Below are 144,179 nucleotides of genomic sequence, written 5' to 3' on the forward strand. Positions count from 1 at the left end.
GTTCGACTATCCTCGCTCAATCTTGAATCTTTTTTGCTGCTTCGAAGGTACTACGGCATTTAGGAAAAACATTAGGCACATTTCACCGTACAAGGCGACACTTCATTACCGCGAGCGTTTTCGACATTTTTCCAATGGACAACGCTGCTGTAGGTTTTCAAGGTGTCCTCGGCGTGAAAATGCTCATCGCTAACTCATGATTTTTCTGACAGCCTTCTGTAAAGACGGGGTAATAGCGCGAGTCTGCGTTCGACGAAGAAGACGGATCACGTGAAGGTCAGAAAATGTCTCGGGCACTTGTTAATGCTATGTCGGCTTGTGTATACAGGCACACAACAAGTCGGCATTGCAGACGAATGAACATCCACGCTGCATAGAACACAACATCACCCAAAATCTCTTCAGTCTGCGTACTGCAACACGCGGACACAGAACTACCACAGCTAAGCACACACTCTATCCGGCGCACGTTGCTGGACTGGCTGCCGCTGAAGCCTGTAGCGACAACAGCGCCGCTTCCAGCCACCGCTTGAGGCGGCACTACGCAGCACTGCCCATACAGTTTTCAATCTGAACAGGCTCTATAAACGTTTTCTAGGCCTAACTTGAATATCGAAGTGAACATATCGGCAACGTAAATACTTTTGTGTTTGGTGCATGTTTCATAATTATTTATTGTTATCATTACTAAAGAAGCTTGTAACATCACTTCGCGCAGTGACACAGCCAAACATTCTCGTTTTTTTCTAGCTTTTTATGGTCTTTAACTTATTTACCCTCCACTAGGTGGCGCCACCGTCTCAGCTGGGGCACGTCAACAACGTAAACGCTATCCCCCTAAACTACAAGGCGCTGTCTGCAACGAACATTTGCGGCACGGTAACGCTATTCCTTTAGTCCGCGCTACCAAGCTAACGGTAAATATAACTGTCTAATATGACGCTTGACAACATTTTATAATGTGAAAAAAGTTGCCAAGCGTTACGTGGTTAGGATGTTTTTTTACAGCACCTAATGGAGACACTGATCTTGTGCGGGTTCAACGATAAAATCGAAAGGAAAATATTTGAGGCCTTCTTCATTGCTAGAAGTGACAACTGCGTGAGCACGCTTTCGCTCACTTTGCGTTTTAAGAAGCCGAAATTTTAGATGGTGTTGGGTAATCAAACATAGTCCCCTTATTGGACAGTGGGTTTTGCCAGTTTGCACTCTTCGCGCATGCCTTTGCCGATCTTGTTGTATTTCATATCGCCATTAGCTGTTTCTTGTTTGGCTTTTCATTCGGTATTGCCTTTTGTCAATTACTTAAGTGATTTATGGGCACGTGTGAGGCCGATATTTGTCGATGTTGGGCTGTTTTTGCCTCCCGTTTTACAAATGAAGTTTGCACCCGTTTTGTGCACTCTCCTTCGACCGTGCTTTTTCCGCGCAGTCCAGCGATTGTGCTCCGTAACAGTGGTTGCAGTACCAGCAAGGAAGTGAACGGATAAATGCAGGCTCTGAACACTCTAAAAACTATGAGAGGACTTCGGTATGTCTAGACGCTCGTGTGCCTATTGAACAAAAAAAACAATAAATTAAGTGCTACTCACTTTGTCAAAAAGTTTCTCTAGATTTGTAGCAAGTCTGAGTGAAAAAGTTCGTTTACTCGAGAGCTGAACGATAGCATCGCTAAATTTCCTGCTGTTAGTTTTACACGCGCCACTATATACCGCGTCTTGTTCTCTTAGGCTGTTGTAATTATCACTATTCAGTCGCAAATGCTTAAAAACTATGAAGTACGTTCGAAAAAGATTTATCATTCTACTGAAGCAACCAAGCTTGGACATATTTTTTTATTATGAATATATTATTATGACATCAAGAAGGTAGCATATTATTCTGATTCGGAGTGCTTTGCATTGAAAAAGCTGCAGAACACTGGTGCCGGTAGACATTCTCACATGTGCCTGCACAGCTGTTCTTTGAATCACAGCTCACTATTTATCTGCAGTAAAGAAGCAAGAATAGCTCAAGAAATGAATTCAGCATACACACCAACATTTGTCTTACAATTTTCATTTGGGCGATTCGCCCCTTCACTGCTTTCATATCATTATCACTAAAACAGCTGCAATAACGATGCCACTGTCTTGTCAAAGAAAAAACGCGTCTTCGAGATCTGCGTTCCGGACCAACATACTTAGCGGAAGTCTCGGAAGCGATGCCACAGTGAGACATTCTATACGCGATTGCTAGACAGTCTTCTTTGGCTTCTGACAGTGTGTGCCCGATAACTTGCACGATGCCACCGTCCCACACAAGAAAACAGGGCTGCTTATCATTGCACAGGTTGCTATTGACTTAACGAAACAAACACAGAAATCCTTGCATCATAGGGTCATCGCGGTGGCCACATGATTTACTTATTGGAAGACACTCTCCGATTGTTGCGTACTTTTCCTTGGCTGTGGTCAACGTTCAAGCGTTCACGACAGCAGCTGGCTTCGTGGTTCCCTTACGAAGGGACAACCAAATGTAGCGGTAGTCCTTAAAGCCGAAGAACAAGTGCACTCCTTGCAAACCGACCAAGCCATTCACTACAGAGTCAATGATTAGGCTGTGAACAAAAGATCCAGCTAGGGCCACCACCCACGGTGCGCCCATGATGAAGGACAGGCGAACAAAGAGCGCGAGGTTTATCCGTTGTTGACCATGCCTCCGGCTGTCCTTACACACGGGTTGCCGAGTGCTGTCCGCGCATTCCGCTGCGTTAGATGTTTTGCGAATGTAGCGGACCGTCTTGAAGTAGAGAACGTGACAGAATAACACGAGAGCAGCCATGGGCACAAAAAAGTAGAGCATGAGACCAAAGAAAGAGCCAATAAAGCATATAGGGTGACCGTATCTGGGAGACAACACCGAACCAGGAGCCACTTGATTCACGGTCAAGGCAGCGCTGACTACAAGCAAGGGCACGCCCCAGGCGAGAAGACAGTACAAGTTCAGTCTGCCGCCACTGCTCGAAGACGTCTTGGTGGTTGTCAGGCTCTTCCAGATGTCGTAAGAGAGAATACATGTCCACAAGAATGTACTGAGAAAAAAGTAGTGGGCGAGCACAGCTCCGGTGAAACAAAATAATTTCGCGAGGTTTGCACACTTGGTGACGAGCAAGAGCACTTGGGCGACCAGCAGGGTCACTACGAGACACGTGATGCAAACGGACGAGGATCTGCGAGCCTCCTTGTAAATGCAGAACACGACAATCTTGAGGACGAGAAATAGTATGGAGAGGTTCGTGCAAATGAAAACGACGTAGTGCTCAATACTGTGTTTACTTTGCCACTTTGGCCTGTATCCCAATGGAGAATGCAGTTCAATTGACACGTCGCTTGCTGCGATGTCTTGGTGAAGTTCTGAACTTTCACGTGCGATAAAATCGTCTGGAGAGCATCTGATGCAACAGCGGCCGCCGTAATTAGCATAGCATTGAAGTGTCCTTATGACTGGCTTCAGCGTGCGATGTAGAAGAGAGGGAGCGTGGGTAGGTGGACTGCGAGACAGCAATGACACCTTTACGGCGTCGCAGAGGGCGCAGTAGGCATTCTTGCACACTGGCGAATCTGGGTTTTTTGCGTCCCGCACAGGTGCATAGTAGGCCTTGCATTTCAGGGACACGGCCTTGGTAACGTTTTCAGGGCATGGGTTGACAGCAATAGTTTGGTTACAAGGCCTGAGTGATGGGCTACTTGTGACAGTGCCGCTATCTGTCTCCTTCCTTTCTTGTCCCTCGTTATTGGCGCCGTTTTTTATGTGAATCATGTCGTACCAAATCGCCCAAGCAACCACGTTAGCGACTTCTGGAGGCAAGTTGTGGACTCCTCTATCAGCTTCGTACTGCGCAACTCTCCAGAAGGTCGCATTAACAATGTCGTTGTTACCCCAGGCGCAGAATCCATTCCTGAAACCACGAAGCGCCAAGTTGATAAAATATCAGGGTAGCATGCGAGGTCAGGGTGGCCACACTGCCAGTAGCGTGAACAGCTTGTAGCAAACGAACTAAATATTCAGTTATGATCCAACTGTATTAAGTGCCTCTTCACTCTATACGACTGTGCATCTGGAAAAAATAAACCACAATCGCTACAAAAGTGCGAAGGTGTGACTCTGTGTACAGATAACGCGATTTACTATGGCCGAGAATAGACAAGTAAAAAAAAGAAAAGATGGCGTATCCCTTATTCATGGGAGCTGGTACAATGCGAAAGTGAAATATAGTGGTTACTGTGTAGTGGTTAGTGGTGTACGAGATTATATTGGTGTATGGCAACGGTAGCATCGTTATATATATATATATATATATATATATATATATATATATATATATATATATAGATAGACAGATAGATAGATAGATAGATAGATAGATAGATAGATAGATAGATAGATAGATAGATAGATAGATAGATAGATAGATAGATAGATAGATACTAGAATTGCCTGCAGCACCCAAAGAAATTGAAAAGCCCCATGTCCAGCAGACACACTTCCATAAGCCAAGCGAGAGGCATTCTTAGAATTTTTAACAAACATATGGTACTCAGTGCATGTGGACCCCTTGAGGTTCCGATAATGGAGCAACTAAGGAACTCACGAAAGTATGCGACGCGAGAAATTTGTACCTCTGTGGACACCAAGGAGAGATAAGCCAAGCACGTACAACCTGTGTGTGTAATCTTTCTTTACAAGGGCTAGTCCGGATCATTTATCCACTTTCGATGCGTTTTACTTTTCCGTTATTATCAAAGAACGACAAAAGCTGATAGAAAATGTTCCAAAAAATAAAGAAAAACTCGTTAACATGGAATGTCACTGAAGCGTTTAGACATTTATGCCGTAAAATGTGTCGATACACCCGCGCCAGTACAACACCATCTTACAAAGGAAACAGCAGCAAATTATCATCATAATCATGACACTTCTTAGAGTTATTTCTGACATCTGCCGCTGGAGCACGTCCATGTCATTGAGGGCCATGAGCTCGCGCTTCGACAAATTAGGACACTTAGAAATTACTGTTGAAACATCGCAAAAACGAAGGTAATCGTACAAGTAAGCAATAATATGCTCTATACTATGGGCATCTGAGCTAAATGCTAATTATTACTTGCTATTGGCTAAACGCGAAGCATTTGAAACTGCCTTGGGAGCACAAGAAATCGGCAACATTTGCATCGACTGGCAGAACAGTCATTCCGCATCTTGAACTTATACGCGCACTAAAAAAAAAGCTCCCGAGATATCAATGACTCACCGATGGCGTTTATCACTCTACGGAGTTATGCAGGCGGAAACAGGCGCGGCGGTTATGAGAGCATAGCTGCGTACTCGAAATGTATCCCTGGATACAAACGTGCACATATTATATACACTAATCTGGGCAATGTACCATTGCTCTTGCAGCAGTGCCACCTTACAAGTATTTTCTGGAACGGTACTTAAGACCGTCTTTCAATGAATGGTGGAAACTAAAATTAAGAGTTTCTTGAAATTATGTGTAGCATAGCGTTGGCGCAAAGTGCTAAACGTATTGTACTGTGAAATTTACGCGCATGGTGATGCACTCACGGTGTTTTTGCCTACCCGGAGCCCTCAACTACGGTGTCTCACATAGCTTGGGCGGCATCGGGACGTTAAACCCCACAACAAAGCAAAACAGCGCACAAACGCCATCATACCAATATGCATGAGACCCGAGCATAACACGAGGCTTTCGCAAGCCCCAGCCCGACCCGGCCCTCAGGCTCAAAAGCCCGAGCCCGATCCAACAACCGCTTACCCAGCCCGTGAGCCAGGCCGAGCCCGGGATTTCAGGCTGGCCCGGGCCCGTGCAGTGCTCATCGAAAAACCGTGCGATAGATAATGCGAAACAGACCACGCGAGAATGTTCAAACTCCAGCGCGAGAGGTAACGTGCAAAGCTGGGTGTGGCTGCCTTGGTAGTAGCGTGGGACTTTCGTAATTCGTATTCGGCTCGCACTGTGGCAAAATCGGCGCGGCGGCTGCTCGGACTGTCTCGGCTGGGTAAGCAACGATGCGTTAAAAGCAGTGGCGCAGAGAATCCTTGTGGAAGCCGATGTTTTACCTCAATCTTTAAGAGCTGTACTCGTAAGATATACGTTTTTTTATCATTGTCCAGACATTTATTTGCATCGGAATGTTGCTGCGTGCCTCCTGCCTTTCTCATTCTGCGTGTCGTTAATATGAGCCAGTACAGATACGCTAACACTTCGAATAACAAGACCACTTGAAACTCTGCGCTACTGAAACATCTAAAGTGGTTGCTTTGGGCATGTTGGTGCGACATATTAGAGGGAAACAACGCCAAGGGCAAAAGACCAGGGAGAGAATGACAACGCTGCAGTGCTTTTGCACGTGTCCCTCTCTGCCTGCTCTTTCATCCTTCGCGCTGTTTTCCTCCAAAAATATTGAAACATACTAAGGTGACAAGCCGAAGCGCCGGACTCACCTGTATGTCACACCACCGATGCTTGTTGCCGGGACAATATAAAACGTATCCGCAAAGGACTCCGGCCTTTCACACGCATGTCGTATGTCATCGTTAGGCCATGTAACCGAGCAGCCAGTGATCATGTTAACCTGAATCTCCTTTTTGGGTAAGACTAGTACTTCTACGCAGGAAGTTCTTGACGTCTGCGTACCTGAAGTGTAGTAAACAGAAACGTTCCGGCAGCAGTCGCCGTACTTTCTGCAGTTATGTGCGGACGCGACCAGGTTCACGTTTACGCCGCAGTTGATGAGGTCTTCTGAGCAGCCATAAAGCTGCTGAACGCAGTGAGCGAGCTTCTTAAAATCAGACGCTGGTAAGTCCTTGTTCAACCACGGGAGCATGGTTAATTCGAAGCTGCCGTTACATGGAATCGTTGTATCTGGGGTCTTGGGAGCGAAGCGGCCAGTCACGGTGTGGATTGTGACTAACCACAGTGTCCAGCCGAGGATGGTCATCGTGTTATGCCTTTGTGGGCCTGTTGAGGTGTAGTGGACGAGTCCGACGGAAGCCGATTTGCCGCCTAAAAGTAAGGGCCAAACTCCATAAGCGCGAAAATGCACGCGACAGCGACGAGCGACGCTATGAGCGACGAAACAGGGCGTTCGCGCGACGTGTCGCGTGCTCGTTTTCGCGCGATCGCTCGGTTCTCCAGATTTGGAAACCGTCGCTCATCGCCCGGAAGTGCTGGGCTCAAGCAGCCAATAGAAAAAAACCGGAAAAGGATATACATCAGTGACGTACTGCCGGTTGTTTCCACGTGATTTTCAGCGTGCTCTCACAACTATCCCAACATGGCGAACGGTGATGAGCGCAACGCTTACAATGAGCGCCTCATTGATGTAATCGAACGAGAACGGCCGCTATGGGACCTACGCGACCGGAATTACAAGTCCCGCGCCGTCACCGACGCGGCCTGGCGGCACGTTGCAACAGTGATGGGATCCACTGGTGAGTTGTGTTTTGCAATCTGCGTACAAGCGACGTTCGCGCCAAAACTGCTGCATGGCCATTGTGTGCGGGCATTGTGTACAACTTTCCTTGATTTATGCGCAGTTGCTGAAGTGAAGGCGAGGTGGAAGAACCTTCGAGATACCTTTAGGCGTGTCCTTAAGGAGCGGACACGCGCACTGAAGAGCGGGGCGCCTGCCGACGATGAATTGGACGAGTCTACTAAATGGCATTTTTTTAGTAGGCTCCTGTTTCTTAAGGAGACAATGGAAGGGAGGCCGTAAGTAATCGACCTTTTTTTACGCCAAACGCTCATTCAGATTAGTTTACTCTAAACAAAGGCGTGAATGAAGATAAATACAATATTTAGAGAAGTCGCAGCTCAAAAGCTGGTGTTGCATATTGAAAATTGTGCTGAGAGGCATACTATGTATTACCTTATAGGACAAGTGGGAACGTGGAACCCCTGCCTTCCAGGGAGAGTGCACCTGATGTTCTGGCACCAGAACCAGAGTGCATCCTTGAAGACGTGTCTGATGAGCTTCCTGGGAATCAGGGGACGGCCACCAGTTCGGGTTTACCACCACCGCCAAAAAAAAAAACCGAAGCGTTCCAAATACGATGACGAAATTGAAGAACTCTCAAAATTTATCACAGAAAAGCCCGATGAGCATGAACGCTTCGGTGCATTTTTGGTTGAAGAGATGAGACGTGTACCTCCAGACCTCGTGGATGTAATGCAATTACAGTTACTGGAGACAGTCACCAAGTTTCTGAATCCAGTAACTGTAGTACAGCCAGTTGATTAGGTTTTGTTGCTCACTTATTTTGTAACGGTAGCATTTTTCTCAATTGAGGTGCACGCAAAAAATTGGAGCACAAAAGGAAGACACCTAGACAGTGTACAGACAGTGTGCTGTGTCTATTGATTGATTGATTTGTGATTTTTCACGTCCCAAAACCACCATTTGATTATGAGAGACGCCGTAGTGGAGGGCTCCGGAAATTTCGACCACCTGGGGTTCTTTAACGTGCACCCAAATCTGAGCACACGGGCCTACAACATTTCCGCCTCCATAGTGTGCTGTGTCTAGGTGTCTTCCTTTTGTGCTGCAATTCCTTTCGTGCACCTCAGTCAAGAACGTCAAGTGTTCTCGTCTGTTCCTTCTCACGTGTCTTGTACTTCAAGACATCAACAGTCAACTGTTGCAATGCTCATATATTGTGCCGTATGCTACCTCACCTATATTCCGTAGTTTCATGGTCGGTCGGTTGTCATTAAGAGGACAAATTCATTTTTTCCCATTCTGTGATAACATCGGTGGCGTGGTAACATGTTGGCGCAATGTTCCATACTCTGTGTAATAATGCACCACGACAGGTTCTACTGCTGTGCAATGTGTAACATATCACTAGTCATTGTATGAGTTTTTGTGGTCATATTGTCAGCACTGTGATATTGTAGATACTAGTGGCATGCATAATATGTGCACCTTAACACATTTGCAAATTGATTTTGTTTGTTCAAGACATTCAACAAGTACCTGAATTTTTTTCCATACTGTTATGAGTCAGTAGTGTGTTCATTTGAAGAAACTTTTATGGGTGTGGTATAACGTACGAGTTTAGACGTGTATACACATTTCTTACATGAGTTGTGAACTGAGCAATGTGTTTGTTGTAGATGTGTGAATATATTTCTATTTTACACTGCCAGAGTGCGAGTTGTACATTGTGATAATAATCACATTTCTTACATGAGTTGTGAACTGAGCAATGTGTTTGTTGTAGATGTGTGAATATATTTCTATTTTACACTGCCAGAGTGCGAGTTGTACATTGTGATAATAATCACATTTCTTACATGAGTTGTGAACTGAGCAATGTGTTTGTTGTAGATGTGTGAATATATTTCTATTTTACACTGCCAGAGTGCGAGTTGTACATTGTGATAATAATCACATTTTTTACAGGAGTTGTGAACTGAGCAATGTGTTTGTTGTAGATGTGTGAATATATTTCTATTTTACACTGCCAGAGTGCGAGTTGTACATTGTGATAATAATTATTAGTCAATTTATATCCCTATTTTATTCCTATGCGCTGCTGTGCCATGTTGACCATACCACATTCACTAGTCTTTTTATTATATTTATATGTGCTGCTGTGCATTGTTAACTATACCGTATTTCCTTGTCATTGTTTTTCAAGGAAAAGTGCAATAAAATTTTGCCCTGAAACTGTGTACTTTAAACCTACCTCAAAAAGCTTGCACGAGCTATGTGTGCCTACAGCTTGTCCCACTGTCACCACAGTCCAATGCAAAACACTAAATATATTTAAGAGGGGTTCTGAAGAAGGAGCTCATCACTGCAGGGCCTCTCTGCCAAAGCATCAAGAAGGGTAGCCCTGAAAAGGGCTGTTTGTGTCGAATTTCTTGGCGGTCGGTGCACAGGCATGAGTTAATTCAAGGGTTATGCGGGGCAACTCCGGGCAGCTTCCATTGCCAAGGCACTTGGCCTTCTTCACTGAAATACCTCACGAACTCTTGCCGAACTGCGCTGGCCACTTTAGAGCAGTTGCGGGCCTTTGGCTTTTCGAGTCCAAACACTGTTGTGCTTCCTGGTACTTGTCTCCAAGCACCACCGCTCACATTTCCAAAGGTGTCTTGAAAATCCGCGTAGCCAGGAGGGCAGTACGTTGAAGCAGCGTTTGATGATAAGAAGTTGTGCAGCACGCATGTTGCTTTCACAACGGCCTCCACATTCTCCGGCTCCAAGTTTATTTGCCTCTCGTAGATCCGCCAGCGAGAGACAAGAATGCCGAAGGCGTTCTCCACACAGCGCCTGTAAAAAAAAAAAAAAAAAAAAAAAATTTGTTGTAGCGTACCCTAGAGAAGGGAACTTACAGTAATTGCAAGCAGTACACATCTACCATAACCTGCCTATTCAAGGTGCAATGATACGTTATTAAAAAATGATTAGCACATTTCTTTATATCGGAAAGTTTTTGCTTTGTTGAAGTACTAATCCCTGATAATTAGGAAATCATAGCTTCAGACAAGCATGCGCTGAGGGTGGTGCTGTTCAGTACTTGCAATTCATATACTTAAGCAGAACTAAGGCTAGATTTCAGATTGATGCTGAACTATTTACAAAGAGTCTTCCTGGCTGCAGCAACCTTTGCACGAGGAAATGGCATATGAAACCACCTAAAGTGCATTTGTTTGCCACACGTTAGTTGATCTACCCTGAAGGCGTGAGAGTAAGAAGAAAGGACACAATTGAGCTTAGAGGACAGGACAGAGTTCTTTAGCGCTGGGTACAGACCTTGCACGACTAAGGCGGTAGTTGTTGATCACCTCCGCAGGTACACTCCGGCTCCCTGGTAGTGGCCTCATGAAGTCTGGGCGCAACTGGAAGGCCTCATCGCCAACAAACACATGAGGACAAACTACTCCTGACCTTGGGAGCATGGCTGCTCGAGGTAGGCTGAGCTTGCCCTCATGCAGTCGCTCGCCGATGGGAGAATCTTGAAAAATTCCCCCATCGCTGAACCTTCCAGGTGCACCCACATTCACCAACCTGAACAGGTATTGGCTATCGACGACAGCCATCAATACAATGGAATGGGTTCCCTGAAAGCAATGAAACAACTGTCACAAAAGTACTTGCCATCAAAACTACTTATATTGCATAACACTTAGCTGCATTACTGATAGGTACAGAAAAATAAGGTGAAACCTTTGGTCTGTAAACTGCCTAGCATGCATTAGGCACCAAATCGCAATAATCTTGTACTGAGGTCTGGGATACTCCTATTGATGAAGGAGATGACCCTTTAGCAGCAAACATTCCACATGCATTGATGCAATTTTCTGCTGCATACCTTGTAATTGAAGTACAAACTTCCACCATTGCGGGGGCATTTAATTTGAATGTGCTTGCCGTCGACCGCTCCAATGCAATTTGGGAACTGCCAACGGTTGCAGAACCCAGCAGCGATTTCCAGCCACTCTTCTTCTGTTGGTGTCTGAAAAAGCAGGAATTTCAAGTTATACATTATGTTGTTACAAACATAACCAGTTGAATGCACTCCTGCCTTTTAAACATTATGGGCCCACCCTTTCCTGTGCATGGGATAAGGTATTAAATCACTTAGTGGCACAAACTCCGTACCATGATATGTGCTTTAATTCACTCAACCATATCAAAGTTATGTCATTACACTTTGAATGAGACATAGCACCCAGATGCATACAGATGCTCGACGCTGTATGCATACCTTCATGTATTCAGGAGCCAAGACTTCCCACAGCACGATGCAGGTTTTGTGAATGATCCTCCGCGCCGTCTCGATGCCCACACGGAATGCCATGGCTGCGTCCCTCACCAGCATACCCGACGACAGGTACCTGTAATACAAATCAATGTAAATGCGGGAAGTGTGTCACGACAACCCAGGCACGCGCTGCACAATACTTTCAAGTATAACAAGCGCACATCACCAACATTCACTTTCTGGAAAATGAAAAGCTGTGCAGGCACGTATACGCAGTCAAAGTGGTCCTACCTCAAGGTCAGCGCGAGGCGCTCCCCAGAAGAAATGGGTTCCCTCGAGGGGCATTGGTCCTTCGTGAGCTTCTCCTTGACCAGGCTGTGCAGCACGTCAAAAGTAGCCGGCGACATCCGATAAAACGTGTAGAACAGTGACTCGTCACCGTTCTTCATTTTTTCCATCTGCAAAATACAGCAAACATGCATTCAATTCCACAATTATGACGCGGTTGTCTCGAAGCACTTACCGCTGTGAAAAACTCGCTTTCACCCGCTCGATTTGCCCATGTCGGCCGGACCCAGTACTTTTTCATAAAAGCTCGCCGTCTCTTAAGGATGAGGAGCAGCTTCAGAGCAGCTATCTTCCTTTGCCTTTCCATTTCAAGACGTCAGAAACGAATGAAATTGACGGACGCAAGCAAAACAACGCAGACAAAGACTACACAGGTAGCTCGCTTCGCCGATGCGCCAAGGATCCACTGCACGTGACCCTGCCCAAGTCACGTGGGCGCAACAAAAAATAACGCAATGTTTATTACGCATGTGCATATAAAAAAGTGCTGCAAGGCAATAATAAACACTTTCCGTTCCATTACACAACAATATATTTTATTTTTAAATTGGAAACCGCTCGCTACGCGGCTTTCTTGGTGCGAGTTGACGGCCTCATGCCAGCAACAGTGGAATTCGCTCGCCGAAGCCGTCGCGTGAATGGAGTTTGCCTGCGCGAGCGACTGATCGCGCGACGCCGATCTACGTCGCGTCGCTCGTCGCTGTCGCGTGCATTTTCGCGCTTATGGAGTTTGGGCTTAACGCTCATGCCCGATTCAGTCAATGAGCATCACACTGTGACCGCTAGCTGAGTGCTTAGCTTTCAAACAAACAAGCTCTTTCAAGCGAACTCTGACCGGTATAGATAAGAAGATGAATGAGAAGCTTACGTTATATTTGTATTTCTCTTTTGCCCAGATAAGGACCTGGATGACGCCGTATGGCAAGAGTGCCCGCAGACGTGCGTTTTGCACTGTTTCAATACATATTTATAGCGCTAGGGACTCTAGTACTATGAAGGTACATTGTAGCCACGCTGATGTTCTCATAATAATTTGACCTGGACAACTACAAGATTAGTCGATGCACCATTTATGGAAAGTGTATGGCCCGGTCCGACTCTCGCGTTTTCAGCGCGTTTTCAGCCGTTTCCAGAAGACTATTTTCGACACGACGACACCCTGGCGGTTGTATATTGTTACAAAGTTTGCGATTGCAGGTGTTTGTACTTTTCGGCTGCCACTTTGAGAGGAGCGATGTCCCTTCATGCACGATGAAGAACAAATTCAGTACCAGGACACGCCCTTTCTTTTCATCGTAAGGTTCATACTGAATGTATATTTTCGGGACGATGCTGGCACACCCAGACACAGGCTGGTGAAGGATGCAAAAAAGAAAACCCACAGTAAGTGTCAGCATTGTGGCTATCGGTAGGTTGATCGAAAGTCGTTGTATTTTAGCGAAAAAAAAAAGATGACTCACGCAGCAACAAAGAGAAACAAGACGTGTTGTTGTGTCGTTTCCCGTACGTTTCACACGTTTACAGATAATCTTCGCGAAGATTACGCCCACGAACGAAGCATAGGGTTCATTCTAACACTCAGGTGAAATACTGGCGTATGAAATAAGAGTTGTTAATTTTATCTACATAAGATGGAAGCAATATCTTCGTCCTATGTGGACATCCTGATCAGCCCAGGATTCCAGGATGCCATGGGCCCTAGCCGTCGACAAAACCCTGGCCACCAGGCTCGGCTGAATCTTTGTGTCTTAATGTATATCATAAAGCGATCACAATTCGCTTACTGTCGCCATTGAGGGTTCTCTCTGTTGTGTCCCTTGAGTGTCCAACTCGAGACGCGCTTGTGTAGTCAATTTGCTCCTATAGCCGTTATCTTACCGGATCGACAGCTCCTTGTGCTTTTGGTAATGTGCTTAAAATCGCATCTTTTCGCATGTCAAAGATCGATGCTTGAAGGCGTACCACAATAAGATGCCGGATGACTTCGGCCGCTACATTGTTCGCTCAATACGCGAGTTACTATTTTCTGACAATCGACCAGGATGGCTACGCCGGCACCCCGACAAAATTAGAAGTGTAGAAAGCACCCTTCAATGTCTCTAGATGTACGTCGTGTTCTTATTAAGGAGCACACCTTAGGTGCCTCCTTAAACACGAAAACTGACAGTCAACGTCTGCGGTGACAATCTGGCCTAATTCAATACTCATAATGACGTGCTGAGATCCCCGTATGACGTCATAAAGTGTAACATATATCCCAAGCTCCAGAGAGGTCACCATGACGTCAAATAGTGTGCTATCGCATCATGAAGTCATAACATGACATCTTTTCGTTGTTCTGAAAGCAGCGCATCTGGAGTCCAAATACATCTGGATTTCATGTGCATCTGGAGTCCAAAACCTTGCAGTGTTTCCGATCCTTGAGGCAGTAAAAACGCACATTTAGTGCAATAATATTCCTGATGGGAGTGAGGAAAAAGTATGTCTTGCATATTCCATGCAGTCGATCGTCTTAGGTGAGTATATAAGTGAACCTGTGATGTTGTGTATTCAGCTCACGGCAACCAGCACACAACGTCCATTCAAACAGCACAACTCGACCAACCTTACACTCTGCTAAACCAATAGAATATCACTGTTTCTCGGCTGACAGCCTGGGTTCTGAGAACTAACAATCAGAGCTGAACAGGGAAACAATGTCAACACGAGCCCAACATGAACAGCTTGGTGTCCAAAATAAGCATTTCCTGGCTCACCTTCTGTAATCTACTTTCCCATCAAACTTCACTCATCGCGTTATATTGAGAGCTGATAGCTGCAGGTCAGGAGGTTGTGCGCGTAAGTTCTGTGGCATAAGTCAGGACAAGATAACATTCTCTTCGGCAACACTCTTTATTATGATACTCACCCTCTTCGGGTAGGTCAGTGAATCATCACACTTGGGTTTTGAAAATGATAGTTTTTTGGTCACGCTTCAATGAGGAAACCAGATATGCGCTTGTAATGAATGTCACTACAAGTACTGCCACAATGTATGTATGTATATATGCATGTATGTATGTATGTATGTATGTATGTATGTATGTATGTATGTATGTATGTATGTATGTATGTATGTATGTATGTATGTATGTATGTATGTATGTATGTATGTATGTATGTATGTATGTATGTATGTATGTATGTATGTATGTATGTATGTATGTATGTATGTATGTATGTATGTATGTATGTATGTATGTATGTATGTATGTATGTATGTATAACGCGGAACAGGGTTTACACCAGTGCAAGTCATGTAAGTATATAATATAGCCGCTTGAGGTCAGGAGAAATCAACTTACAGCCATCATGTAAGAGCCCTTACCTAATACGCTTATTGTAAACGCATTTTTGTAGCAAGCCTTATTCGTAATAGACGTGCACTGAAATCAGCACGTCGTGTCCAGCGACATTTTCTAACGTTTTGTCATCAAACCGTCTGTTAATGCCTTTTGCTCAGCGAAAATGGATATGACCGAGCAGATGTCGCTCTCCCGTGTATCGTCAAGCTGTCTCGACCCCCAATGACAGGTAAAGGCACAAGTGAAAATTTAGGCTATTTATAATGATATACGAGGCAAAAGAATGGAACATGTGCGACAGTGAAAGAAAACATTCACCCGCGTGAGGATGTGTAAAGTGGGGGTTGCAATAGTCTGGTGATAACACGGCTTCGGCGACACGCACACTTATGCTATAGAAGTGGGCGATGTAGTACAAGTTATCGGCGTCGGTTATCCGTGGCCGAAAGAGCCGATAAGCATGACGGAAATACGCGGTACGTACTCAAAATATCAACACTACAGAACTCTAAGGTTCTTTACTGCAATAAATACTGCTACAAATATGTCAAAGGTCTCTCATTCTACACTGGATCAAAGGGTGCTGGTGATCCTGGTTGGGTTGTGGCTAGTGATCTCCTTAGTGTTAGCTGAAGTGACCCGAAGCATTTGTTTTTTTGGCACTCTCCTGGACGAACGTTACAACTGTATCACGATTTTTATAAACTACCAATGAGATAAGCGAATAGGAAGGTTGAAAGATATAACCTGTTCAATTTGCAACACAGAGTCACCCTGCATCTAGACCATGCCTAACTTACCTAGGACAAAGAACGAAGCGAAAAGTCGATGTTTTTAGATACTGCGCAAAGTACATATACCTACCCCAGTGTTGAATAGCCGCGGCTTTGAAGTAAAATATATCGATGAAATTTCAACTCTTGTAGACCCATTTATCTCGAGCGGAAAGTACGTCTCGTTTGTTTTTCAAAAAAAAAAAAACTCCAAGAAAGACGGTTTTTCAGAGACCTCTCTGCAGTGAAAGACGTGGTGGGACGTCACGCCTGTTACTATCGTGTTTCACAGGTTAAAGGTCATTAGGACGGGATGCACGACTTCAAGAGACATGGTGCTTTCGCTCTAAAACAGGGGCCTCAAATTGACCTCAGCTAACGGGGCGAAGTCCCAAAATTTTAACCCTACAAGGGCCAGGACAGCGAAGATGGTTAAATAAGTGGCAGGGGGAGGATGAGAGTTTGAACAAAATGGGGTATAAAGTGGCCATTTGAAAGAACAACTTTCTCGTATCTCGTGCATTAGTCATTTCTGAAAGAGATTTCACTTCAGGTTTCGAGAAACAAGCCGATACCAGTCTTGGCACTCCCTAAAATCTATACGTCAATTCTAAATTATCAATTCTTCGTTCTACGGTGCTCTTTCAACACACAGTGACTGCACGAGGTCTCACGCAAAAAAAGAGAAAAGAAAAAAAAAGCCCGCTTGAGACCAGTTCCACCTCCGTGGCTTACCCAAGCAAGGCTCTAATAATCGCAATAGGCATGTCTAGCAAGGTCACAAATATATAGTAATAGTGCGATAGTATGTCTAGCAAGGTGACAAAACTTTATACAACGTAAAGCCACGGACCGACAGGAAAAGGTCCGCGAACTGCACGATTCAAACCATTGCTCTAAGAAAATGTAAGACAGAGCCAATGGAGGTAGTTATAGCTTAGTGAGCAAACATTATTGCGCTTGCACGGAATGACACCACCGTTGTTGTAAACACAGCAGACAGTACATACTAGATGACATTATCTAAATCATTTCACTGTAATTAGTCTACATAAACCAGCGTCACGCTAAAACTGTCCATCCCCGTTGTAGACCCATGGTGGTGTGTTCTTTGAGAATTTCGCGCTGTTTCTTCAACCTTCAGAAGACTTGAACCAACTTGCTCAAGTGTAACTCCAGAACAGCTCCATGGCTTTCTGAAGTTATTGCTGTGAAACACATGCCCATAACAAAAATTAACACGCAAAGCAGCGCTCAAGTAGGTTTTGTTGTGAGACATATACCATGAAGTGCAGCCGCTGCCTGTGACGCCCAAAGGCAGTCAATGTGTTGGTATCATTGAGGTTATAGTCTTTATTCACAAAAAGCATCAACATCATTTGCAGTTCTAAATATTTATTAGGCACCCCAATGAAGCTTTATCGACAATTCTTTCGATTAGTGGGGATGAATAATTCCGATTTCATCTTCCGGGCTCGCCTTGCGAAGTTGCTGCGGCTTTTCACTGCGCTAGCAGATCTGGTGGTGGTACTTAGAGGAGGTGGCCCTGCATAGGTCTTTTACGTACAGCCGAAAGGTGACTCTTCAAAGGTAAAGGTAGTTCTCCTGCTTCACGCCATAGCTAGAGAACACTTCAAGACGCGTGTAAGCGGGAGTGGTCTTGAAGCAAGGCTCATCTATTGTTATTTCTGAGCCCGTACAATGTGACCTACAACTCATTCTCAATCTTTGAAAGTTTTACCTGAAACCGCAGCGGGAGTTCTCAGACTGCACGTGAAAGCACTTCTGCACCTGACGTGGCTTTGAACAGTACAGGTTCTCATCTAGATGTACTTCTGTCTTTGAAAAGTGCTTGTGAACAGTGCATAATCTACCGGTGCTTGTATTCGGTCTGTTTGACCACGGAATTAGTACATCTACCGTGTTGTTACACTCCCGTACTTTTCCCCGAGGAACGCTAAACCATGGGACTAGCTTGAAACATCGCTAGAGTAACTGCCTGCGACCCGCTTCCGAATCGACGACAGGAAGAAGCGGTAGTCCTTGAAGGCTACGAACAGGTAGACACCCTGCAAGCCTACCAAGAAACTCACGAAGCAGTCCAGAACGACCGACTCTACAAAGGTTGCCAGGAAGGCGAGTGCCCAGGGAGATCCCATGACCAGAGCCAGCCGCATGAAGAGCCCCGCGTGGGCCCGCTGGTGGTCCCTGATTCCATTGAAGGCTCTCTGTGCGATAGACGTCTGACGGACGTATAACACGACCCTGAAGTAAAACGCGAGACAACACAGCAGCAGGATCGCCACGGGCACCAGGAAGTAGACGACCAGGCCCCAGAACGAGCCTATCGAGCAGACGAGGCGGCCGTAACGGGGCGACAGCGCACTTTCAGGAAGAGCCAGGTCCACAGCCACTGCCGACGCAACGACGAGCAGGGGCAAGCCGCATGAGAAGGCGCTGTAGGTGACAGGGATGCTCTCGTGGTTCGACGAGAGAGTGAGGTAGGTGAGGCTTCTGCAGATGTCGAAGGACAGCGTGCAAGTCCAGCAGAAGGTGGATAGAAAGCCGTAGTGAACCAGCGCGGCACTGATCGTGCATGACAGGGTGGGGACGCCCAGTGAAGCCGTGGCCATGTACAGGACGTGGGTGATCATGAGCGTGACAGACAGGCACAGCGTGCACTTGGACGCGAAGCTTCGCGACTCCCTGTAGGCGCAGAAGACGACGAGTTTGAGCGCGAGGCAGAATATCGAGAGGGATACGCAGATGAGCGTCACGTACTGCGGTGCTTCGCCACCATCGCTGCTACTCGGCGTTCGCTCCGACGTCGGCGACCTGATTTCCGAGCTGTCCATTGCCTGGTCCTTTTCTCTGTGATCGGGTGCACTTCGTATGTAGCACCGGCTGTTGTACATGGCGTAGCACGAAGGAGTGCGAGTGACAGGCCGGAATAACGATGCCAGGCTATTGTGAGTATGTGGTTTTTTCCCGACGGCATTTACGTTTCGCGCTGGGCTGCAAGACAGGTTCGAGGGCTTGAAGCCATTACACAAGGCACAGTAAACGTTCTTGAATGTCGGGCCAGCAGCGGAGCCGCTGCTGACGGGTGCGTAGTACGTCTTGCACTTTCGCAACATCGCCTCTGGCACATTTAGCGAACAAGTATCTGTTGCAATGTCGTCGACACAAGGCTTGAGGTAGTGCGCTGGTGGCCTAACCCATAATTCCGGAGGTGCGACGAAATATTCGCCCGATTCTTCGACGAAGGCGGAGTCCCGAAAAATGGTGTCGATGTCGGCGTTGCAAAGTGCGCAGAATACGTTTCTGCAAGGAAAGCATAAATAGAACTGTAGTTAAAGGACATCGGCTGATTGCGTCGGCTTAGCCGTTTTATACACTAGGAAAAAACAGTAAAACTACAGTGCCTAATGTACCGTGAATTCTCTCATGAAATGCTAATTACGCGGGTAATGTAGCGCTAATGTATACCTCTCGTCAAGGTCTTGGCGTGGGTATATATTCCGTGGCCAATGCAGCTCGACTGCTGTGAAACCTATATAAGGAAGTGCGAAGTGCGTGTAATTCAGCGGTTCATTCAGCAACTGCACGCTTGCTCAGGCGGTGTTGAACTGCCTAGCTCGTCGCGGGTATCAGTGGGATGTTTCGGAAGCATTTCGCGCGGTTTTGGGCAAGGTATCGCGAATAATTGTTCGTTATTTCAATATTTCATGTTACGTTGTACCCGATATTTGATTTCCCCCCTTAGTTTTGCACATTGTTAGCGATTCTATGTGCCTGTATTCACCACTGCTTGACCATGCGACGCGATACAGTAGATGGCCGAAAAGCCGCGACCCTGTTGTGCCATGCTCCGACAGCTTGGAACGTGTAGCACAGTCACAGCGAAATTTAAAATAGTTGCGTTTGTAGAGCCTTTTTTACAGAATTTGGGGCAAATACAAAAGCACGCTTGTATGTTATCCACCACGTCCTAAATTATACGAAGCGTCCACTATGCCATTATTTGTCCTTCTACGGAGAAGCGTGGTAACCATTACAGACTTGCAAGGCGTTGCGCGCACTTTGTTGATGTTGTGGCTGACGACGATGATGAAATGTCCGAGGCTTTTGTAATCAACTGAGGCAGTCAATGACGTGACCGTTACGCGATGTGCATGGTGTGATGACTGTTTGTGGCCTTACTGTTCTCAAACACCCTTTTAGGAAAGGTAACGCGATTCTCTACCCGACATAACGCCTGAATAGGGTCAGTTTGCCACGGAGTTTCAAGCCCTGGAAGGAGTAGCACATTCAGCTGTCATGAAGATAAACCAGGGTTTAAGCCCGTTGCATCCTGGGAAGTTTTTTTTAATTTATAAGAAAGCAGGTATGGACACCGGCGGTGGTGGTGGGAAACTACAGAACCCTTGTTGTGATCTCATAAACAGATTTCCCTGTGAGAAAAATCTGGAGACGTCCAAGCAGTTGTATTTGCGAACGAGAAAGCACTAGCGTGCATTTGAACGTCCAGGCCGAGAAGGTTGCTGCCCAAGAGAGGAAGCAGCAGCGGCTTGAAGTACCAATGCCGCATGTACGTCACAGACATCCCGCGCAACGATCCAGAGCCAGTAGTAGCGGCAACAATAGCCAGTAGACACGTGCCACAGCTATGTCTGGCAGAGGTACCTGGCATAGGCACATGCCTTCTACATCCTAGGTATACGGCTACTTTGCTTGGTCAGATCTCGCTAGGTGAACCGAAGTTTTCGTAGCAATGGTCAGAATTTGAAATTTAAGGGTTCCTTTTTTTCTGCGTTAGGCACAATACTATTGAGAAGTAACAGACAATGACGTAGGCGATGCTACTTCCAGTAATTCTATTGCAAATGTGAAGAGACAAAATGAATATAAAGATAACTTACCTTTGGCAGGGGCTAGACGTTCTACATAGCGAAAGCCAGTGTGACAAACGCGGTGATGTGAGAGCTTTGGTCCAAGTAGCATGATGTCGTACAGCGGAGAACCAGCCTTCGTCATTCCGACGAAGTACGGTTCCGTGGACGAAACGTCAGTCCGTTGTGGGCGATTTTTCTTACCTGCTTGATCCTTGATTTTTTTTTTGTGTTAGCACTTTCTTTTACATTTAAAGTCCTAACACATCCAAAGTAAATAAAGTGCTAATAAAAATCTAGAGTCAAGCACGTAGTAAAAATCACACAGCAAGGACTGACGTTTTGGCCACGTGACCAGTGTTCGTCGAAACGAAAGTCAGTTCCGTGCTTTTCGACAACTTGTTAATTGGAGTGAAACTTTAACGTAACCACATTCATCACACAGGCCTTTGTTTTCTGCAAAGCCTGGTCGCTGCCGGGGCAAGTTATCTTTTCGTCAAATTCTCTTTCTTCACATTTCCATTACAACGCCAAGAAAAAATTCAGGGTTGCGAAGTCCTGCTGAGAGAAACTTCTCATTAGTTAATTGAATGATTGATACGTGGGGTATAACGTCCCCAAACCACTATATAACTATGAGAGACGCCGTAGTGGAGGGCTCCCGAAATTTGTACCACCTGGAGTTCTTTAATGTGCACCCAAATCTCAGCACACGGATATACACAGCATTTTCGCCTCCATTGAAAATGCAGCCACCGCTGCCGGGATTCGATCCTGCTGCCTTCGGGTCAGCAGCCGACTATCTTAGCCACTAGACCACCGTGGCGGTGCTGAGAGAAACTTCTAGACGCCTGAAACACCACAAGAAAAAAGACACAAAGAAAAAATGTCAGCGTTTGTGAGGCCACTATAACTACAGTTACTTCTGGCATGCAATTAGCCAGATTACCTTTCATAACTTAACCACGGTTTAAGCTCTGCACATACCATGAATACAAGGAAGCCTTGAACATCAAGCTTACCTATAGGTGACCTCGCTACTGTTGGTTGTAACCGGAATCAGGTGGAAGTGATCGCCGAGAGACTGGGCTTTTTCGCACGCTGCTCTGCTGTCATTGTCGGGCCAAGCAGCTGCGCAGCTACTAACCATGTATACGTCATAATGCTGCTCCTTATCGATGGCCACGTGCTCACAGGAGATCCTCGGTGCTTCTAGCATGTCCAAAGTTGTATCAAGCTCAACGTTCCAGCAGCAGTCCCCGTAGGTCTTGCAGTTGAAGGCGCACGAGCAGGTGCTCACGTGCGTCGACGGAACACAGCCGGCCAGCTCGTCCGAGCAGCCGTGAAACTCTGCCAGACACCGCATGAGCGTCTCGAACACGTCATCCGGAAGGTCCAGGTACGACTCCCTGGACACTGTCCACGGTAGCGCGCAGGGAATCGTGGTAATCTCCGACCCATTCGGTCCCACGTCTGGTAACACGTCGTTTAACCAGGCGAGCAGTGCCATCCATGGCAGCATAGCTTCCATTCCGGGACGTCAGCTTTAGCAACGACTCTATAGAAAATAACAAATATTTTTGAAAGGTGTTAAGAGAATTATAAGCAAATATCTTCTTAATATATTCATAATTTTCAAAACTGGTGAGCAAGATGAGAAACTGAAAGCAACGCCTATAGCGACCAATTTGTGAAAAAAAAGGATGACCACATATTTCACATTCTTCTGATCCTATAGAAGAGCTGCCTGTGACTTTTGTTTCTCAAGGAATTATTCAGTCAATCCTGTTGCGAAATATAGTATTTAAGAAGACAGCTGCCCAATGAAAATAAAGGACTTAAGAACGAACTTTATCGATTTACTGCTGGATAGCTTTCTTACGAGGAATAAATTATAACGTTTTAGTGAATCAGTCTGCCGGACTGGTATTTAAGAAAAACATTTGTGAGCTATGATTGTTCACATATGAAAATCTGCAAACGCGTAAGTTGGACACACCAGCGAAGGCGGTCATATGATGGTAAAGCGAAGAAAAAATACAAAGTAAGTACTTTGACAAATCTGCCTCAGTTTCCTCGAAACTTTTCTAAAACGAATTTAGGTACTTGAGCATACGAGTATCAAGATGAGTTTGTGGCTTCGCAAATTCGCAATTAAAAAAATTGTGCAAAGACAGAAAGCAGAATGGAAACTGGAACCTCGTTCAGTTCTGACATTTTTAAAAATATATTGCTCGCGCTCCTAGAAATTTAAAGCGTAGTTACCAACACTTTTAAGGATTTTTAATGAGAAAAAAAAGTAAGATGTACAGTTCAGGATGTAAGTGATCCAGTCTTTGTATGCAAGCCTTACATGATATGATGATAATTCAGTACCAATTAACGCAATCTTCTTCCACTCCAATTTGAAATGAAGCTTCCACGTTACAAGGAATAATTGATTGATTTATTTGAGGTGTTTAAGGTCCCAAAACCACGATTTGATAATGAGAGGCACCGTAGTGGAAAGCTACAAAAATTTCGACCACTCGGGGTTCCTTACTGTGCACCCAAATCTGAACATTACAACATTGCAGCCTCCATAGGAAATGCCACCGCCGCAGCCGGGATTCAATCCCGCGACCTGCGTGTCAGCAGCCGAGTAAGTTAGCCACTGGATCGCCGTGGCGGGGCAACGAATAACTAAGAAAATTCGCGTATGTCACGGTATCCAATCCCAGCTGCGGCGGCTGAATTTATGATGGAGGCTGAAATGTTGTAGGCCCGTGTGTTCAGAATCGGGTGCACGTTAAAGAATACCAGGTGGTCGAAATTTCCGGAGCCCTCCACTACGGCGTCTCTCATAATCATATGGTGGTTTTGGCACTTTAAAACCCCACATATAAAAATTCACGTACCATACAAGTGGTTTTTTTTTTCTGATAATGCATTGCCGATGACAAAACTGAAATTAACATGATAACTTTAGTCGCAAACAGAAAGAATTGCCCACCTCTATGAAAAACAGCAGACACTCCACTGCGATATAGGAGAAGGTAAACTTCAGTCGGATGGAACCATCGGTTGGGAGATGGTGAAAAGCTGTCCTGCGTTCGACGTCACTGGAGCCAGAATGACATATGTGCTTCTTTAAACCATTTTTTTTTTTTTTTGCAAGCTGTGCAGACGCCCGTTCACCCGATGCGTCGAAGCATTCGCAGAGATAAAGCCCGATGTAATGTGGGCGAGGCTGTTTGCCCGTATGCAGGTGGGTCGCTCCGACGTGCCCTTTCCGAATGAGACGCGCACGTCTTTCTTACGTGACCCACCAAATCATGACGTCAACTTGACAGTCTGCAATGCCGCGTGCAATATTCGTCCTCAGGGAAGACGGGGGGGGGGGGGGGGGAGAAGGTCTTTGCGATATTATTGTCACGGCAGGCCATATTTCATGACGCACGTATCGTTGTAGATGGTGCCAAGCACGCCCGTGCGCTCCTTGCAGGTCAATAATAGAGTTGTCCGATTCCATTTCCACAGCGGAACTAATTAGTTTCTTTAGACAAAAATTGTTCACAAATTGAGTGATATCGCTGGCCAGCAACAGCATAATTATTCACAGCACTATCGAGAGTATTATTGACAGTAATACTGGAAATGGTACTGAAGTTTTCACTATCGATGATGCAACCAATGATTTATCAATTATGGTACCATAGACACTTCCCAGGCATATTAGTAAATTAACTATCCATCTGATCGATAGCCTTTATTGGCAGTTTTGCATCATTATCAGCAGCACGCTGAAGTTTCATTGCGACTGACGTCCCTCAAATTATTTTGATTAGCAGTATAGCACAGTCAGGATGCAACGACGATGAACAGGTGGTTATGGAAATTTTCAGATGAATCAGTGTGATTTTCACTTCAAGTAGCTAAACTAACATGATCAATTCAGTATACCTATTCTATAATTTATTAGTCATACAGTTATTTTTTGATCACTCTCATAAATTATTCGATTTTCGGCCAACCCCCAAGAGTTGATTTTTAGCCATACATCCAAGTTATCGTCATCATAATCATCCTCCTCATCATCAAAATGGAAAGACGGACGAAACTGTTTCGGACCTCCCTAGATACGGCGGGATATATAGGAGGAGGGTGGTGTTATGACTGCGCTTCGCAGCTAGACTATGGAGGTGAAAGGATTACGGAGAGATTATTGCGGATCGCGATCGAAGCTACTGTCGCGAGCCACGTGTGGGTCAAGGATTGAGAACGCTGTCAAAATTCGTGGAAAATTTGTTTTAAATATGTTACTGTTTGACTGATCTTCGTTGATGCCAGCTGCCGACTGCAATGTCGATCACTGACGCCTCAAGGCCGTTTCACATGGCGCGATTGCAGCGGGAAAAAAAAATCGTTCCATTCGCTCCATTCGCAACCGCCGCTAAGGGCGGTTTCGTTTCACATGGACTGCAAATGCTCCGCGACTGGAGCGGCGAATTCTTGCCATCGTTCTTTGTGTCAGACATGAATGCAATTTAATGAACCATGTATTAGGATATCATTAAGTTTTCATGAATGGTAAGGAAGGGTTCGCTCGTTAAGTCACCTACGAACACTTTCATATCTAAAATCCTTTTTAAAATGCAGAGCATCGGCCCTTGCCAAAACAAGCTCGTTGACCTAATTTAACGGATTTGCCGGCCCGGCCCTATTTTGGCGGGTCCCGACGAAAAATCGCTCCCGCCGTTGCGATCAGCGCGAAAATTTCAAACATGTTGGTAGTTCGGCGCAGGGCGCTGCGGCGGAAGCGAACTGCCTTTTTTTTTCACTGCGAGTGAATTGGCAGCCTGAAAATGGCTACTTTTTTGGTCATGTGAAACGGCCTGCAGGCGTTCGCGACTCGTAGCCCCAAAATGTACAGCCGGCCAAATCTTCGTCATGCACGAACGGCAGGTTTTTCTGCGTATCTTCACTATATGACTCAATTAAATTCCCCAAAAAGGTGAGGTCAAGTGCATGCCAACAAAGCACATGCCCACAAAACAATTTTTTCATTCAGCTTCGTTCCATTATAGGGCGCTGACAGACAAAAAAAAAGTGGCCGCTGCACACGATAGAAATTTCTATGCAGGTGTACACAGATAAGCAGCAAATATTAAAGCAAGCAAAAATCACGCCTGGCTGTTCGACGAGGTTCGCGCGATATGTTTACACATATTCGGGCACGTTGCCTCGGTGACAGCGTCCGACCGCTGTGCGACAGCGACGTGATACAACGAGCTCCGCATACAACGAGCTCCCCAGAACCATGACATTCCGTGAAGGTTGCGTCACACTCGATTCCAAGTAATGTCCCATTACATAACCGCAAGTATGCGAGCGGTAAGCAATCGAAGTTGTCCACAACAGTGACCCCCAATTTATCACAACACTTTCGCCCCGCCGCGGTGGTCAAGTGGCTAAGGTACTCGGTTGCTGACCCGCAGGTCGCGGGATCGAATCCCGGCTGCGGTGGCTGCATTTCCGATGGAGGCGGAGATGTTGTAGGCCAGTGTGCTCAGATTTGGGTGCACGTTAAAGAACCCCAGGTGGTCGAAATTTCCGGAGCCCTCCACTACGGCGTCTCTCATAATCATATGGTGGTTTTGGGACGTTGAACCCCACATACCAATCAATCAATCACAATACTTTCATTCGCCCCACTTTGACACTGATACTTGTCGCTTGGTCGCAAACACAAAAGTTTAAGCCTCAGCTTGCAAACACGAAGATAAGGGATTTCGGTGAGTCTCTGCGCCCCAACAAGTCGTGACGGTGGCATAGGAAGTTCGTGTCATATACGAAGTAAACATTATCACTCGCACACACTGGCTTCGAAAGGTAACCAGTACCGTGCGATGAACACTCGGTTGTCCGAGTATTACTCCACTATTTCTTAGGAGCCTTTTTCACCCCTACCGTGAGCACGGTAGGCACTCCATTTCCCTGGAATTCAACTTTCCTAGCAGCTTCCCAAAGATGGAGAAAGGGGTGAAGTCACGCTCTTCCTTGTGCATTCATCGAAGGCAACTCAGAGTTGAAAATTCATGCTTTTCCTTTACGCTTTTGCTTCGCAGTCGATTATATTGAGGCCAAGATTTACTTAACGAGAACAAATATTCAGCAAGTCTCTTGTGCATTCCCCAAGGAGTACTCTAAGGTGAAAGCCAACTCTTTTCTTCTACACAGACGCATTTGTTCTGCCCCACCACCCAAAACACAAAGGTTTCTGCTTGTAACGTGGTTTCGCATTGCTTCATGAATCAAGATTCAAGATTTCAAGTTTGAGGTTGCCTTAAATACAGCTCATGTAAATACACAACACTGATTAGACCCATAGCCGTAGGCTAGTAGGGGGTCTAACGGGAGAAGGTATACACGAGAGATTTTATTGGGATTTAAGGTGACGAAAATTCACGATAGCATGTTCAGAAATGTAAATTGTTACACGTTGTTCATAATCAATCAAAGAAACAAGTAGACGAAGCATCAACCTATGTGTAAAGCTTTGTACATGGTACTTACTATTGTTATACATGTAGCAAATATGTTTTATGTGCGTTTGAGAAAGCCTTTGTATCTTCGATCTGAAGTGGTATGTTACCCCACACTTTAGCTCCTACGAAATGTAGTAAGCGTTCACCATGGACGTTATTAGTCGGTGGAAGATTAAAATTCCGCGATGTCATGCATCTAGTGACGCAGGAGGAGGAAGAAAAGATAGATACATCGAAAGGTACACTGTGCGTAATAACATTACTGATGGTAACTGCGGTTTTATGTGCCGTATGTAGTCAAAAGGTAGAATTTCTAACTTGTGAAACAAAAGCACGCTGGGTTCATTATATGCCCCATTATCTATTATTCTATGTGCTTCCTTAGAATAATAAACGGATAGGATCGAGATAAGTTTTAAGGGTCCATCCCCATGAGTCTAAGCAGTATGACAGGTGAGAATGAACAAATGAGAAATAATGAGCTCGGAGAATATTGCTATGAAAATAACTTTATAGCAGCCAGTAGCACACAGCAGCCTGATGCTAGCTTAGCACATACAGAATGTGTTTGTTTTTTTCCAGTGTAATTGGCTGTCGAACGCTACACCGAGATATTTATATTCATTAACATGCTCAAGTTGGCAGTTGTTCATTTTAAGTCAATGACTCGCAGTTAACATTTGGTAACAGGCGTGAAAAATGATTTATTTCGTTTTCCTTGCGTTCGGTGTTAAATCGTTCACTATAAACCACATAAAAATATCTTTTAGTTCTTCATTAGCTTTATATTGTCACACGTAATGGGTATGAGCCATCAACTGTAGGTGGAATCCCTTGGAAGTGAAGAAAGAAGAGGGCTTTTGCGTCCTGGTCTGAGGGCAAGCAAGACGTCGTTTCGTCGCTGTCTGTTATTACGTTCGCGGCAATATTCTAGATCGGCTACGTTGTCGGCAGTAACTATGAAAGCTGTGTCGTCAGCGTACATTAGCAACTGAGCCGATTCAAGCATGTATGACAAATAATTCGCATAGAGTGAATTAACAGTGGCCTCAGGAGCAACCCTTGTACCCCTGTCTTCATGTTCAATAATGACGACATAAGATGTTGCATGCTGACCAATTGATCACGTGCACCAATGTAGTTAGAAAATACGCTAAAAAGTTTGCCGAGGAATCGGTAGTGTTTTAATTTTATCGCAGGCACCTGGCCTGGTTCTGCACTAAGTTCGTGATCGCCCCACCAAGTGATGATGTCATGTGATGACGGCATCACTTGACGCAACGTGACCCCGCTTAACTAGTCATAGTGACGTTAAGATAACGACAAGAATCCGGTGATTAGTGACGTCATGATGACGTCATGTGGTGCCGCTGTTACGTACGGAATGATTTTCGCATCACTCGTGGTGGCACCGACACCGGCTTGTTTACGCGTTTTTAGAGAATCGAGGCTCCTTCTCACTTCAATATCAAAATGAGTCCAGATGGCTAACCAATACACTAACAGGCACATCAGTATGTCCAATAGGCGTGCGCATCCATGGGGGCGAGACAAAGGGGGTGGGCCATATTACTTATAGGATTACTTGCTTGGGCGCTATATGCATTGATTGATGATTGATATGTGGGGTTTAAAGTCCCGAAACCACCGGAGGAGGAACTCGGAGGAGGGATAATGACGCAAGGCGAACGCAGTATTCAAACTACGCGCACTAGTTCGTGCGCCCCCCCCAAGAGATCAGCGGCTTGATGATCAAACAAGAAAAGGCCGTGACGGCGCACGCTTCCTCAGCACGAGATTTTGATGAAAAAGAAGTGGACCACCGCTCGAGGGTTTTTTTCTCTCGGAGATTGATCCCTTTTTCGAGTAATAGCCCAGTATTGCTTTCTGTCTTTCCTTCATAGTCGTTGTACACATTGCTTTTTACGGTGACAACGATGATGGATCTTGCAGGTACTGTTACATCATCACCTGCAATCTGGAGCGCATCGAATCGTTTTTCACTCTCGAAAGTCGCGATGGCGTGTTTCGTCGAGAACGAGACGCACGTTTTCTGCAAGTTTATCACTGCGCCATTGGTCTGCAAAAAGTCCATTCCGATAATTACATCTCTTGAACACTCCGACAGGACAATGAAGCTGGCGACGTAGGTGAAGCCGCGTATCCCAACTCTAGAGGTACACATGCCTGCCGGATCGATAAGGTGTCCCCCGGCGGTTCGCACTTGTGGTCCTATCCAAGGGGTCAGCACTTTTTTCAGCGTTCTGGCAAGTCCCCTGCTCATGACGAAATAGTCTGCGCCTGTGTCTACTAAAGCATTCGTTTCGTAGCCGTCTATAATTACCGACAAATCAGAAGCGACGTTACCATTTCCGCACGTAGTCTCGTGTCCGTCATCACATTTTGAAATCGGCACTGGAGGTTTTTTTCTTGCGTCGGCAGCGGCCTTACCTCCCCAGGTCGCCGATTCTAGTTTTCCCGAAGCGGGCTTTGGGGAAGTCGCCTCGGAGAGTTTGAAGATGGGCGCGGACTTGGTGACCGATACCTCAGTGGCGCTGTCGACCGAGACTGATGCTGCTGCGAGGAGTGAGCCCCTTGACGCGTTGACAAGTACTCCTCGATTTCAAAAGGTCGCTCCCCATTCCGTGGACAGGCAGCGTTTACGGGAAAACCCCGAAGTCCAGCTCGGCGATATGCACACATCCGGTAAAGATGGCCAGCTTCGCCGCAGTGATAACAAAGCGGAATTCGATCAGGAGTGCGCCTTATATCAGCTTTTCGGATCCTAGTCTCGGCTGGGGACGGCGTAAATCGAGGTTTCGGCAGATGCGTGCTTGCTGCGGCGAAATAAGGTCCAGGGGCGGCGAAAGGAGGTCCAGGGGCGACGAAATGAGGTACAGGGGTGTTTCTCAGTACCTCGGCGTACGAGACTGCGGGCTGCATCGGAACTGACGCTTGAACAGGCTGGGCTTGTGGCTGCTGCTCACGGACTGCCTGTCTCACCTCCTCCCGAACAACTTCCCCTAAAGACGAGATCGTTGAGGGGTTGCCGTTTAGCTTCTGGAGCTCTTCTCGAACCACCGATCGAATGAGCTCTCGTAATACGTCGATGCCATTCCCGAAGACGGCTGACACCGCGTCTATGGATGCGACGTTAACATCTCGATTGTAGTGCCTCGCTCGCTGTTGCAGAGTCTTTTCAACCGCTGTCGCCCCGGTGCGAAATTCAGCGACGTTCCGCGGGGGACATCGGAGCAAACCGGCAAAAATCTCCTGCTTCACCCCACGCATCAGGTGCCGAAGTTTCTTGTCCTCGCTCATATTTTGATCAGACCGGCGGAATAACCGGCACATGTCTTCCACATACATTGCGACGCTTTCATTGTTGCGCTGGTTTCTTGCCTGCAAGGCAGATTCAGCTCTTTCCTTGCGGTCTGTACTCGGGTACGTGGCCAGTAGCTCCCGTCGGAAATCATCCCACGATCGAATGGTACCTTCATGGTTTTCAAACCACGTTCGTGCGCTGTCCTGCAATGCGAAATAAACTCGGCGGAGCTTCCGTTCTTCGGGCCATCCGTTGCAGTTGGCGACGCGCTCAAAACCCTCCAGCCAATCCTCGGCGTCTTCATGAGGATCGCCATAAAAAGGGTCCGGCGTCCGTGGCTCATCGACAACGACGTGCGTGGCAGCGACTGGAAACGAAACGGCGTGTGCGGCAGCGGTTGGAGACGACATTTCGGTACTCTCACCGGAGACAGCTGGAGACACTCCGGGCTCTAGTGGCAGGGGAAATTCCGGCGGCTCACCACGTAGACGACGGCTGGAGCGCTGATGAACTGGCGTGGGCTCAGTTGGTTCGACTGCTCGTGGTTCCGGGCTGCTTCCTCGAAGTCCAACTGGGTTTGAGATCATTACCCCGCACCTCCACCAGAATTGTTACGTACAATCCAAATGATGTACGAATAACTGTTTATTGGGGCGAACTTGTGCCCGAAAAGTAGCGGCGTCTGTAACAGGCGATCAGCAAAAAGGGATAAATTTCCGAGAGAAAAAAACCCTCGAGTGGTGGTCCACTTCTTTTTCATCAAAATCCCGTGCTGAGGAAGCGCACGCCGTCACGGCATTTTCTTGTTTGATCATCAAGCCGCTGATCTCTTGGGGGGGGGGGGGCGCACAAACTAGCCCGCGTAGTTTGAATACTGCGTTCGCCTTGCGTCATTATGATTATGAAAGACGCCGTAGTGGAGGGATCCGGAAATTTTGACCACCTGGGGTTCTTTAACGTGCACCCAAATCTGAGCACAGGGGCCTACGACATCGCCGCCTCAATCGGAAATGCAGCCGCCGCTGCCGGGATTCGATCCCGCGACCTGCTGGTCAGCAGCAGAGTACCTTAGCCACTAGACCACCGCGGCAGGGCGCGCTGTATACATTGATAAATACATTACATTTACATATACATTAGCCATGTACATTTACGTAATAGGGAGGGGAAGCTACTGCGACAAACTTTCGCTCCCCTTGAAGGGGAATTCTGCGCATGCCTGTGACTTTTCCTGCGCTCTGACTTCCTTGTCTCTGCGTAACAACCACAAACGAGACGGGAAATAAACGAACAAACCTTGACGACGATAGGTCACGCACTTTCAGCTACAAAACCGGGGCAGGCACGAACCTTTAGAAGATTGCTCCTTTTGCTCGCGACTTCTCCTATGCCGGCGTGTGGCGTGTACACCAGTGTTGCCAGTGGGCCCACTTTTATGGCCACGCTCAAGTTAACTTCTCCGGGGATTCCAACAGTGCTCACTGAATAGGGCACTGCCACCCAAGGCATTGATTTTCGAAGGAGCACGCACTTGCCTCCTTGAAGTGATTGATTGATTGATATGGGGGGTTTAACGTTCCACCATATGATTACGAGAGACGCCGTAGTGGAGGGCTCCAGAAATATTGACCATATGGGGTTGCCTTCTGGAAGTGGACTTGAAAGAGAGGGAAGTAAAAAGAAAAATGAAGTGTGCCGTCGTAACTGTCTCATGCTCAGGAGGTCACCTCAACAACGCCGCATGGAGTATGGGCAGTGAAGAGGAGAAAGGAATGCGAAAGAGAGAGAAAAGGAGGAGGGCACTGAAAGTTGGGCGAGTTGATACTGATTCATAGCTAAGACTTGCGCAAGAAAGAAAAAAAAACACAGACGAGAAGAGACAGACACCACGGGCGCTAACTCACAACTTATTTATTGAGAGCAACACATGCGCTTTTATCTGCAAGACCAACAAACGACCCCCAAGGGTGGTCCTGAAGACCTATACGAGATAAAACTAAAGATATCTTTTTACGCTACATCACGAAAGTAGCGCACTAACACCATTTTTTCAGGCAGACGCATATGCAACCACGGAGCCGAACCACGAGACTGAAGTAGAATAAGAATCGGGTGGAGCATATTTGGCAAGTACTCTCAAATCATGACAGGTAGATTACCACTATCCCTCAAGAGGAAGGTATATAACAGCTGCATCTCGCTGTTACTGGTACTTATCAACGGAGCAGAAACCTGGAGACTTACAAAAAGGATTCAGCTTAAATTGAGGACGACGCAGCGAGCAATGGAAAGGAAAATGGTAGGTGTAACCTTAAGAGACAAAAAGAGAGCAGAGTGTATTAGGGAACAAGCGGGGTTAAGGTTATCGTAGTTGAAATAAAGAGGAAATAGACATGGGCCGGACATGTAGCACGTAGACAGCATAACCGCTGGTCATTAAGCTGGGTAACTAACTGGATTCCTAGAGAAGGCAAGCGGGTTAGGGGAAAAAAAAGGTTAGATAGGCAGATGAGATTAAGAAGTTTGCGGGAACGAATTGGCAGCAGCAAGGAGTGGCGGCACATGGGAGAGGCATTTGCCCTGCAGTGGACGTAGCCAGGCAGATGATGATGATGAGGAGGAGGAGGAGGATGGTGACGACGATGATGATGATGATGCGCAGCTGTATATTAATACCTACACGTGCCTTTCAGGAAGTCGAACTTATAAGACAAGGCGTCTGATGCGAAGCTGACTCACTTATCTGCCACATTTTTAGTGTGGAAAGCTTCAATTAACTCCTGGCTTATCTTCTCTCTGCGTGTTGACAAAATATTTGTGTCTGTAAAAAATGGTTGTCCACCCGCGTGACCTGCAATCCATCCACCCAATTGTGTTCGTGCTGAACTATACGTAAAGCGGAGTCGGGCTCCCTCCACCTGGTGTTTATACATCTTCAAGGCCCAAACAACGAAACGTTCCTTTCCTTTGACCGCGTCCTCTCCTTACGTGAGGCTTCCTTACAACCAAGGACCGACGGAGGAAGCAAGCGTACTCTGAAAGCTCCCTTAACCCGTCCTCGCGGGAGGAATGGTTGCCGCGCTCCTGCGTTCGAGATTATCGAATATAAGCTTTGCTCACAAGCGTTTATTCTGTAAAAAAAAGTTTGGTCACCACATCACTTCCAAATTGAAGTGTTAATATAGAGACGCGTGTACGCTTTCTTCCAACTACGATTACTGAATGTGAAAAGCCATCGTAGTCGAGCGCAAAACGTGGTGCATTCTAGCAACACTGCGCGCCGTCGTGCCTGGCACCGTGCACGCACGCTCGCCGCTCGTGTCTCCCCGCAGAGGTGGGGTGGGAGGGTTGCCTCGAAAACGAAAACATCACGTGGGCTAGCTGTGAGGCGAAGCGCTCGTTCAGGGCAAGGAGCGGACCTAAGGGCGCACGAAGGTAGCCCCAAAGCAACCTTAAGCTGAGGAAGCGCCAAGGAAGCCTTTACCGAGGGCTCCTCAGTGAGGAAGCTTTCAGAGTGACATAAGGCGGCCTCACAAAAATGAAGGCTTCCTCACTGAGGAAAGGAGCGTTTCGTTGTTTGGCCCCAAGTTTGCCCAACATAAGAACGACCACAACTAAGGGGATACTGGTATACCACTCCCGTTTTACAGATCCGGTAACGTTTTCTGTGCGTGAACCGGTGACCGTATTTCTTCTCTGGGTGGTGCGAGACTGCGCAATCTTTCGAACTCGTGGACACAACTTTTGAATGTTTGTTGGGTGCTGTAAAAAACCAAAGTCCTACCATATCTCGCCGCTACATTCTTTAGGCAGTGGGACACCCTCCGAATATACGGGAGAACGACACGCTTCTTTGGTTCACTTTTCCAATCTTTCGGGAAATTGTTCGATAGCTTTTATCGCCGAAATGAGTTGGAAGGTACTAGTCAACTAGGATACAAACTAGCGATAGATGTGGCAACAGGTAGTATCATTTTACACAAATTTTTAGCATCATTTAGTTTTAATAAAGTTTCACAATAACCACTCACTACCCATGCTCTTTGCTGTTTCCGAAACTAAACCGAAAGGTCAGCTTCAGCGATACTGCGTTAAACGACTCTTGCAGCGGTAGTCACAGTAGCCGCAGCTCGAAACCAAGACCTGATATTTTCTACAAACAATCAATTGGTAGACAAATTTATAAATCAATTCATGTTCAATAAAAACAATTTCATCGTTATACTCGAGTGGATTCACGTGCTGAGTATATATACTGCGTTGCGGAAAAACTATAATAAGTGAGGAAAAGTAGAAAATTTCAGGTCCCTAAGATTCGCTTCTAATAGTTGAACGTGATAGCGATAATCTGTACCAGCGTACTTCAAACACTTACTGCATCAAATCTTTTCGAATTTGCTATGAACCCACTACGTGGTCTTAAGGAAATAGGCGCAGTAATGTACCTTTTGTAGTGGGTTACCTATTTTAAACTACGAAGTCATTATAATAATATCTGACACCCGATGGCAATGTATGCTTGTACCACGCATTATTGAATTATTTCAAGTTGCAATGTGAAGCATGTATACAGGACGTGTGTCTTTGTAAAGCATGAAAATTACTTTCACTGTATTTCAACGCGGAGGAAATAATTTTTAGTGTATTCACAAGCAGACACGCGGCACACAGAATTTTTCTTCTATTTCCATCTTTCTCAATCTGTCGCTTTCAGTACACAAGATGAAAAATTATTCCAGCCTATACAAAGAAAGGAGAAAATTGCCAATTACGTTATCAGAAAAAAAAACGATTAGTTATAGGCCAGTAATGAGTTGTTACTTCTGAGCAACACTGGGTATATGTGTGGTACTTGCTCACACGGAAGGCATTGAAGCCGCTGCGGCTTGTATTCCCGTGTATACCGATTTAGCGCATTACAGAACTAGGTATTCAAATTCGTAGCCCTTGCAGTGATTCTACTTTTCACCATACTGGTGCTAGTGATTTAATCTTTTACTTTGTGTGTACTCTATCACTTTCTACCTTTTCCTGTTTTCTTCCTTTTTTTTCTGTTTGTCTTTCTGTTTCGCGCTATCCATTAGGGGCGAGACACTATAGCGTAGAGCCTTGTCCCTCCTATGTCCTTTGTCTTGACATGCACGCGCTGCAAGCGCCAGCCACGAGTGCGCCGATCGTAGGCAGAAGGGGAGAACGATGATCGCGGGTACGCTCGTGGACCGCTGTTTCTTTCGCTGCGGCGCCACAAGAGCTATAAAAAATCACAGCATATCCACCGAGTGAATGATGATGAAAGGGGCGAAGCGTCCGTCAGTCCGTCCGTGCTTCTGTCCGTCCGTTTGTACTTACTTCCGTCCGTCCGCGTGACCATCCGTGCGTCCATTCATGCGTCCATCCGTCCACCCGTCCGTCTGTCTGTTCCTGCGTCCATCCATCCGTACTTCTGCGCATCAATCCATCTGTCCGTCCATCTGCTTGTCTGTCTGTCCATCCTTCCTCCGTTCGTCCATCTAGTGAACACTCCCAAGTACCGACATTGCCCGTCTCTCAAACTTCTGTGGCACATACCTGCTCTAGAGCGGGTATGTGCCACCGGTGGATACATACATACATACATACATACATACATACATACATACATACATACATACATACATACATACATACATACATACATACACACACACACACATACATACATACACACACACATACACGCACATACATACATACATACATACATACATACATACATACATACATACATACATACATACATACATACATACATACATACATACATACATACATACATACATACATACATACATACATACATACAAGGGATGCACAGACCCACGCCATAAGGATCTTCGCCCCTAAAAGCGCTCGCTCCCGGCTCTTTCCCTCATGGTCATGGCGTGCACTTCGTTATGAATGAAGACACGACGGCTTGCAACGCAGTCCAGAGTTTCAGGCTCGCAGAGCGACTGCAGCATGTCAGTACATACAAACGGATCCTGACTTGCGGGATCGCGAAGCTTCAGCGAAACGGAAACGTCGTCTTCTCTAATTTCTGGTTGGATTCCATACAAGAACCCTTGTCTTTACATTTCACCGATCATACGGCGGTCATTACAACGGGAAAATGGCGCCCACGTGTCAACGCCATATGCGCATTGTGATTAATTAACAGCCTTGTATATACTGTACGCACGTGTTGTCACGTATGATCGAGTGGGCAATGTACGGGGGTTAATTATTCCTCGCTGTTTCGCCCTCTCGCCATCGTTCACTTCGTGGATATGCTGTGTTTTTTTTTCATCTCTCTCCATTCGTTCTCTAGCTCATTGGAATTATTCCGATGAGCTAGAGGCCTGGTTCTCCTCCAGGCCTGGTGTCCAGGACACGCAGGCCTGGAGGGGAAAGCAAGTGCCGACGCTTGTGCTCGAGGGCTCACGAACCGAGTAGAGCATCGACAGCACATTCCAACCTTTGAAACACTCCAGGAGAAGGCTATGAAGGAGGATGACACATCCAGAATGGCCCCTCGAGAAATTCTCGCTAACCAGTGAGGCATGCGACGAAAATACAGCGCCCCCCCCACAAATCACTAGAACGGGAGGACGCGATCGACTTCCGCATAATTCAAGCGGGAGTCCTTCTCAATCTTCAAAGAATACACTAAAATTCTTCCAACGCTGTATGGGCATGCGTGTCCTTGGTGTGGCGGCTCGCCATCACTCTACCACATTTCGTGGGGATGCCTACACCGACCACCAAATTTAGATACCTTTTTAGGTCAGTACAAGCTTTGCAATACTTTCGAGAGAGAGAGAAACCTTTAGGGGCGAAGCTCCTTATGGCGTGGCTTGTGCGTCTTTCGTAGTACGCAACCACCAGTGGCACATACCCGAAATAGGTATAACATTTGACCTCCAAGGTGGTGCCAGTGAGAGATTTCTTCTGTGCGTTGTTTAACGATAAAAAATAGTGCTCAATGTACATGCAAAAGGCTGCTAATGGGGAATGAGAGACAGGAGCATTCGGCTTTTAGTCAACGCGCACGCTGCGATCCACATTAGCAGCCATTGGCATGTACATTGAGCACTATCGGACAATTAAGGGTTGCTACATTATACTCGCTGGGTGTAACCTCCTTAGTTTTAGAAAGGTTTAGCGAGCGTTGAGCCGCAGGGCCATGAATACAATGAACTTGTATATACCATGAATGAATTCGAGGTGGTTAAAGGGGGGAGGCAGATACGAAGCGCAAGCCGTAAGAAATTAAAAGCTAAATCCTCCTGTCTCTCATTTCACATTAGTAGCCACTGGCATGTACATTGAGCACTATCTGAAAGGAAAAGGTTGCTACGTTGTACTCGCTGGGCGTAACCTCCTTGGTTTTAGAAAGGTTTAGCGAGCATTGGGCCGCAGTGCCATGAATACAGTGAACTAGTATAAACCATGAACTCAACGTGGTTGAATGTGGTAAGTAGACCCGAAGCGCAAGCCGTAAGAAAGTGTGCGTGTGCCACCTTTCGTTTAGTCCTTGGAATGTCCACTGAATGGCGGTGCTTTTATATGGGGAATATATGATAAAAAGATGCGAGATGGTGGGACTGGGAGTGTTGAATAGATGGGCGAACGGACACACAGACAGATGCATGGATGGACGCATGAACGGACGCAGGGGCGGATGCATGAACGAACGCAGGGACGGGCGCACGAGCAGACGCATGGACGGTCACACAGACGGACACATGGACGGACGAATGCTTCGCCCCACTCTCCATCATTCACTCCGTGGATATGCTGCCATTTTTTTAGCAATGGGGGGCACAGCTTACCAGCTCTGACCCAGAGGTGCAGCTTGCACTTCTGCGTCATGTCAGGTAGGCGGCAGCAGCCAGTGGAGCGCTGGACTTGGGGCCCCACCCATCAAGCTCGTGACTCCTGTCCCAAACCCTTGCGAATAAAGATTTAGGGGTGAAGCTCGTTATAGCGGCACACGTACGTCCATCGTATCCGTTGTAGTATGTAACAAGTATAACATTTTGACCTCCAAGGTGGTGCCGGTGAGAGTTTTCTTCTGTGCGTTGTTTAACAATAAAAAATAGTGCTCAATGTACATGCCAATGGCTGCTAATGGGGAATGAGCGGCAGGAGCACTCGGATTTTAGTTAACGGGCACGCTGCCATCCCCATTAGCAGCCATTGGCATGAACATTAAGCACTATCTGAAAAGAAAGGGTTGCTACGTTATACTCGCTGGGTGTAACCTCCTTAGTTTTAGTAAGATTTAGCGAGTGTTGAGACGCAGTGCCATGGATACAATGAACTAGTGTATACCATGAACTCGAGGTGGTTAAAGGTGGGAAGTAGATACGAAGCGCAAGCCGTAAGAAAGTAAAAGCCGAATTCTCCTGTCTCTCATTTCTCATTAGCAGCCATTGGCATGTACAGTGAGCACTACCTGACAGGTGTGGTGTACACGTATACCGAAGGAGTACGGCCACCAGTGTGGGTCCGGTCTTAGCGAGCCTAAGGGTACGCGTTAACCGTCGCCGTGGCGAGAACACGATACTGCTCAAAGTCGCAACACTTCATTGTGGCAACACCAAACGCAGTACAGCCCGTTGCAAAGGCGCGGCGGGAAATCAAATAGGCTTATCCACGCCACGGGCATAAAAGTACTACACAGGGTGCCACGAGCACGTCTCCGCGGTAAAGGTGATCCACGGAGACACTAGGACCAAGGCCTGGTTGCTCGAGCGAGGGCAAAGGCGCTCGCGTTGGCTTCGGAGGGAGACGGGTCGGCGTAGCTAGGCCATGCACTAGGACACCGTACCGCCCTTCGGCCATGCGTACGCAGTGGGGCAACAAAAGGTGAGCGTTCGCCTCTGGCGCGAGGCGCCGTCAGCGAAGTCCGACGAGCCCCGAGCGACGGGGGTTGACGGACAGAAAAGATTGCGTGGCTCACCGTCTGCGGTCCCGGAGAGTATCTGTCTGCCCGCTCCCGACACAGCGCGCGGAAACCACAGCGAAAACCTCTCGGGAGACTCTGAGCGCGGCGCCACAGTCAACATCCGCTACCGGGTGAGGAGATAAACGTCACTCCGCTCCCCCAGCGCGGCAGACAGCAAAGGAGAGAAGACATGTCGGGACATGAAAACGGCAGAAGAGGTGGCAAAGCCCGCGCAAAGGCAGCGGGCCAGCCTCAATTCCCACACAGGAAAAGGTTGCTACATTACACTCGCTGGGCGTAACCTACTTGGTTTTAGAAAGGTGTAGCGAGCGTTGGGCCGCAGTGCCATGAATACAATGAACTAGTATATATTATGAACTAGAGGTGGTTAAAGGTGGGAAGGAGACCCGAAGGGCAAGTCGCAATAAAGTGTGCGTGTGCCACCTCTCGTTTAGTCCTTGGAATGTCCGCTGGATGGCGGTGCTTCTATATGGGGAATATATGATGAAAAGATGTGGGTTCTTGGAGTGTTGAATAGATGGACGAACGGACACACAGACAGATGACGCATGAACGGGCGCTGGGGCGGATGCATGGACGAACAAACAGACGCACGCACGGACGGGCGGATGGAAGCATGGACGGTCACACAGTCAGACGCATGGACGGACGGAAGCAAGAACGAATGGACGGACGAATGCTCCGCCCCACTCTCCATCATTCACTCCGTGGATATGCTGCCATTTTTTTCCTTCCTTGCTTCTTACAATACCACTAAAAGGAACTTTGTGCAGACGTGAAACCGTGGATTCTAACGCTTGCACTGGCGGTGGCGTTGACGCTGGCGCTCATCGTGGCGTTGCGCACAAGCGAAGCCTGGGGAGGCGGAAAGCACGCAGTTTATGGACCACTGTTTGGTACTGGAACATGTCAATTGTTAGTGATGAGAAATTAGAGATAAAAGACTCCAACTGTACAGAAAGACTCGCAATCCACTTTGATTTAACGTGCACGCTGCGAATATTCATTGCTCAACAACGCACAGAAAAAATCTCTCACCAGCACTACTTTGCAGGTCAAAATGCACCTACTGTATACACAAAGGGGCGAGTGAATGGTTTTGCAATGTGAACAGTCAGCTTTTTTGATCATGCTGCATCTGCACAGGGACGGCTTTGAGCTCTCCCATAGTACAGTACCAAGTACTGTAAATTGTAACCACTACACACATGCGATCGTAAAGAGTTACTAGAACGGATCACTGCTCTTCAAGCCTGGAGTACGAATAGTACTCGAAATCGTTAAGCAATGTTCCTAACGATACAAAAACTCGCTAGCAGACACTGTGTGCATCTAATGATCGAACACAATGAATTGAGCTCGACCATAAGACGCTTCGCATCTGAAGAAAAAGGAGCTCCAAAACAGTCAACTTCTTTCATTATATGCTGCTGGCTAATAGGCTATGAAATTTTGTTCTAAGTCACAGCACTGAATTGCTACACTTGCTGCTTTCTTGACGGACACAACTTACCTAACGCTTCCCATGTTCTGAGGCCTGATTATCTGACACTTCTAAAACAATCTACTGAGAAAGGCTCAGAAAGTAAGCTACGAAAACTATGAGAAAATGTATACTCCGAAGTTTGAAACGTTCCAAGATGACTAAACAGACACGAGGAAGATAATTTCTGCATTGCAAGACAGCATATTAACTTTTGTAGTGAACATCAACGGCTATGTTTAATTTTCCAATGTTTGACATTTTGCATTGCTTTCATGTCAGCAAGATGAAAGGTGTAATGTCCAGTGTGAAAACAAAACACTCAAATACCTTTCAATGGCTGAAACGACGTACAAAATTATGAGAGTTTCATCTCACTCGGTCATAATAATAAAAAAAAACTCGCGCTCTACTTTACACTGTCATTGCATTGTTTCAACACCTATGCGTGGTAGTTATTATTTAAAAAAACAACGCAAGATGGCACCATGAATGATTTTCCGGGAAAGAGAACCCAAGAAGTAGTTCACTTCAGAACGGTTACTTCTCGGATCAGTAATAAAGCATTCGTGTTTATAGCGCCACAAAGCCACCCAAAACTTGTCGCAGGCAACTCTAGGAGGAGGCGTCCGCGCGCACAGCTAAATGGTGATGTTGCACTTGTTCTCCGGGTTCATGTGGGATCCCTTGGCGCACCCGTACTGGCGCGCGAAGTCGTGGGAGTGCATCAGGGGCACGTTGCAGAGCAGCTCGTGGTACTCGTCTCGGCCGCACGAGAAATAGCAGTGCGAGACGAACAGGACGGCGTCGCTCTGCGCAGGACCCAGTCTCATCTCGAGGCTCGAGTTTCGGGCCTTCGCTTTCTGCCAGGCTTTCCAGACCACGCGCAGAGCGGCGGCCGCGGCCGGAATGTCATCGACCACGTCGGCGTCCTCCCTGACGGAAGGCGCCAGACACCTGCGACCGCGTTTGCAGAACGTTTTCATGTACGGGGTGATGGGGAGGGGGGGTGTCAAAAGTTGCCAGGCCACTACCTCATGTATTTCTAAGGAAGCTAGGCCTGCGTACTTTTGATCGGGACTGTACTACTGACACGAATGTTTGTATATCTTAGTAGTCTGGCTTTTAAAGGGTCCCTAAACAACCTACCGTAATTTTTTTTAATATTTCAAGAAAACGCGCGCACAGAGTTTTGAATCCCGTCACTATCAACATTCCAAACTTGGTAGCGCTTCGAGCCACACGCATACCACAAAATTCAAGAAACAGTCACCTCTCCTGTTCGAGGCAATTGCGCAGTCCCTGAACGTTCGTCATGACGGCAACATTGTCACCTGCTCACGTCATCCGCAAAAACGTTTGTTTGGTGAATGAGATTACGTTCTCTTATTTTCTTTGAGCATTAGCCATCTTTCATCCAATAAATATGCTGTGATTTTGAGCACGCGTCAGCTTCGGTTGCCCACGTGTCTAGCTCAGTTCAAATAATTACCAAACGAATATATTCATCACCTTCGTTCTCCGCCAAATAATCAGAGTCAGTCAAAAGTCCCACGATCGTTTCACGAAAGGTCGCATGATCCCAATGTCACACAACTTCATCAATGATGTAAGCATGTCACGTTGTCACGACCAAAACTATAGAGGACCCTAAAGCTTCGTCTTGCTTTAGGGTCCCCCAATTTGAACGCGATAGCGATGTCCTGTTCCTAGTGAGTACTTCACACACTTATGGCAAATTCCACCGGTGGAGCAGAACACTCAAATGCCCGCTGAAAGTACTCTCTTCGGAGCCGGAGTGTTTCAGTGGTCGAACAGTTGCAGGAGCACTATCATCCATTGGTAGAGCGCGAGCGCTTTTGCTGCGCCGAGAGGAGTGGGGAGAATATTGTAATGCTCTTGCCTGAAAAGCGGAATAGGCGCAGTAAGACGAGTCACGTGGTCTCTGAACGTCACTGTCTCCCAATTTTTCTTCATCTGCCGAGTGCAGTGGCAATGGTAGCAACCATGTTTAGCTTGAAACCACTGTTCCGCTGTTGTTTTCGGGTAGTGGCAATGACAGCTGGACTACGCATTACTACTACGCATTAGGCTAACGAAGAAGTGACCGACCAATATCAGGCGTATCTTGCAGATGTTAAAGCAACATGGTCACCCCACTTATCCCCCTCTAACCTGCTCTCCGGGGGCGTGCCGCATTCCAATTGGCAGGTCGAGTGACCCTGCTCTCAGTGCTGTCTTCCACGCCCAACTGCCCGGACCCTCTACTCCTGCTTGCTCAATGAAATTCGCTATTAGTGCATGAAATACTTTCGAACTAGCTATGCACCCACTACCTGATGATGATGACATGTGGGGTTGAACGTCCCAAAACCACCATATGATTATGAGAGACACCGTAGTGGAGGGCTCCGGAAATTTCGACCACCTGGGGTTCCTTAACGTGCACCCAAATCTGAGCACACGGGCCTAGAACATTTCCGCCTCCATCGGAAATGCAGCCGCCGCAGCCGGGATTGGAACCCGCGACCTGCGGGTCAGCAGCCGAGTACCTTAGCCACTAGACCACCGCGGCGGGGTGTGCACCCACTACATTGGTTTAAGGGAATAACCGATGTAGCGTGTGTGCCTTTCGTAGTGGATGAACGGCTTTAAATTACGAAGCCACTATGATAATCATGTTTTGACGCCCGTTGGAATAGGGCGCTTGTACCGCACATCCTTACAGCAATATTTCATGTCGCACTGCGAAGCATGTGTTCAAAAAGCGCCTTTAGAAAGCATAAAAGCTACTTTCACTGTATTTCCAACAAAGGAAGTTATTTTCACTGTAAAGCAATTATATATTTACCTTCATCATTTTGCGTGTGAAGTTAATTCGGAAATTAAAAAAATAAAAAAAAGCGTGGCCGTGTGGTAGAACATCCGCTTGCCATGTAAACGACCCGGGTTTCATCCTCACGCGGACCCAAACGACCCCGGTTTGGTACTCACTCCGACCCACGATTTTTTATCGTTGTTTCATTTGCGTCGTTCTCGATTTTTCGGTCATGCGTAAGACGATGATTTTTTGCTCATAAACAAAGACGCCAACGCCGGAATTTCTGCGAAACGAGCTCTCTATTGCTATCGCGTTAAAACACCTACAAACTTGCGGCCTCGGCACCGCGCAATTATGACGTCACCCGATCACGTTATCTCTCACATCATCCCTTGTTCAAGGGTGCACCAATCAGGGAGAGAGTGCAACACCTCATCGTGACAAGAAGCTGGGCACGTTGGTAATGCGTATACCTGATCACGTATTGCAAAAACTTGACACAGTGCTAGTGAAGGGACGAACACCAGCGCTCGTTTTCGTCCCTTCTTGTCCTGTGTGATATTTTTTGTGCTACGTGGCCACTTAAGACTTCATAAGTGCGCTGGAAGCTTCAGCGCGCGGGGGGGGGGGGGGGAGGAAAGTAGGGAGAAAGGTGCTTTTGGTAGTTTTAAGCGAATGCAAAAGGGACACTTACTATTCGTTGGTGAGCGAGTCGCCGCAACAGTCGGTCGCCTCTGTTATCGAACAAGCGTACACTTAAAAGCAGCCGGCAACAATTTAGCACGATCATCAAACGCTAACCGTCGGTAGTCGAAGCTGCTGTGATTGATTGAGCCAAATATTTTGGCACATCAAGAAACCAGGAGTTTACTATTACGTTTTCAAGACAACGAGCTCGTACCTGACAGATCCAAATGTTTTTACAGTGATCGATTCGTGAGGCAAGAAACTTCGATAGGAAGGCGATTTGACGATTACTTGGAGATGTGTTGCACAAGTTTTTGGAGCGAAAGCTGTTATGAGATCAAAATCAGGTCAGACGCGGAGCCGTAGTTGTCCGCTGCCGGTGTCCGTAACCACATCGCATGAAATTACAAAACAAAAAAACTTCTATTAATGACACAGTGGGGCTCGAGCCCGGGTTCACTGGGTGCGAGCCCAGTATTCTACCACTCAAACTCACCAGTTTTTTTTTCTTCCTTACATACTTGTGCACATCATACAATAATATTACAGTGCATAAACAGTACAAACAGCGGTAACAAACGGAATCGTTGCATAGTGACTAAAATTCCTTTATACGAATAACTGGCTCAAGATGTTCGAGCCACTCTGGAATTGGGTCTTTAGTTTTACACTCTTCGATAAAACTTCTTGATCTTTTGGCGGAAATATTCACGAATGGCAGTGCTTAGGACTTTTTGGCAAACATGCTTTAGGCAGGCTTGATGTCGGGAAAGCAATCGTGTTAATACGACTTATAAAGTGCCACCAGTCATCGCACAATGCGAATAGCGTAATGAGTGGATCGTCCACTGCTCCAACCAATTACAAAAGCCTGTTATTGTTTCCCTAATAACTGTGGTGCATAGCCACTTCGGGCATAATTTCTCATCGTCATTCAGCCACTGCGTGAACAATCGGCACAAAATTATTTGCAAGTGTTTAACGGATACAACGGTTTTCAGAAGAATCGCGAAAGATAGCCTTGCGAACGCCAGCCCACTACCCAATATTTTTGTTTATATTAATGCTGTAGTGGGTATCAAGCAAGCGCACTTGCTGCATTTACCCAATGAGTGTTTAGTAAAAGGCTCTGAGAGGCCGCTCTTCTAGCTTTAGCTGTGACTATTCTGCGCTTTCGGTGCAAGCCTGGCGTTTTTTTTTTTCAAACTTTCGTACACTTTTTCAAATGCTATCAAGGATATTTCACATCTTTGCTGCCTGATAGGCTAGTCTTGATAGCCTTGAGGTTTACGTAGACTATTAGATGCGCAGCAGCTTACGGTGGAGTTCAATCCAGCGTGCCCTTTCTGCGCAAGCTTCAACTCCCCTCTCCTCGCGTAAGCGCGAGGAGTTCGCAGGAGGTGGCGGAGACCGGCCTCCCCTTCGTTTCTCCTCTTCCGTTTATTTCTCCGCCACAGCTGCGCACTCGTATATAATCACTTTCTCGTAACTTTACTGTATAGTCAATATGGCGCCACAATTTATGATGATCCGAAACGTTGTGACGTCACCACTTTTGAAGATCTGTGTGACTTCTTGGTGTCGTCACATCGCGCAACGATACGTTTGAAGTAACAGAGGGCCCAGCTAGTCGGTTTCTAAACATAACGGGATGTGCAAGGAAGGAGAAAAAAGGGAGGCGTAGCCGTTTTCCGTGTCCTGAAGGAAGTCATAGGTGTTTGTGCTGCCCCGTTTCATTTTTGAGTCCGACTTTGCAAGCCCCGTTTCTTTTAGAATGATTTCTTTTTTGGCATCACTCGCAAAGACACCGATGGTAACATTTCGAGTTTGATGAGACGTCTGAGCATTTCCCCTAAACAAATCAAAAACAAACGAACTGAATCATACTGCTTACTTGAAGTTGTTCATGTTGGTCCGATTGCCGTTGGACTGTTTGGCCAGCATTTGGAAATACAGCGTGGCGGCCATTCGAACGCCGAGTCCACCCAGTGCTATGGCGTAGGGTGCCCGAGCTTCCCACCACGGGAAATTCAGTTCACGTGGCAACAGGCTGTAACCCTTAAGGTGGGTCGATAACTCTAAACGGCGTGCCCACATCATGTCCTTCAACTCTGGGTCCCGCATGTGGCTCCACAAGGCGGCCTTCACGGTCACGTAATTGTACAGCGGCTCCTTGGTCATGGCAGGCACAACGGAGTAGAAGGCGTCGACCTGAAATCACGATTGCGATAAGAATAGACTACTCGCAGACGTGCAAGTTCATTACAGGGCGTACGCTACAAAAAGAAAAAGACGCTACATCCACGAAGTGAATGATGATGAAGAAGCTTGCTCCGGAGGTTTGCCGTTAATCCTCCGTACATCCGCTTGACCATTATACAAAGACGTGCAATATCAGGGGCAGCGAAGTTCTCAGGACATCAAATCCCAGCAATTATTATTATTATTATTATTATTATTATTATTATTATTATTATTATTATTATTATTATTATTATTATTATTATTATTATTATTATTATTATTATTATTATTATTATAGCGAAGGTTCATGTAAGCGCCCTCCCCCCCCATACACCATGAAAGTCGGGGGATTCGGCCTGAAGTTGCAAGCGCCCACGCATTGGAACGGTGCCAACGTGGAGGAGGAAAATGAAAAAAGGGAGCATAACGTCACATTAGAGAAGCTCACCTTGTCGGCCCAACCAACGCGTCCTCTAGAAAGATGCCTGCGATGTCGCACGCTTTCTCATGGGGACGGGAGGTTCCTCGTAGTCCAGTGATTTCTCCGCAAGGAGCGCTCACAGTCGACACTACTGCCTACTTGTTCCGCCAGATTCGGAAAAGACGCCATCATACAGACACGACCGCGATGCCTCCGAGACGGCAAGAAACATTGCTTTATTCTCAGAGGCAGCAAAGTTTAAAACGGCCACCGCAGCGAGCGCTCGCAGCCGACACTGTTTGGGGGAGTGGAGGAGGAGAGGGTTAAGAATCAGCGCTTAGGCGCAAGTAGCAGGCATATTTCAAGAAGAGGCGTTGTGCCAAGACGCGATGATAACTTCAAAGCTTGAAGTAGGGAACAGTACTCCCGGTGCTGTTCCCAACAGAGATTCCTAAAAATAACCAGAGGAGACACTGGCGCGGCGACTGTTCAGCGAACATGGGGATTATGGGTACGACATGATTTGCCTAGTCTTCGTGATTGCGGGCAGCGAACACACTTGTGGCTTCGTTTATTGCTTCGTTTTGGTTTTGTTTCGAAGGAAAGAACATACCGTTTTTCAATTTGTGAATCGATTTGAAGTGGTAAGCCTAAAAGATTAAGGTATCGAAGCGTAACTGCCGAACATTTGCCGATGGTTGTTTTGTGACAAAGCAGCTTCCAGCTACGTGAAGCCAGAGCGAACGTAGAAGACTAGGCAAATCCATGTCATACCTATATTTCCCATGCTCGCTGAAGCGCCATGCGTTGCAGCTTCCATAGACACTAGCGCCAGAGTTCCCTCTAGGGTACATTTAGGAAACCTGTACTGGAACGACGAACCTGACCACGTACTAATCAGTCACGTGACGCTTGATAGGTTCGGATCTTTTCGCAGCCAGTATTTACACGACAAAGGTCAATTGACGCTACAAGCGAGGATTGTGAGTGTGATTCGGGCATCAGGGGTTTTATTACAAATCGCTCCATTTGTCCCGAACGGCGCCAAGGAATGCCGGTCGCGCCAGTCGGGCCTCGCATCACACCCTAAAGCGCTCGTGCTTTGCTTGCGTGGCGCGTCGTGGAGCTCTGCAGCATGCTTACGCGTGCAAGAAGGGAGACGAGCGCACCGTGTTCCATTGCTGCCCAACCCTGTTTCAATGGACACAAGCGTTAGCCGAACACACTTCGGAATTTACAAAGTGTCCTTTTTTGACTGCGCAGGGTAGACACATGCCATGGTAACTCATCTCACAGCCGTGGAGCTTCCCACTTGAAGCGAGCTACGGGACTGCGAAAGACGTTGCATTTTCAGCATACCTGATGAAGACATTTTGCAAAAACCTTAGCGGAAGGGCCGCACAAGCAGCGTCGCCGAAAATTGGCCTCTGCCTCTTATAAAAGCGGAGCGATTCTTGCACTGCGAGTTACAAGAGTGTCCGTGTCACATGTCACGCTTCGGTTCCCAGTATAGGCACCGTTCAGTCGAGTTTTCCAGTCTGACTGCAGCGCCAGGATACATAGCCTAACGGATAAAAACATCAACCATGAGACGTGTTTCATGAAAATGGAACGCGACGCGCGCGTTTCGCGCCCTGCACCTGTCGGCGGATTGTGGCCGGAATATGGGGGGGACGCGAGCACGCGTCTCTTTTCTACGCGCCCCTAACGGCCAATGCCGAAGACTTTGAGATGGGGCAGTGTGAGCAACGCAGCTCCATCTGGTCAGTGTGCGGTGAGTGCGGCTCGATTGTGAATAGCGCCTAATTTTACTCTATCCAGGGCTGCCGAATGATTCTCTCCGAGTGTGTATACTTCAAAAAATAACGGAACCACAGACACTCACAGAAAACCTAAAAAATATCGCAGAGAATCACACACACAAAAAAAATAGGAGGAAACCCAGCTTCGCTGTTTCTGAAGATCTCACAGTGAGCAAAACTCTTTTTCCCCGACCACGCTGTATAATATAACCACTTAGGCTTGCGTGCAAGGCGCGATCCACCAGATATTGTAACAGTGGCGCGCGTCCTTTGGACCACTGCACTCTAAAGACTGTGGAGGGTATCGCAGGAATAATACGGCCAAGTTACTCTTGAGAGGGTTCTACTCTCGCAAAGCATCAGGTAGAGTGAAATTCATGTTCACTCTATATAAAATGAGAGAGTGAAACTGCTCTCTACTCCACCTCTTTTTGAGACAGTAAAATGCCCATATACTCTTCAGACATGAGAGAGTAAAACGTGGTTATACTCCTGCTCCTGATTACACTTAGATGCGTCGGTACACCGCGAGCGATTAGCACTAGTGAATAAACACATATATGCAGTTAAACGTGCGGAATTTGTTTGTTGAGGCGTTAGAAACTATGAACAAAAGGAACAGCGTTGGTAGAGCGCGCCAGCGAATTTCAGCACACTGGAAGGCACTGGAACTTCTAATATGTGCGTTTTTAGCCTCGGATCTGTGTGGTTAAATGAACAAATATTATTTTATTCAATTGGTCACGATCAAAACTTAACGAGAACACCTATGACATTGTTGTTATCAAAATGTTCATGTTTTTCGCTACGACCATCACGCACGGTATGGCTACAGTAAAGTATTGTGGCTTTAGTAGTAGAACGTGAACAAGGCCGTGAACAAGAATTACCGAAAATATGTCCAAGGGGTGGGAAAAAAATAAAATAAATCACTTAGTGTACACTTCACAAACGTGATGTCTCGTACGCAGAACTGACAAACCACTTAGTGCAGTTCACATGCCATTCATATAATCGGCTGCTCGGTCATTTTTTTCGACTATAGAAAAACGTGTCGGATAGACGTTCTTGTCTCACGAAGCATAAAAAAAACGCGGTAAACACGTTCGCTATAGTCCGGCTGGTTTTGAGATGCGTGGAGACACAGAAATCTGCACTTCTAAACAAGAAAATGTAGAAAGATGACAAACATTACTTATGACATTCGGAATTATAAACTCATGTATCATTTTTTAGTGTGGTGTAGTGGATACCGTCTCATGCTCGCAATTTGCAGTGCGTCTAGGAGTCAAAAGTTTGAGGCCTATTCAATCACTTTTTTTTAACCTTTTCCTATGCTTTTTTTTGTCTCAGTGCTCGTATTTAGCCATCTTTACAATCGGCACGGGAGGAAATCTGTCGAAAACAATTAAAATGCCCAATATTGGCCCAAGTTCTGCTATTCTTTTTCGCGAGTCGTACAGCTGATTCTTTGGTGTGGTTCTATGCTGCTCGGCTACGTGCAGCGTTATGGAGTGCTTTGACCCATTCTGGGAAAGTCACTGTATTCTGACTCAACAAGATTCACTCCGGAAAACAGAGTTAAATATGGGGCAAGAAAGTACTCTCCGAAAACGAGTGCCCGAGAATCTCTTATTTTTAAGAGTGTGGAGGCAGCGCGCACATCCAAGGGCTGTACAAAAAACTCTCAGAAAATGATTCCTGAACCGTTGCTATTAGGCTATATTCAGATTTCCCGCCAGGCGTCTGCTACTACGGCGACACGTTAATGGCTTAAACTTGTGTCATTCAGACAACAGGTATACATCTCACAGCATGTCCCGACTCACCTTGTCGGGCTTGGAGATTCTATGGTGCTCAAGAAGCGCGGTTAAATAGGCTTCCTTGGATGGCGGTACGTAGTCTCCGAGCAGCGTCCGTTGCTGGTCGCTCAGAACATCCGCCAGGGCCTGCCAGACTTCGTTCGCTACGTTGGTGACATCGTTGAGCGTACTGTCGTGCACGAGCAGCCAGGCAGCGACATTTATGGCGAAGCGGAAGGAGGCGTACGTCTCCCTGCTGCAGCGCATTTGGTGCGCTTCCACGGCCTGCGAAATGCCCCGAGTGGCGTTGCAGCATAAATATATATATATATATATATCTTAATTTTTTTCCCACCGGTACCGTTCGAAATAGGAGCAAAATTTGGAACAGCCTGCCGCCTGAGATGAAGAAAGCCCGAAATTTTAACACTTCTATAAAAAAATTTTTTTCTAAGCTTGAATGATGCGAGCTAACTTTGCGATTTTTTCTTTCCTGGCATGTCGCGTTGCAGTCACAGAAATATCATACGAGCTGGATGGTTATTTGGTGTGTGTGATTTTCAAAATGCGTGCCGCTGTTCTGGATTGTCAATCTTGTTGTGGCCTAGCAAAGAATGTTGTATTTCTATTGCATTTAGAAATACGGATACTTGTATTGTTGACTACCTAATATTGTAACGGGCTAGTAAAAGGCAGAGAAGAGGAGAGGAAGACGAAGAGTCTTGCAAGATCACAGTGCGCTGCCGCGAACGACCATCGCTCACCTCTTGTAAATGAAGCCATTTCGTCACAGCTCGCTGTAACAGTTGTGGTGGAGGTGCTGGGTAATCGACTCCCGAAGACGGAGGCTCAACCGCAAGTTCTTCGATGGAGCCGTCGCCTTGCTGGACTTCCACCGAATCCATCTGGGCTGGACATGTCCCACAACGCAGATGAACACCGACCCCTCTCGACTTCTGCGCCGACCAGTTCGGCTCCACAGCTGAGAGATGCTCGTCCCTTCGCCGGCAGACCAGATGAAGACGTCGAGGCTTGGCTCATCCATTACAAACGGGTGAGCGCCGCCAACAAATGGGATGCCGTGTCTCAGCTTTTGTACGTCGCGTTATTTCTGACGGATACTGCATTAATGTGGTACGAGAATCGGGAGGAAACGCTAACGACTGGGACAGATTTGTTTCTGAGATTAAAGAGTGTTAGAGTGTTTCGGCGACCCAACAACGAAAAAGAAAAGAGCAGAACAGGCGCTAATGCAACGCGCTCTAGTGCCAGGTGAAACTTGCACGACCTACATTGAGGAAGTAATAAAGCTATGTAGGATGATTGACTCCAGAATGTCTGAGGAAGACAAAGTCGGGCACATTCTAAAAGGAATCGCCGAGGATATTTACAGTTTTTTCATCGCGAAAGACACCATGATGTCATTTGCCATTGCCGCACTTTTGAGCAACTAAATACGAGGCGCATCACGCCGAAGTTCGGCAGGCTAGCCAATGTGACGACTATCGCGAGTATAAACAGCAACCAAGCGCTTGATCTTGCATCAACAATCCGACAAATAGTACGCGAAAAACTCGGCCTGTACGCGCAAGTGGCACACCACCCAAGCAATCATCCCCCCTACCTGCCAACAGAGTTTGACCGAAACATTGCTTCATTCTCCTCGCACCGAGTGACGGAGGGCATTGAGGATTCCAACACCACTACTCAGCATCAGCCATGTCTTTACGATAGAGGCCCTGCCTATGACGCTGGATCACGACGAGGACAACCGCGTTCTTATACTCAGGACTCTCAGCCAGACTACGTCCCGCTGCGGCAAGGACAGTACCGACCCTACTACCGAGATGTGACTTACGGCGAATACAGTGGATTGCAGAGAATGGCAGAAACCCGTTCTTCGCCTGATAACGAACTTCCTCGCCGACAGCAGCGGCCCAGGATTCGTTCCGATGAATACCGCATAAACTTTGACCCTACCGTGTGCTACAACTGTGGTTCCACTGGGCATATCGCTCGGTATTGCCGCCACCAATCACGAAAGACACCAGCCATGTCTTCGCCACCAAAACCCGGTGCTTCATATGACATGCGGACAACCGACTTGTTTCCGAGGGACCGTTTTTCGCGTGAGACTAGACGCAGCGATTCGCCAGCATCCGAGCGGAGTTTGACACCACCATCCAACCGTTCTCGTCGCTCGCTGTCTCCTCTGTGTCGTTCTCCGCCGCCGCCGCCGGGAAACTAGCATCCGCTGCCAATGGAGGTGTGCTCGCCGGACGGTGTTTTCAAGATATACCTCTGAATATTGTGATGCTGAAAAACAAAGTGAATGTGTTGATTGACGGAATACCGACTATGGCGTTAGTTGACACTGGGGCTACTGTGTCTGTGATGAGCCTCGCCTTCAGAAACCGCTTAGGTCGCAAAGTTATGTTTTCATGGAACGATACAATCACCTTTCGGGGTGTAGGTGGTGAGTGTCTTAATCCTCTTGGTGTATGTGTTGTCAGTGTTTCATTGGCTGGAAAAGTATTTGTATCCGAATTTATGGTTCTATCTCGTTATTCGCACGATGTATTTCTTGGTATCGGTTTTCTGGAGCAATGCGGTGCTTCCGTCGACTGTGGTAGTGGGGAAATATCATTAAACAATTTGTTTCTACCGTCACTTTCCGAAGAAGACTACCGTGGCGAAGACAGGAACACGGTGTGATTGATGAAGTGATAGCACCATCTTGGTGCCTGAAACCCGTTCGAGTCTCTTCCACAACGGTTGATGTGGCTTGTGTTGACCTCGTAGTGGGGCCTCTACGCAAGAACTGTTCTAAGAAGGACATACTTGTACCCTATTCTGTTGTGTGCATGACAAAAGGAGTAGCAACATTGTGGGCGCTGAACTGTTCTGCCATACCGGTTGTGCTTAATCGCGGGATGGAGATAGCTCTCTTCGATGAAGCCTCATGCAGCTCAATAGCAGCACTAGTTACGGACCTCACCACCTCTTCCTTTCCTTGTGATATTCGCAATAATGAAGATCTAATGCTTGGTATGATCAGCAAGACTCTCAGTACAACGGAACGGCAAGCGCTGTTGCAGGTCCTTTCTCGGCATGTTGCTGCTTTCGACTTCAAACATAGAGATGCACCCCTTCAGTTACCCTCGTCTCGCGCTCGTCACAGAATAGACACCGGCTCTGCACACCCCATCCACCAAAAGCCCTACCGAGTGTCATCCTCAGAGCGCAAAATTATCGCCGAACAAGTAAAAGACATGCTAAACAAAGGTGTCGTGCAAGAGTCGTCCAGCCCGTGGGCAGCCCCGGTAATTCTTGTCAGGAAAAAGGATAGTTCCTGGAGATTCTGTGTAGATTACAGGCGTCTAAAGACTGTGACGAAGAAAGATGTATATCCCTTACCGCGGATTGATGACGTCATAGATTTCTTGCACGCCGCTTCCTACTTTTCAACGTTTGATTTGCGGTCCGGTTATTTGCAAATACCTATGGAACACGCCGACAAAGAAAAGACTGCTTTCGTAACTCCGGATGGCCTATTTGAATTTACCGTCATGCCTTTTGGCCTTTGTAATGCTCCAGCCACCTTTGAAAGATTTCTGGACACAGTATTACGTGGTCTAAAATGGGAGATATGCATGTGCTACCTTGACGATGTTGTGATCTTTGGCTGTACGTTTGAGGAACATAACAACCGTCTCAATCTTGTTCTCGACTGCATCGAAAAAGCTGGGCTTGTTCTGAATTAAAAAAAAATGTCGCTTTGGCGAACTTCAAACTCTGGTGCTGGGGCACTTGGTCGACAAGGATGGCGTCAGACCCGATCCTCGCAAGATAGAAGATGTGAGCTCTTTTAAACCACCACAATCCGCGTGAGAACTTCGCTCATTTGTCAGCCTATGCACATATTTTCGTCGTTTTGTTCCACGATTTGCGAAGGTCGTGTACCCGCTGACAAGCATCCTGCGACAGGATGCAACCTTCAACTAGAGACCAGAATGTGACGCCGCATTCTCACAACTTAAGTTTGTACTAACGTCAGCTCCACTGTTGCGTCACTTCGATCCATCTTGCCCGACTGAGGTCCACACGGACGCTAGTGGTATCGGCGTAGGAGCGGTGCTTGTACAACGTCACAATGGCGCCGAGCATGTCGTGGCATATGCCAGCCGATGCCTGAGCAAATCTGAACGCAATTACACAGTTACGGAACAGGAATGTCTGGCAGCTGTTTTCGCCGTACAAAAGTTTCGTTGTTATCTTTACGGGAGGCCATTTAAGATAATTACCGATCACCATTCGTTATGCTGGCTGGTCGGTTTGCGTGACCCCTGTGGCCGCCTCGCACGTTGGGCGCTGCGACTTCAGGAATACGACTTTACGGTGTCGTACAAGAGTGGCCGTCGTCACGCCGACGCAGACTGCCTCTCCCGGATTCCTCTTGCGACTATACCGACTGCGATTCTGAGAATTTTGACGACTGCCTTGCCGCTGTTACAAGCACGTTCCCGAACGCGGCTGACTTCGAGAGAGAACAACGTAACGATCTCAACCTGGATCCTCTTTTTGCCGCTGCACGTGCCTCCCAACACCGCGGTCGCTTTACGGTCCGAGAAAAGTTGCTCATAAAATTAACTACTCCAGACATGGAGCACGTTTTCTTCTAGTTGTTCCCGAGAGCCTTCGCTCCGATGCTCTACGTGCTATGCATGACGATGCGACATCCGGTCATTTCGGCTTCATACGAACGCTGATCCGCACGCAGGAACACTTTTACTGGCCCAAGATGTACGAAACAACGAAACGTTACGTCGCTAGCTGCGAGACGTGCCAACGTCACAAGCGCCCAGCCACCGCTTCACCAGGTCCCCTTCAGCCAATAACACCACCCAGCACGCCTTTTGAACAAGTAGGAATTGACATTATGGGTCAATTTCCGTTATCTAACAATAAAAACCATTAGATAATCGTCTGCGTAGATCATCTTACGCAGTATGCCGAAACCACAGCCATTCCCTTTTCTACCGCTGCATCCGTGGCAGTCTTCCTGCTCCACTCCGTGGTCCTGCGCCATGGCCCACCACGTGTTATTATCGGCGACCGTGGCCGTCAGTTCACTGCTGATGCCATTGAAGAATTACTACGCATGTGTACGACACAGTTCCGTCATTCCACACCGTATCATCCGCAGATGAATGGCCTCGTCGAACGGACAAACCGAACGCTGATCAACATGCTTGCCATGTACGTTTCTTCCAATCACAAGAACTGCGATGAAGTGCTGCCTTTTATTACGTACGCCTACAACACGGCGAAACATGAAACAACAAACTTCAGCCCATTTTATCTGTTGTACGCCAGGTTGCCACTAAGCCCTCTAGACAATTTCTTACCCTTCATTGTACACAATGACGACGCTGTATCGAACACCCTGTGCCTCGCGGAAGAAGCCCGTCGAATCGCTCGTCTTCGAACTCTGGCCTCTCAACGTCGCTCGAAGGAACGTTACGACGACCGTCACGAACCGGTATTATTCAAAAAAGGTGACTTGGTGTTGTTTTGGACACCGCAACGCAAGCGTGGATTGTGTCAAAAGCTTCTGTCACGATATTCAGGCCCATTTATAGTTTTGGAGCGTCTCAGCCAGCTCGCTTACGTAATAGCTCGTTTTTTGTCCAATGGTCGACGATCGAGCAGAACGCAGCTCACTCACATTGCTCGCCTGAAACCGTTCTACCCTCGGTGTGCATCATAACTCGCCCTACTGGCTTCGTCTGCTGGCGGGGGAATGTAACGGGCTAGTAAAAGGCAGAGAAGAGAAGGAGAGGAAGACCAAGAGTCTTCCTCTCCACAGGCAAGACAAGATCGCAGTGCGCTGCCACAAACGACCATCGCTCACCTCTTGTAAATAAAGCCATTTCATCACAGCTCGCTGTAACAATATCTATGTCTCTGAGTTGTCTTGTTTATGTTAATATGTACACTTTAGTGATTTGCCTGCGTTCGTTCACCTTTTGACACTATCGCGATTATAGATTTTATTGCCGTTGGGCCCGAAGATCGCATGCTAAAAAATGCCTGTAATAGTACTGTACAACACCCTGTGTTTTGGAGTTTTAGTTTCTTTTTTATGTAACTGTAAGCCTCCATCACTGCATACATTTTCTTTTTGGACCCAGGACTAGCCATCGGCTACGGGTCCAAGATGTCTGATGATCTTTTGTATTGTATGACTCAACAATATATATTCTGACTGACTTTTCGGCTGGTGGACCAGTCCTTGTCAAAGTAACAAGTACATGTCAACGCGCTTGCTTATAAATACGATTCACATGGGATAATAAAGATCGGCGACGTATATCAGCGATAAGACAATTCATAGCGTGAAGTGTTGTTGGCGGTAAAGTTAGATATTGTCACGTTACTCACGACAAACTTGATACAATGGGCTCGTTGAGTCGACTAGCTAAGCAGCGGCTCAGAGAGATCGTCTTTGTCCTCTTTCACTCTTCGATCTCACCCAAGAAACCATGTGGCAATAGTCCGCCCCCTTTGAAAGCATCGACTCGATGCTCGTAAATAAAAAAATGAAGGCATACACACGCAGACATAAAGAACCAAAAGAGGAAGAGTGCCAGTACTCGCAGCGCAAATGAGGAAGTTTCGTCAACGCTTGCGCCAAGCGCAAAAAGAAAAGGCATAAAAGCACAAGAGAACACAAACAGCAGCAGCAACGCTAAGTCACGGCATGTCGTAGCACGTGAAACCACAAGGGCTACTGTGTAAAGTAGGGCTTCAGCCGAACGACATGCACGGTTTCGGGCCGAAGCTGTCGACGAGAAGATGCTGCGCCGTCCGAAAATAGCTCGTAGGTAACATCTGTGACTCGTCTAAGAACATGATGATACGGGGCGCGAAAAAACGACACACAACAGAGAAGAAGTACACAGACGACGCGCTAGTTCATGTACTTCTTCTCTGTTGTGTGTCGTTTTTTCGCGCCCCGTATCATCATGAACCAGCACCAACTCGCCCAACTTTTCACTTTACTCGTCTAAGAACCTTGTACGGTCCAAAATAACGGCTTAGGAGTTTTTCCGAAAAGCTTGGTCGCCGGACAGGGATCCACACCCACACTCGGTCCCCAAGGTGGTAGGTGACATTTCGATGGCGGAGGTTGTAACGTCGTGCGTCTGCATCTTGTTGGTGACTGGGGTTTATGCGAGCTAGCTGACGAGCTTCTTCGGCGTATTGAGTGTATTGCTCAGCGTCTTGAGCAAAATCATTGCTTTGGTCGCACGGAAGCATATCATCGAGCATGGTTCGCACGTTGCGTCCGTAAACAAGTCGGAAAGGCGGATATCGCGTTGTTTCTTGCGTTGGCGTATTGTAAGCAAACGTGATGTATGGAAGAATCTCGTCCCAGGTTTTGTGTTGTACGTCCACGTACATTGACAGCATGTCTGCTATGGTCTTGTTAAGCCTCTATGCCAGTCCATTGGATTGCGGCTGATAAGCCGTTGTGTTTCGATGACTTGTGCAGCTCAGTTTAAAAATGTCCTCCATCATTCGTGCTGTAAACGACGTCCCTCTGTCCATAATCACGCATGACGGGGCACCATGCCGTAGAAAGATTTGGTGCACGAAGAACTGCGCGACTTCAGAGGCCGTGCCACGGGGTAACGCTTTTGTTTCAGCATAACGAGTAAGATAATTTGTCGCAACTATAATCCATTTGTTCCCAGAGGACGACAAAGGGAAGGGCCCGAGAAGGTCCATTCCCACGAGGTCAAACGGTGTCCGTGGTGGTGCGATCGGCTGGAGCAGGCCCGCGGGTCTCACAGGCGGAGTCTTGCGACGCTGGTACTCACGGCAGCCTTTCACATATCGATGTACACTAGTTTATAGTCGCGGCCAGTAATACTGTTGGCGTACTCTGGCGAGAGTTCGCGAATAGCCCAAATGTCCTGACGTGGGCTCGTCGTGGCACGCAAGGAGGAGCTCATCACGCATGTCGGTAGGAACAACGAGTAGGAAAGCTTTGTCGCTAACACGGGCGTTTTTCTTGTAAATAATGCCTCTTCTTAGACAAAAAGAGGACAATTCGCGAGCAATGAGTTGAGGGACCTGAGAGTTGCGGCCTTCCAGGGAATCAATGACTGGGCGTAATTCGTCATCGGCTCGCTGCTTTGACATAAATTCGGAGCCGCTAACTGCTCCGTGAAAGGCATCTTCATCTTCGGAGCCCCTGACAGCGTTCCCCACAGGCGCTGGAGAAAGCGCGTCGGCGTCTTCGTGTTTGCGCCCTGACCTGTACACAATCGTAATATCGGACTCCTGCAAACACAAACTCCACAGTGCGAGACGGCCGGATGGATCTCTGAGATTTGCCAGCCAGCAGAGCGAGTGGTGGTCAGTCACCGCTTTGAAGGGAGGTAAGGCCGAAATTTAGTCGTCGCCCACATGACTGTGAGGCATTCTTTTTCTGACGTCGAATAGTTGGTCTCGGCTCGAGAAAGAGTACGACTGGCATAAGCTATCACATGCTCAACGCCAGCGTGTCGTTGTACAAGGACAGCGCCAAGTCCGACGTTGCTGGCATCTGTATGAATTTCTGTACCAGCGTCCTTATCAAAATGGGCAAGAACAGGGGCTGTTTGCATTCTCTGTCGTAACTCTGTGAACGCTGTATCTTGTTCTGCGCCCCAAGTAAAGGGCACGTCATCTCGGGTGAGTCGCGTAAGAGGTTCAGCTATCTTCGAGAAGTTGGCGATAAATCGGCGATAATACGCGCACAAGTCGAGGAAACGGCGCACTGCTCTTTTATCTGATGGAACAGGGAAGGCAGCGACAGCAGAAGTTTTGTGTAGATCAGGTCGCACTCCATCCGCACTAATGACATGTCCCAAAAATTTCAGCTCTTCGTAGCCGAAATGGCATTTTTGGGGTTTCAGCGTGAGTTCAGCTGTGCGAATGGCTTCCAGAACCTTTCTCAGACGCTTCAGATGTTCTTCGAAGCTCTCGGAAAAAATGGCAGCATATCCACGGAGTGAATGATGGAGAGTAGGGCGAAGCATTCGTCCGTCCATGCGTCCGTCTGTGTGACCGTCCATGCGTCTGTTTGTGCGCCCGTCCCTGCGTTCTTTCATGCATCCGCCCCTGCGTCCGTTCATGCGTCCATCCATGCATCTGTTTGTGTGTCCGTTCGTTCATCTATTCAACACTCCAAGTCCCACCATCTCGCATCTTTTTATCATATATTCCCCATATAGAAGCACCGCCATCCAGCGGACATTCCAAGGACTAAACGAGAGGTGGCACACGCACACTTTCTTACGGCCTGCGCTTTGGGTCCACTTCCCACCTTTAACCACCTCGAGTTCATGGTATATTTTAGTTCACTGTATTCATGGCACTGCGACCAAACGCTCGCTAAACCTTTCGAAAACCAAGGAGGTTCCGCCAGCGAGTATAACGTAGCAACCTTTCCCTGTCAGATAGGGCTCAATTTACATGCCAATGGCTGCTAATGAGAAATGAGAGACAGGAGAATTCGGCTTTTACTTTCTTACGGCTTGCGCTTCGTATCTACTTCTCATTTTTAACCACCTTGAGTTCATTCATGGTATATACAAGTTCATTGTATTCATGGCACTGCGGCTCAACGCTCGCTAAACCTTTCTAAAGCTAAGGAGGTTACACCCAGCGAGTATAATGTAGCATCCCTTTCTTGTCCGATAGTGCTCAATGTACATGCCAATGGCTGCTAATGAAGATCGCAGATGCGCGTTGACTAAAAGCCGAATGCTCATGTCTCTCATTCCCCATTAGCAGCCATTGGCATGTACATTGAGCACTATTTTTTATTGTTAAACAACGCACAGAAGAAATCTCTCACTGGCACCACCTTGGAGGTCAAGTGTTATACCTATTTCGGGTATGTGCCACTGGTGGTTACATACGAGGGACGCCCAAGCCACGCCATAAGGTGCTTCGCCCCTAAAAGATGTCCACATCATTGAGGTAGACAAGGCAGCTTTGCCACTTCAAGTCAGCGAGAACTGTGTCCATCATCCTCTGAAAAGTGGCTGGTGCAGAACAGAGGCCGAAGAGAAGAACTCGGAATTCTCAAAGTCCCTCTGGAGTCACAAAAGCGGTTTTCTCTCGGTCTCGTTCATCCACTTCAATTCGCCAATAGCCACTCTTTTGATCGATGGACGCAAAATACTTCGCGCGTCATAACCTGTCGAGGAAGTAGTCGACCCGTGAAAGCGGGTAGACGTCTTTTTTTGTGACGCTATTAAGCTTCCTGTAGTAAATACAGAATCGCAGCGTTCCGTCTTTTTTCTTCACTAGAACGACTGGCGAAGACCAAGCGCTGCTGGATGGTTGAATAATCCTGTCATCGAGCATCTCTTTTACTTGTGTCTGAATAGCCTCGCGTTCTTTGGCAGAAAAGTGATAAGGCTGCTGTCGGATGGGGCGGACGTCATCGTCGGTAATAATTCGATGCTTCGTTAGGTGTGTTTGACGGACTTTAGAAGAAGAGGCGAAGCAAGATCGAAACTCCCTTAAAAGGTCATCAAGTGCAGCCTTTCTCTCGTCTGACAGCGTCGAATTAATGTCGATGTGGTCTAGAAATTCCTCATCCTCATGCGTTTCCTCGGACGCGAAGCACTCCGTGACGTCGGCAACAGAGTCTCCATAAGCTAGGGTGGTTCCGCGGAAAAGATGCCGGTGCTCGCAATTGAAGTTCGTAACCAGTATCGTTGACTGCCCGTCACGGACGCGCACAACACTTCGGGCGGCGCACACACCTTGGAGCAGCAGAAGTGATAGGTTGCTTTCAGCCACCACGTCGCCGTCTTGGAAGTGTTCACAAGTGACTTCGATGGAACCAGTTGCTCGAGGTGGCAGCGTCACACTGTCGTGAGCAACACGTAGCGCAGTTCTACAGCAGTTATCAGCGTCTCGTTCTGTTGCGCCTTATGTCGAGAAGGTCACGATGCACTCACGGAGATTTATGATGGCACCGTATTCCCGAAGGAAGCCCATGCAGATAATCAGCTGACGCGAACAGTCGCGAAGAACGAGGCAGCTGAGCACAAACGTTGACGCACGAATTTTCACTCTTGCGTTACAGCGACCCAGCAGTGGTACAACGTGTCCTCCAGCTGTTCGAATTCGCGTTCCATTCCACCGCGTGATCACTTTCCTGAGATCTTTCGCTAGCCTCCCGCTGATAATCGAATAGTCTGCACCAGTGTCTACCAATGCACTGACCTGAAGACCGTCAATCAGCACAGGTATGTCGAGTGACACGCGGTCACTAGGTTCAGATGTGGATGTCGGCGTTTCTTCGGTACTGCGATTATTCTCTGACGAAATGCCTTCGGCGTTGCGTGCAAGCGTCTACGGGAAGTCTTCCGCACTTTGAGTCCCAGAGACTTTGCCCCCGATGGTCCCTGCCTTCAGTTTTCCCGACGAGGGCTCGGGGAGCGTTCCCGTGCTGTCACCCCAAAACGTGGCCCAGTGGCTGCGGGTCTCCTCGGAGATGGTGACCGCGATTACCGTCGTGTAAAGGGTGCACGCTGTTGCGCGAGATACTCTTCGATATCTCTTGGCTTTTGACCAATTCGGGGACGAGGGGAATTGACGGGAAATCCGCGCAGTCCAAGTTGCCGGTATGCGCATTCGCGGTAAATGTGACCAGCCTCACCGCAATGATAGCAGAGGGGTCATCTGTCTGGCGTACACCAGAGATCAGACTTGCGCGTCAATGCACGGCGAATATCGATGTCCAAATCAGCGTGCGCTGACTGAATCGCGACTGACGGCATCATTGTCTAGAGCGGGACGTATGGCATTGTCTGGATCGGGACGTGCGGCACTGTCTGGATCGGGACGTGCGGCACTGTCTGGATCGGGACTCCTCTACCAGAAAGAGGCGTGGCAGATCGCAAGGCTTCCGCGTACGTACGACGGCGACTATCAGTAGACACAGGAGCCGTTTCCTGATCAACCGACATGACACGGGCGGAAAACGATGGGCGTGCAGGACCTGCTGGACCTCGTCACGGATGACACTGGTGATAGAACCAACATCGATTTGCCTTGTCCAGTACATCTTTTCCATTTCTTCCCGGACGACAGATCGGATGATCTTGCGAATCCATTCGGGGCTCTTGCTCCCAGGGGTGGCGAAAATTTCGGGAGTTGAGGCAGCATTCACTTCGGACGGTCAAAAAGGGCAAGACCATTGGTGCAGTACTCGCTCCATTGTTGCCACTTCAGTAAGGAACTGAGCAACACTTTTGGTGGGACTACGCACCAAACCAGCGAAAAGTTGTTCCTTCACACCACGCATGATGTGGCGCAACTTTTTTCTTCTTCCATAGCAGGATCCGCTCGCTTGAAAAGCCGTGTCATGTCCTCGACGTACATCGAGACGGTCTCGTTGGGCATTTGGATGCGTGATTGTAGTGCACGCTCCGCCCGTTCGCGGCAGTCGGGACTCCTGTAGGTCTCCAGGAGGCGACGCTGGAACTCGCGCCAAGATGTCAGAACATCATCCCTGTTCAAAAACCGCGTCTTGGCGCCGTCTTTTAAGCAAGTGTACACGTTCCGGAGCTTCGCGGTATCATCCCAGTAATTGATCGCTATGACACGTTCGAACTCACTCAGCCAGTCGTCAACATCTTCATGCTGCTCTCCGTGAAAGGGGCTAGGCATGAGCGGGTTCTGGACGGTGCAGTAGATCGGCGTGGAAGGTGTCGGAGCTTGAACGGGATCTTGTGTCGAAGTCATAGTCGCTGCGTCAGTGGTTGGTGTCTCAGGCGGTAGGCTTCGTTGGCGGCGGCTTACTCTATGAACAGGAGTGTCCATGGGTGCAGGGCTTGTGTTCCGGCTGCTGGGCGGGGTCTTGGGCATCGGGTGGATCGTGGGACGTTGTACCCAGCAACTCCACCAGTCTTGTCACGTTACCCACGACAAACTTGATACAATGGGCTCGTTGAGTCGACTAGCCAAGCAGCGGCTCAGAGAGATCGTCTTTGTCCTCTTTCACTCTTCGATCTCACCCAAGCAAACCATGTGGCAATATGATGCAAAAACATAAATAAATATGTATACATATATAAAAATGTAGAACACCAAAGAGCAGAAATCACTACTTCGTGCACACAGCATAACTCTGCGAGAACCGGAGATAGATAATGATAAAACAAAAATGAAAGAATGGATATCAAAATATCAAAAACCGCGTGTTATCATACAGTCAGATTGCGCGTCATATACACAGCTCAGTCATTGTGATATGAATAAGATGAGTATTTGATGCTTTTATTGCGCGTGCGCGTTCAAATACAGTCTTGCATCCACATTCGTGATAGCGATGGCGATTAATAAACTCAAGTGACTGTAAATATATATATATATATATATATATATATATATATATATATATATATATATATATATATATATATATATATATATATATATATATATATATATATAGTCCAGTAGATCCTCCGTGAGCGGTCACAACGTGGTTTATTTCGACGTTTCGGTTTAGAGTGGCCTTCATCAGGATTAAAGATACAGTTTGTTGGTGCTCAGCTTTATACAATCTCAAATCAGAGGGCAAGGAAAGAGGAAAAAAAGCAGAAAAGAAAAAAAAGAAAAGAAGAAAAGAAAAAAAGGGGAAAAAGAAAAAGAAAAGAAAAAGAAGAAAAAAGAGAAGAAGAAGAGAAAAATAATATACGGTGGACTCCCCTCGGCGCCCCCCTTCCACTCTTCCCTCCACTTCCCCCCTCCACTCTTCCCTCCACTTCCCCCTTCATCTCTCTCCCCCTTCTCCCCTTCACCTTTCTGATGTCAGCGGTCTGTGTAGGTTTCCTTTCACTAACGCATTCCTCCCGGCCAGACGGCGCTTCCTGGCACTGGCGGTTCGGTGTGGGGCAAAAAAGAGCTTTTTTAGGAAGTTCTAAGCCTTTAACTACTCGGAGTCCCGTAAACAATTCGTCGTAGAAGGAGGGGTGCCGCGTATTGTGGCAGAGGCTGGTAAGCGGGCATTTTAGGAAGTTCTAAGCCTTTAACTACTCGGCGCCCTGTCAACATTTCGTCGTAAAAAGAGGGGTGCCCCGTATTAAGGTGACGGTACCACCGTCGCCATCTTGCGAGTAGTTTCTGTTTGAGCCACCAGAAGACGCCACTAAGTCACGTTTGGAAAAAAGGGAGGAAAATGCACTCTCCGCCGTCGTAGCATGCAGTGGCGAAGAGCCTGTTCCTGCTGGAACTAATCCATTCTTTTCCGGGGGGCCCCTGCTCCCATATCTCCTTTGAAACGTTTCAAATGTGCGTGACGCCCTCCCCCCCCCCCCCTCCCGCTCCCCAATAACAACAACAGCAACAAAAAAAGGCACGGACCCGAGAGCCTTTGTACTCCCGTGCAACTGTCCGGAAAAGAGGTGCCTCTCTCTCTCCTGGTAACTTATAACTATTTACAATAGAACGGCGCTGAACCGCGCTGCCGCAAGGGTTGCTGGAAATAATGGTTTGGTTTCTGAACCGACTCTTTCTCTTCCTCGCTAAAAAAGAGTAGAAAGAAAAAGAGTAGAAAGAAAAAGAGTGGAAAAAGAGTAGTTCTCGAGGAAGTTCTTCAGTGGCCCTGAATACCGGCAGTGTTGGGTCGCATGGAACAACGCCGACCTTGTGCACGTGCATAGTAATTATAGATTTCTCCACTGTCAGCAGCTTTGGTTCGACTGTGAATGTAGTGTGGGTGTCGCGCATGGTCCGCTTGATACTTATGTCGCTACATTCAGAAGCTACCCAGGAAGCTCCTTTCCACTACTTCCTGGCTATCATATGGCTAAATATGGCTCGCTAACTAACGGCTTGCAAAAGAGTTACTGCGCATATGCGAGTAAGCTTGTTTTCCACACGAAAGCCTCAACGACAGACTAGCAGACGAATAATTTTTTTCCCATTTACCACTAATCCCTGTCTTTCCTTTCTTTCGTTTTCTCCTTTCTCTCAGTGGAAGAGGAAACTTACAATGAGGCGTGACATTCCTGAAGTACGTTTTGAGAAGTCTTGGTGCTGATCCTGCCCCTTCGTATGAATGTGGAGTGGTGAACACGTTTAGAGCGAGAAAAGCAGTCAGGGAAGCAGAAGTTTTACAGGTGTTTGCAAAGTGGGCGCCAGGTGCAACACCCTCTACGACGGAGTTGCCTTGTCGGCGCTTTCGGGAAACGGGAGACAGGATGAACGAATGGATTCGCAGCGCGCCGTTGAGTACACAACGAGCGCCTAGCAATGGGCATTTCTGAGAACGCGGCATCCGCTCCCGTCGTTGTGTGATGACGTCAAGAGGCCTCAGCTAGTCTAGAGGGTATTGGCCAGGGGTCGCTCACTATTTTGCAAAGGCCAACATAAAAAAAAGAAAAAAAAGATTTTTTTGTCGAGCCAGGTGGCACACTTGTCACCACCCCATTATAACGGGGACGCTCATATCATCCATCCATCCAACAAGGCTGTTGCAGTGGTGGCGCGCGACGCAGAGGTAGTGATTTACGTGGACAAAAATTGAAGGCGTGCAGACTAACTATACGAACTGGTACGGGGTGTGTACGCCTGTGGAGTGTTTTAGTTTATTTACTTGATAGGTGTTTTTTTTTTGTTCTCTGGTTAGGGCGAATTAATCTTGCCCGCCCGATACAGAGGGATCAGCCTCAAATCATCAGAGTCAATGGGCCTTTTTCAGGTCCGAACAGCGCCTCCAGTGGAGATCACCGAAATCGAAACTGGGAGTCCGTGGCCTCCGAAGTTATCCGCCACGGCCCGGTAGAAAAATCTCGTAGGCCTGGTATTTTTCGGGATAATTTGCAAACGACGCCAGGTGCCCTTCAGTTCGCACCTGTCGCCGCCCTGTGCAACGTTTATAGAAGCTGTTTGGCTCTGTTACTCCCCCAAAACATGGCGTCAAGTCACCACCACTTGCACCACTTCGCATGTGCAGGCTAGTCTCCCGAAAAAAAGTCCATTGTTATCCTAGTTCAACCGGCGTCACGTGAAATATTCAAACACACATACACTGCCAGACACTCGTCACCTCCCTGCGATGGGAAAGCGCGCTTCAGATAATGTCCTACGGGCTTCAAAAATATGGGGAGGCAAGGTCCAGTTCTTTGTGTCCTTCAAAAACGCTTCTACAGTCACCTGAGTACAAAGGCGAGCAACCAAGCAATTCCTGGAATCTTTGGCACAATAGCCTAACCTGCTGGCTATGCATTCCTGATGTACAGTGCAACACGCTTTATTCCCTTCTTCCTTTCTCTCTCTCCTTCTCTTTCTTTCTTTTTCAGCAGGATTCACCCACTGAAGTCTAAAGAAGTCCATCCGTGTTTTGGCGGCTTGGATGGATGGATGGATGGATGCTATGAGCGTCCCCTTTATAACGGGGTGGTGACAAGTATGCCACCAGGCTCGACAAAAAAAAAAAAAACCTTTTTTCTTTTTTTTTTTATGTTGGCCTAATGCCTCTACTTCGATAAATTCTATCTTAATGGAAAAAAGGTAAATTTTCAGCTTAAGTTCTCTGCCATTTACGGCACACTGTCCATATTTTATTTTTCCAATATTTATTTTTGTCCTTTCTCTCTAATTTTCTGCCACCAATACTCTAACCGTCTCTTACTTATTTCAATCGCGGGTGTGTTCAGCTTTCCATTGTTGTCCCTAAAACCCAAGGCTTCCTGTAGGCTCGTGCCCAAACGTACACCTGGGTGGATATCTCCACATTCAATCAGGTATGTTTAGAAGCGCCACTTTTGACGAACGTCGGAACTGACGTGAAACAACTTGATGTTTTTTTTGACAGATGGCGCCACCGTCAAAAAGTGTTTGCGAGCTTTATTATTTTTGAAAAATTTTTTGTTTCAAGCACCGCTTCGTAAAGTTAGTGAGTACTGGTAATTACAAGACACTACATGGTCCTGCTAATGTGCAATACTTGTTGTGAATTAGCCTACAAAAGACAAAAAAAGGAAATTTGCACGAACCTGGCAAGCAGAAAAATGAGCTAAATTCACAGCTGTCCTACAAATTTTCTAATTAACTTACGACAATTTACTCTTCATAGAAACCTAGGGAAAGGCTTGCTGATTTATTATTGAAGATTTCAGAGTTTCAGCTTGGTTAGTTTTGTCCCTTCGTCGGTAATGCCTGACCAAGTAGCGCCATAAATTGCCGTATTGAAGGAGTAATAATTCAAGAACTGTTCATCAGAACACAAAACAACTTCGCGTACACATAATGTACATTGTAGCCTGGAAACCCTTTCAATATTGTTGTTCTGCAGAAAATAGACAAAAAGTTATTTACTCACAAACTTTCACTCTTTTGCCCAATTTTATTAAAGCGTGCATCAATTTCTAATTGCTTTACTGGCAATATCTCTTCATAGAAACCTTGCATAACGCTTCGTTAAAAGGCTCAGCAAATTTCATTTCGTCATGTTGGACAGTTTTGCTGCACTGGCAGTACAACGGAGGCTTGTACAGCAAAAACGCTGTTTTTTGCTCACATTGTTTTAATTGCCATGAAATAACACTCCAGACTAGGCGAAAATACTAGTTGTCATTAGAAAGCGGAGAACGTAAACTTTCTAATGCAATAGAACTCATATTCTTCCATTGAGCAGAGCAAGAACAGTGAGCCAGTAAACAACGACTAAAATGTCGAGCTCTTGCCACTGGAGTGGGACCGCCACCTTAAGGGTAAAAAGATGGTGCCCGTAAAAAGAGGGGTGCCCCGTAGAGGCTGGCAAGCGGGCGCAATGCGAATTCCTGCTTCTGGATTACGCGTGTAGTGGGGGCCTCCCGGCTGTACAAGGAGACCCCCGGGCCTCCCTGTGCACAGTCTGTGCGCAGCCTGTGCATATATATATATATATATATATATATATATATATATATATATATATATATATACATGCGCTTGTTTCACACGTGCACTTATTTTAAAGGAGCACCGACACAACATTTCGAAGGCGAGATGATGAGAGAGAAGTTTGCGAGAGCACATTGCCGTGCTAGTTGGTTGGGGGTCATTATTCATATGGGTATAGCGCACCAAGACAAGGACACTCTCTTGTGTGCTTGTCGTGGTGCACTATACCCAAATGAATGACGAAGAGGGAGATGAAATTTATGTGACACGTACACATCTGCGAGATATCAAGGACAAATATAGCCTAGAAGTTAATTAGGATGAATTTTTAGGTGCACGCAGTGCGACAGAGTCAGATGCCAAGGCCCTCGGAACACCCAAGTCAACGCATGGGCAATGTAACCAAACCGAAGTCAAGATTTCGCGCTTTATTTAGTTGCTTACTCGTACATTGCGCTTGCTCTATACCATTTATTCGCTCCTCTATGCCTGCGACATCGCGGATGCTGTGACGTTGGCGCGGTGACCACGTCACAGTTTTTCGTGGTCACGTGGATAGCTGCGTTTACCTTGGCCCCGGAACTTGTCCTGCCCAGGGAGGTTGAAAAAAATTGCTGGAGTGGAAATTCTTGCCCACGAGTGAAGCCGTGCCAACCGTAAGACGACGACTGCGGCAGCCATCTTACTAGGGGAGTGATGGGCTGTTGGCGTTTCGCGATTGAGAAGGAGCGTTTCCGTTGCACGACCAACGAGTTAAACCGTCACCCCCGGAAAATCTTTTCAGGCCTGCGCCCAGCAATCTGACGTCATTTCCGGCCGGCCGACTCTCGGGGAAGCCGCAGCGGCAGCGAGCGCAGCGCGGGCGGCGGTGGTGACGGTTCGGCGGCGTGGTGTTGACGGTGTTTCGCGTTTGTTGCTTTCCGTTGTTGTTTTGCGGCAATTTCGTTTCCGTGCGTGATGCTGGAGTGATGCGACAATGCCGAATAAGTGTTGTGTACCCGGATGCACCGGCAACTACAAAACAGGAAAGAAGATACAAGTGTTTTCCTTCCCTAAAGACGCCGACGCTCTCAAACAATGGCTACGCGCCATTCCTAGGAAGGACTTCGTGCCGACTTCGTGCACTAAGGTAAGAATTTGAGATGCTCCCGTTCTTAGCTTGTCGTTGCTTGTTCGGGTAGAAATAACCTATGATGGGAAATACTTGAGCGTGTGGCCGCCGGGCCTCGCGAAGCGCTGACGCCAGCAGCGTTCGCAGCAAGGATGGTCAGCTGCGCTTTGTTCACTAACAGTGCCGTGGTGTCGTCCATTCTTGCAAGCTCTCGGTGGAAGCGCTTCGTGGAGTGCGGTGACATCACGCTCCCGTGTTTCCTTTCATGTTGCTTGTACCGCTTAGCGCAGCGCTTTTATTTAGATGCTTGCGAAACGTAGGTAGACTTTGTTTTAGCTACACGGACTGTAAACACGGTCATGCAAACAGGAGCGCATTTTTTTCTTTTGAAAAGTGGCGTCTCAGACGTTCTTGAAACGTTTGTGCAGGTGTGCGCGGATCATTTCGACGCTTCATGCATCGAGAAGACGACATCGTACACGGATCCAAGGACTGGGAGAGTTATTGAAGTTGCACTCCCAGTACCACGGTTGCGTCCTGGATCTGTCCCAACGGTATTTCCCGGCTGTCCGTCCTACCTATCAGTACGAGACCAGAGCACGAGAGAAACCCCTGACGCCAAGAGGAGCCGACAAGAAGCCTCCCAACTCGCCCGTGCTGTAGAAGAGTCGCTGGCGTCATATGAAGCGGAGCAAGAACGAGACCGGTTTTCGTCCCTCGAAGAACTAAGGGCTCGCCTGCAAGGGGTGTCAGTGTCTCCGAAGTGGACTGTGATTCATAAAGAAGAGTGCTCCATGTTTTTGAACATTGACCGTGTTTGCAAACCTTGAAGTCTTTGCCTGCTATCAAGGTTCACCAATCAAGAACCTTGGTAGCGCTGTTGTACCAGACTCAGTTCAAAAAGTAAGTTCCTTGTTGGAAATTTTGAACAACCTGTCGATGCTGTCTGAGGAGCGCTGCACTTATCGCCACCTGGCTCAAGCAATACATTCCCTTCTGGACAAATTGGAAGCCAGCATTGATGAAGGCAAGAAAGAGACGGTGAACTTTATGAAGGAGCAGCTACTACTCCTTTCTGCAAAGCGCATTCAGTATAGCGCACAGGTGATGGTCTTTGCATGCATCTTGCGTACAATATCACCACATGCCTACAAGTTCCTGAGAAGCACAGGTGCACTAACTTTGCCCCACCCAAGCACTATTAGAAAAGTGTGCTCGTCTATTCAAATGTGTCCACAAGTTGATTCTTCTGACGACACTTTCCTTCAGTACGTGTCTCAGAGATTCAAACATCTGCAGGCACATGAACACACTGTGACGCTGATGCTTGACGAGATTTATATCAAACCTTGTTTAGATTACAAAGGTGGGAACATATGTGGTGCAGCAGTTAACTCCAACGAAGCGGCCACATCGGTGCACGTGTTTATGATACAAAGTTTGCTGAGCGCATTCAAGGAGGTGGCGCACATTCTTCCGGTAAAAGCCTTACAGGGTGAAGATCTTCATTGCATGCTGAAGAAGGTGATCTTGGGCTTAGAAGAAATTGGATACAGGGTCATAGCCGTTGTCTGTGACAATAACTCGCTGAACAGGAAGGCAATGAAGATGTTTCTGCCAGAACCAAAGCTTAGCCCTGTTTACCCGCATCCGGCAGACCCAGATCGGCCGTTATTTTACGTGGTGGATGCTGTGCATCTATTTAAATGCATAAGAAATAACTGGCTCAACCAGAAAAATGCTGGAACTTGCTTTTTCTACCCACGCTTCGAGCTTTCGAACAATGAAGTTCATCCCGAATGCAAGATGACTGCTTCATTTAAGCATTTGAGAGATTTGCATAAAGAGGAGTCACCCCTGCTTCTGAAGTCTGGGTATGGCTTGACGTCAAAAGCTCTAAATCCAAGCAGCTTTGAACGACAGGACGTCAAACTCGTACTGCAGGTTTTTAATCCACACGTAGCCGAAGCCCTGGCCGCTCGCAAGGGTCATACTGATTTTCAACATGCTACAGCAACCGCCGAGTTCATCAAAATAATTCTTCGTTGGTGGAGCATTGTCAATGTAAAGACACCTAGTAAGGGCTTCCATCACCGTAATGTTTACGAAGAGCCCATGTCAAACCACACAGATGACCCAAAGGCAAGCTTTCTAAGCGCTTTTATCACATGGCTCGATGTGTGGGAATTTTATAGGCACGACACCGGAGTACTTACCCAGGAGACATTGAGTGCCTTCAGGCTCTCTGCTCAATCCCTTTTGGCATTGGTGAAGTACTGCGTTAGTGAGCTTCACTTTAAGTATATTCTGCTAGGGAAAGTCCAGACGGATACCCTCGAGAGTCGCTTTGGGCAGTACAGGCAGATGGCTGGTGGGCAGTATCACATATCTGTTCGCCAGCTTTGCGAAACCGAGGGAAGGATTCGCCTTCAAAATGCCCTTCCAAGGATGAGCAACGATGATCTCAGAGGCATCGAAGAGACGGACAGTGTCAGGGATGCGGGCACTTCTTTTAGTGTTCATGTTAGCGATGCTGACCTTGATGAGCTCAGAGCACAAATGCCGGTGATTGGTTATGTTGGTGGGTATTGTGCACACGCTGCAATGAAAGTTCTCAAGTGTGAAAGCTGCCAGAGGCAATTGGTCGTTACCCGAAATACGGCCGAAACAGGAGAGGACACCCATTCTTTAATCGCACAACTGGATCGGGGTGGCCTCAAATTTCCTTCTGCTCTTGTAATCACAGTAGTTATGTACACAGAGGTTGTAGTTAGAAAGCTCATGACGGAAAGTACCTCTACCCAGTTTCTCCATGGGCCGAACCAAAAGAATGTCGTTCGGCAACTTACACTGGACTCTCTGCCAAGGCTTGAGGACATAGATACGTGTGAAAACGGGCACACCTACGAGCTCCTCATCACATTGGTTGCAAACTGTGCAGCAAATATAATGCTCAACAACTTGTGCAAGCAAAGGAACGATCTTTTACGCATTGAAAAAGATCAGAAGGCGAAAAATAGAAAGGCCCGAATTTTTCTTGGAAAGTAATTTTCCAAGCGTCGCGTCTTTCTCTTCACATTTATTCTTGTGAAACTGCGCAGAGTGTATTTGATTGCATGTCATGACTTGATTTCCTTGGTATACTTCTGCCTTATGTAAAATGAGCCTTGTTTCCAGTTTTGTATTTCTTTACAAGTTGTTAGCTTTTAAAAGTGCTGTACTTTTTTTCTTTTTTTTTAACTCGAACTGCCTCGGTGCCTACTGTAGCAGTTGTACAGTCCGTTTTGGTACCTAAGCTGTGTACACTTTCCTTGTGCACTCTGTGTACAGACATGTTGTGCACTGTGATTTGTTTTTTCTTAGATTTTTGTTTGATTTTTTCCCTAGGACATGCACCTACCTGTGGCAGTACAATTACTTTTCTTTCTGTCATTTATCATGCTGTGGACCACAATTTAGTCACCAGTGTTCTTATGTATTGTATTTTTTGGCAAGTGTTTGAACCTGATACCTTGTGTTGCTACTGCTACTATGATAAACGAATGGTATGTTTTCCTCTAACGTACAATTTAAATGAAAGTGTGCTTTTTCTGTTCCAAAGCTCGGGGATGTTTTTGCTGTTACAATCTGTTTTGTTTTGAGTTTTATGTGGCAAGATATTGTGTTTTGTACTTTTGGCATATTTTCAGCATTAAGGGCAACACCTTGTGTTGCCTGTCGTCTGCCTGGACCGAGAACAATGCGCACTGTGATATTTGTACAGACGGCGTCTGGCTGTGATAAATAAATATGCATTATTCCATTCACGATATTCATTATTTCTTGATACCTTGATAAGTTCCCCAACCGCGGTGGCTCAGTGGCTAAGGCGTAGCGCTGCTGAGCACTAGGGCGCGGTTTCGATACCCGGCTGCGGCGGCCGCATTTCTGATGGAGGCGAAAAGCAAAAACGCCCGTGTGTACGAGATTTCGGCACACAATAAAGATTCCCAGGTAGTCAAACTTGATCCTGAGCCCTCCCCTACGGCGCGCTTCATCGCCTGCGTTGCGTCGGCGCGTTAAACCATACAATCAATCGATACCTTGATAAATCGTGCGGACATGGTGTCAAGGCACCTCGCCCGAGTCGGTAGGCGTGAAGGGCGCTCGCGGCAAGCGCTCGCGGCTGGCGCAGCCACCCAGCGAAGGGCGGCCGGCCGGCCGGCGCGATGTGACGTCGTCGACGTCACGTCACGTGACGCGCAGGCCTGAAAAGCTTCCGGGGGTGACGGTTAAACGTGGCAACCTTAGATAGATAGATATGTGGAGTTTAACGTCCCAAAACCACCACATGATTATGAGAGACGCCGTAGTGGAGGACTCCGGAAATTTTGACCACCTGGGGTTCCTTAACGTGCACCCAAATCTGAGCACACGGGCCTACAACATTTCCGCTTCCATCGGAAATGCAGCCGCCGCAGCCGGGATTCGAACCCGCGACCTGCGGGTCAGCAGCCGAGTACCTTAGCCACTAGACCACCACGGCGGGGCAACGTGGCAACATTTTCGGGTGAGATAGTGCTCAAAGGGTATTCTTGTGTGACTAGTTTTTTTTTCAGTAAGCCTCGAATTCCAGACAAATTTTATTGGATATTATAAGTCACCGATACTAGCACCTGCGGATTATTTCATCGAAAACAACCATCTTTTGATTTTTAATTAACGCTGCTTTTAGACTAACAAATCGAAGCCAGTTGATGTCTAAGTGGACACCACCAAAATACAGCATGTTTGAGATCTTATGAGGGCAAAAGCTGGCGTCACTACTGCTCGCAAAGCATTGCGCGGGCTTCCACTTCAGCAATTTTTTTTAAACTCTTTGGTTCTGCCGAGCTCAGCGTTACTTGAAACCGAAACTGAGACTTACGTTGGGCGCCCAAACGTCTCTAAATAAATGACAGTCACCCATTCGCGTGAACTCAGAACACCAGACATGTGCGGTACTTATATACGCTTGCTCGCCTCGACAGTATATAAGCCGTGATAAGTGCATCATAAGCTAGCTATTGCAACAACAACAACAACAACAACAACAACAACAACAACAACAACAACAACAACAACAACAACAACAATCAGGATTACTGCCAGTTGAGCATGTTGGTATAAGTTCATGAACGTCATGATCTTTCATCATGAACAACAACAAATAAGGTGCAAAAGTTTGGTGTCAGTGCTACTTTAACACAAAAAAAAACAGATGTCTCATCAAAGCGGAAATCGACCGGCTTCTCGCGGCAGAAGTCGCATGAACGCGCCTCCAGCGTTTATTGGAATTCTATATAAAGTTATTCAGAGTACGTGAACCGGAGCCCAATTTTCAGCCTACGTCGGCAAAGGAAGAAATATCCTTGTCTTCAACTGTTTTCACTACTTCATTTAATATCCCCCATATCTTTATGCCAAATATGTTACAACTGGAGTTGTGCAGTGATCACAGAGACAAATTTCCTGTCAGTATTCGGTGGTACCCATTGAGTGCGCTTCAACCCGCTCTTTATCTTTTGGTTAATATACTTTCGGTGATTAGGCTCCCAAGTTTGATGTTGCACTTTTATCGTAAACAAAAGGCCGGGAGGCGATAAGGAAAAAATGGTTGTAGGTTCGAATGGAACGTTTAAGGCCACGCTTATAACTTCAACAAACTGAAAGATCCGGAAGTTCAGTGAAAGTCTTCCGTGTACACACAACCTTGGGTAAACGGACGAATGCATGATTTCTCAAGGTGCACTCTCTTTCACCACGGCTTTTTCTGCAGTGAAATTTTACTTAGTGACGAAACTGACGTCAAGTAGCACTCGCGACGTACCAATATGAGGTAGATGCAATTTGGTGATTATATATTGCGGAGTTAAAGAACGAATACAGTACCTGATCCTCGGAAGAGAAGTAATAACTGGTGATCAACTTCCAGTCGCTGTAGTGCACCAGGGACTGCACGGCCGCCCAACCGAACACGTCCAGCATCCTGGGGAGACCGTACTTGGTGAGGGCCCAGAACACGGTCTTGAAGTATTTCGGGCGAACTATGGTCACCGACGCGACGTTGTCAAACGTCTCGTTGAAGTTGCGACGCAACGCCATGTCCCATGTCTTGTAGTCGGTAGCACTGGCCACCGTCGGCAAGTCACCGGGTTTCACCACGAGTATCTCGCTGCGCTTGCGAAAGTTTCTCTCTATAGCGAAACGTTTCATTCACCGCTTCGGGGTGTAGGCGGCATAGGAAGAAAAAAAAAAGTTCGTGCGAGCTTGACTAAGTTTTCCGGCTGAATCGCAGTCAAGCAGCACGCAGTGACGGCTTACAAAAACTGATTTACAAGGTGATTAGATGTGAAGCCGCTCTTTGACTAGCTTTGACCGCATTCTTCCCGCCGCAGTTGTTGGAACGATGCAGAGATAGAGCAGGGGGGGGGGGGGAGGGGAATAAAAGAAAGATGAAAATATTCGCAGATCCCACACACTGTGAGAATCGATGATATGCGAAGCACGAATGAGGACGGTTGATATGGCAATTCAAAATGAGCACACCGTTACGAGGCGGACGTAAAATACGCCGTACTTGACTTCCATGCAATGATCATCATGTTCGGACGTGTCAATTACTTTCTTCATCTATTCCCGTCACGTGATACCTCATTTAGTATCACATGACGTAATATGTGGAGCTAGCGAAACGGCCTCGAGCACGCTATGAGCGTAGCATGTCGCCATGTTTTACATAATACGCATGCCATGACTATCATCTTTGAACGTGTCATTTAACTTGGTCGTCTATTCACGCTGTGGAAAACCGAGCCTCCCGTTGCGTAGAAAAAAGGGGTTTATTTGCAATAAACTGCCGCCCGACTCCGTGGGTTGCTGCTGCAGCGCGTGAATCCGGAACCCAGTTCTTCGAATCCTTCATCTTCGATCTTTTTAAAGACGGGAGTCTTTCTTGGAGACCTTCGACGCGAAAACTTTGGTCTGTCTGTCTGTCCGTCTGTCCGTCCGTCCGTCGGTCCATCCGTCCGTCCGTCCGTCCATCTGTCTGTCTGTCTGTCTGTCTGTCTGTCTGTCTGTCTGTCTGTCTGGTCTGTCTGTCTGTCTGTCTGTCTGTCTGTCTGTCTGTCTGTCTGTCTGTCGGTCGGTCGGTCGGTCCACCCCTAACGCATCTGGTACTTGAAACGACCGACCTCAACCGCAGCGCCCACCAATGTTGCTAGAGATTCAGCGTTCATACTTGTGCAATTGTCAATTAAAAAGCAATTATTGCGCGTGTCTGTGGCACCATAACAACACTCATGTATTATTCATGTGCATCTTTGACTAGACAAGGTATACATAAGTAATTTTACGAACCGTAGCGTTTATCACGCTGCACTGACCATGCAACGTTTCCACGAAAAGGCGAGTGTTTACAACGCTTTGCTAAGACGAGACGGTGGCAGCACCTACCCGTCGCCTTGCGTTCTGCCCCTTATCACCTCCGAGACTGGCGCGCATCTTTCTCCGTGGGCTGCACGCCTTCGTTTTCGAAGATAACTGCCAGATGGCGCTCATGGCTCACGTGTGATGTGACTTGACGCGTTCGTTCGCCTCCACTGCACACTCGAGGCACTAACGCAGCGCCTCCAGAATACCATTCATGTATTTTCTAGGCAGAACATCAAATAAATGTTCTGTTCACTCTCTCCACGCGCAAGACTATCGTCTTTCGAAAACATTTGCAGATTACATGCAGATACGGGGCCAATATTTTCCAACAAACTGCTCCGCGCACAGGATTTCGTAAAAAGTTAAATACCAGTGGGTACACATGCTGAAAGGTCCGGTCGTTTCACGGTAGCTCTATGCCCGATAATCTGTGGAGCTCCGCTATTCAAAGAATCTGTAGTTTCCGGTGCTTCACCGGTGTAAACAAGGCGCTAACTTTCGGCTTAGCGTTATTCTCACTTCCGAAAGGCATCCGGTAAGTCAGTGTTCCCAGGAACGCATCTTGCGGCGGCTTTCATTTCTTCGGCATTGAAGGGTTCCCTTCGAAGCCCTTTTCTGTTTGCGCTTGGAGGCATGGTGCTGTAGACAAATTGTGACACGGTCAGTAGATTCGTGCGGCCATTAAAGGTCTTCACAAGCAAGCTATTTGTGTGTCCTACCCACCAGACAGGAAAAGATTCACGACCCCAGGCTCCTTTTGTGAAATAGTCACGTAGGTTCTACTTGCCGGGGCTCATCTTCACTGTGGAAAAATCCGAAACACCGAGAGTGTCATTCAGGCCTGAAGTCGCTTCTGTCGTGATTGTTTGCTGCCGTTTATTTGTCGTGTATTGCTGAAAAGATTTCGCAGAACTTCTCCGAGTTGACGACAAACGTCGGTGCCAGGATGCCATATCATTGTCAAGGCTTTCGGTTCTTCTTTGTTTTTCAAGATGAAACTTCGAAGGCTGCATAGACTGCATGCCGATAAGTGTGAATGATTCGTAGCCAGCTTCATCTTCATGAAAGCACAAGGTGTCTCGTTGCCTTCTGACCGCAACCTGGAAGCGTCTTCGACTGAAATTACTTCTGGGTTTTCGTTGTGGGTCCTTTTACGTCCATTGCCTTTCATTCTGATGACATGTAAGTTACCGTAGTTGTCTGTTGTAAATTTAAAGTCTGTCACTGACTTCATAAAAATTGCCTCAGTGCAATACATGATAGTAGAGGAGGAGGCTACTGGCCCGGGAGTTAAAGAACCCCAGGTGGTCGAAATTTCCGGAGCCCTCCACTACGGCGTCTCTCATAATCATATGGTGGTTTTGGGACGTTAAACCCTACATCTATCTATCTATCTATCTATCTATCTATCTATCTATCTATCTATCTATCTATCTATCTATCTATCTATCTATCTATCTATCTATCTATCTATCTATCTATCTATCTATCTATTTATCTATCTATCTATCTATCTATCTATCTATTTATCTTTCTATCTATCTATCTATCTATCTATTTATCTTTCTATCTATCTATCTGATTGATTTGTGGGGTTTAACGTCCCAAAACCACCATTTGATTATGAGAGACGCCGTAGTGGAGGGCTCCGGAAATTTTGACCACCTGGGGTTCTTTAACGTGCACTCAAATCTGAGTACACGGGCATCTGTCTATCTATCTATCTATCTATCTATCTATCTATCTATCTATCTATCTATCTATCTATCTATCTATCTATCTATCTATCTATCTATCTATCTATCTATCTATCTATCTATCTATCTATCTATCTATCTATCTATCTATCTATCTATCTATCTATCTATCTATCTATCTATCTATCTATCTATCTATCTATCTCTCTATCTATCTATCTATCTATCTATCTCTCTATCTATCTCTCTATCTATCTATCTATCTATCTATCTCTCTATCTATCTACCGAGGCTACTGGCCTATGTAGAGTCCAGCCTAAACTAGTGTCGACGGCCTTGAGTCCATTTTCCGAATTTCTCGTATTGTCTGTGACAAGGGACCAATAATAATCTCTAGCGATTAAGACATCGATCGCGTTTAGGCTTCCGGCTTGATCAACACCAGAGAAGTAATATCTTTGCTGTTCAAGCTTGTCGATAAGGGCCTGATGCGGTCGTGGGACATACTCGTGACATATGCGGAGGGCTTCGATCAATAGAGGCATTTTACTACGCTGAGAAGTTAAAGTGACGAGCACACGCTTAAAAGTCTTCTCATCATGTTGTTCTCTGAAATATCCCACCGTTAGGATCTTGTGATCCAGTACGTGACAATTTAAATTTTGAGCCAAGTGCTCAGTGATGAAACTGCACTGGCTGCCTCCATCGAATAAAACTCGAACTAGGCATTTGTTTCCTTGTCCGGTGGCCCAAGTTGTAGCTGTCTGAAGAAACACACACCGGTTAGAGCTGCCAGTTCCAATCATTTCCAGCTGCATCGGCGCTGTTGATGTTTGTAGACTGTTAATCGAATTCAGCAACCGAGGATCACACATTGTTTCGTAATGGCGTTGACTGCACTTTGCACATGTCCTGTTCCTTCTGCAATTTTTCGCCAAACGATGTTGAAATGTACATCGGAAACATCGACCCGCAATGAGTAGTCGTTTTTTTTCCTCGAAAGGAATCAGACACTCGCACTGCTCTTTGTTATGGCTGTTTGCCTCACAAAAAAAAAAAAAATCAGGCGTTCTTGCTTGGAACTAGTTTCGCTGATGTGATTATTGACTCGGTTGTGAACCGCTAACGTCGCGAAGAAGCTGTCGTGCTAGTGCGTAACCTTGTATCTTGGCACTTCGACATGTGCTCTTTTGCAGACACGTGCAGGACAACAGTTCGTTCGCGAGACTCTACTTCTCTCTTAATAAGGAACAGCAAACATTCAATGCTTGCCTTCAATTCTTGGTTTGGCCATCCTCGGCGCTCTGTGCGTTGACGTGCGATGGCCTTGTTGAAGTCGAGGACGATATCGTAAGGAAGCGACTTCAGTAGGAAAAGGTAGAACATCACGGAGTAACTGTCTTCCGATACTCTGAGAGTCTTGAGGCCACGGCTCTGGGTTCGGACTGTGCCATAAAGGCATCGAAGTTCTCGAAGATCGTTGGAGGACTGCACAGGTCGCGTGTCGATGAGTCGCTGCGTGTGAGCCTGAATGATGACATCAGTCTTGGCAAAGCGTTGTTTTAAAATGTCCAGGGCTTCACAATAGCAGCTTGCCGTTGCTGGAAGTCCCGCGATAGCCGATGCCGCGTCACCGGTCAGAACCGAACGTAGACAGGCGAACCGGTTTACGTCGGTGAGCGCACGGTTGTTGTGAGTCGGTTGTTTGAACTGCTCCGAAAGAGGCGTCCACAATGACAGTTCACCATCTAACTTCATGAGTTTGATTTTTGGAAGTTGATTGGCGGGCTGGGGCGTGCGTGACACGGGTTCAGCAGGTGCAGCCAGTGGTATTGCATGGTTCCGGGAATTTTGAAGTTGGCATAGCCTATACTTCAGCTTCGCTGACATGGTTGTGGCTCGATCGTTGTATGCCACAACCCGGTCAAACTCTCTCTGCTTCCGTGGGTGATATCAAAGGAACGATGTCGAAATCGTTGGCCCTCAAGTCGGTATGCAGCTGGTTGATGCGCTCCTTGAGGATGCAAAGCTCTTGAGTTAGCGTTACTTCTGCCTCGTGTATAACGCATGTTAATTGGACTCTATCGAATTTGCGCTTCAGTTTGAGAGCTCCCATGTTTCATCAACGCGGTGAGCTGTAAGCCGATCGGTCGAATACCATAAGCGGGAAGTATATTACCTCGAGTTCATCGACGTGGTTCCCTCTCCCGATGGTTTTCGCACCACTCGTAGAAAATCAAACCTCCCGTTGCGTAGAAAAAAAAAGGTTTATTTGCAATAAACTGCAGGCCGAGTCCGCGGGTTGCTGCTGCAGCGCGTGAACCTGGATCGGAATTGAACTTTTTGTGAAATTCTGCGCGCGGGGCAGTTTGTTGGAAAAAGATCGAAGATAAAGGAGACGAAGAGCTGACTCCAGATTCACGCACTGCAGCAGCAACCTACGGAGTGTGGTTTATTGCAAATAAACCTTTTTTTTTACGTAACGGGAGGGTCGATTTTCTACACACGCCATTTGATACCAATTTGGGTATATGTGGAGCTATCCACACGGCCGCGAGCACGCTATGAGCGTAGCACGTCCTCATGTTTTACATGATACGCTAATCCAGATTATCATGTTTCAACGTGTCATTGATTGATTGATATATGGGGTTTAACGTCCCAAAACCACCATATGATTATGAAAGGCGCCGTAATGGAGGGCTCTGAAAACTTCGACCTTCTGGGATGTTTCGACGTGTCATTTTCCTTTGTCGTCCATTCACGTCACGTAATACCAAATTTCGCTTATGTGAGGCTAGCAAAACGTTTAAAGCATCTAAGGAGCGTCGAAAAGAGCGCCTTATGGCCTTAAAGTTCCACCTAGGCCCCTTATTCTACAATGCCACGCCATCTGCATACAACGAGCACTGCGTGGGGTAGCGCTTGTCGACGGGCATTGAGGCCGATAGCCCCGCTAGCACCAGGTTGAACAAAAAGGGGTTCAGGACAGAACCTTGTGGAACGACAGCTGTCACTAGTCGTGCATTGCCGAGCGCGCGTCGAACCCTAACCTGGAGGGTTCGTCCTGCCAGAAAGGCACTGATGAAGATGCGAAGGCAGCCCACGATGCCTGGTGTGTCCAAAGAACGCTCTATGGTTATAGGAGGCAGGATGTAAAAAGCGCTCTGGACATCCAGTAGCACGAGGAGGGCCACTTCGCCGTTGCTTGTTTTCTCCTCTGAGGTAAAGACGACGTCCGCAACGAGTCTGCTGTGCATCGGTGGCGCTATAAGCCCGTCCGCTGTTCTGGCAGCAAATCTTTTGACCCCGGAACGCAATTTAGGCGTACCAGTGCTATGGCTTCCATGAGCTTGCACGCAGCAGAGGTGAGAGAGACGGGCCTGTGGGACGCGATGGCGGCACAAGGGCGGCCGGGTTTTCGGATCGCCAACCACAGCAGCGGTCAGCCTGGCCTCTGTTTGGGCGCCACTCTGCCGAATTTAATTGAAAGTCCTCCACAGGTGTCTCTTGACGCTACATCCAGGTTGAGCAGCATCTAATATGTGATGCCATCAGCACCAGGGAAACTATGGCACTTGGTTCACGCTAGAGCAACGTTCAGTTTGTGTTACAAAATGGGCTCCTACAGAGCTGCAATCTGGCTGGTCGTCCAGACAAGCTGGTGACCTTGCGGTGCCTTGAGGGCAGGCATGGCGGAGAGTGCTACAGAATATGGTGGCAGCAGTTCTGTGAAGCGATCGGCCAGCCGCTCTGCCAGTTCTTGTTCATTAATGCTCAAGTGGATGGCCACCGCAATGAGGGGTGGTCGCACGCTTGGTATACAGTGCCGGGGAATCGTAGAAGGCGCCATGCTATTGCGCCACCTCTTACCTAGCTCAGAGAGTGGCAGATGCCCTGCCAGCTTCGCCGCCAGCGACAATTGGCATGCCACCGGCATACCGCATCCACACTGTTGAAGAGTGTGCGATGTGCTGGGCTTTAAGGTACTTCCCCTCAGCCCTGCACCGCGCAGCCCGTAATGCCAAGTAGGTCAAGTTGCAGCTGCGCGTTGACGTCATTCTCTTCTCACCAGCAGCAGCTGTCGGCTCCTCCTCACTTCTCTTGCACTTCTCACGCTTTTCTCTCACTTCACTCTCTCCACCGCTCGCAACGCTCGACCGCACATCGAGTTTCGTTCATCTACGATGAAACTTACACGAAACACGACCCGCCACTCGTGTCTGCGTTTAAAAAGAAACGTTTACTCGAGTAAAAGCTTCACTAAGTTTTACTTCAATCCGTTCTTTCAGCACCTGCGTCAGCGCCCATTTCAGCCGGATCTACGTCCTATACACCACTGCTGCTACGCATTCCATCGCGGTTCCCTTCGGGGAGATGGTCTATAATTTTATTATCAGGAATTGCCGAATTCATTTATTTCAGCTTTTTTTCGGCGTTGTTCGTGAAAGTCGCACCACTTTCTGTGATAGACTTATATAGGAAAAAGTATGGAGGTAAGGCTCCTGCCGGCGTAAACATTTCTTTGCGTCCACTTTACTTTCTTCACATCTTTTTTGAGAAATAACACACCCTTAAAGGAGTACAATTCCCTTCCTTCACAATGTCAGCTCATATTCAATAGGGTAATTAAGAGTGACACATAATTCAGGCAGTAGCACTAGGAACATCATGGATGGCGAAAGCAAAAAACGGGACACCATACTTACGTACTTCCGGAGCCCTCCACTACGGCGTCTCTCATAATCATATGGTGGTTTTGGGACGTTAAACCCCACAAATCAATCAATCAAAATCAACCATACTTACGTACTACAGGCGCTCTCAGAATAGACACATTTTGTTGGGCGTACGGGAAGGTTGCGTACGTTGTGAAAATGAGGTTGCGCACGCTGCATGTGAAGCGTGCAACGACACTTTTAGTTTAACGTACCTTGATGCATTTCACTCAGTTTGATAAGTCGTAATCGAGAGGCAAGGGTTTGGAATGCTTATCAGTGCCACCGACGCTGGAAGTATGTTAAGTTCCAGTGACAACGTGGCCTCTGTGATCTGCGCGACAAACATTCATAACCTCACCAGCCCATAGAAGGCGTGAAATCTCGCACAATGATCGAAGCGTGTTACTGCATTGCACCATGAATAAAAGTACGTAGAAATCTGTAGTTTTATTTACGGGTTATTTACGGGCAGAAAAAGACGTGTTCCCACACACAGCCCATCGAAGGCGAGTCTTGAGGATTTGCGTGAGCCGCCAGGTCATTTCTTCTGAACCATCAGGATGCCGAAACGCACCGGTTTAATTTACCTTGTCGAAAATGAAAACATCGCCTTTCATTGTGAAGCACGCATGCCTCCAATCAGGCCCGCTGTTGCTGTCTGCGTCAAACGCCACCGCTGCCACCATATACTCTCGTTCTGGTTTCTTCGAGGTCTCGCGAGAACGTTAACGTAGTAAGCGTTGCGTTACGGACGCAGCATCTTATTTCGGGTGTACGCGCGCATTTCTAGAACCTATACGATATGTACTGCACATGCGCAGTTCTCTCCCGTGGCAGTTCTGCGTACCTGGGCTCGTTTCGTACGCCCAACTATAAGTGTATAAACGGGAGTTTTGAGAATAGCGCACCGCAAGCCCTTGTGGTGTGGTCGCTGCTACTACGCATGCGTCGTAAGGGTAGTTCCATGCGCTATCAGCCCAGCCGCAACGCACGTGTCAGCACACCTGCCGCACCCAAGCAGAGGGTGAAAGAGCGTCGCCGATTGGCTTATTTGTCCCCCGCTTGCGTGCGGTAGGGGTTCCGGCACGTGCGTTGCGGCTGTGCGGAAAGCGCGTGGAACGGCCCCAACGCGAGTCAGCGTTCGCGCACCGCACGCAGGAAATCCTAAATTGCGTGCAGTGATGGCAGCCCGCATGTGGCCCGCAAGCGCTGGTTTCGAGGCTACAGTGTCGCTGCGATCGTGCGTTCCCGTCCCCAGCAGGGCAAACGCTAATCTAAAGCTCTTATCGCGCCCGCTTCGCCCGCAACGCCCGCAGCGCTTGCAAATGGTATTAGAGAGTTTTAGCACTGCGGAATGGTGCTACGTACGCATCACGCAAGCGCCCTGCGTTACGTGGCGTCGTTTGCCACTAATCGGCTTTTAGTACGCCGTAGTACCCGCGTACGTAACGAGCGTGAAGCGTGTTGCGTCATCTGGTAGATCAAAATAGAAGCACGTGTTGTTGACAGCCAATGTGAGCCAATCCAAGTGTTATATGGCCATATTTTAAGCCACAGAGCCGGTCGGTGCTTGCCTTCAATGCCGCCATTTTGCAAAACGAAGTCTCGCGCTGTCGCGAACTTGTTCGAGAGTGGCGCGATCACCTCATACGTACGCACGCACGGATCTCATACGTAGCGGCTGCGTACGTAACGCGATACGTGCGCATTGCGGTCTGCGCTTACGCACTACGCAGAACGTGGCGTCCTTACGTACGCAACGCCGCCACGTACGCAGCGTACGCAGTACTAAAACTCTCTATTATAAAACTCCCTATTATTTCGGAACGCCGGACACGCAGCCGCACGTCTGCGGAGCGTGCCCACAGAAAAGTAGAACGATAGTTTGCGCGTGAGTGGTCTCACCAGAAAGAAAGCTTTTCTCCTATATAGTACACGCACATTTGCGTTGCCCTAGGTGCCCCTTATCGCTTTGATAAGGAAGGCTGGGCGGTTTGTATCCGTGACAAGCTGTGAGTGGACATGCATCGCAAGAAAGCTTAAGCCTTCGCGCGCGCGTGCGCGTCAGCGTGCTCCGGTGTTTGTTTCCTTAGTTACGTTGGGTCGTATTTACGATTTCACCGGAATCGGGAGGTGACTGTAACTACCGCTTGCAAAGGGGGCCAATTTCGTCTGATGCAACGATGACCATATCGACGAAACGGATGCGTTTCTATTCTTTCCTTTGTATAGAAAAATAAAGCGGGCGTTTTTCCAATTTTAAATATATAGCTGCGATGACGCTATGTATTTTCCATTCAGCTTAGACATACTATCGTAACTAGTAGCGTTACCATATATAATCACAAGAACACGCTGCTAGGAATCGACAAATCTTGATATTTATGAATTACGGTGAGGGGCATACTGCATGTAGTATATACGAGTGCCTATTCGTCCAGCCTTCGTTGGCACATCACTAAGTAGCACCCAGCGCTACCAATTTGGAGCAGGACAACGCCAATATAGATTCACTCTGTTTCAGAAGTCCCCTTGGGCGCTGTAGAGGCTACAGGGCGCCTCAGCCAATAGGAAGGACGATTAGACCCTCCACATGTATTCATGCGCGCAATGTCGTCTGCTAGCCGTCTTCACGGCGTCTGCTCGCCGAATCATTTAAGCACACTCCCTGCAGACAAGACTGGTTTATTAAAATAAAGATACAGTAAAACTGCGAAACAAGCAGTCACACTAGGAACTTGAAGCGTGTAATTGTTGCTCTGCTGAAGATCAGTATACGCTCATGCCGGCGGATATTGGTAAGTTCACTTTGTGGCGCTCCCTCTCCAGCACTTTTCCTGGCTCTCATATGACTGCTTCTGTCGACGCTTTTGTCAATGATTATTTTCTCTTTTTTTTTTTTTGAATGAGGGAGGGTCCGACGCGAACGGAACGCTGTGCCATGTTGCATGTGCGTTGGAGATCCAGCGTTCTTGGTCGGATGAAAACATTTTATTATGAAAGTTCAAAAAAAATGGGGAGGTTCCCTATTCCAAGACTTCTATGGAGTCGGTGACGCAGCCCGAGCACTGTCCTGGCGAGGTAGTTATAGCAGTTTAGGCTAAGCAAGCAACTTATCCCACTAATGGCAAAACGTACCTGATGTTTTATCCTCAGACCAAGATGAAACAAATCGATGGCGAATTGCACTATTAATGTGTTGCTGTCAGCGCAGTGGGCGTGTAGCAAGAGCAAGTTCGGATCGACTCGTGCGGTCGTTTCTGCGTGGGTGCTGACATGCATGTTTATTTGTAAATACAGTTACCGGTGGTAAGTGACAAAAATGATTTCATGCGTACGATCTAAATACGAAAAATTGACGTATAACTCATTGATGTGGCGTAACACACACCAAACGAACGCCAATTTAAGTCAACGCGGTCGATTGCAAGGCACTCGTTATATATGGGACTACGTTTCACTGCACAAGTGTGTGGCTTTCTTACACCCCATAGCTTTGGTAGTTGCTGAACCAAAGTGGTGAAACAGAGTATACAGAGAGATGAACTTGCTCGCTAGGTAGACCGCGCATGCGCAGATCTTGTTTGTACGCCAATGCGCTCCACGAGCGAGCGGCTGTGTTTTCGGCGTTCCGAATCATCCTGAACGCTCCCGCTAATCGTGTACTAAAAATCATAGAGTTTCCTAATATACACCAGAGGGAACTCTGGCGCTAGTGTCTATGAAAGCTGCAACGCACTGCGCTTCAGCAAGAACGGAAATGACACACATATGTCTAATCTTCGTACTTCTGGCCTGCTTCTGGCTCCGTGTGTGTTCGTGTGGCTTAGAGCTGTTTTTTTTCACGAAACGAAAAATCAGCAAATGTTTAGCGGTTGCACTTCAGCACCTTATTCTTTTAGACTTATCTTAACAAATTAGGTCACGAAGTTCAAAGGGTTGAATATTTCTTTCGAAACAAAACCGAAACACAACAATAAACGAAGCCGTGAGTACGATTTCCCGCCCGCAAGTACAAAGACTAGGCAAATGTGTGTACTACCCATCATTCCTATGGTCGCTGAACGATCGCAGCGCCAGAGTCCCGTCTAGGTTATTTTAGGAAACTCTATGCTGAAAACTATCCCGTACTGTGTCCCGTGACTCGAAGCGCACCTGTCATCCGCTGCTGCCGCTGCACTGGTGACGTTGGCGAAGTTGGGGCCGATTTCCATCAGGTCGTCGAAGAGCGTTTGAAAGCGGTCCTTGTCGTTGGCCACCGCAGGCGTGGCCGCGAAGGTGGCGTACGTCAGCTTGAAGTGGCCGAGGATGCGCTTCGTCGCACTGTGCTTCTCCAGCATTTTGAGCACGTGCATGTAGCTTTCGTCCAGGCCTAAGCCGACCACTGGGCGCTCCTTCCCGTCCACGCTGGCATTCAGCTGGACGTGCAATCGACGACGATAAGAGTTTTGTGAATTCAACAGCGAGCCCGTTCAAGTGTAGAATATGACAAAAACATATATACATCTATTTGTATACAGCGTCAATGTCTACAACTGTCAATGCGGAAGGAGGATTCGGGAGAAGTCAGTTTCGTCGCGAGGGCGAAGCAATCAATGCGACAGCGAAAAACTGGGACGTCCGCAAAGGAAGCCAGTAGTGCCATCTTTTGGGAAACACGACGAAAGCCGTGAAAGGATTGACCTTCGTGCAGATTATGGCGTCAACCCCCGAGTCCGCAATGAAATCACGACATGTGGAAAAGATATGTGCCATTTGCCGAGTCCCCTAGTGCCTTCTTAGCGCGAAAGGACGCCACAAGACAGACGGCAGCAGAAAACAATATATCCCGTATTCTGCCTTGTGGCGCCATTTTGCACTGGAAAAGCACCATGAATTCGCACCAACAAACCCACTGATGCATTCTGTTGTGTATCTGTCAAAAGGTGAGTGCGCAAGCATGGACGACCACGACCTGTAGGTCAACGACCTGTAGGACGACCACGACCTGTTGGTCAAAGCTCCGCCGAAGGGCGGCCGTAGCAACGCCTTTTAAAAGCTCGCCCATTGGCTCTTTGCGCGGCTTGGCGGGTAATAGTGAAGAAAACTCTCTTACGCTGAAGCGCCTAAACATTCAGCGTAAATGAAATGTCGCACAGAAATAGCTCGACGTTTTAGTACGCTGGAGGACGTTAGCGTGCCTGGCGATGGGCAAGAAGACGTCGAGCCGCAAAAGAGCGCTGCCTTTGCTGTAAAACGCTATAAAAATGAAAGACAAGCTTCAGTGAATGTTTCAATCGCTGATATTGAGCCCAAGGCCAATTGAGCGCTTGCAAACATTAAAAAGTTGGCTGACACAAAGAGCCATTCAAAAAGTCTAAAAAACAAAAAATATCGTCCTAGACGCACCTAAATGCAATATTATTCCAAGATTAAATAACATAAGTATGGGGAATGACCCCTTTAGGTTGTTGAAAGCTTTAATATACTGGGTGTTTTCTTTTTCAAACAATTCAACTTGGAACGACCACATAAAATACCTGCAAGTTGGTTCTGCGTTTGGCGTGCGATAACTAGACTAGGGAACTTGCCTTCCTGAAAAAAACAAAACTTTATTCCCATAACTATGGTATACTTTCTCTATATCAGTATCGCCATCTTGTATAGGACCCCAAAGGTATTACCAACATGGCCCAAATACATCGATCACAAAAAGTAGCTATAAGAAATATTGCAAATTTACCCTATATTGAGCAAATGAAAGAGAGAGTACTTTCCGAGCGTGTAAGGTGTATGAAAAATTAGATAACAACTTTCTTTAAAAATCATCGGTTAGGCACAATAGAGCTGACCTCGCAAACCTGCATCCAAATAAACGCATACAACCTACGAGAAACAAATAATTATGGCATGTACCTACCCCACGACATAAATATTACAAAGTGTCGTTATCTTATAACCTTCCGAATTCAATAAATAGGTTAGATCAAGAATAATTTGACCCGTTTTCTTACTCAAGCAACGAACTCAGTTTTTTTTGTTATCGAAAATGGCTTTCTGAAATGTACGGACCTTACACACACGTGTACGTTGTTGTGAGGTGTATATTTGGAAAGTAATGCAGTGATATGTTCTGTAAAGCTAATGTCCAATTAAGAAGTGGGTTATACTTTTTCCCTTTGTTTTGTTATTTTTACAGTCACCTTTGAGTTAGAACAGATTGTGTCATCTTTTTTATCTGTACTTCAACGTACCCTTTACTGTATTTCTGAAAAGCAGTATTGGACCACGCGCAATGGGCAATGTATACACCACGTATGCGGCCCCATGCTGTGCCGTGCCAATAACCAAGACATTAGAGACCTCTGCCAATCAGTAATCGCGGCTCTTAGTCCCCCCCTCCTCTCTCACAAAAAAGAAAATTAAAATTTGATTGATTGATTATTTGTTCAGTTGCTATTCCAGCGGTGTGTCATCCCGCTTTCTGCCTTCACCCAATTAGTTGGCTGGATCCCATCGCTAATCGCCACTACATAGCAGCCTCGCAGAAGGAGTGCAGTGAAGGTTCAACTGTTACATTGACGCCACGAAGGGTTTACTGTGTGGGCGCCGAACAGGCTATAAGTGAGACGAAAGCCTTGCGTGTCTCTTGAAACGTCAAATAATTCAAATTTGTGAAACACCTCTTGAATGAAGACCTAAAGATTGTCTCACGAAACGCGAAAATTGGATCATGAACAGGACGCGTGCGTCGACGGCGTCTCGGGCCGCCAACTCGAAGGAAGCGAAAAAATCATGTGTGACGACATCACTACACACATGACATTACATATCGCCAAAGGTTTTGACTCCTTAAAAATGTCCTATTTAGTAGAATGATGACGTCATCGCGCAGTACCGTCACTCTGTCAAAGACGGGCCGATCACTGAGGCAATGAAAAACCATGTCAGCTGCAGAGAGCACGCAAAGTCTTCAATCTAGGAGGCAGCGTAAAACCGCGCTAGCTTAAGCTTTTCGATAAAGTCGTCGTCGGAGGATTGAGAAATTGACTAAGAAAAAGATAACCTCATACTTATGGAGTAAATGATTACGAGTATAGGGCGAAGCGTCTATTCGTTCGTCCGTCCGTGTGCCTATTCGTCCGTGCATCTAGACGGACGGATGGTTGGGCAAAGGCATGGACGGACGGACAGAAGCACGGACGGACTGATGGATGCATGGACAGACGGACGAATGGACGGATTATGAATGGACAGACTCACCAACGGCTGGACGGGCAGAAACGCGGAAAGACGGATGGGCGCATGGACCAGCAGCCGGGCGGACAGAAGCACAAACGTGTGGACAGATGGGCGAACGGGTAGACGTATGGACGGTTGGACACACGGATGGACGGAAGCTTCACCCCTCTGATCATTGACTCCGTGGATATGCTGCTAAAACCACTAACGCCGTCTTGTCATATTCTTCTCTTGGTCCAAGAGCGTCTCTTGGACATCGCGATAAAGATAGCCTGAGTTGGCGATATTCGTTCGTGGCAGAGCGTCTGTCCAAATGCAGAGCAGTGACGTGGTTGACGCCAGGCGCGGAGTCGAGGAGCGGGCATGAGTGTGTAGAGGTACTCGCTCCAACTCCTCGGGCCACACGTCCCATCCTAAAGGAACACTCCCCATCAGAGCGGCGGCCATCGTGCAAGAGCAGCGCATGTGAAACGAACTCGCATTCGCGCGTCTTGCTGCCACTGATCGCCGCAAGCCCCGATGCTCAGTCACTAGCATGTGAAACAGGCGTTAGGCGCAAGAGTGTGTTTTGGCGGCGCTTTGTTTCGATGCGGGTACGTTTAGAAGAAACACAATCCCATACCTCGACTTGGAAGACGACACTGGTGAAGAGCTTTGCCGACATGTAGAAGACTTGGTGGACGAGATCGAGGGACGGATCCGGGTGGTCGGGCCAATGGATGCCACCTTCGCGGAGCGCCTTCCTCACCTCATCGACGCCGCTGGTGTTCTGAACTGACTCGCAAGCCTGAAGATAGGCGGCTGCCTTCTCCAGCGGTGTCTGGTCATTTTCAGGCACCTTCTTCATACGCAGCCCGTCTCTTTCGCGGTGAAAAGTGGCGATGCGGATCTCCTCGACGGTGCTGGAGGCACCTTTTAGGTGCATGATCTGGAACGGCAGGTACATGGTAAATGTGAAGAAGAGCAAGACGGATACAAGGATTGACACTTGACCCACACGACTGGTGGTTTACAACAAAGTTTTATTAAATGCGAAGCACCCTCATGATGCTCTCATGATAACCCCTCGGAAAAGAAAAATTAGCAGGCTGATGTGAGGTTAAGATGATTTGACGTATACGACTTGCTGGCCATGACATCAATAACGTCACAATCTCGTCGCGTACGTCGTCAAACACTTCCCACCAGACAGGGACACATACTCGTGGGCAAGTATGTGTAACTGGTATGCGGGTATGTGCCACAGGGTTTTGACAGTTTATATTTGTACACCTAGGAATGGCTCGAGCAAACGTGGGCAATTTAACGTGTGAGCGTTAAGAAAAAGCTAACATCGGCAGCTTTGACCCGACAAATGCAAAGAATCAATGCCATGGTAGAATCAGGAATCAAAATCGACCATTCTGCGTGGCAATCAAGTATTCTACCACAGAGCGACGCCAGGTCTCGTTACTATACTCTGAAAGTAAGCTCTAGAGTGTTCGTGAAACGTCAAACGTGGTTGCAGATCTGGCTATCCATTTTCGTTTCATGTGTACTCCTACGATTGATTGATTGATTGATTGATATGTGGGGATTAACGTCCCAAAACCACTATATGATTATGAGAGACGCCGTAGTGGAGGGCTCCGGAAATTTAGACCACCTGCGGTTCTTTAACGTGCACCCAAATCCGAGCACACGGGCCTACAACATTTCCGCCTCCATCGGAAATGCAGCCACCGCAGTGTACTCCTACGATACAGCCCTCATTCGGATTAAGATAAGCAGTAGTTAAGCATCGCTTAACTAAAGTTGAATGCACTGAAACTGATTGAGCGTTTAAATCAACCTAGGAACGGCGCGAACAGACAATGGTAATTTTATTTCGAGAGCGTTAAGGAAAATCTGAACATCTCCACGAAGTGAATGATGACGAGTGGGCGAAGCTTTAGGTCCTAAGGTCCACAATTCCTACATTGAAGTCGCCGACAAGTATATAAAGGACGGACAAATGAACGAACGCAAAGGATGCACGGACAGTAGGACGCATGGACGGACAGAAGGACGGACGGTGCGGGTGGTCATGTTTTGTGCTCTCGTATAGTCGATTACACACAAAGTCGGTTTTTCACACATGTTTTCACTTTTTGTTGCGCAGGTTTTCAGATTCAGTTTGTGCTTTGTGTGGCGTGATGGAGGCCAACTTGGTCGGCCCCAAAAAGTTTCGGCCCTAAGGGCTGGCATCGGCAGTGATGACCCAACGAACGCCACATATCAGCTTACCGCTTCTTATTATCATTGCTGGTGACTTTAATGTGGATGTTTCAAAACACAACCAGAGCTGGCTCACACAGTTCATAAAAGGTGTTTTCTATGTAAACAGATCCTCCCAAAGTCGGGAGCCCACGATGTGGAACGGATGTTTCATTCACCACTCCATAACAGACGTCACAAATTTCAAGCCACTAAACTTACTATTTCCGTTATTCGCAAGTTGCATTTGTGGACCCTGCTCGCGGCAAGTCATCTTTTCATCTGTTTCTCCACGTTTACTTTAGAATTACTTCTAATAGTATTATTCCATATACTTCTATTTTTTGTTATTATTAATCTAATAAAACACACAGGCCCCGGACAAGGCATACGGTGAGGAGAGCATACAGTCCAGTACAATCTCTTAAATACACGTAATAATATCTTACAAGTTAAACAAAACGTACAAATTAAAGAACAATGCAGCTGTCAGAAGAAAAATAACACCAAAAAAAGTTTCGCGACATAACAGAAAATTATGTTGCAGGAATTGATACAAATTGCAGCGGCAGCACATAATACAGCCACAACAACATCGCGTCATTATAAATTATGTAATGAAAACGAAAGCTTGTGACAATGCTATGAAATGTCAAACGTAATCACATTGAGAAGCAACCTTGCATAAGCTTACCACAAGTAGATTAGGCTGTTTCAGAGACGAATAGCGCGAGGTAATTACGAAAATATAAAAGTGCTTGCGTTGCACCCTATAGGCTGGTGTAACTAAGAGTGTTGTGCAATCTTCGCGATGTGTACACTTGATGATTCACACATGGTAGTGATAATGCGTCCGAGTGAATGACCTTACGAAACAATCACAGCAATGCAATATGCCGGTGGACACTTAACGATGGTAATGATAGTTCGGTTATATTCTGCGTGATCCTAGACAGGTGACTGTAGTTTTGAACAATGAAACGGTTTGCTTTATTCTGGATGATTCCTGATGCTTTGATAAGATATTTATAAAAGTGCTGACCAAATGGAAAACGCATATATTTCAAGCTGTGGTCGCACGAAAGTTACATATGCAAGTTTTCGCAAAGAGGGTGGTGCACTGCGCATGTTCCAATGCAAAAATCCTATAGCGATTTGGATGCATGGGTTTATACGCCAGTTATGTGTTCTGAGCATGATAAGTTAGGTTTGAGGTGCACGCCTATATATTTATAGCTCGCGGTCAGCGATATGACACCATTGTTGACGTGAAAGGTAAAGTGGAAATCAACAGGTTTGTGTGTCGAAGAATAAATTTTATACTTCGACACATTTAATATCATGAGCCATGCGTTACACCACTGGTTAACTATTTCTAGGTCTCGTTGAAGCACGATATGATCATCAGTGTTGGTTATGTGGCGGTAAATTATGCAATCATCGGCAAATGTTCGTATGCGAGAGGTATGTTGTTAGGCAGATCGTCTATACAAATTAAAAACAGCAGAGACCCAAGGACGCTTCTCTGCAGTAAACCAGAAGAAACGACCAATTCGGATGAATCGAAATAGTTAGCAGAAGTAAATTGCTTTCGGTTGGATAGGATGTTACGCGGTTATGACAATGTATAGGAGTCTAACTTTAAGGCTAAAAGTAGAGTGTACTAGAATGGGGGAGTGGGTCCACTGTGGCCGGCGGCAAGCGGTGCGGGTGAAGCAAAAACGGCGGAAAATTTGGTGGCGCTGCAGTAGCCTTCTCCTGAAGTGACGTCAGTTTCGGCGGGAGCGTGCGAGTCGTGCGGCGGTTCGGGCCGCACGACGCGCTGGCGGGGACGCTGAGCGCTCGATGTTGTCGTCTGCTCGACGCGCCGTCGTCTGTTCGATGCACCGTCGTTCGTGCGCTGTTTTCACAATTTGTCTCCTGGTTCTTTTTTTACACATTATTAGAGACAAAAACAAGTGACATGAAATAAAATGTATGCTTTTTTTCGTGAACGCGTAGGTTTGTATTTCCCTTTGAGCAAAGCCGTCTGGACAAAGAATACGCGGCAGACGGCACGTTTGCGTGCGCAGATATGTGTCTGCTGGTTGCATAACGGAGCGTTCCAAGCTGCTTCAAAAGATTAGAGGATGAGCACGTCTAGGCGTAGAAATTACTGTTGTGTCGTAGGCTGCCAAACCGGATACAGCAGAGTTAAAAACCAGCCCAAGCTCTCACTCTTTGGAGTACCTCAAGACGAAGAAAGACGCCGGCTATGGGACCAGAATCTCAACCGCGCTGATCGGCCCTTGCAAGTCACCGATGCCATTTGCGAGCTGCACTTCGAGCAAAAATACATACTAAGGCAATATGTACATATTATCGAAGGCCGAGAAGTATATATAGAGCGGGGAAAGCCGGAACTTCGCAGTGATGCTGTACCCATAATTATACCTCATCTCCTGAAGTGTCCTGACGAGCAGCCCACACCGGAGCAGTCAACGAAGAAGAGAGCGGCTTCACCACCAACCTGTGAAGACCAGCCGTCAAAAAGAACTGCGCTGCAATCAGTTGAGCCGCAACTGAGATTTGAAGATTGCGAAAGTGCGAGGCAAAGCGACAACGCATTTGAACTTGAAGACGTTGTCCGGCCAAACGACCACTGGGCAATGCACAAGTTTCGTCATTATGACGGAATTGCTTATGTTTCGGCCTCCCTAAGTCGTGAACTCGTAAGCATCGAAAAGACTGTGCTCATGAATTACGGTACCGACCGGAGTGAAGTGATTTGTCGGACATATGTTCGGAAGACGCTGATCTCCGAAAAGGTCGCCTATAACCTTGAAGATGCCAAACAAGTCCTGGACTGCGCAGAATCTCTTCACCCTTGCAGAGGAGCAGGTAGGGCGAAGGACTTCACCTATGACGTTCTTACGAAGAAACTGGAGCAGCAAATCTCTCATTCCGACGGCCTTGTCTTCAGTGTCACGTGCAAAGGAGCGGTTAAACAACAAGGTGAGTGCGGCAAACGTTTATTGAGACGTCACTTGTAATTGTACAATTAATCAATCAGTAACCTGTTTAATGCTAGAACATTTGTGTGGCCCCTAATTTTTGTAGTACTCATTAACATTTACGAAAGAATAGTTTGCCTACAGAAAGTGAAAGTGCATAAATTGCGTTTCAAACATGCATGGTAAAAAACTGGAAGCTCTTCATAATTTTTTTCTCGTATACTTCCAGGTTCTTCATGCATTTCATGCAAGTACGTGAGGAAAGTAATACTCACCAGAAAAAGCTACCTAAAACGAAAAGAGCGAAGAAACTCAGTCTCCACCAAACTGCGGGTCCTGAGTCAGAGAAACAAGCGGATGGCGACAAGGCTGTTGGACATTGCTGGTCGTCTCGAAGAGATGAGGGCAAACAATGCGAATGTCGCGGATAAAATACTAGAGGATAAAATATCGTCACTACCGCGAAAGCAGCAGGCAAGTGTTCGCGCTTGCTTTCAAGCTGCCAAACAAACCAGCAAGCAGGGCATGCGCTACAATCAGGAGTGGATCCTCGAGTGTTTACTCATGAAACTAAAGAGTCCCCGGCTTTATCAGCACATCAGAAAGAACGAAATTCTCATGATGCCCAGCAACACTACTTTGAAAAGATACTTGAGGTCATACGAGTCGGCCTTCGGTTTTAATCAAGCAGTAATGAACACTCTAAAGAAAAAAACCGCGAGCATGTCAGACCTCGAAAGACACGGCGGACTATTGGTGGACGAAATGAAATTGTCAGAACATTTCAATGTGACGGCGTCTGGCCAGATTCAAGGCTTCGTGGACCTTGGAGAATTTACGAAGCCCGAAGACAAGTACCAGCAATGTGATCACGGCATGGTCATCATGTTTGTGCCTTTCGCTGGAAAATGGAGCCAAATTGTGGGCGTTTTTGCGACAAAAGGAAATGTGAGAGGAGACATTTTATTGAAAATTCTCATGGAAGCTACCATCCTCGTGGAACAGGCGGGCTTGTTCGTCGACCACATCACTTGTGACGGAGCCCCCTGGAATCGAAAAATGTGGAAGCTAGCGGGGGTGTCGGCGTCATCGAAGAAAATAAATGGCGCCATACAGCATCCTGTCGACGAGATGAGGAAATTGCACTTTATCTCCGATTTCCCGCATCTGCTAAAATGCCTCAGGAATGGTCTTCTCCAGAAAGGCTTTGCAACACCAGACGGATTGGTACGTATAGATTCATGGTTGACATTTTACAAAGATTGTGTTTTTTGCATACATTGCATTACCTCAACCTATATTTCTAGGTGTCTGTGCATCCGGTTCGGGAGGCGTACCTTCTAGACAGAAGTGTTAGGACACTGAAAGTTATGCCCAATTTGACCGAGACGCATCTGGAACCAAACTCATTTGAGAAGATGAGAACCCCTTTCGCCTTCCAACTATTCGGTCCATATGTCCTACGGGGCCTGGCCTTCTACAAGGAGGACATCGAGAGAAGGTGTGGCAGCATCGAGGCAACTCAGCTGTTCTTCTCGTGAGTTGCGCCTACGTTCCAAATGAATTAAGTGTAATCGTAAACATCTCAAACGCATGATGAGCGCTCTTCTGACATACATTCTTTTTGTTTATTTTGCAGGAAGATCCAACGACTGATCACCGTGATGACTTCCAGGTTTCGGGCCGAAGCGCTGAGACCAGCTTCTACAGACGTGGCATTCCTGTCCAATTTTCTGGACTTCCTGAATGACTGGGAATCATTCAGTGACAACAAGCGGCACTTTCTCAGCGAGTCCACTGCCATAGGTTTTAGGGTCACTATAGCAAATACCCTTTCATTGCTGAAGTACCTGACAGAGAGCGTTGGATTCAAATATCTCATGACATCTCGACTTAGCACCGATCCCGTGGAACATTTCTTCGGCATCGTTCGCCAGTCAAGTGGCTGCAACGCGCACCCCTCTCCGGATGAGTTTCTAATAACCGTCAACTGCTTGTCCTTTTATAACTTGGCGCACAGTGTGGACAGCGCAAACGCAAACCCTGACATGATAAACGCTCTTGTCACTGTGCATGACAGACAGGGTCTAAAGGTCACGCACAAAAAAATTGATGATCTTATATCACAGGGAAAACTTGGCGAGGTCGAAAGCACGATTGCCACGATGCCAGAAAAGTTTGCTGACCACATCGATGTGACTTTGGAGAAGAGTGACTCGAGACTCATTTACTACACAGCAGGGTACGTGGCCAGAAAGTGTGTATTGAAGTTGGCATGCGTACAATGCAAAGAAGTGCTTCTGTTTGAGAAAGCTGTCGCGGTTGCTGAACAGCTCCCTTCGCAATTCACGGAGCAATGCGACTGGGGTGGACTTCTGTACCCCTCACGACAGCTGTATGATTTCATTGCCTCACTTGAAAACTTGTTTACTGAATGTTTCAGTGTTTCCATGTTGCACACAGATAGCATCTCTGACATCCTTTCATTGGTGAAAACTAATTTTCTGAACTCGAAAGCGGTCGGCTGTCCAGACCACAAAGATGCAGTGAGCACAAAGCTCGTTTCGTTCTACGTGCTCACTCGCCTTCACTTCTTAGTGAAGGGAATGAACAGGGAAAACGCTTCGAAACGAGCGAGAGCAAAACACTTAAAGCTTAGCAGGACAACATAGAGCCTGACGTTCCTTGAGCGACGGTGTCGAAGTCTTTCGATGATATTTATTTTGTTTTTTATATTTATGCGAAAAGCTTGCGCAGTCAATTTAAAATAAAATATTTTGCGCATATCACTTCTTTATTGGTGTCTTTCAGACTTCCTATCTATAGGTGAAAACACGTTCATGTTTCGAGCAAATGTTTGCATGGACACGTACCGCAGGCACGAAGAGAAAAGGTAAAATATAACATATTTCATTAATACCTACAACGTATACCAGCACTAGATGCCGAACAAAAACTCATCATAAAACCACCGCGACGGACGTGCGTCCGCCCTATAAGTCATTTCCTACGAATAGCACAGTTGCCGTCCGATGTGACTAAACTTCCTTTGCCAACACCCTCACGTAATCGCAACAGGACTGGTTCAGTTTTTCAATAATATCACGCGTCCCTAACGAATAGCTGCAAATTTGCAGAAGGGTTCGCATACTTTAGCTTTAATTCTCGTGATAACAGCTGGTAACTTTAGTCTTGCATCATATTCAATTTGCTGCCGTGAGTCTAAATTTGCACCAAACGCAAACTTACTTATATATCCCAGTTATATTGACATTTTTAAAAGCATCGCAGTTAATGCTCATATTACACTTTCGATGCGTACGTTTTCGCAAAAGCCAAATTCAACTTACGCTCTTGATTGTAAACAATTACCGTGGAAATCACGGTACTTGCGTGCGTGACTACCTATACGAGCAGGGCGTTTCGCAATATAAACATTTAGATTTTGTTGAACTGGCGCGGAAGCACGGTGCGACGCCGTTCACGGCCACGCACGCACGAACGAAGCAACAACGCTGCGAGACTGCGCCAGACGCGCGAGCAGCACGCGAACCGCGCGAACTATCAGACTACCCACCCGTCGCGAACCGCGTGGCAAAGGGGACTTGTAACCATGGCAACCACGGCTAAGTCTTCAGGTGAAGGCGATGGTAGCGCCACCTGGATTTTCCGAAAAAAACGCCTCAGCGTGGAGCCTTCAGTGGACCCACTCCCCCATTCTAGTACACTCTAGCTAAAAGTCTTGATATGAGGCTGCAATGTGCAACGCGATCAAACGCTTTTGAAAAATCACCATTGAGCACTAGCCCCGATATCGAACACTAGGCCCTAAATCAAAGACAACTTCGACATCGGGGCTAGTACTCACGAGGAATGATGAAAAACTTTTTTTGATGCCCAACAGCTCACCGCCTGTCATCGTTCAAGTGCGATCATACCTATATGTATAATATATACTTGTAAGAGCAATAATGTCGGTGTCGTATATTGCGGGAGACAGCCAAGTCTCGGTGAAGGTGATCACGTCTGAGTCAGAATCATCCAGATGGCTTGAAATGAGGTCACGCTTCGACATGAAGCTTCGTGTGTTTGCAAGTGATACTGATAAAGACGGTACGTTACGATCTGCCTTTGTTGTAAGAGAGCCAACACATGTGTTTTGATGTAGCCAGCCTTTTAACTCAATGACAGAGTCGGCGATATCATCATAGACGTATGTTGTGGAGCCAATTCGTAGTTAGTAGACTGAAAGTATAGATGGTTTGTGCAGTCAGTTCGCAAACGCAAGGAGATGTTTCCTGGTCTGCCCATTTGCCAGCGAAAAATCTTGAACTGGGAACACCGTGTCCTTAAGCCTTTGTCCACAAGACAAAATGCGCTCTTTATCTTTGAAGAAAGTAAGCTTGGCTGTGACAGGCCTGCGTTTACCGGTAGCAAACCTGCCAAGTCGGTGCACGTGCTCAATTTGATCAATTGTTGATGCAATGCCCAGTTTTTCTGCACAAAATTTAATTGCATATTGTTCAGATGCTGCCCAGTCTTCCTTCGAATCGTCATCTGGGCCGAAGAAAACGAGGTTAGAACGCCGCATCCTGTTTTCAATGTCGTTACAATGAGACGCTATAGCAGCCACTATTGCGGACATTATGCCTACAGCATCCGTATTTGCCAGAGTTCCCCTACTGCCTGGTGCTGCTATAGAGTTTTCTAGTGCCTCCAGTGTAGCGCGGTTAATTTTCCTTGGCATAACTATCTGTCAGTACTCATCCATATTGTTTATAACAAAGAAAGCGAGCCCTTAAGTTTACCCTTCTTCGATGGAGGCGAAAATGCTGTAGGCTCGTGGGCTCATATTTGGGTGCACGTTAAACAACCCCAGGTGGTCGAAATTTCCGGAGCCCTCCACTACGGCGTCTCCTATAATCAAGTGGTGGTTTTCAGACAAACCTCGCATATCAATCAATTATCAATGAAGTTTACGCTTCTTTCTTTCAAACTATACGTATACTGTAGTGTACATAGTCCCCTCATCGCCGCATTAACAGACGATTATAAAAACAATTATATTTCTGCTGATGGAGCTGCCATATAACAGCTATTTGGCCTAAGTTAAGGATGTGTCATCAGGTCACCGGACGCGTATTCATAACTCATGAACACACTGACGTCACATACACGTCATATATGCACGCGTATTCGCGATGTGTGCGCACGTAACCACCACCACGTGCAAATGAAACATTTCAGCCCACCACATGTTCACGCTTGTAGTGCGTGTAGCTAACTTCCATCTATTCGCATGCTTCGCATAACGTCCATTCACAAGGTACGTGAAATATGCCCATTTTTTTTTAAATTAAGGATGTATTACGATCTAGCCCATCAACGTGTTTTTGTTTAGTCAATTAACTTCAGTGGAATAAAAATCACCACGTTGCGTCCTTTTTCTTTTCCTTCTGTCGGGGTCTGTCTAGATTAAATCGACTACGAAACTATGCCAATTACCCCATGTTCATTCTCGCATGTAAGCGCCAACAACGCACTGAATAGGTGGCAAACTGTTTCGAGGCGGTACGAGCGATTTCGCTTACCTCGGCACCGCACACGTGCAGGAAGAAATTGTCGCAGGGCTTTTTGGTGTCGTCGATGGCGGCGGCAAGGAGGGACGCGTACTTTGTACACTCTGGCGTGACGCATTTCATGAGCTCCTGGGGACCCTGCTTGGCCTGACGCCAAGCGAGAGCAGAGAGAACGACCAGAAAAACGATGATGGCGACCGTGATGAACGTGGTGTTGGTCACGAAGGCGCGGATTGCTTCACGGCGCTCACGCCGCTCTTGCTGCTTGACCGGGTCGTGCAAGCCGATCACCGACAGGTCGACCTGCAGCGAGCGTGGACGCCAAGCACGAGATATCGATCACTGCGGACTAACCCATTCATCTCCAAGAAAATATCGGGTAAAAAATGGAATGCTTTTGCCCCAAAACGATATTTGTTATCTATCTCGTTCTTTTCCTAGCACTATCGCCACGTGCCCGATACTTGCAGGTCATGAACGGCATGCGCGCTATCAGCGTGCATTATGGCTCTTGACAGGAAAGTGGCCAGCGGCGAGTTTTTCAAGCAAAGAAGCGCAAGCAAGCCAGATGATTATTGTTGTTGAACAAAACGTGCTTTTTTTAAATGATCGTTGTTTTTTTTTCAGGGGGTCACTTCTGATAACTCGCAGGGCTCCTTTACGTATTCGCCTAAGACAATTAAAAATCGAAAGCCACCTTTTTTTTCTCAATCGAACCCTTACGTGCACCTCACCTGGTTTTGCACTGCCTGCATGACTGACGCACCTTTTGGCAAGCTACGATGCCACGTGATGGCGTAATGTGAAACGACCTCAGAGTAAATCAATAACGACGCCAACACATTTGGTGATCTGTGACGTCATGGTGAGGTCAGGGAGTGACGTTACGCACTGATTTTTAACAGCATAAGCTGTGTACACCACTTTCCGAAACGCGCTTAAGCACCGCCATCTTGGACTGATAACGTTGCAGTTTAGTATTCGTATCAAATAAACAAACAGTGTTACGGTGAACTCATACGCATGAAATCGCTTTGCCGGTGCATTCAACGTTTTATGACCTTGGTCATTTGATTATGTGACATAAAAAACCCACAAAAGAGACGCTTATCAGTCCAAGATGGTGGCACCCATGAGTAGTGAATAAAACTGTGTATATGGCTAGGAGAAACGACAAAGTGTCCGGCATCTGTTTGACGAGCGGTCTCCATTGTCTGTGCTATCAATTACGTCGTTCCCAGCGTCGTACCAAGCCACGCGCGCCATTGGCTGCGTTTTGAGTGACGTCGTTTATCCCGTCGCAGCCATGGCGCCAAGCGCGAGCGCATGTTTCTGTTGAGAACTTTCGCATGGGTAAGCCACGGACACATTTAGAAGAACGTCGACCGTGTAAACGTGAGACAAATCGCATTCTCCGGGGCGATAGCGAAGTCGGCGTACAAAAACATGTCTGGTAGGCCGAAAGACACAGCGACTGCGCACCAATGATCCGGCAGCCTACCAAGCCGCGCTAAATAGCGAATGAGAATGGAAGCGCTCGTGATGGGCGGATTCTGCAAACCACGCCATCGAGTTGACTCGCCATGAGAAACAATCGCAACAACGCCGCACTGAACAGACGCTGTCGCAGGTGCCCTGTATAGCGTCAACTTGATGATTGCGAAAGTGCGTTCTGATTGATTGACATGTGGGGTTTAACGTCACAAAACCACCATATGATTACGAGAGACGCCGTAGTGGAGGGCTCCGGAAATTTCGACCACCTGGGGTTCTTTAACGTGCACTCAAATATGAGCACACTGGCCTACAACATTATCACCTCCATCGGAAATGCAGCCGCCGCAGCCGGCATTCGAGCCCGCGACCTGCAAGTCAGCAGCCGAGTACCTTAGCCACTAGACCACCGCGGCGGGACAAAAAGTGCGTTCTCCGGGGTGATTACCGCTTTTGACGGCAGTTTTTCCAACGGCAATATGGTTTCGGTGGCAACGTCTGTGACCGCCTGTGGTTCAAGAACAGCCACTGATGAATTGCGAAGCGCATTTAACCGATCATTACACTGCTCCATGAGCGTGATCATGTGGGGCACAATGTGTGTGGCCTCCGGCATTTCCGCCTCTATGGAAAATGTAAATGCCGCGGCCTGGATTTGATAGCGTGACCCTTGCTTCAGCAGTCTAGCACGATAATCACCAAACCACCGTGACGGGTGCATAGATTTAAGTCACTAGTGAACTGCGTAGCCATTCTCTTGTGGGAAGAAAGAAAACGGACATGGTCGGTTTCATTTTTAACCTAAGAATACTGCACTCGCAGAATGCTGCCATCGTTTTCTTGTGCGCTATTTGTATAAATTGATTGATTTGTGGGGTTTAACGCCCCAAAACTACTGCATGATTATGAGAGACGCCGTATTAGAAGGTCTGGACATTTCGAACACCTGGGGTTCTTAACGCGCAACCAAATTTGAGCACACGAGCATACAGCATTTTCGGCTCCATCGAAAATGCAGCCGCGGTAGCCGAGATTCGATTCCGCAACCTGCGGGTTAACAACCGAGTAGCCACTAGAATACCGTGGTGGAACCGATTCGTATGGATTCCCAGCTTTATGCACACCTTATTGCAACGCCTTCGGGATCGGAGGCATAGGAGGCTTAGCCTCCCGCAGTTTCGCATGGCCTCCGGTATTTGTCCACCCTAACCAAGACATGATCTCATGTGATGACACCACCATGCGACACTACGGTATTCATAATAATAATGATGTGTGGTGTTTTACATCCCATAACCATGATGTAATGAGAGAGGCCGTAGTTGAGGCTTCGGGCAATTTCGACCACCTGGTGTTCTTTAACGTGCACAGTACAGGGGCCGTTGCCGATTCGCCTCCATCAAAACGCAAATGGCGTGGTTTGGATCGATCCTGCGACCTTCGGGGCAGCAGCCAAGCACCCTGCCACTGATCTATCTAAGCGGATGTCACGCTATAGACGTCATAATGATGTAATAGGGTATAATGGCGTCATGATGACGTTCGGCAAATTGTAACGTCATGATAACAATGGAGGAATGTCGTGACATGAGTTTTGGCGTCTCTGGTGTAGAAGACGAGCGGCACTTTTCGCGTTTGGAAGGAGTCTAATACTTCAGCTTTCATTGAATTAAAACGGCATTCGCCTAATACGATGTATCCGGTAAATTACGCCAGGACGGCTTCCGCCTTCACGCAGTCTTGGGTGAATGCATATTGGACCTTGCGACTTTTCAGTACTGTGGCATGTTCTCACTAGTTCACGTAGCATTAGGTACAATTAAGATCCTCCACACCATTTCGCCCCTGTGGCTGCGTGTCTCGCGATGAGCGTTGTGGATTCTCGTAAAGGATTTTTGATCGCATCAGTAAACCGAATCAACATTTCTACAGCGCCAAACATCGTTCCCTGCCTCAGCGTTCGTTCCAGCACGTTGCGGCATCGCTTACCCCTGGCAGTTTTTCTTGGGCGTATTCTTCCTCTTTGCGTACTGCCCTCGAACGCTTCTTAGCCTTGTTCTTGTGACCCTCGTTGGTCATGCGGGCGCTGGTAGCGTTGGTGTGCTCTTTGGACTTTGAGGGATCCGCCGGTTTGTGACCCAGGCGCTCCTTGGACCTTGAGGGATCTGCCGGTTTGTGACCCAGGCGCTCCTTGGACCTTGAGGGATGTGCCGGTTTGTGACCCAGGCGCTCCTTGGACCTGGCTGGTCCCCGCGATGCGCGTGAATGTGAGCGGTGTTGCGGAACCACTGACGTCTTCCTGCGAACAGAAGTGGACCTCGACGCTCGGCTTCGCGCGAGCTGTCCAATGTGCTCAGACGACGGCGGTAGCCCCTTGCACTCGTCCTTGTCCCGGGCACCCTTTGAGGGCTTCTTGTGGACCTTGGGGACTTTGTCGTCCGACATGGCGCCTTCTGTGCTCTCGTGCTGCTGCTTCTTCCTCGTGCGCACGTTCTTGTTCTGACCGCGAGGTTGGTGGTAGTGATGATGATAACGAAATAAAGCACCAGCCAACCCTCAGCAGGAGTGGTCGTGCATTCTGTCATCTTCGACAAAGATGCAGACATACGGCGTTATTCATACAATATTTACGAAAACAAAAGTAAGCACTCATATGCTACAACAATTAAGCTGCGCCACCCAGTCAAACACGAACGACAGCAAAATGATGATGATGATGACGATGATGATGCGTTATTTATGGCTCATACACAGTCAGGGAGCATCGGCCAAAAACTGATTACATGATTTAGACATTTAACGTCTACGTCATCATCTTCTACCACGGGCACAACACGAGGACCATGGTTCAAATGAGTGCGTTATAAATATTCTAACAAGCCGAAATGAACTTTTGCTTCGTTGCAGCGCTTAGCCGCTGGGGAAGATGAAGCGGCAAAAAAAGTGAGCTGTTGCCAAAAGTGACGCCAATTTCTCGAATAATGAGATAAGCGTACTAATAAGAATCACGCCTTGGAGTAAATTCTAATGTTTTTATCAATAACCTTCATTATCCTAAAACTTCATACTATTTTAGAAAACCACTCAATCCTTGGCCAATCCCCTACAGTGGTTGTGCGCCACTGTTATTTGGCGGATAAGAACAAGAAAACTTATACTGCAGGGGAAGAGTTGCACATAAAGGAATTATGAGCATCATTCGGTCTGATAGTCTGAGCACTAGCTCATTGAAGGGACGCTAAAGAGAAACAAATAGTTCTTTCAGATCGATGAACTGCAATCTGAGAACTCTAATGTCATAAGTTTCACTGTCCTAAGTTTTATATTGTGGTGTTGGGACAATTGGTTCTGGTTTCGGTTCAGCTCGTCGCCTTCAGGAGGCGCTTCACGGGAGCATTTAAGACGGCTCATGGGTAGAATAAAGAGAGTTTTCCACCCGGGTCTCAGCTGTGCCACTTTCTTCATCTTTCCCGGCCCGCAATTCGGGCGTCCGGCCTCGTGTTCTGTGTGCGCCACGTCCGATGAACGCCACAACAGTTGTAAGCGAAGAAAATCAAGATTGAAGTTTCATTTTAGGGGCGAAGCTCCTAAAGGCGTGGGTCTGTTCATCCCTTCTACGTATGTACGTGACCACATATATAGTTACACCTTTGCAAACTGCCCACTATTTCGTCCATGCAAATATCCTACTACGCCCCATCACCGATCCACTACTTCGCCAACTATAAATTTCTTATAATAAAGAGGGAATGGAAGCGACGTATAGCTGCCACTTACGAATACTAAAATTTCTTCTATAAGTATTTACAGTGTTTGTCAGGCCTTTGATGACGTAATGAGCGATATTCGCGGATGGGTCACGATTTGGTGATGAAACCCTCCAGCGCTTCACCCCACTAATCATCATTCACTCTGCGAATATGCGGTAATTTTTTTTAAGTTTTCGCACCGTAATTTCCGCGCGTGACCTTGATGTAAAAAATTCCACAGCGCATTTTTTTGCGACACGGCTCAATAAAATTTTGGGAAAATTCGTATGCTAACTCTACGGTACCCACAAATTATAATGTACTTCAAATTTATCGATTAGAAGCCACGTAGGAACTTAGATGCCTTCAAAATTCTATGCCGTCACAGTGTTTGATGCGGGAATCTTAAGATGGCGTCTCCAACCGCAGTTTATTTTCGCGCGTTTCCTCGCTTACTGAGCGTCGTGTCACTGTAAAGTGTGGTGTTTTCGAGATTGTGAAATTGTATTTTGCTAATACGCGAAAAATATTTTCCTCTTCAGTGTGTATTTAAAGAAGTGCTGAAATGAATTTTAAATGTTTTTTTTTCTGATTACCGCTCCAGATCAAAACACTGGTGTTGAGAACCCCTGTTTGCAAACGCATCGAACATAACTTTATTTCCACCACCTTGAAAATAGTTTTGGTTTCGACATCGACGAGGTGGCTTCTCAGTGACGTGTCAGTGGTGCTACGTCTTTTGAACACAGCAACTGGCGACGTACTGACTGGCGGGCAAATCACTCATCCGCTCTATGGTGCACGCAAAACACCGTGCGTGAATTGTAGTACAGTGACTTGATAGTGATTTGTGCGATATACGCTGCATGCAGGGCGCAGGATTAGTAAACTCGATGGAACTATGATCATGGCGATTGCGATACGGCTATATTATTTGTATCGGGCCGCCTGCACTCCATGTGTGGCGTAGCCTGAAGAACATCAACAACAAAGAAAGAAAAGTAAAACAATGAAAAACCTAATGCACACTCCCACACTTGAAACAAAAGTGTGTTCACATTGTTCGAAAGAAACGTTACAGTATGGCACTACCCGTCGGTATAACGCCCATAGAGATGAGACTGGGTTGCTGATGCTCAGCGACAAAAACTTTGAAACCAATATTGTACAGATGTCCGACTTCGGTGCGTGGAGACCGTTAACTCCGCATATCGAGGAAACGAGAGCGCCCCATCTACAATGTCTCGAAATCGTGTCGGCACTTCTTTAGACGTTGCAATCTATTCGGTGTTTTTATTTTTAGTCTAAATTTACAATATTTTCTTCCCTTTATAAATCTTGACTGCAACATCCCGCCGCCCGGTTTTCGGCCCAACCTCCTTGTAGGCCAGCGCTGGCAGGAAAAGGACATCATCCTTTCTCGGTTCTCCGGTGCAAGAGTATGTGCGGATGTCAGGGACCCCATCAATAAAACGAATAGGTTGACTAATTCATATGTATTATTATCCTAAACGACTACAACATTGTCTACGTACAAAAATCAGAGTGTTGCTCTTTTAAAATTATGTTTTTCTTTATTTAAATAATTATATGCATTCGACCAAGCACCACGATTTCTTAGGTCATCTGTAACATTTCTCTCATATAACCTCCGTTATTCTAAAACTGCACATTATTTTATGAAACCACTCAGCTATTGGCCAGCTATAGTTATGTTTCGTAAAATTTCTTTACTGCATTTACTACAATAAAACTGGCATTAATAGAGAAATATACCTACAAAACCCTCATTACACTTCAAAACGTTTTGATCATAGTTGCAAAATTCGGGAATACCCAGCTAAAACGAACATGTATGCCAATTTATTTTTTTCTTAGAACGATTAAACAGTAGAACAGGCTAACTGAAATGCAAGTACATAGTGGGAACGAAGGTGTACTTTATTCACTGCTGTAAACCCGTGTTGTAACCTGAACGAAGATGTATTAATGTGTGAACAAAATTGTACTATGTGTTTGAACGAAAATGTATTTCAGTTATTTATCTATGAACGAAGTTGTATTGTGTGTGTGAACGGAGATGTACGTCATTTATTGATTTAACCCCCTGCTATAACGCCTTCGGGCGTTGCGGTGTATCTGATGAATAAAGAATGAATAAAGAAAATCCCCCACAGTGGGTATGCGCCATGAGCAAGTGGTGAAGAAGAACAAGAACATTTCTATCTTTGAAGCATTATTTTAGGGAGAAGCTGCAACATGGCTGACGGTCAGCAATCTGGCGTTAGCTCTCCGAAGCACCCTAAGAAGATGTCATCCGGTAGTAAGAGCCCAACTAGAATAAACCGCATCCGAAAGGCAACGTATCCCTGACGTCTACAAGAAGTGGTGGCAGCGCAACTCCGAAGAGTCGGCGCTCACCTACGCCATCGGCAATCCAACCACTGGAAAGACAGGACCGACCACGCATTGCCAGCGGACGTAGGTCACCGAAACAGACCGGTTCACCGAAGCGTGGGGCGTCATTGATAAACCTGACGCATAAACCAGCAAAGAAGCTGGTACAAGGAAAGACTACCACAGCGACGGGACCTAGTGCGTCCGGACGGGCTTCACCGAATCGAGCAGGCCTGCCAAGCCATCGGCCCTCACTGATGACAAGCGTTGTGGTCCCGCAAGCAAGTCCTGGCGTAATCCCGAAAAACCTTCACCAAAGTGGAACTCCTGAAGCCCGCGGTGACCTCTCGCCAAAACACCGGGGTTCACCGACTGGTCTGCGGGAGAGACTTGAGCCACAGCCGGGAGACGCATCCCCTCGGCAGGGCTCGCCGAAGGCAGTGAAGTCTGGAAGCGCGTCGCCGAAGCTACGAAGTTGGCCAAGACAAAAGCCTTCACCCTTAGCGGCGGCAACGTCGTCAACGCCTCCTGTACGTGGCGTTGTTGGTGGTCTAGGGCCAGAAGTACTTCTGGGTTCACCTAGAAACACTGACGGGGACGTTTCACCGACTGGTGGACGACCGCCTTCCGGAGAAAGTACACCAATTCACAGCGCCTCTCTACAGAAAGAAGGTTCGATGTTTTAAAAAGCAATGCTTATTCTGAATGTTTGAAGCTCACAAGTATGGTGAATGCGAACCTTACCGTCTAATATAGACGTATACTAATACTGACGCACTCCTTTGGTTCTGACCGACCATAGTTATGTTTCGTAATGTTCGTGTGTGTTGCGCTCAACGGTTCAAGAATTCGGATTAGGCTTGACCTCAATGTATAACGTAATATATCACTGACAGGAGCTCCTGCGTACGTGGAGCCGTTGTCCGCAAAAGATCAAGTCGCGGCCACCAATCCAGCAGCCGACGCCGGGCCGTCGGCGGTGAGCCCGACCGAAGCAGCTCCGCGAAGACCCACCATGCCTCTGAAGGACCCGTGGTTCCGGCACATCGCCCGCGCAATTTCAGGAGATCGAAGACTTCGCAGGGCGAACGCGCGGCGCAGTGGTACTTCGTCGCCGAAGGGACGCGCGTCTCCCTCGATCGGCACCCCGTACTGCGCTTCGGACGACGACGAAAGCATCATCGAATTCGCCACTTCCCATGAGCACCCCACAACGAGCGGGGGATATGAAAAAAAGCGCTCGGGGATCCCTTCACCCGTCTCCTCGCAGAGGTATTGTCGTCAAGACGCGCATGTCTTGTTACATCTGTTTATATGACCAAGTGGGGTAGAAGCCAAAGGAAGATGAAAACATAAATCGATAAAAAGGTGTCCGACAAGTAAGTCCGAGCTATTCGACGGGAAGACTGGCTATCGTCGGGGCAGACGGCCCCTGCAGTCATAGGCGAGCGCAGAGGGAGGCGGAAGGTGCGCTCTTCCTCCTGATCACAAAGAATAGGGGCTCAAAGTCTGCCCGATACCGTTACGCAGTCGGAGTGGCCCCGCGATTGTTTCAAGGACAAGGTTATGGCCACCTAAGTTTTTTTTCATGTTAACGGAGGCTGGGAGGGGCGATGTTGAACCAAATGATCTGTTTATTTCTTTTATATATTCTGGTAAAACCACGAACCAGAAGCCAGCCAGTGTGGGAAGAATGGAATCGATTCACTTTTTTTACTTTTTCATCGGCTCTGACTAAACCAACCAAGATAGGGGGCACTGCTATGTGCGCCTTTGTCCCAACCCTCTAAAGGTGATCTCTCCGCACGCCTTTGGCTCTAATATAGCGCTTATGGTGCTCGAATGCTGGCCAAAACGAAAATTCAGGCCTACGGATCTCAGCCGTGGTGTATTTCTATTAAGGCAAAATAGGGGCCCGCCTGCTTCGATTCCGGTTCATGCTAAATGATACCCAGCAGGTAGGAACTTACGGAGACATTCCTATGGCGTCTCTAATGATTTTGCTGTGGTTTCAGTACATAAAACTTCAACAATTAGTAAAATAACTCCGAAGGGCAGCAAAGCAACTTGCTTCTTTAATTTCTCATTTTACGGAATAAAGAGCCCACCTTTTTTTTTTTGGCGGGGGGGGGGGGCAATGCTCGATAAATGCAGAAATGATTACGCGTGCGTACTGACAGAGTACCGACATAGTTCAGATAAATCTGCTTTGGCTGCCTAGCTCGTGACGTGTTGTGGTGCTGATCTTGGAAACAGGGCCTTTTTACCTGACCTTGGCTGCCGCACGCCCATGGAGTATATTAAAGAATATCCGTAACAGGTCGAGGCTAAATAACCATAACCGCAGATTGCCAAAATTGAACCGGGGTTTTCAACCACTGTGTCCCTCATAGTAGCGTCGCTTTAGCACTGAAGCTTTAGAAATAACTGTTATAGCTCTGTAGCATATATGATCATCGCATGCGGCCTTTCGACAGCCATGAGCACATCGTAGCAGCCATCGCGAAGAAGCGGATATCCAAATGCTCTGTCTGCAATCGGCTGACTGGCCCTTTCCGGCAAGTGTGGGTTGACAGGAAAACCGTTATAACTGTCATACTTGAACTATCATTCTAAATAACCATTTCTCTGACCAGAGAGGGCCCGAAAAAGAATAGCTCGCCTTAATGTCGCCACAATGATACCCAATTCTGCATCAAGTCCATCCTAAAACAGACCAGCTTTCATTATTGAACACATTAGCGAAATGCATAAATTTTCAAACATGTGTTAAAGTTGAGAAGTTTTAAGAACTTGCAGGAAGAACACCTCCAAACGCAAGAGAGAGAGAGAGAGAGATATATATGTATACCACTGTGTATGTGGCTCACGGCCACACATACCGCACATCATTTAGAACAGCACCCAACATGCTCATATGTATAAATTTTCTTGCTCTCATGTGTCCAATTCAGTATTCGAGATGACCCTTCTAACATAGTAGTTCTGCTGCACCATGTCAAGGTCATGGAAAAGCATGAAACAATGATCATCGCTGACCCAAGCGATTAGCCTTATGTGAGCATTTGGCATAACATGAAGCACTCATGTGTTACTGAATACTTTTTTTAACCTTTTTTAGGGCGGGACAATGTGAAATATAACGTCACAATAGTGCAGTGTATTGCGGGTCACTTGACACACTTCACTCAGGTTTCAATAGTCTGCTTCAAAAAAAGTTGCCCATGAACGTAGATGTCAATAGGAATACTTGTGGTTTTACGTCCTAAAGCTACGGTATGATTATGAGAGATGCAGTAGTTGACGTCTTCAGGAATTTCAACCATCTGGGGTTCGTTCACAGGCACTGACATTGAACATGAGACAGACGAAGAGGTATGTTGGTCGTAGCTTTATGGTCGTAGCTCGTACGTGTTTATATATATATATATATATATATATATATATATATATATATATATATATATATATATATATATATATATATATATATATATATATATATATATATATAATGAAATATAACAGACAGTAATGCCAAGGAATGTACAGGGGAAGTTATTAACATTAATGGAATGTAAATAAGAAGAAAGAAAAGTGGATGAAAAAATTACCAACTGTAAGCAGGAATCGAACCTACGACCTTCGAATTGCGCGTTCGATGCTCGAACGCGTAATTCGAAGGTCGTAGGTTCGATTCCTGCTTACAGTTGGTAATTTTTCCATCCACTTTTCTTTCTTCTTATTTACATTCCATTAATGTTAATAACTTCCCCTGTACATTCCTTGGCATTACTGTCTGTTATATCTCATTATTATTGTGTTAAAAACACGGAAAAACAAGCCCTTAGGTATACACTTCTTTCCCTTATATATATATATATATATATATATATATATATATATATATATATATATATATATATATATATATATATATATATATATATATTTGAGGAGGGAGTTGGTGAGGAAGTCATGTACGCTTACAGGTCTTCCATCATGCTGCATCCACCTCAACACGAGAGATTGAGCTCACCACCTCGAGGCAACAAGAACGAAATCAAGCATTCCGTTCCACCAGTGCCGCAGGATAAGGCCATGAACGAAGAACTGTCCTCTTACATGATTCCCGTGAGTCCAAGATTTCTTTCTTGCTTTCCCAGATATGTGAGATAGCTAAGAATTTAACCACGATTTAGTGGAAAGAGACAGGCATTGGAGCTACCCCTAACTACTTTTGATTACCTTCATACCCAACTGAGAAAGCAAACTAGGCTTTGTATTAGGAATTTTTTAAAGTTTTTGTCCCCAATGCGTAATGCGATTTCTTGTTTTAAACTTTCATAGTGACCTAAATGGAGTCAGTTTCAGGATGTGATTACTTCTAAGATAGAGGAATGGGAGGAATGTGTTAGTGGCATATTTATGAATAGCTCCTGTTTTACCAACACGACCTCACTAAAATCACCAATGAGCTTTGTATTGGGGATGAATTCGAGTCTAGTGTCTATGATTACCTGAGGTTGGAAGTCCTAGCCTACGAGCCCAGCGATGATCTTTCATCGTACTTACTGACATGAGTGAAATTTTAAGGGAATCCCGAATAGTTATTGCCAACAGCATAGAAGTCTGAAGGGTGGGTTGCATTGCGTTAACTTAAGGGATGTAATTGGAAAGAAAATTGTGGGATCACAATGAAGAAGATGTGACGTAAGGTTAAGGGATAAAAGCAATATAAGCAGGTGAATGGTCACGTAAGTTAACTATAGCTGCATATGTAATTTATTTCAATATTTTTAACCATGAGAAGCGTTCTTAGTGCGAGTACGTAAATGTTCAACATTGGATATACAGCGCTACAACGGGACAAAAGAAAGGGACTGGACTAAGCGCTGACTGACAACGAGTTTTTATGTCGCCGCAGTGGAATATACACTTTCGGGAAAAAACTAACCAACAAATAAGACGATAGCTCTCTTGCTTATCTGATGTTCAGTGTGTACCAACAAGCCCGCATTAACACTTTGTGTCAGGTAAAGGCCGGAATGGATTCCAATGTACACCAACATGTGGTCAAACGGATGTGGGCTGGAGCGAATGTGCCAACCGCGCTGTCTCAGCCAACCATGTGTCGTGGGATAACTGAACGGTCTTCGGTATAGAACTCACACTAGCATTTCGTTTCTCTGTACGTTAACACATACTCTAATGAAGATCTAAAGACATGAAGTTGAGTTGAACATCTACTGATCATTCCGACTCCCTGAAATTTTCTTTAGAGACAGACGAAGTTCATCATAATCTTACAAGGAAACGTATATTTACGGATATTTACGATGTTTACACGCAATGACAATGGCTGGCACACTGACTGGCTGGGACCAGTCTCTATCCACTTCGTAGTCTTTTCTTCCTGGCAGAGACCCTCTACCGCTTTATGCCCCAATCCCACTACTGCCTTGGGGCACTACCCCGCGGCGTAAAAGCGCCGATCCGGCGCTTGTCAGAAAAGTGGAGTGAGGGGTGACACATAATGTTTTCAGCCTTACGATGTGCACAACAGTAGATGGTGGCGGAGTTGAATGCGCTGCATCGATGACTCGCTGTATCTCGTAGGCGAGGCCAGTGACCTTGCGCAGTACATTGTATGGTCCGTCATAGCGAAATAAGAGCTTTTCTGAGTGGTGACATGGGGTCAACAAGAGTACTGAGTGTATACGAAACTTCACGGTGGTGGCGATCGTACCAATCTTTCCGACAGGCTTGAGAAAGTATGAGCCATTCTCGGGCGGTCTGTCGTGCTGCGTCGGCTCGTTTTATGGCATCGTGGACGCATGTTACAGGGGAACTTGAACCAGCTGAAAGGAGTGTATCAAGAGGCAGAGAGAGTTCACGTCCATAAAAAAGGTAGAACGGGGTGTCATGTCTGGAGGAGTTGTAAGCGAAGGTGACGTAGGGTAACGTTGCGTCCCAGTCGCGGTGGTCTGGAGAAACATACGACAACATGTCGGTGATACTGCGATTCGGGTGCTCTGTAAGCCATTAGTTTGTGGATGGCATGCCGTTGTGAATTTCTGGTTCACGGAACAGGAACGTAAGATATTTTGGACGACGCGAGAGAGAAAGTATCGGCCTTAGTCCGTAACGACCTGTCGATTGTAATGTGGGGTTTAACGTCCCAAAACCACCATATGATTATGAGAGACACCGTGGTGGAGTGCTCCGGAAGTTTTGACCACCTAGGGTTCTTTATAGTGCACCCAAATCTGCGCACACGGGCCGACAACATTTCCGCCTCCATCGGAAATGCAGCCGCCGCAGCCGGGATGCGATCCCGCGACCTGCGGGTCAGCAGCTGAGCACCTTAGCCACTAGACCACTGCGGTGGCGCTAACGAGCTGTCGAGGAGCACCGTGATGCAAAATGATGTCATGCAGTAGAAGTGGGCAACATCAGTAGCGCAGCTGGTTGGGAGAGTGCGGGTGATTTCGTAAGGTGTCGCGTAGTCGGTCGCCACGGCAACCCATTTGTTCCCGGATGCAGAAGTGGGAAACGGCCCGAGGAGGTCGAGTCCTGCGCGGTAGAATGGTTCAGCAGGGATTTTAATAAGGTGAAGGAGGCCAGCTATAAGCGCTGTTGGTCGTTTTCGACGTTGACAAAGGTCACAGCTGGAGACATAGTTTTGCACAGAGCGCTATAGGCGTGGCCACAAAAAAAAAAAAGGCGCCGGACGCGATCATAGGTGCGGGTGACCCGCCAGTGACTGGTGGCAGCAGGTTCATCGTGAAGCTGTCGGAGAACATTTACACGCAAATGGGAAGGCACGACGAGAAGGCGGTCAGGACCAATAGGGCGCATGTTGTGACGGAAGAGAACACCTTCGTGAAGGAAATACGTATTCAGAGAAGTGGGTGAAGTAGCGGAACTCAAGCTTTCAATGATAGGAAGTAAGTCCGGGTCGCGGCGTTGCTCAGAAGCGATATCAAGAAAGTCTAATATTGATAAGGTGCAAGCCTCAGTATAGCTCTCTGTGTGACGTCTGGCGGATCCACTGGATACCAATACAGGCCGTCGGCGTCCTGGTGAAGGTAACCAGATTTATACACTACAGGGAAGGTGTATTCTTGGAGGTAGAGAGACCAACGACCGAGACGGCCCGTGGGATCCTTGAGCGACGAAAGCCAGCAGAACGCATGATGCTCAGTTACAACAGTAAAACTGTGGCCGAACAGGTACGAATGGAATTTAGCGACAGCCCAAACAAGAGCAAGACAACCTCTTTCGGTGATGGAATAGTTCTTGTCGGCAGTGGACAAAAGTCGTCTGGCGTATACGATGAAGCAGTCACGTCCATGCTGACGCTGAGCTAAAACGGCACCAGTTCCGTGGCCACTCGCGTCAGTGCGAACTTCTGGGGGTGTGGTCTGATCGAACTGCGCTAATATTGGTGCAGTCGTGAGGGCAGCAATAAGCAACGAAAATGCAGCATTTTGAGGTGAATTCCAAGTAAAGGGGACGTCTTTTTTCAGAAACTCGGTGAGAGGCCACGCATTATGGGCAAACTTCCGGATGATGCGGCGGAAATAGAAGCACAAACCGAAGAAGCTCCGGACACCTTCAGCAGAAGAGGGAACGGGAAATTGAGTCACTGCGAGAGTTTTGTCCGGATCGGGCTGTACCCCAGAGGCGTTAACGAGGTGACTAAGTACAGCTATTTCGCGATGACCGAAACGGCATTTGTAGAAGTTCAGCTGAAGACCAGCATTGCGGAATACTTGCAAAATACTAGACAGTTGCTCAAGATGTCTCGCAAACGTCGGGGAAAGCACAATTATATAATCTGAGTAGCACAAGCAAGAAGACCACTTGAAGCAGCATAGAAGGGAATCCATCATGCGCTCAAAGGGGGCCGGCTCATTGCAAAGCGCAAACGACATTACTTTAAATTGGTATAACCCATCGGTGGCTACAACTGCTGTTTTCTTTCGGTTCTGTGGGTCAACAGCGATCTGCCAATAACAAGAATAAAGTTCAATGGAGGAGAAAAACTTGGTGCAATGAAGGAAGTCAGGGGCGTTATCTAATCTTGGTAAGGGGTACACGTCCTTCTTTGCGACCATGTTCAGATGTCTATAGTCGACGGAAAACCACCACGTATTGCCCTTCTTTTTGACAAGCATGACCAGGGCTGCCCACAGACTAGATAAGTGTTCGACGATGCCTTTTAGTGAGCATTTTTTCGACCTCTTTCTAGATGGCCGAGCGTTCAGCAGCGGAGACACGGTAAGGGCGGCGATGTATTGGGTTGGCATAGCCGGCGTTGATGTGATGGGTCACAACTGATGTCTGGCCTAAAGGGCGGTTGTCAAGATCGAATATGTCCGCATAGGATGTCAAGAAACGGTGGAGGTCTTGTGCTTCGGAGGGCGAAAGATCTGGAGCTATAATTTTGGCAATGTCAATGCTTGAAAGGTTGGGCGAAGTGAGAAAGTTGACGTGCGGAGTAGGCTGCACAGCTGAGAGTTCAGACATATCGCACTCTTGCAATGACGACACGACGTCTAGTTTAATACCAGCAGGCAGCACGTGCGCGGTGAAACTAAAGTTGAAAAGAGACAAACAGGTCTGATTGTGGCGTACTCTCAACCCAGTGTGTGTGACAGCAATGGAATGCTTTAACACAACGTCGGTAAGGGGTGCAACGATATATTCACCATCGTGCACAGGCGGATGACACATGACCTGCACTGAAGTCGCGGCTTGCGGCGGAAGATGCAGGAACGCGGTGGCACAAAGGCGGCTCTGAGCATGACGGGCAACGGCGGCGTCAAAAGGTAGTTCCCGCTGAAGGTCCGTCGAGCAGTCGATAAGGGCAGAGTGCGCAGAGAGAAAGTCGAGATCGAGAATCACGTCATCTGGGCACTGCTCAAGCACGGTGAACAATACGATGGTCTGACGGCCAGCAATACACAGGCGGGAGGTGCACATGCCGAGAACCGTAGATGTGCTCCCATCGGCAAGCATTACTGCACGCTTAAGAGGAGGCGTGATCACTTTGCGCTGTTTAATACACAGAGCAGCGCTCATGACTGAAATTTGTGTGCCAGTGTCTATGAGGGCTGTAACGGTTACGTCATCCACCAAAAGGTCCAAAATATTGTGGCGTGCAGGAATCGTCAACACAGGGTTTGCCGACTGGGTCGTTAAAGCCGCGTCACCCCCGGGAGCTGCATGGTCTAGTTTCCCGAGGTTGAGAGCGTAGGTCGTGCAGGAGACCTGGATCGAAGAATCATCGGCGAGAGACATCGGCGGACTTGGGGTGATGGTAACCAACTGAACCTTCGGCCCTGAATGTTAGTAGCAGCAGGCTGGGGATCGTATGGCGTGGAAGACCGGTGAGAGTTGCCTTCAAAGCGACGCCGTGTCCTAGTGTTCCAGGATGAATTGGTCATCCAACGATTGCGACAGTAGCGCGCAATGTGTCCGACGCGAGAGCAGTGGAAGCAGATCGGTCGATCATCCAGCGTCCTCCATTCAGCATGGTTACGGTAGCGGTAAGGGTAGCGTGAAGGGTACACCGGGATCTGGCTAACCGAAGCCAAACTCTCGGTAGTGCGAATAGCGCAAACAGGTGCGATGCCGAGATTTGCAAAGTCCTTGGCGAACGACGGCTTGGATGAGGGAGACGGTGCATGCGTTATCTTGAGCGCCGTCTGAAGCGATGGCTGCAAGATCCATTGCTTCGAGTTCACGGCGGACGATTCGGGTGACATTGTCGGATGATGCAGCTTGCGTGAACTTGGGGCAGTCTTCGCAGGTCGATATGGCTGCAGTGTTAGGCAGACGCGCAAACTGGCGGCTGATGCGACGACTCTTGGGGTGCTCGAAGCGCTGACATTCCTTCACAACCACCTTGACGATGGCGCAATCATAACGATCAACAGATTAAAGGCGTCATCGGCAATTTACTTTATTATGTAGGCGATTTTGTTAGTTTCGCTGATGTTCTCGTCAACCTTTCGACAGAGTCCCGGTTCGTCCTGTATATTAGACACATATTATTCCGTCGATGTCTGCACGTGGCATTCCAGGTCTTTCCTCACAGCCTGCTGTCACCCAAATGGCCTGCTAAACAACTCGACAAGCTTCAGTTTGCAAATGTACCGGCTGGTCAACTCCAACTCATGCGTCTCATAACAGATGCGTGCCGTATCTCGCAAGTAAAGTACAAGGTTGACCAGCTTCAACGGGGCGTCCCACGTATAGTATTTGCTCACGTGCTCGTATAATTCGACCTAATCTTCGACATTCACTGTGTCCTTGGCGGTTCTGAGATGATTCCGGGGTCTCGTGGAGGCAGGAGAATCAGAGGAGGCAGCTGATGCTGCTGCTGCGGCTGCTGTTGCAGCTGATGTTGCTCTTGTGGGTTGGCCTGTTGAGCCATTGCAGGAAAATGAAGCTGGCGACCGCTCCGAAGTTCCATGTTTATTTGTCGAAAGAACCAGGTAGGCGTACCCTGCACCTCCTTATCTTAGAAGGAAACGTATATTTACGGATATTTACGATGTTTACACGCGAAGACAATGAATTACAGACTAGTGGGATGGGACCAGTCTTTATCCACTTCGTACTCTTTTCTTCCAGGCAGAGACCTTCTACTGCTTTATGCCCCAATCTCACTACTGATTAATTGATATGTGGTGTTTAACGTCCCAACATCACCATATGATTATGAGGGACGCCAATCCCACTACTGCCTTGTAGAAATATGTTTGCAAGGTATAAATGCGCAAGGACTCTCTGACAGGTATTCTGAATATTTAAAGTGAAGTAGAAATGACGCTTCAACCTTCAACTCAGAAAACCGGGATCAAGTTACGTTACGTCCCAAATATACACAGCATAGGCCTTACTGTGGTTCAAGGCCGCCCATGTTGTGGAACTGAAATTTCTTAATTAGAAACGGGTGTACGTTTCCACCACAAAACCCCACGCACTCATTTGTATCTCTAGAAGCTCACGTCATTGAATTATTGCTGTCAATGGTTCGCTGTGCAGCTGGGAAATATGAAAAAAATTAGTTTGGACGCCTGCCCGTCTGGCCCATATAAACCTTTACACCAGTCAGTGGATTTAGTAGATGACACCTATTAGAGAGGGCACGTAACACGACCTGTGTGCAACAAAGTAAGGAGCAGGGTTGGCGCGACGCGTGTTGTCTGTGAAATTAGTCAGAAGTCGAAAAGACCCTCTGAACGCTAGCTATCTGATCAATCTTTCTCATCTTGTGCGTTTTATTTTCTTTGGCAACAATTGGTGGGTTTTGCGAAGTGAACAACGTTTTTGGAGGATGGGAACAGTGCAATACGTTTGGACAACTTCTTGGGGACTGAATTGTTTAGAGTAATGTTCCTTCAAAGCATGACGTTCAAGTGACATCGATGTTTTGTAGTTTGAGCTTGCAATCCATATATGTTGCACAGGTCAGTATTTATCAAAACAAGAAAACGTTTCCCTATATAAATGAAAAGAAACACACTTAGACACATAGTCATGAAGTGTAAAGCTATTTTTTCTGTACATGCAGGGTTCCCCTCTGAGTCGGCTTACCAGTGGCTCTAAGCTTGACGGCGCAAAAACCTGGAAGCCGTCCCTTCTAGTGGTGACAGGAGCCTTCACCCTCGCTCTTCTGTTCACTGCCCTCTTATTCTTTTTCGCGTTGCACATGATTTCACTCTTGAAGGCACCATCGCGCTCTAAGCCCATGCGCAACCATACCACCAACGCCACCGCGAAGAGTCCCGTACGATTCGGCGCAGGGTTAGGCTCAACCGGCGACGCATACGGTATCCTATTCCGAGACGCCGTAGACAAGGAAGCTCAGCCATGCGACAACTTCTACCGCTTCGCATGCGGATCCTGGAAGCGAAATCACCCTCACACAACGTCGCGCGCAGAGAACCTAAGATACTTCGTCACGGCGGCCGTGGCGCGCATGCGGGAAGTCAAGCCTGAGCAGGCCGACGGAGAACCAATAGGAAAAGCCGCCCTCTATCTTAAGGCGTGCCTCGCCGCCACCGAAGGTGGAGCCTCGAACGACGTTAAGATGGTATTGGCTCAAGCAGGACTGACGTGGCCCGACCGTAGCGCAAGTTCAGACTTCGTCTCAGCTCTTTTCTTCATGGCCAGACGCTTAGCCCTTCCGGTGTTCTTCGGTGTCGACCTGCTGCATTTCGAAGGCAGCGTACGGCATATACTAACATTCCCACTAGACACCGCCTTCCAGTTTATCTTGCGAACACTACAAGAACACATAAGGTCCGGGAACGTGGTGGCGTATCTTCGGCTCGCGTACGACAACATGGTAGAACACATAAGTGACGATGCCCGTTTCTCAGAAATTCTCGCGAGCTTAGTGGACATGAATGAAGTCTTCGAGGGCTACCTGAAGGCCTCTGAGAAGGAAGACGCATTGGGAAACGTGACGTCACTTCTGCGTATTGCGCCGATGGTGCCCGTGGAAAAGTGGAATACTTCGCTTCAGAGGTACTTTGGGGAGAGCATCACCGAGGTAGACTATGTTGTCGTCTTCGACCGCACTTCCATCACGAAAATACTGGGCATTCTCAAGACCAAAGGCGAAGACAGAGCGAAGGACATCCTCGGTTGCCTTGCTGTCCACGCAGCCATATATTACACGAAAACTGAGATTCGTGAAAGTTTCTTCGGCTCTACCGAAGAAGCCAGGGCTCAACAGGAAGGACACTGCTTCGGGGACGTGTACAGTCTATTCAAGCATGTCGTGGACGGCTTTCTTTTCAACGTTACACAAGAAGCTCTAGCCCACGTCTCTGAACTAGCACACACGATTCGCGAAGAGTTCATGAACATGCTCCATAGCGGCTCACTTCTCGGCGGTCAACCGGTCCAATATCAACAGCTGACTGGCTTTGGCAAGATTTTGGCGCTCCCGGAAACTTCGAAGCCTCTAGGTTCGTTCTTCGGTCGCAACGTTAGCTCGCGTCCGCTTCAGAACCGCATGATCTACGCCGAACGTCTCGCCAAGCGATCTGACATGAGCGTTGGAACTGCACGAAGACACACCCAGGATTCCAATGGCTTTCACCTACGAGAACAACAGGGCGACGCTGACGTCTCGCACTTGCCGTTTCATCTGGCACCACAGCACCTCTTCTTTCCCTGGTTCTCGACGACCGGTCCCAATCACCGTGCCACGTTGTACGCCGGAATCGGTACACGTTTGGCGGTGGCGTTGTACTTCGACTACATGGAGCGGCGTCCCTTCGGTCGTAGCCAACTGATCAACTACCACAGGTGCCTCGCGTCGAATGCCGGAGACAATTTCGACGTGCCGTTTAGCGTGGAAGTACAAGCAGCGGTCGCAGGTGTCTCTGTCGCCTGGCGCGCCTACAAGCGGAACGTCGCTGCCGATCGCGCCGCCCCTGATGCTGCTGTGGCCGCGGACGGCGAATTAGGCGCCATGACGGGTTACCAAGCCTTCTTTCTTTTCGGCTGTTACCTTTTCTGTGGAGACGAAGACGGCGAGCGTATGTGCAACGTACCAGCGAAAGAGAACGCTGACTTTGCTCGCGTTTTTCGATGTGGAGAGAACTCCTCGATGAAATCTAACAAGTGCGACATGTTTGGTTAGTGGGATGAGGAAGATTTCAGAAATGATTTTTACTTATCTAGTCGCATCAGCTGATGTAATTATTCATTAATGATAATTTCATTGTCGTGGACAAACCACATGCCAGGTCGCGAGCGTTAATTAAATGTTGTTGTTTTTTCGCCTGTTCTCGTGTGGGACGTTCTCGTTTATACGTGCATTCCAGCGATTGGAGCTTGTCGAACTTATTTTTATTTATGCTTGAATTTACAACGACTTTGTACAGTGACATAATTCATGTTGGAAGCGAGATCAAATTGCGAATATTGATTCTGCTGTTCATTAAGATATGATATTGCGAGTGAAGTTGGTCAGCAGTGCTTCCCACAATGATTTCACTCGCTCGGCGTATGAACATGTACGCTGGTGCTTCACTTTAACAATGCTGCTTCAGCTTCAATTTTTCATGCAGAATATTAGGTTTCTAGAGTATTAAGTTTCCGAAGAGAGTTTCAATACCTTCAGATTGTCAAGTTTCAGATAGTGTTGCTTTAGGTTTCATGATGTTAATAGAAATATAGCCAACTGAAAACTGAATCATTTTTAATCACTCGAGCACCGAGTTAAACTCGTTTTCTTTTCCAGACACTTCAGGTTTTCCAATGATACATAAAACGTTTTGTTTTATTATTGATAAAGTTCTTGTAACTGGGGTAAATTTGGCGGTTCTGGTTGAAGTTCAGAGCTATGTGAGATACATATGATCTCCGAGCATAAGATTACTTAAGATAAGAATCGATGAACTGTCAGGGTAACAAATGAATATAGAACGAATTCGTTGAAAAAGAAGACGGTTTTCTTCTGAGCACCTGCGAACACTGGGACACGTGGCGGAGTGGAACTCAACCCAGCACTTCTACCTTTATGGTCCCTTAGACTCGCTCTAGCAGTGCTACGAAAAATATAGTGACCCCAAGGATTACTCGAGGCCCCACGAGCACCAACGTCTGATGGCCACTACCAGACACCTGAGTGAAGAATAAAGTTCTCCCCTATTTGTTTTTTTTATAAGCGAGACACGTCTTTCAAATCAGTTACACGGTCTATTCAGCGTCGTTCTACGTTGCACGTATATTATTAGTAACAGGTTGAAACCACAGAATCACGTCAAGTTTTTCTAAAAAAAAAACGTGAATATGGGTCGAGAACCTCAAACGTAAGGTTAAAAAAAAAAAACTGGCGGATCCTTAAGCTTCACCCTTCAGACAGAGCTGAAAGCGATAGTGATATATCCTGTAATGTACTCTTGATCCTAGTGCATACTGAGCTGAAAATGGCTTGTGTCCGTGAAGCTTTCAAATACGGCTGCATTCTGTGTAGTGGGTAGCATGCTTTAAACTGCGGGCAGTTGTGCACGTGAAATCTTTTCAAACTTGCTATTCACCCACTACGTGGAACCTAAGGGGAAATGCGCATTGACGCGTGTGCCTTCTGTTGTGGGTGGCTTGCTTTAAACCATGAATTCACGCTGATGTTAATTTCTGATGTCCGATCGCAGTATACTCTTGTACCACGCATTATTACTGCGAAATAACATGCTTCACTAGGAAGAATGTATGCAGGACGCGTTTGTTTGCGAAGCATGCAAGTAACCTCCACTGCAATTTCAAGCAGAGGAAGATATGTTTACTGTATTTGCAAGCGGACGTGTGGCTCTGTGATAGAATGCTCGCTTACCACGAATAGAAGGTGGATACGATCTTCACTCAGACCCGGAATTGTTTTATTTACTTAATTTGCCTCTTTCGTGATGTCTCCATTGCTCACATGATGATTTTTCGCTGACAACTAACGAGGCTGGACATTGGCACCAAGATCGGAATTTTCGCGAAACGAGCTTTGTAACGTTATTGCGTTAAAAATCAAATACACAAAAACACTAGTTTGCCTGCTGCTTTACTACTGAATTTATTTTAGCAACATCCGCCACATTTGTAATGGCGGGCACTGTTCCGAGTACAGGCGCACACAACACGTCAGCGCACCGCTGTGAACGTACAATTTATTGATCAAGTGCTTGCAAGGTGTTTGGCATCACAACACTTCTTATAACCTGTAAGACACGCAGTAACGAACGTCAGCGTCATGGATCTTAACAAATTGAAACTCTACGGGCAAGAAAACGCACGAAAGATAACAAATAACACTAAGACTCTTATCCCACTGTCGATTGCTCACTCCATCCACCGTAGCTAATTAGTGTCACGTATAAAAAAACTATGAAAATGGCTATTTCCGTTGGGTACTGGCGAAGGCACACAGAAAATTGTTTTCTTTTTCTTGCAAGAAATAAACATTTCACCACGTCACCTCATTTTGCTCTGCAGCAGTCATTCTTCGACCTGTCCAGTGTGAGTGCCGGTCTAAATTGATGGTAAACTCGAAGAGCAGATTAGGAGCATTTATACAAATGCACATGCTAGCTGGTTGTCACTGTTGCGAATGACTTGCGGAGGCAATACGTTCAAGTGTTTAACGCTCTTGATGCTATACGCGCGAGTATTGGTCAAATAGTGGCGTGCTTAATAACGGCGCAAGAAAACGAAACACCAAACGATGAGAACACAAGCACATGCGCCGGACTCACAACTAATCTTTATTCACATCGACTCACATAAATAAATACACGTGGTCCCCCCCCCCCCCCCCACACACACACACAAACGGTAATACAACACGCAAGGTATTGCAAATCTCTAACAGTAACTCATGTATCAGCGTTGCATCCATCGCCCTGCAATAAAATATCGTATTTGAGTAGGCAAGCATCATAAAGCCTTGCGTGTTGTATAACCGTTTTTTATGACCACGTACCTGTATTATGCAAGAGTCGACGTAGAATAAAGCACTATAGAAGGGTGATCCGAGCCCTGTGCGGCTGGAAACTACCTGCACGCTGTATACTGCGAATGAAGTCTTTTCTCACTCTCTGGAGGTGAATAAAGATTACTTGCAAGTCCGGCGTCCCTCCTTGGGGTTTCTTCGGGTGAAGTCTCGTGTTTCTTGCGCCGTTCTCAACAATGAAACCACACCAACTCTCCCAACTGTCAGTGCGACCAAATGGTGACGCTTTTTTCCAGTGTTACATTCGCAAAACACTGTGAATGATTATGAAGGTGCACGTTTTCACTTTGCGTATATTGATCTGTTTCCTTCAGAGTTGACTATCGAGAGCGAAGTAACCTTAGACGTTTTGTGTAATGTTCGTCAAACTTTTACGAAATAATGTAAACATTTGGAGTACACTAGTAGCATACGAAGGCAGTTAGTGCTCGGTGTTTACATAACGCTCACTTCTCTTCGATTGACATATTGCACAAATAATACTGGTGTGAGAACTATACACGCTACATGCAGGTTTATTCTTCATCTCAACAATTTTGGCAACGAATATATGTTACCTACAAAACGTACCGCCACACACGTTTAATAATGCGTTTATATGCTTCTGCAGAATCCATTTCTCTTTTCGTTCCTATATGTCGTTGGGAAGCAATTGGCAGGCAGCCTTGGCTTATATCATGTGCCACATTAAGATAGTTTGCCTACTGCTGTAAAACCTAAGAAGATTTTTCTGTTGGCTTATAGTTTTGGTTCTATAAACGATAATTTCCAAATCCCCACTTTTACGAAAGGAAAAGGGGGTGTAAAATCATAAAGCGCTCAAAAACATTGTGGTAGAACAGCGCAGAAACCTGGACGAAGAAAGCACAAGACACAGAACACAACTTGTGTCTTGTGTTCTGTTCGTTCAGTTTTCTGCGCCGTTCTCCCGCAATTTTCATGATCCAACTAGCCCAACTAAAGGCAGCGTGCTCCGAAATTTTCCGTCCTTTCGTTTCGATATCGCCACTGTGCACCAGGTGGAGGTCTTATTTGAAGTCTGTGAGACGCCCCTAACACCGCCATCGGAGTTCACCATCAACCAGCTCTCTTGCCTCGGAAGAACCTCCTCGTTCACAGGTCGTCGTTGGTCTCGTACGACCACCGCTTCTCGACGGCCGCAAGGCGGCGCAGCGGGCATCGTGTGAACGTGGCCGCATGCGGACCGTGGCAGTTGGCGCAGTGGGGCTTGTCCTTGCGGTTGCAGGTCCTGTAGCTGTGCGGACCCGAGCACACCTTGCAGCGCGGCGTGCGAAGACAGTAGCGAGCCATGTGGCCGAACCTCTGGCAGCACATACATTGCACGGGAGGCTCGAAGTGGGGACGTACCACGAACGGCCGGTCACCGAGGTACTCGGCAGCCTCGGGCTTTGGCACAATGGTCGTTGGCATTTTCTTGTCCGGCCTGAAATGTGTAGACACGCAAGAGACAGCTTGAAGGCCCCCTCACGAGTGGAAGGTTCGCATGCAATTTCAATAAAACGATCCATGGCCTTTCAAGGTCACGGATCGATGCCTCAGTATGTCATCTCTTTACCTTTTCAAGAGTGTACTTATTTCTGAGTGGGCAATGTTATATCGCGGCCGCTCGATGAAAAACGCACGGTGCGACCTGCCGCGTGGTGCTGATACTGCATGACCGTGGCCTCCGAGATTAGCCGACGGCGTGCCCTTCCTGCGGCCATGGACCATATTGGCAATCGTCCTACCCAATGTGCGCCGGTGATGTTTCAACCTAAATATAGCAAGTGTAAGGTTTATTTGAAGTGATTTTTCGAGTGAGTTCCAATTTTTCGCGTCATGTTTTCCTTTTTTTTGTTGCCGTCGTGCTGTTCACGCTCGATCATGTTTGTTTGTTGCACAATTATTTTTGAAACAGGGGAGTTGCTATTTGACGGGTGCGGTTGTATTTCTATAATGATTGTTGCTCAAACCCTTGAAACAAAAGCATTGTGAACATCAGGGGAGTGATAATTGTAGTGGGGCTTCTTCGTCCAGAAACTGTGGACTTGGTTTGCAATGAACTCGCCAGTCGTTTCACATTGCGCAGCACCATTCAACACTTTCACAAAACAGGCAATGTCAGTGTTACTTTCAGAAAACTGTGCACGCTACTCAACCTCATTCACTTTTACTTAAAGGGCCTACATTGCTCCTTTCATACGAGCGATCTTCGCACAGAAGCAGCGCGTTTTCTTTAGGTTCTTTTTGAATTCAACTGGCATATCGCGAGCGCTGGGCCGGATTGCGAACGGAGCGCGCAGATCCGAGCGAGATTGCTCTCGCCAAATCTGCGATTGGAACGCGCACTTCTCTATGGGAGCTCTTGGTGAGCCAAAATCTAGCGGGGGAGCACGAAAGGGTGCGAGAGAGCACGAAGCGTTTTTCTAGTCGTCCACGGACATCCATCGCTGATTGGATGAAAGGCGGGCGCACTGAATACGTCACTTGAACTTCCGGTCAGATCTGCCGATTTCGGCGGATGAAGGATTCTTGCTCCACGGTGCAATCCGTGATCTGCGGTTTCTCTCAATCTGCCATTGGAACACACAAATCACGCTCCCAATACTCCATTGAAATGCGATTGCTCCGCTTAGAGCAGAAAACCTTGATCTGCATCTTCCATAGGAATTCAACATTAATCGGTTTAACAACGTGGAATGTAGTTTGACATGATGCATCTGAAAATTATGAAATTTCCACACACCTTTCATTCCCTAGTTTGGAGTTTTGGGCGTCATGGCTTCAGAGCTGTCATTTCATTTCACGAGCCGTTTTAGCTAGTGACAGGCCTGTCTAGTGGAGCAGCGTTGCCAAAGCACTCGGCAAGCGACTGCGCATTATCGCGTTCAATTTCAAAGCGTGGCCGATTCTTTCTAGGAGCAGGCGTGCTTATGTATCTTGGATAACCGGGGAACACTGTCGGCACAGCCGTTGGGAAAGGTATTCTCAATTTCTTGGTCTTCTTGCAGTCCTGCTCCATAAAATGCAAGGCGCGCACAAGAGACCTGTTTTCGGCTGCCATACTGTTCCCTCCCCGCTAGGTCCTTCACGGGAAATGTTTCGCAGCCACGCTGCTCTGCGTTTTACGTTACTGGGAAACTCGTGGTAACGTATTTGCGGGTCATTCGATGCATTCGTAAAACGCAATGACATACGACAGTTGCGCGGCAATTTGCGTAAGGCATAAAATGCCACACATGCGCAAACTTTTTTGAGTGGAACTGAGTGCGAGTTATTCACGAGGAGAACTTGAAAGTTTAAATTTGGGAGGAGGGATGGGGAGAGAGGTGTTAACGTGTGATTTGCGGAATGAGTGAAACGCACCAAAGACATTGCGGCTGCGAGACACACCTTCATGCTGGACCAAAGATAATATAAACCATAGATAATATAGACCATAATATAGACATTGCAGAATACACGTGTCTCCAACATTTGACCTTCATCGAAATGCGACTCACGTGGACCGTATTGGACCTCATCGAAATGAGACTGACGTGGACCGTAGTAAACAGCCAAACATATAAACAAGCGAGTTACCTCGGCGGGCTGCATCAGATTGTTTCGAACTTCATGGGTATAGCGGCAGCTCCGATCCGAAACACGCAAATGGGAAATCCACTCGGATCAAGCGTGGACCACTTCCCAGTATGCTTCACTTCCCAGTATGCTTAGAAGTTAGTTCGTGCGTTACCGAGAGTGTATGCGCTCCCCTGCTCGTCTACGTGAGTTAATCTGTTTCAAAGCGTCTACTAACAACTAGCCCAGTTTATTGCATTTACATTACCAGCATTTAGCCAGCGTTTACCCAATTAAAGAGGACGGATAGATCGGAAATATTGTTAGGGTTCACAATTACGGTAAGGCAGCGCCAAACAATGAATACACAGCAAGAAACGAGAAGAAAAGACGTGCCGCTGTTGTCTTCTCCACCATTCGTAAATACAAACAAATTTACGTGCCTATTCATTATAATGCAACGCATTTCTGTTATTCACGACAGTTTGTCATACAGAGAAATTCTTGTCTCATTTCATCCTCGTGTATTTGTTGTAAGGCACTGTCTTTACATAATCGCTCCGCTGAGCCAATGCTAGCCAGAATCAGTCAACACCGGCAGCAAATTCTTTACTCAAGCCATACATTTATGAAAATTAATAAAAAAGATCGTTTCAGGTTCATTGAACTCGTACTGGTTAAATTGTACCTTCGAATTTACATCGCTGATGTTTTGCTTTGAGCTATTAGCTCGAGAAATATATTTTTTTTCTAACGACTGGTAAAGTTACGACATATTACTTCAAAAGACATGGTTCTCTTTTTAAAGCTGACTTTTTTATGCTGACCATTGAATGCGGGAATAATTGATATCGCTAACGGAAAAAAAAGTGAGAGAGGCTCACTGTTCGTGAGGTTAGCATTAGATAGAAATACACATTCTGGGTTACGAACCTGAAGGTGAGTACCACGTTAAAAGTGGGCACTCTCTCGACTCGTTCGTCCGCCTGCCGCTTGTAGACCACCTGGCGGCGGGCGTGGATGACTCCTTGCGAGACAAACCACTCCTGCAACTGCTCGTCCGAATGGTGAAGCGGCACGTTGGTGATCTTTCCCACGTTGTTACTCTCGCTGGAATGTACCTTGGCGCCTACCTAGGATTAGACATTGAACATCGGGCGAAATGATTGATTTATGGATTGATTGATTGATTGATTGATATGTGGGGTTTAACGTCCCAAAACCACCATATGATTATGAGAGACGCCATAGGGGAGGGCTCCGGAAATTTCGACCACCTAGGGTTCTTTAACGTGCACCCAACCCTGAGCACACGGGTCTACAACGTTTCCGCCTCCATCGGGAATGCAGCCGCCGCAGTTGGGATTGGATCCCGCGACCTGCGGGTCAGCATCCGAGTACAAATAGGGCGAAATGAACTCGGCAACAAAAAACAAGAAAGCAGAAAAAGAAATTATACACCAAGAACACCATACGCGCACGCAAACATGACGCTAACATTAGGGCTGGATGTTTGTGCCATCGCGCTTTTGTTTGCGTCATTTTTATGTTTGCGTTATTGCGTGTTTTGTGCGCTGCGTCACTAATGTTATAATTTACCAAGTGTAGAAATTGTAAAAGCTGGAAAGAAATAAACTTAACTGCATTCATTTTTTTTGCTGCATGAGCTTAACTATTATACACAGCGTTAGGAGTTACCAAAAGCAGGAACTGTGAAAGGGATACATACCGTTAGTGCATACCAAGTAGGTTAAAAATTGCTCAGCAAATCTACCCGTAATATTACAGCTGCAAGAACAGCGCGAACGAACAAATGAAAGATAGGTAACAGGAAATATAACTTACAGTCCAATAGAAAGGAGTAATGCGTTAGATATGCGTTAAAGAATGAAAGAAATAAAGAAATATTTAAATCTTAGAAAATGACAACTTATGCCACAGCGGGACGAAAGGGGTCCAGGAACAAGAGCTTTTTAGTTATACGCCTACGATAAGATATATGCTGTCGGTGATTATTATACTGGGTCAGTGTCTATCAGAGGCACGATCACGTTGTGACTCGCGTTTTTTTCTAAACATATCCCGCCATAATATTCACAAAAAACCCTTTAAAAACCCTTTATCAGGAAAATATTTTCCTGATAGGACAGAGTACACACTTACAGCCAGTTTATTGCTCAGATGGCGCGAATATGTGTACAATCAGGAGGGTGAGAAGTCGACACACGGAGAAAGGGAAAAGTAACAGTGAATGTGCAGGACATCTTATGTACGTCTTGAAAGTACATTGCAGTAAATGTTTTGTACATGCGCCGTCACTTTTCTATTTCTCTGTGCGTACTCTCATCGCCCTCCTAATTGAACACATATTATGAATTGAATCATATCATCTGAACAATAAAAAGGTTGTAAGCGTACGCTCGGTCCTGTCCGACTTCTTTTCTGAAACGTTCTGCGCACAGAGACATCAGTTTCTTTTCAGAATGCATTACTAACCAGCCCAAGTATTCACCTTGTTGCAGAATTAACGGTTCTGAATCATGGCAATTGTTACATCGGAAGTATATATTATCGAAGCGTGACTTCACTTAAAGGCCAAATGAACAGTCAGTAAGAATGATGAAGATTGGTTGGTTGAGCTCTTCGAAAAAATGGGAACAACTAAGATCGCAGCGATACCTGGCGGCAGTATGTGGATGCCAACCACGCGTTTCTTGCTGTATGACCTCCGAGATGAGCTCCAGCAGCATTCGAAATTGAAATCACCATTACTAATACACCACAACACGCTGACCCCGACAGGCCAATGCCATGGTTAGATATCCATGTCGATTATTACGGTTACCTCCAAAATTACTGTTTCGTTATTAAATATGACGATGGGGCAAACGATCAGTGCTATGCAGCTATAGACTTTTTCGAATTCTGCGAGAATGAAGAATAATAAATGGCGCTTTCCAATGACGCAATCAGAAAAGTCCTAGCAGCTAGTTACTGTCTATTTCACGAACCAGGTGGTGTCACGGAAACACAAGCATGTCATGTGGTAACGCTCGCTTCCATATTTCATTTGAATCGGTGCATCGCAATACTGAGTTGAGACATGCGAGGCCCAAACAAGTTTTCTTGTTGGCCGTTTCATAACGCACCTTATAACCGGCGATGTTCCGCACTCTCAGCAGTCTGGCTGCCGCCTCTGCCGAACCGACGACGACGACCAGGCTACCTTTGTAGGTAACCCTCTGGAACAGTATGGGTTCCTTGGCAGCTGCGGTCAGGTCTACAATAACCTTCTCGATCTCGAGCTGGAAGAAGGAGGGCGCCGAGCTGACCGTCTTGAAGTAAACTTCGATGCCCTGAACCTTGAAGTCGTCGTCGTCGTACGCGCAAGACAGGCCATACCAGCCGCGCGGCTTCCCAGAGTGGTTCTTGGTCCTCCACTTTCCGCGGAAGGCCTCGGCTGCCGGAAACCACCGATGTCCAAGACCACCGTAGGTAGCCTTGGGTGGTATCATCGGATTCCGAATCGCCACTGCAGGCGGCAGCGGAGACGAGCTGCCTGGAACTTTCGAGGCAGACTCCCGGTCAGACCTGGAGGACGTCCGTCGTTCGCTAGAGCTGGCCGAGTCCAGGCGTGTGTATGAGTCACCGGAGTCAGAGTCTGTGCGCAACTCCGTGTCCGAGATATGCTTAGATCGAGCATCCGGAGCCACCTTCGAATCTCTTGACCCCCTCGCCTGTCCCGATCCATTTTCTTGGTACTTGCTCGGTACATCGTCCAAATGTGTGCTCGCCCTTTTCGTGGAATGTCTGCGCGTACTGTCAACGGAATCGTCTGACTCATCGTCGGAATCTCTGCGGGAATATTCAGGAATTAGTGACATTATGAAACCGCAGGTCGGCAATGTTCGCGGTGCGATCTTGTTGTGTTGTTGAAGACTGGTATCGAATTACGCGGAGCTCTGACTGCTGTGAAGGATCTCCTTTTCGGCATATCGCTTGAAATAAATGTTTTCTTCAGCGTTCTGAATGCAGAAAATATTGAGTGTGTAGAGATGGTGGCATGCGAAGCGAGTGCCTGCCGCTAAAATGAGCACACAATAGGGCAATATCTCTCGACTTCGCGCCGCATGTGCAGGCTTCGACAATACGGAACTTCATCTCTATCGGAATAAGTAATATGTCGAAAATATAAGACTATCTAGAGCAAAGCGAGCGATGGGTCTCAGCGAAAATTCGAGACGAAGCTCACCTTAGCATAACTATTTTATCGTTTTACGAAAAATTTACCTTTCTAGCAAGGAACGCATATATCAGGTTTGATTCTAGGTTCTCGCACATATTTCATCGTACTGGGCCACACTTCATAAAGGAAAACGGTAGGCGCGCATTTTTCATCGGCTTTTTATGGAGCGAGCACTGATGACTGGTATATAACTTAGCACTATGATGAGATGAAGTGTGGAGACATCTGCGATGGTTCAATTCTTTGACAAATTTTTCAGCTTGCAGTATTTCAACGACCGTTCATAGTGGTCTAACAGAGAAAATTTAATGTGGCCTTTTTTATCTTTTTGATGGCCACAGATATATAATAGAAAAAAATGTTCAGAAATGCATGGGCATGGCTACAACTAGAAGTACAAGAAAGGCAGTGTTCGCTGCATTTTCAACTGCAGTGTAACATCAAAATGTCACAGCAGAATCATTTCATGCGAAGAACCCAAAGGTTTTTCGCTTACCATGCACACTGCTGTTTTGTTTCTACACTTGCTTCTTGGAAAACAACAAAGTAGTGTTCACTGAGAAAGCGCGTACGCTAGCCGTTGCGCTTGTCAATAAAGCTAGCGCGAATTCTGTGGGCCAATGTGCCCCAGGGTATACGCTGGGTGGTTTCGGTTCTTAATCAAAACAGACTCCACGGATCGACATCAGTGCTGGTGTTCAAGCAAATGATGGCATGGAAAACAGATTCGCAATGCACGCAAATATTTGCGCTAACGACATCTTCAAAAAATCGAAATGGAGCGCTCAGATGCAACAGTTATTGTATGAAAAAAGTGCACCTTGGTGTCCCGTGCAACACCATTGCACTGTCGTTGGCTGATGCAAGCCACTTCTCCTTCTTCCCCTTTCTTCTCGTCCGGTATAGAGTAGTAGAATAGAGCATGCTAACGCTCGGGCCGATGCCTCTGCCTTCGTGTAAATAAACATGTCTCTCTCTCTCTCTCTCTCTCTCTCTCTCTCTCTCTCTCTCTCTCTCTCAGACAGTTAGAAACTTGGCAGTGCAAACACTCCGTGGGAATAACGCTTAGTTAATTGGATGCGACGTAAAGTCGTATGGCTTCACGGAGGAAGCACACCTTTGTTTTATGCGGATAGCCTTCAGTGCTTGTTAGCATCGCGTCGCAAATTTCTGCAGCCGTGTTCACTGTGAACAGGAATGCTAGTTTTATCGATCTCTCGAGTAACTTCGAAGTCAGTTTGATCATAACTCCACTTGTGAGGCCAAGCCATTATTAGGAAGCCTGATGAGATATAGGAACTTCGTTCGGATGCAGATACGGAGCTCATAGACTAATCCCTTTACCGTTTATGATTAGAAAAACCGAGTACATAAAAAATGAAAACAAATATGACGCAATGCGTTAAAATAACGATAGGTTAACCAAAACGTTACAGTCTAAGCCCCCAAGTTGCGTTCCGTCTTGTTGTTCGACTTACTTTAGGAGCACCTGAATATAAGTGAAACAGGATATTTGCATAAAAAACTGTGAATTGAAATGCGTCCAAGGTGCCGTCGTGAATCAGAAGGTATAGTCGGTGCCGTTACTTCTGATGCCATATAGCTAAACGGTCATATTAAATCCAGAAACCAACAATAATGTCATAAGTCACACTTGTTTCACTCCTATAGAAAATTGCACAGCAATCGATATGTCTCCACTTTAGGAGCAAATCATAATACATGCAAGATTTCCGTCGTCACAAGGAGGGCTGTCTCACTGTTTTTACATTTTACGGTAGCTTTTTTTTTAATCCAACGAATTCTGTGAGGTATATTAAGATACACTCAAAAACGGACACATTCCTAAAAGACAACTCTGAGGTTGAGTACACTTACGATCATGCGACCACATAAGCAAGAATACAGAACGTCATTAATCTGCAGCCTTTGAGGTACGAAAGCGCCAGCAGGGCTCCACGAGCCCGCTACCCAATTCTCGGTGTGTGCCAGGCGTGTGCATTCAATACAGCTGCTCCTGTTGCATAGGGAACAACATGCAAGCTGCACTGCGCGAACTCGTACGTGTTTCTTTTGAAACGTTTCTAAGTAACAGAAATCTTAGAAAATTTCAAGCGCCATCCAGAACTAACTAGCTCCTATGCGCTCGACAATTGCTTGATGAAGCCAAGTGCACTGATTTTCTTCAGCCTTGCGGAACCAAAACCCGGACATGCTCAACGACACCCAACCTAGGTGCGGCGACGGCAAACACCGCATGAGGTATACAGCCACGTCCACGTCGATGTAGAGCGCTCGAGCAGCTGGTGTTTGCTCTGTGGGCCGAAACCTTGAGGCCATTTCGGGCTCTGAAGTGGTGTATCAGGAGCATGCACGGCCTAGTTGTCAGGCTGACCACGTCAGAGCCTGATACTGCCCCAAGGTTTCGCCCCGCACAGCAAAACACCGCCTGTTAGCGTGCTCTACACAGACGTGGCCGCGGCTGTATTGTAGAAGGAGGTCTTAAAGCTATGTGAATACACTTTGATCTTCAAGGAAGTATTCGGAAGGCGTAAACACATTGCTGGCTTCATCAAGCTTGCCATCGTTGTGCAACTTAAAGCATAGGAAAATTCTGCTTACTAGCTTGTTTAGTTTTTTTTTTTTTTACCAACAAGTGGCGTGGCCGGCACTCGTCAAAGGTAGCACTTGGTGGCTCACAGGCTACCACACCGCAATAGAAGGGACACTAATAGCATAATAATAATAATAATAATAATAATAATAATAATAATAATAATAATAATAATAATAATAATAATAATAATAATAATAATAATAATAATAATGTTTATTTTCATCAATGTTTGATGAAGGACAGTTGCAGGTAAAAGCTGCTCTCCAAAAAAGGCAAGGCCCACAGCTACCTTGAGCATGACAGCAGTGGCAAACAATCAGCAATGTGAAGTCAACAACAATAACAAGTACACCAAATAGATAAATAAACACAATATAAATAAAGATATAAAGATCAATTTCAAATTGCAAAAATAAAAATAGCAACCATGATAATACAGCAACTGCAAACAAATCTTAAAAGCTAAACATGGGTATATCGCGCAACTGAATCTGTGTACAATGTAAAAAATCTATGCCAGCTTTCACATATTTATTAAGTAACGTAGGAACTATTTAGGATAACTGATCTGTGGAGTAGTTTGTTCTCAAAGTTTTTGTTTGCCACGTTTCTTTATTTCGCGTTTCAAACAATGTAATATTTGGCTGCAGTTTTGAGAGGTCATACAAGAAATGCTGACTTTCTTTCAATTCACGCCTGATTGCCAATGCTAACCTAAAATTGTAGGGACGATGTACAGGTAGTATTCCGGCCTGTTGAAACAATTTGCTTGTGTGAGCATCATACGGCAAGTTAAAAATGATTCTAATATACTTCTTTTGCATCAGGTACAGTTTTTGCAAATTCGTGTAAGTTGTAGTCCCCCATACCAAGAAACAACAGGTAAGATGTGAATAGAATAGTGATTCATCTATCTATATATGTACAAATTTGATCACTGTCACGTTTGGATTCTGGTACATCAAGCCATAAGGAGTTTCGCAACTTGCATGTCTGAAGAACACTGAAAGCGGGTGGTATTCATTTCCTGACACTTCTCCGTAGCCCTCATCCACTTGCAATTGCTGCAGTTGCACCAAGACGCACACAGTGCGCAGATGTTGCTGCTTCAAGGAGTGTAATCCAGCTAGAGCGAAAATATTTTTGTTTCTTAAGTGCGCTTGTGGTACAATTAGACTGTGCTAACATATGTTGCAAAAGCCTCGCGTGTGACTGGTGATGAGTGACGATTATATTTGGGGGTGGGGCTGTCAGATTGTAGTCCGGCACAATACTGCGTGCGGAATAGCACACAGGCTGCCGGCTATAAATACGTCGCACTACGCGCGACTTTTGAAGAGAACGCCCACGCTTAGGTAAAAACAAAAAAAAACAAAAAGACATTTAGCAAAGAGGAAACCGGGTGGGGAAATTGGCTCCAAATTTCGCAAGGCTAGATCTACCGGCTACCTAGAACACCGTACTCCTAATCTTACAATTGCGTACAATCTTACAAAGTCTTTTTAAACACCTCCAGCATTTTCAGTAAATCTAGAAGCCCGCCTCAAAGCTGCGCCTGAGGCCGGCTGTCGTGAAATCACTGACGTATCCACGCACATGGTCCAATAAAATGAAAACGAAGAATCTGGCGGGGAGTATTATTTCAATCTTGCCATTCAGTCCATGATTACTCATTGAAGGCCTCAGTCAGAATAACGGTAACGGTTTCGCACCCATGGCATTGTCAACTTCGAGCAATGAATTGCAGAGAACTGTGTCACCCATTCGTAAGGAAACCCCACAGGAAAATACTCATGTGGCAAGACTTAGAGGCAAAATAATGAATTTGAATGCCTTTATGGGCATCACTAGAAGAATAAGCGCTCTTTTAAGACGTTTAGTGGTGTTGCAACATACTTTATTATCAGCAGCAATATATGTAGAATATAATAACCACACCACCATTTCTTTTAGCGAATTTTGCTCCACGGAAAAGGTAAAACACCTGACATGGCCGCCACATGGTGCGCAAGCGTTTGACCAACCCTAACCATCTGCTGAAAAAATGACGTTACGGCGAGTTATAAGCAGTGTTGGCAGTAACGCGTTACAAGTAGCGCCGTTACCGGTAACACGTTACTTTTTTCAGTAACAAAGTAACGTACTTTTACAATTGCCCATGTGCGTAGAGTAACTGCATATAGGGGCCATATACAGTTACTCTACGTTTGCGGGAAAATGAGTGTCGCCTGTCGGGTGCACACAAAAACTTTGTTCGTGCTTTTGATTGAAAGCATATTCCCCATCTAGAATGCACAAGGCAGTGTTCAGCGGTTCACGTGCGCTTGTTTCATTGCTTTAGGGCCGAAAACGCCTGTTTATTATTGAAAGAACAAGGCAGAGGAGGAAAACATTCTGTTTAAGCTAGTATGAAAAAAAAAAAGGCAGATCCCACGTACAATGAGAATCGATGATATGCGAAGCACGAATGAGAAAGGTTGATATGTCACTTTAAAATCAGCACAACGTTACGAGGTGGAGGTAAATGATGCCGTACTTGACCTCCGTGTCATGATTATCTTGTTTGGTTGAGTCGTTTACCTTTGTCATCTATTCAGGTCACGTAATACCAAATTTAGTATATGTGGAGCTAGCAAAACGGCTGCGAGCATGCTATTAGCGTGGTATGTTGTCATGTTCTCACATGACAAGCTTGTCAGAATTATCATGTTTGCACCAGTCATATATTTCGATATCCATTTCCCTCCCGTAACACCAAATTAGGTATATGTGGAGCTAGCAAAACAGCCACGAGTGCATCATGAAGGACGCAATATACTCGAAAGTAGCGTTGAAGAGCGCGCACGCTGGGCACAGTGATGCTACGTTAGCAAAACGCGGGCAATCTATAGTCTGACGCCAGGCGTGACCAGTGCGACCAGCGTCCGTTGACGCGGCCCGACGGCAAGCGGCGCGAAATTCGCACCGATGCGTTACCCAGACAACACTGCGTCTCCCTCTTTTCGCGACTAAAGAACGCTGGACGCACTGAAACGCGCATGCGTCAAAGCAATGCAGCACGGCGCACGCCTGCGAGTATATGGTGAAACCGGCGCCTGGCGTCGCAACGCCGGCGTGACGCGACGACATGAACGCCGGCGAGCACACGCACCGCCTCACGTCGAAATGTATTGGCGACTTGACTGTGGTATGTAGTCAAGTTTTCACATGACACGCATCTCGTTATTATCATGTTTGCACCGGTCGCATACCTTCGATATCCATTGACGTCACGTAATACCAAATTTGGCATATGTGAAGCTAGCGAAACGGCCGCGAGCGCATCATGTGTGGCATGTAGTCATGTTCTTACATAACACGCATGTCGTCATTATCATGTTTCGATGTGTCATTTACCTATGTCGTCTGTTCGCGTCGCGTAATGCCGAGTTTGTACATAAGAAGCTAGTGAAACCGCCACGACGAACGCATCATGAGCGTAGCATGTAGTGATGCTGTTAGACGACACGCATCTCATGTTTATCATGTTTTCACCAGTATCATATCTTCGTCATCCAATCACGTCCCGTAATACCAAATTTGGTATAAGTGAAGCTAGCGAAACGGCCAGGAGCGCATCATGAACGTAGCATGTCGTCAAGCTGTTACATGACACGCATGTCATGATTTTCATGTTAGGGTCTGTCGGTTGTGTTCACCGTGGAATTATGTCACACCATACAAGTTTTTCAACATGCCATGTGAACGTAACCACCGCAAGAGCTACAAAACCATGAAATGTAAATCATGACATTTATGACATACATATCATGATTTTCATGTTATGACTTGTCAAATATGTTCTTCATACAGTCATGTTATGCGATACCAAGTTTGGTATCGATAACATTATTGAAACGGCCAGCAGAGCTGAAAGTCGTAGGCGGATAGATAGATAGATAGATAGATAGATAGATAGATAGATAGATAGATAGATAGATAGATAGATAGATAGATAGATAGATAGATAGATAGATAGATAGATAGATAGATAGATAGATAGATAGATAGATAGATAGATAGATAGATAGATAGATAGATAGATAGATAGATAGATAGATAGATAGATAGATAGATAGATAGATAGATAGATAGATAGATAGATACGCTCAAAGTCGCCGAAGTTGGCTAAGAAATTTTTCGCGTTTTTGGCCTGAGAAACGACCAAGTGAGGTGATATCTGCACTCCACTACCTCGACTTTTCACTGCAGGCTCATCACCGCCCGCTCCTTCAAAGAAGAACGTCATCATGAATTCAAATGTTTAGTGAGGACGGTTAACTATGTTTAGTGGGGACGGCTTGTCTTTGACGTCCAGTGTTTACGTGAAAACGGCCAGATTCGTCGCTAAACTACGGGCCACATCGTTGGAATGCACTGTTACAGCGTGACCGGCAGAGGTTCCTAGATATAGGTAGAGCTTATTATAAGCGTTCGTAGTACTATATAAGCGTCTAATATAAGCGTCTCTAGTAAAAATGACCGAAGTAACAAATAACGATGTGATGATTGAAATGATGATTCATTATCACGTCATGCGCTCGCGAGTACAAGAGTAATAACGGGAGAATGCGCTTTCCCAATACGCACATCACGCTTTCTTCATATTACAGGAAAAACTACTATAGATAAAGCAAGCAGAGATGCATGCGGCTCCCCATATTGTGATTATTAAGTTACCCGTCCTTCTATCTCACTTATGAAAGCCACTGCGGATGCACAACTAAATCTGTCTATTGTCGCAATTGAGCGACTTCCCTTATACGTGTACCAGGTGTACTTTCACTCCTCACCGAAAAACGTCGTTTTCCATACGCAAGTAAGTCACATTTCCTGTTCCCGTCCACTGAAAAAAATAACAAGTGCAGATCTTTAAAGTTATAGCACATACAACCCTACTGACACTGACAAGAATTCCAATAATGAAATCTGAGATGGATATATGCTGAAAATTTCGCTGGTTAGGATGGAAAAATGGGATGTGTTTATGGGAACAACGGCGTGAATCATGGAACACTTCATAGGCTTGACGCTGGATCCTGGGATGGTTGGTGGCTGGTTAGACACACGATAGCTGAAACAGGTGGGTGGTGGGCACCACTGGGACAGGTGGTGGGTAAACTTACTTAATGCGGGAATACTGCATGTCTATTGGGAGGCCTCGTGGGTAGGATAGATGTGTGGCGGCGTACATGCAAGTGCTGTGTGCGCGCTGGTTGCAATAGACGTGATAATGAATGCATTATGGGGAGCCTGTGCCGATTGCACGCACGTTGCTGGTTATGAATGCTTGACGATCGACTACCTTTACGTTAGTATAAGTATTTAAATGACACTTAACTATAACGACAGAAGTTGGGGATTGCACGACATGAACTTAGCTTGCGTTCTACAACGCCCTTGAATGCATATTTTACGCCTAGACATGGCAAGTTTTTAAGCTCGAATACTAAAATTCAGGAGCTGCCTATAGTTTCGTTTGATCAGTAGCAGCTCCCATCTCGAGTCCTACGGTCGCACCTGAGCGCATACCGCTTGTCGCGCACCGCTGCCAGTCGCGCGGGACATCTGCCGTAAGTCGCGGCGTGGGGGCCGTCACAGTTTCCGCACCTCTGCCCGAAGCGCGAGACGCAGTCCTTGTACGAGTGGCCGCCCGCGCAAACCTTGCATCGCACAGGCCGGCGGCAGTGCTTGGCCATGTGTCCGTAACGAAAGCAGTTGTAGCACTGCATCGGCGAGGTCACGTGCAACCGGACGGGAAAGTAGCGGTAGTCGAATGCCTCGGCATACTCTACGGCCGGCCGAATGCGAACCGGAATCTCCCTCTCCGGCCTGAAGGTAAGTAGGACGCTGTCCCGCGGTATAGTCTTTATGGAACCGTCCTGCTGGGTCCTGTAGGCGACCTGTCGCTTGGCCGACACCACGCCAGCTGGAGCGAAAAACTTGCGGATCTGGGCGTCCGTGTAGACGAGTGGAACGTTGGAAATCTTGGCCACGTTGTCTGAGTAGCCCCTCGGCAAGACCACCTGAACGGAAATGCCACCCAGGTTGTCCATGTCCTGCGCTCGGAAAGAAGGCACTACAGTCATTTCCTTACGAATACTCTAGAAAGGTACTGAATCCTGTTATACCGGCGAACGGTTCTTTCTGAGTAATAACCCTTGGGCAATCTTGGTTAGAAATGATTATAAAAGAGAATATGTCTTGACGCTGCATGATCGTTTGGCGACAGGGGCGTAACCATGGGGTGGAACAACGAAAACGTGCTCCCCCCGCAGTTCTGATATAGGATGGAGCACAAAAGGTCATTCAACCTTTTACTTTCCGGGCCCTTACTTCGAATTATGAGCGTGCGTTCAATGCAACAACTTTCTGGCTATTTCACTGTTTTATCTGAGAAACGATATACCTGCAGAATGCTAGCCGCCGTCGTAGTCTCCACGGCGACTCTCAGGAAGCCCTTCCTGGTGACCTCTAAGCCCAGTGGTGCCTCGTGGGTCGCTGCAGCGATGTGCTGCTCAGCACAGCAAAGGCAGACCTCCGAGAAGGCTGGCGGAGTGTCGTTAAGCTTCTTAAACAGCAGCGGGATGCCGTTGATCGCCCTGTGCTGGTTTCGGGACGCAATGTCGAAGTCTTCATCCGAGGCGCTTGAGTCCTCGTCTTCCTTCCAAGCTCTCCTTTGCTCATTCCAGCTGCCGCTTTCGAGTGCATTCCCGGTGGCGCCTTGTTTAATGCTATCAGCATTGGAAGTGAAAGTCCTCCTCCCCATCTTGCTTTCATTCTTTTCTCCCGTTTGACGGCAGGTATTATCAAGCGCTATCACTCGGCTGTCATTAGAGTTGTCAAAGGTATCCCTCGTGTTTTTGTCACTGCATCTTAAGTCAGGTGTTAATGCAGTTGGATCTGGACTTGCAACTTGCTTAGAACATACCTTATCATCACGTTTTCTGTGGGAACACTCCGAATCTAGAAGAGGTAACTCTTCTTCCTGCGAAGTTCCGAGCTCTTCGTGGCTGCTTGTGTCAGAAGGTGAGCGGCAAGGTTCTGAATCATCCATGTCTCGAGATTCTCGTTGTGCTCTTGATGAATGTACAGCCCATGTACCTGAGTTTCGAGAGCTAGATGTTTCTACCCAATCCCCGTCGTCGATGTCACGATGAACTGTGTCGGTCATGTCTAAACTGTCACTGTCGTACAGGTCGTACACATCGTCCTCCCACGTGTTAGCATCTTGATAGTCCAGCCGGGAAACCGAAAGGCCGAAGCTGTTCGAGAGGTCCTCGCGTACGTTGTTTGAGGAGGTTTCTTCAGTTAAAGGAGAGTT

General features: G+C 46.9%; 4 protein-coding genes across 4 annotated transcripts; all 4 read right to left on the reverse strand.

The window, feature by feature from the left end:
- Positions 1-10,459: 10,459 nt before the first annotated feature.
- LOC142771308 (uncharacterized) lies at positions 10,460-11,500 on the reverse strand. Its single transcript, XM_075872784.1, has 2 exons — positions 11,386-11,500; positions 10,460-11,134 (listed from the first exon to the last, which is right to left on the reverse strand). Exon 2 carries the CDS (start codon positions 11,111-11,113, stop codon positions 10,787-10,789), a length of 327 nt encoding a protein of 108 aa, XP_075728899.1. The 5' UTR covers positions 11,114-11,134; positions 11,386-11,500; the 3' UTR covers positions 10,460-10,786.
- A 118-nt stretch (positions 11,501-11,618) lies between these two features.
- Positions 11,619-12,865, reverse strand: LOC142771309 (uncharacterized). Its single transcript, XM_075872786.1, has 2 exons — positions 12,070-12,865; positions 11,619-11,911 (listed from the first exon to the last, which is right to left on the reverse strand). Exons 1-2 carry the CDS (start codon positions 12,258-12,260, stop codon positions 11,713-11,715), a joined length of 390 nt encoding a protein of 129 aa, XP_075728901.1. The 5' UTR covers positions 12,261-12,865; the 3' UTR covers positions 11,619-11,712.
- Positions 12,866-17,663: 4,798 nt separating this feature from the next.
- Positions 17,664-106,154, reverse strand: LOC142772231 (uncharacterized). The gene is made up of 8 exons (XM_075874427.1): positions 105,699-106,154; positions 102,228-102,518; positions 92,031-92,336; positions 88,343-88,605; positions 76,228-76,510; positions 51,264-51,521; positions 46,862-47,178; positions 17,664-19,567 (listed from the first exon to the last, which is right to left on the reverse strand). Exons 1-8 carry the CDS (start codon positions 106,152-106,154, stop codon positions 18,214-18,216), a joined length of 3,528 nt encoding a protein of 1,175 aa, XP_075730542.1. The 3' UTR covers positions 17,664-18,213.
- A 20,946-nt stretch (positions 106,155-127,100) lies between these two features.
- LOC142772232 (uncharacterized) lies at positions 127,101-133,837 on the reverse strand. Its single transcript, XM_075874428.1, has 3 exons — positions 133,103-133,837; positions 130,887-131,086; positions 127,101-127,836 (listed from the first exon to the last, which is right to left on the reverse strand). Exons 1-3 carry the CDS (start codon positions 133,835-133,837, stop codon positions 127,506-127,508), a joined length of 1,266 nt encoding a protein of 421 aa, XP_075730543.1. The 3' UTR covers positions 127,101-127,505.
- Positions 133,838-144,179: the final 10,342 nt, after the last annotated feature.

The sequence above is a fragment of the Rhipicephalus microplus genome, chromosome 9 (assembly GCF_043290135.1).
Source record: "Rhipicephalus microplus isolate Deutch F79 chromosome 9, USDA_Rmic, whole genome shotgun sequence".
NCBI classification, from domain to species: domain Eukaryota; kingdom Metazoa; phylum Arthropoda; class Arachnida; order Ixodida; family Ixodidae; genus Rhipicephalus; species Rhipicephalus microplus.

Coding starts and splice junctions, on each gene's coding strand:
- LOC142771308 (XM_075872784.1), bottom strand. CDS start 11,113: ATGGCTGTCGTCGATAGCCAATACCTGTTCAGGTTGGTGAATGTGGGT.
- LOC142771309 (XM_075872786.1), bottom strand. CDS start 12,260: ATGCATGTTTGCTGTATTTTGCAGATGGAAAAAATGAAGAACGGTGAC. Junction 11,912..12,069: donor CGCCTCGCGCTGACCTTGAG/GTAGGACCACTT, acceptor TTTGTATTACAG/GTACCTGTCGTCGGGTATGC.
- LOC142772231 (XM_075874427.1), bottom strand. CDS start 106,154: ATGTCGGACGACAAAGTCCCCAAGGTCCACAAGAAGCCCTCAAAGGGT. Junction 102,519..105,698: donor CCCAAGAAAAACTGCCAGGG/GTAAGCGATGCC, acceptor CGCTCGCTGCAG/GTCGACCTGTCGGTGATCGG. Junction 47,179..51,263: donor GAATCTCCAAGCCCGACAAG/GTGAGTCGGGAC, acceptor TCGTGATTTCAG/GTCGACGCCTTCTACTCCGT.
- LOC142772232 (XM_075874428.1), bottom strand. CDS start 133,837: ATGTCACTAATTCCTGAATATTCCCGCAGAGATTCCGACGATGAGTCA. Junction 131,087..133,102: donor GGAACATCGCCGGTTATAAG/GTGCGTTATGAA, acceptor GTCTAATCCTAG/GTAGGCGCCAAGGTACATTC. Junction 127,837..130,886: donor AACGTGGTACTCACCTTCAG/GTTCGTAACCCA, acceptor TACACATTTCAG/GCCGGACAAGAAAATGCCAA.